This window comes from Lithobates pipiens, unplaced genomic scaffold (genome assembly GCF_037356315.1).
Source record: "Lithobates pipiens isolate NorthernLeopardFrog02 unplaced genomic scaffold, aLitPip1_a1.2 Scaffold_18, whole genome shotgun sequence".
Lineage (NCBI taxonomy): Eukaryota > Metazoa > Chordata > Amphibia > Anura > Ranidae > Lithobates > Lithobates pipiens.
In genome coordinates, this window is record NW_027507758.1 from 332,970,679 (window position 1) to 333,114,857 (window position 144,179).

Here is a 144,179-nt window from a genome sequence, read left to right on the forward strand (position 1 = left end):
AATGCAACGGTATTAAAAAGTACATAAACAACCGTGATGATCCTGCACTACAAAGAAGTGATCTTCTTATATCTGAAGAGTTTTCCTCCAGAACTTTCCTAGACCACCACCAAAGTGAGAAGTGTCCACTCACTGTAGCTTCAGTAACCTCTAAACTAATAAAGGTCAGTAAGCGCTTTGGGGGGATTGGTTTGATCACTCAGATTCAATCACAATGCAGTTCAATGAATTGTATGGTCAGGCTAATATGCCAACTTCGCTTTACTGCACAGAAACTCAACATGGGTTTAATTGTAAGAGTCTGTTGCCTTGAGGTAGGCAACAGCTACTATGCCCTCAGTGGATGCGTCTAAAAAAATGTGAATTCCCTTTCCCTAAATTGCAGCAAGGGAAATGGAAGTTTAGCAACGCGGTATGTGAATCCCTTGTAAGCCCTTGTACACACGGTCGGACATTCCGACGAAAAATGTCCGATCGGACCGCGTTGTCGGATAATCCAACCATGTGTGGGCTTTATCTGACTTTTTCCGTCGGAATGTCCGACCAACAAAGTTTGAGAGCTGGATATAAAACATTTCCGACAGCATATTCCGATTGGACTTTTTGTAGAGAATTCTGATCGGACAAAGTGCCATGCATGCTCAGATCAAATTCCTAGACCAAAGCTATTGGCTACTAGCCTGAACGTAGTCCCGTCGTAACTAAATAACGTCATCACGTTACGAACGATCGGATTTTCTGACAACTTTGTCCAACCATGTGTATGCAACACCAGTTTCGGATGGAGTTTGTTGTCGGAATGTCCGACCGTGTGTACAAGGGCTTAGGCATGTAGAGATTTTTTTCAGGACTTTCATTGTGGTTGTTTGTCAGTTTTTAACCACTTCCCGACCGGCGCAAGATGATGTACAACGGCAGAATGGCACGGGCAGGCAAATTGGTGTACAGATACGTCCATTTGTATTTGCCGCCCTGCCATCACGTGCGCGCCGCCGGCCCCCCTTGAGTCCAGTCGCGGACTCAATCGCTGTGGGGATACCCGCGATCGTCTCACGGGGAGGCTGAACGGGGAAATGCAGATCTAAACAGCATCTCCCCATTCTGCCTAGCAACAAGTGACACTGATCTCTGCTCCATGTGATTGGAGCAGAGATCAGTGTGCAATAACACACAGCCCAGCCCCCCATAGTTAGTAACACGTCCCTAGGACACACTTAACCCCTACACTGCCACCCCTGGTTAACCCCTTCACTGCCAGTGTCATTTACACAGGAATCGGTGCATTTGTATAGCACTGATTGCTGTATAAATGACAGTGGTCCCAAAAATGTGTCAAAAATGTCCAATGTGTCCACCACAATGTCGCAATCACAATAAAAATCGCTGATTGCCGCCTGTACTAGTAAACAAAAATTATTAATAAAAATGCCATAAAACTATCCCCTATTTTGTAAAAGCTATAAATTTTGCGCAAACCAATCAATAATCGCTTATTGCGATTTTTTTTTACCAAAAATATGTAGAAGAATACGTATCGGCCAAACTGAGGAAAAAACATGTTTTTTAATATATTTTTTGGGGGATATTTATTATAGCAAAAAGTAAAAAATAATGTTTTTTTTTCAAAATTGTCGCTCTATTGTTGTTTATAGCGCAAAAAATAAAAACAGTAGGGGTGATCAAATACCACCAAAAGAAAGCTCTATTTGTGGGAAAAAATACATAAATTTTGTTTGGGAGCCACGACGCACGACCGCGCAATTGTCAGTTAAATCGACGCAGTGCCGAATCGCAAAAAGTGGTCTGGTCTTAAGCCAGCAAAATAATCCAATCTGAAAATGGTTAACAGAGATTCACAGTGCTTATTAGTCTCTGATAACTGTTTTGGTAAGGATTTGGTCATAAGGGCTACGAACCCCACAGGATCATATAAGCTGTTCTCCACTGAGAGAACACCACATTTGGTAAATTATTTGTCTGTAGAGCTAATATGAAAGCCAAATTAGTTTTTTTTTCTCTGTACAGTCTCTGTAAGGGTCCTGTCCTGGAGATGGAGTAGAATAGTCGATACATCATTACCAAGAGACCACATATCTAATCCATTGGATTAAGCGCTTTTGAATTTACATTGAATTAGGGGGTCATCATATTGTGGTGAGTGCATTGGAGTGGCACAAGTGGTGGACAACACTGTCCGATGAGAAAAGGTGGAGGAATAAACATTTGCATTAGGAACATTTTTTTCACACATTGGTGGATGGGACTTTATTAATTTATCTAGATCTAATTCTCTGGTTTTATTGTTTGGTGGAAACATTAACATAGTAGGCGAGGTTGAAAAAAGACATCAAGTCCAACCTATGGTTGCTTTTTTGAGATATACAGTACAGTACACCTCTCCAACCCAAGGTTGCTTTTTGATATATACAGTACAGTACACCCCTCACATTTTTGTAAATTTTATTTATATATTTTTATGTGACAACACTGAAGAAATTACACTTTGCTACAATGTAAAGTAGTGAGTGTACAGCTTGTATAACAGTGTAAATTTGCTGTCCCCTCAAAATAACCCAACACAGCCACGTCTAAACCGCTAGCAACAAAAGTGAGTACACCCCTAAGTGAAAATGTTCAAATTGGGAAAACAGTGTCAATATTTTGTGTGACCACCATTATTTTCCAGCACTGCCTTAAAGTGGGAGTCCGCCCGGAGTTCCGCCGTTTTTTTTTTTTTTTAAAGCCAGCAGCTACAAATACAGCAGCTGCTGGCTTTTAAAATAAGGACACTTACCCGCCCAGCGCCCGCGATGTCGGCACCCGAAGCCGATCTCTCGATTGTCTCTTGGGTGCTGCCACCGCCATCTTGGGTATGGGAATCAGGAAGTGGAGCCTTTCGGCTTCATTTCCCGGTTCCCTACTGCGCATGCGCGAGTCGCCCTGCGCAATAAGGATGGACCCGCTGCCTCTGGGATCTGTGTGTTTCCCAGCAGGGGGACTTTTGGAAAGGGGCGTAGATCTACACCCCTTTCCGCAGAGAGCTATGCCGGAAGTGGGTGCAGATACCTGTACTGTACAGGTACCTGCACCCCCCTCCCCCCTGAAAGGTGCCAATTGTGGCGCCGGAGGGGGGGAGGATTCCAATGAGCGGAAGGTCCACTTTAGGGTGAACCTCCGCTTTAACCCTCTTGGGCATGAAGTTCACCAGAGCTTCCCAGGTTGCCACTGCAGTCCTCTTCCACTCCTCCATGATGACTTTACAGATCTGGTGGATGTTAGAGACCTTGCGCTCCTCCACCTTCCATTTGAGGATGCCCCACAGATGCTCAATTGGGTTTAGGTCTGGATACATGCTTGGCAAGTCCGTCACCTTTACCTTCAACTTCTTTAGCAAGGCAGTGGTTGTCTTGGAGGTCCGTTTGGGGTTGTTATCATGTTGGAATACTGCCCTGTGGCCCAGACTCTGAAGGGAGGGGATCATGCTCTGCTTCAGTATGTCACAGTACATGTTGGCATTCATGGTTCTCTCAATGACCTGTAGTTCCTCAGTTCCGGCAGCACCCATGCAGCCCCAGACCATGACACTCCCACCACCATGCTTGACTGTAGGCAAGACACACTTGTCTTTGTACTCCTTACCTGGTTGCCGCCACACACGTTTGACACCATCTGGTCTCATCAGACGACAGGACATGGCTCCAGTAATCCATGTCCTTAAGCCTCGTACACACGATCAGATTTTCTGCAAGCAAAGCGTTGGACTTTTGTCTGAAGGGCATTGGCCAGGAACTTGTCTTGCATACAAATGGCACACAACTGTTGGCCAACAAACACGAACATAGTGAAGCATTATGTGTTTATTTATCTCTTTAGCACCACCCTTTGGGCACCTTCTGCTAATGTGTTTGGTGAGCATTGATTCCAAGCATGCGTGTTTGAACTTTGGACATTTTGTGTGATGGACTTGTGTACACACGCTCTGAAAATCCGACAGCACACCATTGTCCGCAGAAAATTTATAAACCTGCCATCCAACATTTGTCCACGGAAAGTTGGCCAAAAATTGTCTGATGTAGCATACAAACGGTCGGATTTTCCACCAACAGCCTTTCATCACACAAGTCCTGTCAAGAAAATCTGATCTTGTGTATGAGGCTTAAGTCTGCTCGTCTTCAGCAAACTATTTGCAGGCTTTCTTGTGCATCATCTTTAGAAGAGGTTTGATGCAGTGTGCGATGTATGGTCTGAGCACTGACAGACTGACTTCATACCCCTTCAACCTCTGCAGCAATGCTGGCAGCATTCATTTGTCTATTTCCCAAAGACAACCTCTGGATATGACACTGAGCACGTGCACTCAACTTCTTTGGTTGACTATGGCGAGACCTGTTCTGAGTGGAACCTGACGTGTTAAACCACTGTATGGTCTTGGTCACTGTGCTGCTGCTCAGTTTCAGGGTCTTGGCAAACTTCTTATAGCCTAGCCATCTTTATGTAGAGCAACACTTCTTTTTTTTCAGATCCTTAGAGAGTTCTTCGCCATGAGGTGCCATGTTGAACTTCCAGTGACCAGTATGAAAGAGTGAGAGCAATAACACCAAATTTAATACACCCACTCCCCATTCACACCTGAGACCTTGTAACACTAATGAGTCACATGACACCAGGAGGGAAATGGCTAATTGGGCCCAATTACTTATGAACTTATGTTGCCAGCAATTTAGACATTAATAGCTGTGTGTTGAGTTATTTTGAGCGGACAGCGAATTTACACTGTTATACAAGCTCTACACTGACTATTTTACATTGTAGCAAAGTGTAATTTCTTCAGTGTTTTCACATAAAAAGATATAATAAAATATTTACAAAAATGTGAAGGGTGTACTCACTTTTGTGAGGTACTGTATATGTTTTAAATTATTATTGTAGCAAAGTCCTGGGGCCTAGTGGTGACTTCCAGAGTCAGGGACAGCTGACATCCTTCTGTGTAGAGTGGGTTGCAAGGCATGGTCGGTATAATGCAAGATGAAATGGCGGGAACCAGACACTTTTAGAATGCAATAAGAGATTTATTGTCTCTTGAACAGAACTAGGGAAGAGAGGGTTAGGGCCAGGACACCCTTAAGTCGATGCAATGATAATTAGCAGACTCTGAGACATCTATAGAAAGACAGCTATATAGGTGAAGGTCTCCAGCTGGACATCACTTGTCACCGCTGTCTCCTATGGCAACAGTCTTGCAGTAGTTACTAACGGTAGTATATTCAACTATGGACAACACAAACAGTTCTCTGTTTACTACACAATCATTAACTGTGGATCTATGCTCAATCAACTTCCAGTCTTTCAGTAGAATTCAGATCCAATAGCCACTGGATCCCCTGAGCTCTTTCACTGTTAGCATTCAGTATCTTCCTCAAGCGTCACCCCTGCTTCCCTGCTGAGTCCCTTGCGGCTTCACTGCCTGTTTCCTACTGCGCATGCGCGAGTCGCGCAGCGCTTTGTGAATGGGGTGCGCTGTGTTCTGGGACACACAGTTCCCAGAACACAGTGCGAACCATTACCCAGAAGACACCGCACGGAGGAGAGAAAACCAGAAGATCTCCGCGGAGGAGGAAGAGGCAGATTAGGCATTTCTGGTAAGTTAAAAAAAAAAATTTATTTTTTTTTCAGATTTTTTTCTAATTTTTAATGTATGTTTTTGTTAGGGTGGCCCTCCACTTTAAGGGGAAAAAAAGTAGCCTTATATCCTAACTAGCTATCCAATATATAGATTAGTAAGAGACATAAAAAGTTAGCATTGCTATCCACGTCGAATCACTGTCTTTCTTTGTCCAATGAAGACGTAATGGGTGCAGAACACCTGAAAGAGAAAAAATAGACAGCAAAGAAATGCATCCAATCCCTATGATAACACAGTGTAATATGTACATAAGTGAATTTTGAGTAAATATTGATTACCCCCAGCCGAAGGCAGCAAAGCAGTGTAAATACACTCTAAAATATGCCTAAACTACAATGATTTCTATATCCAAACACAAATAAAGGTGAAAATGGGCCCCATCCTCGTCCAAGAATGCCACCCCTTTTCATAGCTATCTTACAAAAACTTTCTTAGCATTTCCTATCAGATAAATGCACTTGAACAAGGGCTCACTCAGGCTGGCACGGCTCACGCCACCTGGTGGCCAGTATATGAAAAACAATGACAGTCCATCATTCAAAGTGTAAGGTGAGACTTTACCCCTTTGCCACAGCTTATTCTACCTAACTAACTAAACACCCCGCTGTCTATGAAGCCCCAAAGTCCATTAATTTTCACTTGGTGTAGAATAACATTTCGCAGCAGTTTGCCTTCTTCTCAGGGATAACTCCAGGGACAGAGGCATGGCTGCAATTAGGCAACAAGCAGCCATGCCATGATGCAAGGGACTGCACTTCTTGACATAGTGACATGGACATTCACTCATTAAGAGACCCTCCTCGTCTCTTTTCTTCTCTGTGGAGTGTCTATCTGTTTTGACATCATCAAATTTACTGATTTGTGCTCATTAGCTGTGGAGACTATGTATGAGCCATTTATTTTGGTCCTGTTTAGATCAGTGGATGCTCACTGGGGGGGGGGGGGGGGGGGGGTAATGGGTGGCCACCCGCCCATTGCTCCTCTCTCCCCACAAACTGCCATCTCTGCAGCACAGTGACAGAGGACATCAGACCTACCCACAGCAGTCGTGGCAATGGCCAAACGTGAGGTGACAGGTCTGCCGAGGTTTGCAGTAGCTGTACCATGCTGGAGTATCATGGTGTAGTCGCATGTCATTCCCAAGCTTGCATAGGTCACATTCATTGTCTACGTGGGAGGCTGGCAAGACAGGGAGGATGTAAACCATATACATTGCTGCTTTTACTTTGTTATTTTGCTTTCTTTGGTCAGTGTTTCTATCATAGCGTTCCCCAGGACTTCTGTCACAGCGTTTTTCTGTCATAGCATTTCTGCCCAGCATGTCTGTCATAGCGTTCTACACAGAATTTCTGTCAGCATTCTGCACAGCATTTCTGTCCTAGGGTTGCTGTCATAGCGTTTCTGCCAAAGGGTTGCAGTCATAGCGTTTCTGCCAAAGGGTTGCAGTCATAGCGTTTCTGCCAAAGGGTTGCAGTCATAGCGTTTCTGCCAAAGGGTTGCAGTCATAGCGTTTCTGCCAAAGGGTTGCAGTCATAGCGTTTCTGCCAAAGGGTTGCAGTCATAGCGTTTCTGCCAAAGGGTTGCAGTCATAGCGTTTCTGCCAAAGGGTTGCAGTCATAGCGTTTCTGCCAAAGGGTTGCAGTCATAGTGTTTATGCCCCAGGATTTCTGTCATAGCATTTCTGCCCCAGGGTTATGGTCATAGTGTTTCTGCCCCAGGGTTGCGGTCATAGTGTTCTGCCCCAAGGTTGCGGTCATAGTGTTTCTGCCCCAGGATTTCTGTCATAGCGGTCTGCCCCAGCATTTCTGTCATAGCGTTCTGCTCGGCATTTCTGTCATAGCATTCTGCCCCATGATTTCTGTAGTAGCGTTTTTCTGTCATAGCATTCTGCCCCGGCATTTCTGTCATAGAATTCTGCACTGGCAATTCTGTCATAGTGTTCTTCCCGGCATTTCTGTCATAGCGTTCTTCCCCTGCATTTCTGTCTTAGCGTTCTGCCCCTGCATTTCTGTCTTAGCGTTCTGCCTCAGGATTTCTGGCTTAGCGTTTCTGTCCCAGGATTTCCGTCTTAGCGTTTCTGTCCCAGGATTTCCATCTTAGCGTTTCTGGCCCAGAATTTCCGTCTTAGCGTTTCTGGCCCAGGATTTCCGTCTTAGCGTTTCTGGCCCAGGATTTCCGTCTTAGCGTTTCTGGCCCAGGATTTCTGTCTTAGCGTTTCTGTCCCAGGATTTCTGTCTTAGCGTTTCTGTCCCAGGATTTCTGTCATTGCGTCCCTGCCCCAGGATTTCTGTCATAGCACATCTGCCCAGGATTTCTGTCATTGCGTCATGCCCCAGCATTTCTGTCGTTGCGTCATGCCCCAGCATTTTGTCTCGGCGTACAGTCTCTGCGTTTCTGTCATAGCATTTCCTGCCCCAGCATTTCTGTCTTAGTGTTCTGCCCAGCATTTCTGGCTCAGCATTCAGTCTCAGCATTTCTGTCATAGCGTTTCTGCCCCAGGATTTCGGTCATGGCATTGCTGCCTCAGCGTTGCTGCCCCAGGATTTCTGTCATTGTATTTCTGCCTCAGCGTTCAGTCTCAGCGTGTTTCTGTCATTTGCATTTCTGCCCAGGATTTCTGTCATGGCATTTCTGCCTCAGTGTTCTGTCATAGCGTTCTGCCCCAGGATTTCTGTTGTTGCATTTCCGCCTCAGCGTTTCTGCCCAGGATTTCTGTCATTGCATTTCTGCCTCAGCGTTTCTGCCCAGGATTTCTGTCATTGCATTTCTGCCTCAGCGTTCTGTCATAGCGTTTTTGCCACAGCGATTCTGCCATAGGATTTCTGTCATTGCATTTGTTCCGTGTTCTGTTATTGCGTTTCTGACCCTGGATTTCTGTTGTTACTATTCTGCCTCAGCATTCAGTTTCTGCGTTTTCTGTCATAGCGTTTTTATGTCACAGCGTTTTTTTCTGTTATAGCGTTGTTTTCTGTCATGGCGTTTCTGCCCCAGGATTTATGTCATTTCGTTTCTGCCTCAGCATTCAGTTGTTGTTCACTCATGGCATACTCCGGTAGCTGTTTTCATCTTCGTTGGTTGTCATGTCTCATCATGTCTGTGTTCATGTTTGTACCTGGGTCAGTTAGCTAAGGCTCACATGTCAGGATCTGTCACGTCTACAGATCCATACGGGCTGAGGTTTCATTTGTTTATGATTGTTGACCACAATCTTCTCACCCGTATACCATACGTCATACGATGCATGTTCATTCACCACACCTGTACGACTACCGACCACAGTCTGTGGGTACACTAGCCCTGAGTTTTCTGGTAATTACCTGTCTCTGCGCTGCAGGTTACTCGGGGGTCACTCACTACTTACACGAGGGGGAGGGGTCCATCATCAGGTTCATTTACCCGCAGTGGTCTTGACATTTCTGCTCATGTTCTCATTCTTAGGTAGGCATAGAGGGGCGTTATTGTTCTCATGTCTGGTTGTCTGTCATTTCTCTAGTTGTGTTCTCAAGTTGGGCTGTCTTGGCATCCATACCGATATCAACCATGCCTGCACTCACTTCCATCAGCCCTGCTCATTGTTGGGGCTAATTGATTGGTGCAGATGTCGTTTCGCCACTGGGCTCAGATGTCGTTTCGCCACTTGGGTCAGAAGCAGTCGCCAATTTTCTTCAGTTGATGTCCAGTTGCATAGAGGCCCTGGTTACCGCCCTGGAATTTATAGTCTCTCAGGGTGTGTCCTAAGCCACGGTCCTTAGCTGGTAGGGTTGGGCAACGTCGTCATGATTCTGGATTCCACTCTCAGCTCCAATCTCTTGTCTAGGAGGTTTCTTGGAGTACTGCTCAGGGACGTCGGTCCAGTCATCTTTTCTGATCCCCAGCCTGTTCCAGGTGGGGGGGGCTTCAGTCACTTTGGGTATGTCTGTATCATGCCCATGCCATGGGACTTATTTCCCTGGGATGGAGTCTGACCCTCTTTCCTCAGTTCAGGATTCAGTCTTTGTTGTTAGGTCTCAGGCTGAAGCATGACCCGATCATCTCAGGTGGGACCAGTGTTCTGTGTCTGGCATGGTCTCTCCATGTTTGACGATGCTTATTGCCATGGTGCCTACTCCATCACATCCATCAGGCATCCAGTATTTTGCACTCCTGCCAGTGGTCTTTTTTGCACTCACCCTCTCACTTCCTCATACCGAGTATGGGTAGGTCAGGAGTTGGGGGGCATTTCACTGAGCTACTTCACTGGTGTCCGTTGAAGTATTTCAATCTTCTCGGCCCTCATTTTGCAGGGGTTCCTCAGCCCAGCCCTTGCTCCCTTTCCCCCACGTATCCTCTCATTCACAAGCAGTTCATTCTCATGTCTGGGTTGCCTTGGGCATCAGGCTCAATCCTATCCTTCACGGGACATTCAGTTGGGTTCTGCATAGCTTCGCAGGTTCTACAGGGGGTTCCTTCTCATCACTAAGTCAGGAGTCAGTGGGTTCTTCTGTGACAGAGAATACTTACCGGTTACTTACTGTTGCCACTCGGGCATACGTTATTCTACGTGTTGGATCATTACCTCCCCTTCTTCACCTAAACTTGTGTCTTTTTGCCCTCTTTTCAGGTACACTGACTAGCTAGGCCATGGCACACCTCAGGCCTTGGTTCTTAGGAATATCGCATTTCCCACTTGAAGACTCTGACTACAAGTGTAAAGGCTGGCCGGAGGCCAGCCTGTATTTGTGGGAGGAGTCAGAGAGGCTATTTAATCCTCCTCCTCTGTCAGGGCCAGTGTTGGCATTTTCTGGGTTCCCACCCACACGTTTCCCCCGGCCTTTCATACATACTCATAGTATTTTCTTATTCTTACATTCAGGGTATGCCCTCTTTTCAGGCATACTGAACAGCTAGGCCATGGCACACCTCAGGCCTTGGTTCTTAGGAATATCGCATTTACCACTTGAAGACTACAATTTAAATATTACATGCCCATTTAACACTAAATGTACACGGTTGGGCAATTCAGATTACACCGGAGCAAAAATGACAGTTTATGGAGGAAACTATGGTCAATATTATCATATCCCAGATCCAGAACTAAATAGAACTCTTCATAGTACAAATTGCTCATAGTTCCAATTATGTGAAAATATCGGTTACCTGAAATTCCATGTTATTGCTTCCAGTTTTTTAGAAGCAGGCATACCATCCATACGTAGAGAGTTATATTATATATGTGGAAATAAAGCTTACGCCTGGCTTCCTACTAATATTACAAGTACATGTTATATTGGGAAGTTAGCACCTGCTATGGCTGTTCACAAAAATACAGTGTGACCAAATCAAAGTCCAGAATACATGGCATGGTCATGGTTCCCTTCCTGGACAGGATGGGGAATTGAAGCAATGAAAAGAATAAATAATTACACTAGAATTGTAGATGAGATTATTAACCTCACTACCACTGATATGGGTTGATTAAGTGAAGAAATGGCTCCGCTTAAAAAAGTAGCATTAGAGCACAGATTAATGCTAAATTATCTCACTGCAGCTCAAGGTAAGATATGCAAGGTATTTCACACTGACTGTTGTATATACATTTCTGATAATGAGGACATTATTAAAGGCATCTTGCTAAAATACGAGAACTACAGAATAAGGCCAGAGATATTGCTAAAGATGGATGGAACTCCTTTAAGGGTTTAGGAGGTTTTGGTGATTTTTAATATGGTATAGCAACATGGTTACAGAAACTAGGCGCTTACATTGTGATGTTCCTATTTCTCATATTTGTTATTTACTTCCTCATCAGGCTATGCCTCTGTGTGATCACCCGTTGTACCAACAAATGGTCCACCAGCCCTGATGAACCCATTATTGTTCGAAAACTAGGAGAGAGCTGAACAGAACGCCGTCTCTCTGCGCCAATGTAACAGGAGTTACCAGCAATCGGCTGAATGTAACGTGGAAAAGAATAGTGTCAAATAAACAAAAGGAGGGAAATGGCATGGACATTCACTTACCTGTATTGTTCATTTAAACACAAGAGACTCCATTTTGTTCGCACTGTTGAAATGTGTTCTGTAACCTTCACCTAACACACAGACACATCGTCTGCTAGAAGCTCTCTCTCTCTTTCCCTACTCCCCCCTCCCCTCTCAAGGTTTTACTTTTGCAATTGTTCTATTCGCTAGCTTTTAATAACATATTTCTATTTGCTAGTTTTTAATAACATCTCACACCACTCCTTTCTTATCTATGTATAAAATAACATGTAATAATACATTTTGGCACTGAACGGACATTTTAAACACAGTGGTTGTGTCCTGTGAATCTGTTCCTGCAGCTGCAGTATTACCTTTTATTTTACAGTCCCAATCAGAAATAATTCCATAACAATAGTAATCTCAATGGTAATCTCAGTCTGTCCACACAACAGCAGGGGACTGAGAACGAATTTCCTCACTGGTTGAAGAAACAAACACGCTGAATGGCAGATCAACATTTTATTTTTCAAGGAAGGCATACTGGCAATTCCAGAGCACCAGCCAGCATGACTCAAGTGGGCACTCCCTGTATCTGCCAGGAGGCTCACAATTCAACACAGTCCCAGCAATACAGCCAACAGGAATGTACCCCACTAGCAACACTTTCTGTATAAGAGGTGGAGTGGACTTCAGCATAGTGTCTTAACTTCACAAGGCACACATTTGTAATCCATATGGGGTCAGTGAAAACACAATTTGATAGCATTTACCGTAGTACCTGGGGCCTGGTAACTTCAGGGTTTCTCCTTTGGCATTTGCCGTGGTAATGGAAAATTACCCCCATCAAATCATTCTCTGCAGCTATTACCTTTTGTACCACCACCCCCTCCCTTTAGAATGCAAACTCTACGAGCAGAGCCCTCCTGTAACTTTTGTATTGTACTGTAATTGTGTTGTTCCCCCTTATACATTGTAAAGCGATGCGTAAACTGTTGGCGCTATATAAATCGTGTATAATAATAATAATAATGTAATGGTGAATGTCTTTCTTGTTTGGTCTATGTTAATCTTGCGACCATAGCCCCAAGTTTGCAACACTGAAGTTTGCCTTTCAGCTATCTTGAGCGACAACTTTTGAAAATCCACCCGCAAAGGGATCCGAACAGCTTCATATACCCATTGGGTTTCCTTGTCCTGGATCTCTTCCTGTAGATGGGCCGGTATGTAGGGAACCCTACTCAGCCAATTTCTTAATAATTATACACTGTTTCTTGGACAGCCTAGGCTTTGTTTTAGGGTCTCCATACCCAGCTAGGACCCGTGCATCTGGTGCACGTTGAACTGGGTATCCAGCAACAATATCTGACTTGCAATCAGACTTAAGCAACTGGATCAAAAGGACTTAGTAATGCATAAGAAGGGAGCTGCACTGGCAGACAATTCAACTTTGACACTGGCTGCTGGCACAGAGGGAAATTCATCGTCCTCTAAATCACACAATTGCTCATCATCACTACCAGTCCACTTCCCAGTCCATGATATAATGTCTGAAATGGGTTCAGAGACCCGATCGGATGAGATGTTCGAATCGGATAAAGTGGAGCGACCTTCGGCTGGGAGATTTTAGATATTTGGCACAACCCCTTATCTCCCTTAATGGCTACAAGTATCACCTCCCCCACTGGGACACTACCTTTACCCTTTGCAGGCTTAACCGACTCCGGCGTCCTTTTCCCCAGTGGTTCTGCCATAAAGGAGAGCAGATGGGCCCGATCCCAGCCTCAAGGGATAACTGGAGCGCTATGTCCTGGAGCAGGCACAGAAACAACAGGAGCAGCTTTTCTCACAAGCCAGGTGAAAGCAGGGGGACTCTCAATGCTGCTCCCAGCTGGGACAGCGACATTCTTATTCCAGTTCGGCTGGTGAGACAACAAGCAGTTGTTACACGCAGCATCCACAGATGATCCAAGGTCTCAGATGCGTGGCCAAACCAAAACACTTCCCACAGATCAGTCCCAAGACCTCATAGCCTCCAGCGGTATAGCTTAAGTGTATACTCTGATGTCAGTCAGAGTGTCCTTGGGCTCGCTCAGACCAAGGCCAAAACCCAGAGCATACATCTTCCAATCCACCATAGTACTTCCAAATGTCGCTATCTTCTCCATCCCAAAATCAGACACATGTGGCAGCACTTTTTTAACCTCCTCTGCAGAGTGGGAGCTCCTCCCCCTTTCTAAGGATTGGTCCAGATACTTAATGGGAACTTCAGCACCCGCCTCTTTCTCTTCGCTGTGTGCCAAAACTGTAATAGTGTCTGTTTTAACCCTTGCAGCACTGGCCTAAAATGTCAAAGACCAGGCTGATACTCTTCCTTGAGCAATGAGACATGCTAGTTCTTCCCCACATTGTTGGAATGTACAATAACACAGTCTATATGAAGTAAAGATGTTACTTGCCACTTTCCCATGGAGCCAGACAAAATCCCGATGTAGCTGTAGCCGGTTGCTAGGGGTGACTGCTGTAGGAATAGCGCATTTCCCCTACATTGGGCGCCAAATGTAGCAAAGTCCCGGGGCCCCTGAGGCCTAGTGGGGACCTCCAGAGTCAGGGACAGCTGACATCCTTCTTTGTAGAGTGGGTTTCAAGGCATGGTCGGTGTAACACAAGATGAAATGGTGGGCGCCAGACACTTTGTCTCTTAAACAGAACTGGGGTGAGAGGGTTAGGGCCAGGACACCCTTAAGTAGATGCAATGATAATTAGCAGACTCCGAGACTTCTATAGAAAAACAGCTGTACAGGTGAAGGCCTCCAGCTGGACGCCACTTCTGTATATGTAGGACCTCTGTCTCCTATGGCAACAGTCTTGTAGTAGTTACTAATGGTAGTATATTCAACTATGGACAACACAAACAGTTCTCTGTTTACTCCACCTTCACTCACTGTGGATATTTACTCAATGAACTCCCAGTCTTTCATTAGACTTCAGATCTAATAGTCACTGGATCCCCTGAGCTCTTTCACTGTTGGCACTCAATATCTCCCTCAAGCGTCACCCCCGCTTCCCTGCTGGGTCCCTGGGTTGGCACTCGCAGTTACTCTTCAAGCGTCACCCCTGCTGACCCACTAGGTCCCTGGCTTGACATCCACTGATGCTCCACAAACGTCACCGCTGCTGTCCCGCCGGGTCCCTGGCTTGGCACTCACTGAAGCTTTCCCACTTCTTCACTGTCCCCGGCGGATAAGAAGATTGCTCAGGTATTGACCAGATTATTTACAGTGGTCTCCGGGAACAAGGTGGATGATCCCTTAGTGACGACAGCTGGTTCCCCATCCGGCTGAACCGTTACTTCTGGTTTGACTGCAGGCCCGCAGTCCCAACCCTATGCTGCACTCCTGCTTCTGGATAGGCTTCATGCAGCCTAGCAGCCAGATGCCCCAGGATAGGCCTTAGGATTCCGGCCTAGCACCCCAGGGCAGTACAACACGCATCCACCCAGATAGCCGTACAGGTGTCACAGAACCCCGATCACCTGACCACTAAAATAAATAGGCTCTCCCAGCAGGCCATGGGACTTAAAGAAACCCCTGCCAATTGGCTGAGACACCCCATTCATTCATAATCTGTCCTTGGTATGCCCTTGTCTTATCCAATGTCACCAGCTATCATGCCACCTAGTGACAGAAAAGAGAAGTGGAGCAATTCCAAAAGTAGAGGGAAATCAATTGATCTCCTAACAATTGGCCAAGGCAACTATCGCCTGGCAACTAAATTTGCTAGCAACCCTGCCTAAACTTCAGAGTGCTACATTATTAATATTTAAGGTTTATTTGAAAATTTTCTGTATGGTGAACCTTATTTTGTATTGTTGTTCTTAGCAGGAGTGGTTTACACTTAAAGGGGCAGCTACATATATTTTTTAAGGAAAGAGTTTAGTATCACACAGTTGGCATGATAGGCGCCCACTATTAAATATTTTTTTGATTCTCTATACGGTTGTTTTATCCACTCCCAGATTTAAGTTTTTAAATTCTGGTGCATGATCGCCAGGCTGAAATGTCTGCATGACACCAGCATTGTTTAAGGCAATCTTGTGTAGTTTGAGGTTGGCTTTGGAAAGCATGCATGCAAGTTGATGGTCTCCTCATTCATTGTTAGAGATTTGAGTCCATTGCTAACATAAGAGTCTCTCTCAATGAAATGTTGAGCATCTGCTCCTTACTTGCTTTCATGATCAAGAGCAGTCCTTTGACTTTTTTGGTTGTCATTGCCACAGTGTCACAGAAATTAGGAAGTTAATTTAGTCTTTTCATACAATAAAGCAATGAAACATCTGTTCAATGGCAGCTGTAATCACTACTGGCTCTCTTCTGAACCTCATACGTACTCATACAATGCTGTTGTTAAAATGGGACCGATAAGAACGACATTCAGTGATATACTTTGATGTTTGGCACTGGAGTCAAACACTCCCCTGATTTGTTTTGACATACATGGATAATACATTTCAAAGAAGGGGAGATACCAGCACTTGTGTTCTTGTAATGATAGAGCTGGCACAGCATGATCATTGTCAAATATCTTCTTCATAAAGGCAACAAAATGATCTTTCATTTCAGAATGTTTTTATTAGTATTCTGCAGTGAGACAACTCTGGGCAAGGCCTGCTCACAATTGTTTGGAAGCTTGGCTCTTATGGCACGAAGGGGTAAAGGTGCAAAGGAGCTGTTAGAGTCATCCATGAAGAATTCATTGTCCTTTACTCTGATAAATTCTCTACAATTGACAGATAAGTTATTGTGGGTGTAGTATAAAAAACTGTGCTTCCTAAGTTGTTATCACATAGCAAGATAGCAGTGACATCGAGCACTTGGATGATGTCTGCAGGCTTCTCCTTCACTTCATAATGATGAAGACATGATTTGTCATTTGCGTTGTACATCCAAATCTTAACCACTTGCCACTCTGTCACAGTAGATTTATTGTGAACAAGCAGCAGCTGCAAGTTCAGCAACATAAATAAGCATTGCCAGCTTGCTTCCAGGTTTAGGGCATGCCGCGTGCATGTGCGCGCCCCCTGCTGACCTGCGCTGTATGGGTAAACCGCAGGGTATTAGCCATAGGCCCCTTTCACAAGATTAGTCCAATCCTGTCCGCCAGTTTGTTTTTCAGACAGACCCAATTGGATCCCTCCGCTAAAAAATACAGAAGGGGATCCGTCCCCTTCCATCTGGGCAGATAGGACTGGAGGGCCCATAGAGTAGAGTGGCTATTCCATATGTGGAGTGGACACAGACCTGTCATCTGCCCACTCCACTCATTGTGGCCTGCGACCGATTACCAAGCCATTTAAGTGGCCCTCACGCTTCAAAAGGTTGGGCACCCCTGGTGTACAGTATTAGCACTGATCACTTTACTAGTGTCCCTATTGATGTCATTGTCAGTTAGTGTACCTCCAAGTCAGTGTCAGCTTGTGCCAGTTTGCTGGCCACACTATCACAGTCCCATTATAAGTCACTGACCATTATCAGTATAGCGTCACAGTTGCGTAACTTTCAGTATATATCCTATCAGTAGACACTATAACTTTCACGCAAACTAATTCTTTTTTTGCCAAAGACATGTAGCAAAATACATTCTGACCTAAATTTCTGGAGAAATTTTTTTTTTTTATATCCTAAAAATAAAAATAAAAAAAAACAGTGGTGATCAAATTCCACCAGAACAAATCTTTATTTGTGTGAAAAAAATGCTCTGGTCATGAAGGGGTTAAAACCTTCTGGAGGGCAAGTCCATGAGTTTTGAAAGACTTGACCCACTATTGCCCAACCCAGATCATCAACTCTTTGTGCATATGGGTCATTGTCAAGACCATTGCACTGCTGGCGCACCTTATGTTACCTACGAATGTCTCTTCCTAGCAAGACTAGATAAGCCAGATGCCTTAAAGCGGAGTTCCACCCAAAGCGAAACTTCTACTTATCTGATTCCTCCCCTCCTCTAGTGCCACATTTTGTACCTTTTGTTTTTTACGGGTACCCTGTCTCCACTTTCGGGAAGCTGGGCTGTGGCGAATTACATCAGCAGCCTTGTCCCCCTCCTTCTCCCTCCGCTGGGCGAGTGAGTGAGCGCAGAGTGCTTCATGCATGCACAGTAGAGATCCAGTCATGAAGCCAAAAGGCTACACTGCCAGGTACCCTTACTCACAATGGTGGCGGCAGCACCCAACCAGCTGATGAAAACATTAGCTGTGGTGCCGACATCACTGGACTCCAGGATAGGTAAGTGTCCTAATGTTAAAAGTCAGCAGCTACAGTATGTGTAGCTGCTGACTTTTCATTTTTAAAGGGGTGGGCGGAACTGCGCTTTAAGTGAGGATGGTAATATGCATAGGCATACTGTTGGGGTAACTGATCACATTCAATTAAAGTGGTAGTAAACTACTGCAAAATTAAAGACTTGCTGACCAGCCACAGTTCATATACTGCGTCAGGTCGGCTCTATTGTGAAAAACTATGATACTGTGGGCGTGGGTCCGGCGGACTCAATGTCTGCTGACCACCCATGATCGTTCCACAGAGAGGCACAATGAGGATCTGCCTATGTAAACAAGATGGATCCCCATTCTGGCAGGGGACAACATGGAGATCTGCTGTTCCTAGTTATCAGGAACAGCGATCCCTGTGTTGTTCCAGTGAGCCCATCCCCCACACAGTTAGAACACACAGGGAACACAGTTAACCCCTTGATCGCCCCCTAGTGTTAACCCCCTTCCCTGCCAGTGTCATTTATACATTGATTAGTGCATTTTTTTAGCACTGACCACTGTAATAATGTCACTGGTCCCCAAAAAGTGTCACTTGGGGTCAGATTTTTCCGCTGCAATGTCGCAGTCCTGTTAAAAATCGCAGATCGCTGCCATTACCAGTAAAAACATAAAAAAAGTCCATAAATCTATCCCCTATTTTGTAGACACCATAAGTTTTGCGCAAACCAATCAATATATGCTTATTGCAATTTTTTACCAAAAATATGTAGAAGAATACATATAAACTGATGAATAAATTAGTTTTTTTTTTTCATTTATTTTTTGGACATGTATTATAGCAGAAAGTAAAAAATATTGTTGTTTTTTTTTCAAAATTGTCAGTCTTTTTTTTTTTAGCGCAAAAAATAAAAAAAACAGAGGTGATCAAATACCGCCAAAAGAAAGCTCTATTTGTGGGTAAAAAGGGACATAAATATTGTTTGGGTACAAAGTCACATAACCAGGCAATTGTCAGTTAAAGCGACGCACTGCTGTATCGCAAAAAATGGATTGGTCATTAAGGGAGTAAATCCATCCGGGGCTGAAATGGTTAAAAATTACCTTAGAATGAAGCCCTTCCAGCGACAACGATGAGAGGACTGACATCTTCCCCTGGCCTTTCTTCTCAGTTTGTGGGCTCCGGCGGTCACTCCTATGCATGCATAGGAGCCTTCTGTTCCAGCAAGAAGCTCTAAAGGTCCGGCACGGTATGCTGGACCTTCAGAGCGCATGCGTGGCTGATGTCAGCAGCTGCATGCAGGGTTATATTCATTTTACTTACAGGTAAGCCTATGAAGCCTATAATGAGGATTACCTATAGGTAGGGTTGAGCGAACCCGAACTATAAAGTTCAGGTTCGTACCGGACTTTTTGGTTTTTGGGTCCCAGACCTGAACTCGAACAATTTACTGTATGTTCGGGTTCGGTGTTCGGTAATGTAATGGCGCTTTTTTAACAGCTGCAGGACAGCCAATTAACATTCATTTAACTCGTGTGCCCTTAGAAGCCATCACAGCCATGCCTACTAATGGCATGGCTGTGATTGGCCAGTGCAGCATGTGACCCAGCCTCTATATAAGCTAGAGGCACACAGCACGTCACTCTGCTTTAGATTTCGGGAAAGGTTGCTGCTGCTGCTGCTGCTTTGAAAGAGAGAATTAGATAGGAGTCCTGCTTCAGAAATCAAATTTCTCAGCGATCTACCTTGATTTTCTTGTGTCGGTGCAGTGCACAATCTTTTTACACTGCCCTAAACCCAGTGCCAGAGAAAAGATAGATAGTGTAGGGAAAGGTTGCTTCTGCTGTTTTGAGGGAAAGAATTAGATAGGAGTCCTGCTTCAGAAATCTAATTACTCAAAGATCTACCTTGATTTAGTTGTGTGGGTGCAGTGCACATTCTTTTTACACTGCCCTGAGCCCAGTGCCAGAGAAAATATAACTTTTATCCATCTTAGTTAGGTTGGTGTCAGCAGGCATTTTATGCAAGCTCAGTGCACCAGCACTGCATATGTTACTGTGAGATACACCTTTTAGATACTGTTGCTATATTCTGCTTTTCTAAAAAAAAAAAAAACATTTACAGTGTTTTCTACATATCTGTACATGTGAGATACACACTTTAGATACTGTTCTTCTATTGTGCTATTCCAAAAATAAAAAATTTAGGGCAAAATTATTATTTTTTTAATAGCATTTTCTGCATATCTGTACGTGTGAGATACACTGTTTAGATACGGTTGCTCTATTCTGCTATTCTAAAATCACCCATTTAGGGCAAAAAGATATATTTTGCAGTGTTACCTGCATATCTGTATGTGTGAGATACACACTTTAGATACTGTTGTTTTATTCTGCTATTCCAAAAAAATATTTTAGGGCAAAAATATTTTTTTTGAATAGCATTTACTTCATATCTGTACGTGTGAGATACACTGTTTAGATACTGTTGCTCTATTCTGCTATTCTAAAAACAACCATTTAGGGCAAATATATATATTTTGCGGTATTTCCTGCATATCTGTATGTGTGAGATACACACTGTTGTTTTATTGTTCTATTCCAAAAAAAAATTTAGGGCAAAATAATTTTTAACACCGTTTAGATACTGTTTCTCTATTCTGCTATTCTAAAACACCCATTTAGGGCAAAAACTGATATTTTGCAGTGTTTCCTGAATATCTGTATGTGTGAGATACACACTTTAGATACTGTTCTATTCCAAAAATAATAATTTAGGGCAAAATCATTTTTTTGGTGCATTTTCTGCATAGCTGTACGTGTGAGATACACCGGTTAGATACTGTTGCTTTATTCTGCTATTCTAAAAACACCCATTACATTACATGCTGCAGTGTCTCTGCAATGAGCGCCGGATTGCCCACATTCTAACTGGTGTTGATTGCTGGGTGGCCCCGCTACTCCCCTTAATTCCCTCACTGGAGCGTGATCGTAAGATGCGCGAGTACAAGTGCACACTGGTAGACGCGCTGCTGGTGGCATTCCCACCTGACAGCGGAGGCACAGTGGAAGCACAAGGCAAGGGCAGAGGAGGAGGAAGCAGCCAGGGCACCACCAGCACCTCAGAAAGCAGGGTTAGCATGGCTGAAATGTGGAAAAGCTTTGTCAGCACGACACAAGAACCAGCACAACCAGCTGATATGGAACGTGTTAGCAGGAGGCAGCATTTCACCAACATGGTGGAGCAGTATGTGTGCACACGCCTATACGTACTGAATGACAAGTCTGCCCCCTTCAACTTCTGGGTCTCAAAATTGGGCACATGGCCTGAGCTTGCCCTTTACACCTTGGAGGTGCTGGCCTGCCCTGCAGCCAGTGTATTATCTGAACGTGTATTTAGCATGGCAGGGGGCGTTATCACAGACAAGCGCAGCTGCCTGTCCAGAGCCAATGTGGACAAGTTCACATTCATTAAAATGAACCAGGCATGGATCCCACAGGACTTGTCCGTACCTTGTGCAGAACAGACATGTATACCGGCCTTACCCAGCCATTGTTGTATTTTTGATCTTTCTCACTCTTTTGGGGTGTACCCTAATTAAAAAAAAAAATTAAAAACCAGTGTTGGCTACTTCGTCCTCCACCACCGCTTCCACCTACACCACCACATCCACCGCCATCTCAACCTCCTACTCCATATGGACCTCGTCCTCCTAGGTCAAGATTATTATTTTTAATATTTGAAAGTATTTTATTTTGTATCACAACAAGAATAATACATTTGAAAGTGACATTCAGAATATCGATTCAGTCAAAACATAGAAAGATTACAGGCAGGATGAATCAAGTGTAACATGTCAGAGATATAAAATGTAAAATTATTTTAACAGACATGGTAGTGCTAGAGTGAAGGGTTGGTATTCCTGTTAATGGTCGGAGGTATACCTCCTCCCTGGACACCCCAATGGAAGCTAGCTTTGCTCGAGAGGAGGAACTTAACCACCGACCCCTAGGTGTGAATGTAAGGAGAGGGACTGAAATGACCATGTGTCTTTTTCCCTAAGATAGGAATCTGTGACTAGGCATCAGTGTTTGTTGTTTGCAAACAGGCCACATCTGTGAACCTGAGAGCCACATTGAACGCCTTGTATGTTGGGGTCCCGGCGAATGGAGATGGCGAGTGTCTCAATTGCTATCGCAAAGATTAGCGGAGATAAAGGACAGCCTTGTGTGGTGCCTTTGGCTATATGTATTGGTTTGAAGTAGTGGCCTTGAAACCTAATATAGGCTTTAGGATTTGAATAAAGAGCTCGGATCAGGCCCATAAACTTGTCGCCAAAGCCCCAACGTTCAAGGATTGTAAAGATGTATGGCCAGGAAACCGAATCGAAGGCCTTTTGAAGGTCCAGTAATAAAAGCATGCCTGATTGTTTTGGATCTCCTGGCCAGTTTGGAGGATGGAGACTATGTCTATGGCTCTTCTGATTGATCAGGGCCCTGTCTGCCTGGGATGAACCCCACTTGATCCTTATGAACATATCGGTTAATGAAGGAAGCTAGACGATTTGCAAGGAGTTTGGTCAGGATTTTTAAGTCGCTATTGATGAGGGAGATGGGTCTATAGTTACTGACTTCTTCCAGTTTTTTATCCGGTTTCAGTATTACCTCAATGTAGGCTGTGTATAGGTGAGGAACAAGTGGGGTTCCTTGGGTCTTTGCGTTAAAAAATTGTGTCAAATGTGGAGTCAGGGTGGTGGTAAATGTCTTGTAATAGGGGTTAGGGAGACCAGCGGGGCCTGGAGCAGAACCTAATTTGAGGTTCTTAATGACTTCCTGTACCTCTTCTTTTGAGAAGGGGGCTTCCAGCATATTATTTTTTTATTTTTATGTATTTTATGTTATATTAAGTTATTTCCCTATCCATATTTGTTTGCAGAGCACTTGTCATGCTCTTAACAATATTTTGCTGCCATTTGCAGCCCTCTAGCCCTTTCCATTACTTTTTTAGAGCCATTTTAGTCCTCAAAAGTTTGGGTCCCCATTGACTTCAATGGGGTTCGGGGTCAAGTTCGGGTCCCGAGCTCGAACTTTTTTTTGAAGTTCGGCCGAACCCGTCGAACCCGAACATCAAGGTGTCCGCTCAACCCTATGTAGGTAAAATGAATATCTCCTATACGTGCACCGTTTAGGAGTTATTCACCCTGCATGCAGCCGCTGACATCAGCCGTGCATGTGCTCTGAAGGTCCAGCATACCGTGCCAGACCTTTAGGGCTTCTTGCCAGAACAGAAGGCTCCCATTAGAGCTGCACGATTAATCGTAATAAGATCGCAATCTCGAGGAACCCCCCCTGTGCGATCTCCAGGCTGGATGATCCACGATTTTGATATTCCACCATTTTGATATTCTCGCCAGTTCCACGTAACCAGCGGCGCCGTGTAACACTGACGTCAGCAACTGGAACTGATGTCAGTCATCAGAGAGCGTGATGCGGCGCAGTGCACATCGCTGGAAGTGGGAGGTACACTGTGGCCGGGAAACGAACACAGCACAGCAGTGACTGCGGACTGTGTGTGCATGCCGCGGATCTGATTTCCAATTCCAACACGTGAGTGAGCTTCCTTCCTTCCACCACTACTTAGAAGAACGTCAACATATATATTACATACATATATTATGAACACTACACGGTGTGACCACAGTGAGTCAGCTTCCCCAGGCCCAGCTTACCGCAGATGACAGTCATGGCTATAAAAGTGGGGCATGTGAGCCTGTGAGTGATTGCGCCAAACGAGGAGTGGACCATTGCCCCTTATTACAGTCACAGTGACATTCTGAGTCAGCTACCCCATATTATGAATATTACCACAGCATAGTCACAGTGACATTCTGAGTCAGCTACCCCATATTATGAATATTACCACAGCACAGTCACAGTGACAGTCTGAGTCAGCTACCCTACCCCATATTATGAATATTATCACAGTCAGGCTCGGTTCACACAGGGGGCGACACGACTTGCCGTGCCGCGACCTGCCGCGACCTCAGCGGCGACTTGCAAATGACTTCTGTATAGAAGTCAATGCAAGTCGCCCGAGGTCGCCCAAAAGTAGTACAGGAACCTTTTTTCTAAGTCGGAGCGACTCGAGTCGCTCCTCTTAGAACGGTTCCGTAGTACAGAACGGGGGCGACTTGTCAGGTCGCGGCGCGGCAAGTCGTGTCGCCTCGTGTCGCCCCCTGTGTGAACCGAGCCTCACAGTGACAGTCTGAGTGAGCTACCCCATATTATGAATATTACCACAGTCACAGTGACAGTCTGAGTCAGCTACCCAACCCCATATTATGAATATTACCACAGCACAGTCACAGTGACATTCTGAGTCAGCTACCCCATATTATGAATATTACCACAGCACAGTGACATTCTGAGTCAGCTACCCCATATTATGAATATTACCACAGCACAGTCACAGTGACAGTCTAAGTCAGCTACCCTACCCCATATTATGAATATTACCACAGTCACAGTGACAGTCTGACTGAGTCAGCTACTCCATATTATGAATACTACCACAGTCAGCTAGTGCGACTCAGAGTTTGGGGTAGCTGACTGACTGTGCTAATATTTATAATATGGGTAGCTGACTCAGACTGTCACTGTGACTGTGGTAATATTCATAATATGGGTACTAGCTGACTCAGACTGTGGTAATATTCATAATATATTAAGGGACAGTGGTTGTTGCCAGTATTTTAAGTCCACTCCTTACATGCCCCTCTTTAACCACTTTCAGACCGGACCAATTTGCTGGTCAAATACCAGACCACTTTTTGCGATTCGGCACTGCGTCGCTTTATCTGACAATTGCGCGGTCGTGCGACGTGGCTCCCAAACAAAATTGACGTCCTTTTTTTCCCACAAATAGAGCTTTCTTTTGGTGGTATTTTATCACCCCTGCGGTTTTTATTTTTTGCGCTATAAACAAAAATAGAGCGAAAATTTAGAAAAAAAACGCATTATTTTTTACTTTTTGTTATAATAAATATCCCCCAAAAATATATAAAAAAAAAAATTTTTTCCCTCAGTTTAGGCCGATACGTATTCTTCTACATATTTTTGGTAAAAAAAAAAAAAAAAAAAAAAAAAAAAAATCGCAATAAGCGATTATTGATTGGTTTGCGCAAAAGTTATAGCGTTTACAAAATAGGGATAGTTTTATAGCATTTTTATTAATAATTTTTTATTATTTTTTTTTTACTAGTAATGGCGGCGATCTGCGATTTTTATTGTGACTGCGACATTGTGGGGGACCCATCGGACATTTTTGACACATTTTTGGGACCATTGTCATTTATACAGTAATCACTGCTATATAAATGCAGTGATTCCTGTGTAAATGACACTGGCAGTGAAAGGGTTAACCAGTGGGTGGCAGTGTAGGGGTTAAGTGTTCCTAGGGGTGTGTTACTAACTGTGGGGGGGTTGGGCTTTCATTTAGTGTACACTGATCTCTGCTCCAATCACATGGAGCAGAGATCAGCGTCACTAGTTGCTAGGCAGAATGGAAAAATGTTGTTTACACAGCATTTCCTCCATTCGGCCGCTCCGTGAGACGATCGCGGGGATGCCCGCGGCGATCGAGTCCGCGGGTCCCGCGACCGGACTCACGGGGGTCCCGACCAGCGCGCGCTCCCGATGGCAGGGCGGCATCGAATATTGGACGTACCTGTACGCCAATATGCCTGCCCGTGCCATTCTGTCGATGTACATCGTCGTGCGCTGGTCGGGAAGTGGTTAATAGTAAATAGCCTAGCCTGGCTGACTGCATCTGCAAGCGGTTTGGGGCCCAGCCAAAACAGCACCAGGTTGTGTGACTTAAAAAACAAAACAAAAAAAACACTGTTTTGTTGCCTTTTAAATGTCAGGGCAATAGTGCATGCATGTGTTTTCAAACTAAGGCAAATGACAGTGTGCGCTCTCAATTTGTTTTCTCTAGGTACATACAAGATTGTCAACAGATCTGTCTGCTTCAGTCTACCACACCACACCCAGTTGAATATAACGGAAAGAGAGAGAGCTGCAGCAGCACCTTAGCAATTGGACAATATACATATCATATAAATGTACTCACCGAGGCCAAGATGCCGAGAGCGGTCGCTGTTGCGACTCGGCGCAGACCACCCCTGAAGGTGGCACAGAGAGTGGTTGCACCAAGAGGCACAAGCTACCAGTAGGACAGTCACTTGCTAGCAGATCAGCAGGTAGCTTGAGCAGAGCTGAAAGGTGATGTCCCGTGGGAAGGTCCAAAAGCAAAGGTAGCAAGTCCGTAAGGCAAAGACAGAATCCAGGAGACAGGCCAGGGGTCAAACACAGTCCAGATCAGAAGACAAGTACCAGGAACGCTGAGACAGAAGGATAATCCAAGACAAGCCGGGGGTCGAACACAGGAGACAGCAGGTAAGTCCAGATGCAGGCTGAGGGTCAAACACGTTTAGAAAGCAGGAGTCCAAGATCAAGCCAGAGGTCGGGTCAGGAGAAGATCAGCGAGGTCGATAAGGCAATCCGGGTCACAACGGGTAATACAGATAACAGACGCGGATGTGGGAATCACAGGAAGCTGAAGACAAACCAGCAGTGTGTTTGGATGACCTCACTTCCTTTATAGGTCAGCGAGGGGTCACACCCTGTGTGTGTGTGCTTGTGTGCTTTCGTTTATTCCTCTTGCACACAGCTGTGCGCCGGAGTGCTTTACCCGTGCGCATCCTATGACAGTGCCCCCCCCCCCCAGGGGCGGCCTCCGGACGCCCAAGCTAGCCATCAATTCTGGATGTTGCTGATGGAATGTCTTTATTAACCACTACAATACAGGGCACTTTCACCCCCTTCCTTCCCAGCCCAATTTTCAGCTTTCAGCGCTCTAGCGCTTTCAGTGACAATTGCGCGGTCATGCTACACTGTACCCAAATGAAATTGTTATCATTTTGTTCGCACAAATAGAGCTTTATTTTGGTGTTATTTATTCACGACTCCGTTTTTTTTTTTTTGCGATATAAGCGCAAAAATAGCGGAAATTTGGAAAAAAAACAATATTTTCTTTTTTCTATTTGAAAAGAAATCCAATAAAATCAAATTTTGTCATAAATTTAAGCCAAAATGTATTCTGCTACATGTTTTTGGTAAAAAAAATTCCGTTAAGTGTATAATAATTGGTTTGTGTGATCACGGACATATGTACGCAAATGATCATGTACATATGTGTGCAGGTGATCACGTACATATGTGTGCAGATAATCATTGGGACATGTGATTTTAGTGGGACATATGTGGGGGACATGTTTTTATTATTAGGGACATGTGTTTTTATTATTTGGGGACATGTATGTTTTGGGGACATGTGTGTTTTGGGGACATATGTGGGGACTGTGTTTGTACTGTGTGGTGTGTTGTGTGTTTACACTACACTGATGATCAGTGAGTAAAAAGCTGTAAAAAGCAGCCCATACTCACTGATCATCAGCCGGCTGCAGCGTTCTGCTCTCCTCTCCTCAGCAGGGAATTCCGTGTGAGGAGAGGAGAGCCGATTGCCTAGCAACCGGCTGTTTGTTTACATCACATGACGGCCGTGATTGGACACGGCCGTCATGTGATCAGGAGGGCCAATCATAGAGCCCTCCTGCCGATCTGAGATGTGCCGTGTCCGGGTGACACGAGCACATCGGGATCGCGCCGCTGCGCGCGCGATCCCGCTACTCCTGAAGGACGTTCCTGAACGTCCTATCAGGAGTAGACGGCTCCCACCCGGCCGGATATATGCATTGGCCGGGTGGGAAGTGGTTAATTTGGGAGCGTGAAGGTTCTTGGATGGTTCCCAGGAGTTATTTTCTGAAGGATACCCCTTCCATTTTACCAGGTATTGTATTTGTCTACCGACTTTTCTGCATCCTAGTAAAGCTTCTACTTCAAATTCATCTTCTCCATCGATCTTGATGGGTGGAGGAGGAGGCACTTCCCTTCCAGGAAAAGGACTAGGAACCAATGGCTTCAAAAGGGAGGCATGGAAAACAGGGTGTATCCTGTATGATTCAGGGAGAGCTAGTTCAAAGGCTACAGGATTTATTACCCTTTTGATTTTGAATGGTCCTATGAATCTGGGACCCAGCTTGCGTGTGGGACAAGGAAGTTTGAGATTAGTGGCAGATAGCCAGACTTCCTCGCCAATTTTAAAGGTAGGGTTCTCCTTCCTTCCCCTATCATGGTATTTTTTGTAATCATCCTGGGCCTTCTGTATGGTCTCCTGGATCCTTTGGAAATTAGATTGGATGGCGGCTATCCGATCTTGGACCGCAGGAACAGTGGATTCTGGGATGGAGTTGGGGAGGAAAGAAGGGTGAAACCCACAGTTGATCCAAAAGGGAGTCTGGTTGGTAGTTGTATGAATTGAATTATTGTAGGCGAATTCTGCATATGGCAATAGGGCCGACCAATCATTTTGAGATCCTGAACAAAAGCAGCGAAGATATTGCTCAAGGGTTTGGTTTGTCCATTCCATTTGCCCGTTACTTTGGGGATGATATGCTGATAACAAACAGATCTTTATTTCCAGTATCTTGCAGAGTTCTCTCCAAAATCTAGAGGTGAACTGTGGACCTCTATCAGACGTGATACTGCTGGGAACCCCATGGAGCCTGACAACCTCCTTAATAAAGAGATTGGCAGTTTCCAGAGCAGAGGGAGTACCGACCATAGGTAGGAAATGGGCCATCTTTGAAAGACGGTCGACTACTACCAGAATTGTGGTGAAACCTTCCGAGGGCGGTAGCTCCACAATAAAATCCATTGACACGTCTGCCCAAGGTCGGTCAGGAATGGGCAAAGGCCTTAACAGGCCCCAGGGCTTGATCTTGGGACCCTTGCTACGCTGGCACGGTACACAAGAGGCAATGTAAGTCTGGCAGTCCTGTCTCCAACCTGGCCACCAGAAAGAACGAGAGATCAGTTCCGCTGTTTTCTGTGTCCCAAAGTGGCCGGCCAATTTGTGATCATGACAAGTCCTTAGAACTTGAGTCCTAATCTCAAGGGGAACGAAGACCTTGTTTCGGGCCCAAAACAGATTGTCACGTTTTTCCAAGGTAGATAGGACTGGGTCATTGCAATGGACTGAAGCTGTTTTGATGGCCGTAAGTAAGTCAGGCTGTGGGAGTAGAAGGAAGTTGTGAGGAGACAAGATCGTACTAGGCTCCGTTACCTAGGAAGACTCAGGGAACATGCGCGAGAGCGCATCCGCTTTGTTGTTCTTGGATCCGGGCCGGTACGAGATATGGAACTGGAATCTTGAAAAGGAAAGCGCCCAACGGGCTTGACGGGGTCTAAAGCGTTTGGCAGTCCGCAGATATTCAAGATTCTTGTGATCTGTGAATATTGTGATGGGATGAGTGGCTCCTTCCAAGAGGTATCTCCACTCCTCCAGAGCGAACTTGATGGCCAATAGTTCTCGGTCGCCTACGTCATAATTCCTCTCCGGTGGGGTTAGCTTCCGAGATGCGAAAGCCACCGGGTGTAACAAAGCTTTAGGCCCTTGTCGTTGTGAGAGGATGGCTCCTGTGGCTGTCTCGGAGGCATCTACTTCCAGTACGAAAGGTAATACTGGATCGGGATGCCGTAAAATAGGAGCTGAGGTGAACAAGGTCTTTAGTTTGGTAAAGGCTACTTGGGCTTCTTGAGACCACTGAAATCGGGTGTGTTGGCGGGTCAGCTGAGTAATGGGGGCGACTATTGAAGAGAACCCGGCGATGAATCTGCGATAAAAGTTAGCTAAGCCTATAAACCTTTGCACGGCTTTCTTATCCCTTGGAGCAGGCCATTCCAAGATTGCCTTGATCTTTTGGGGGTCCATGGAGATGCCCTCAGTAGAAATGATGAATCCTAAGAATTGAACTGTAATTATCTCAAATTCACATTTCTCCGCCTTAAGGTACAGCCGATGTTGTCGGAGGATGGTGAGGACTTTCTGCACGTGGACCCTGTGGAGTTCAAGAGAAGCAGAGAAAATAAGGATATCATCTAAATATACCACTATAAAATCATCAAGATAGTCTCTGAAGATGTCATTTACTAGATGCTGAAATGTGGCCGGGGCATTGCACAGGCCAAAGGGCATAACAAGATATTCATAGTGGCCAAATCTAGTTTGGAAAATACTTTGGCAGATCCTAAGCGCTGGAATAACTCAGGGATGAGTGGAAGTGGATAGCGATTTTTGATTGTGACTTTATTAAGTTCCCTGTAGTCAACACAAGGCCTAAGGGATCCGTCCTTTTTTCCCACGAAGAAAATACCTGCCCCTGCTGGCGAAGAAGATGGGCGAATGAACCCCTTTTCAAGATTTTCATCAATGTAGGCTTTGAGAGCCTTTAGTTCAGTCTCGGATAAGGGGAAAATTCGTCCAAAGGGGATCTCAGAGCCAGGTAACAGTTAAATGGGACAGTCATATGGTCTGTGTGGTGGTAGACGGTCAGCCTTCTTTTTATCGAAGACGTCCTTAAACTCGGAATAGACCTGAGGAATGTGCTGAAGGTGATTAGTGGTGGGAGCCACGGTCATACAAGGAGCTGGAACAGAATCAAAACAATGCTGCATACAGTAGGCGGATGTAAAGGACACTTCCTTCTTGTTCCAACTGATCTGGGGATCATGAGCCTGCAACCAAGGAAGTCCCAGGATGATAGGGAACATGGGAGATGATATTAGGTCGAAGCGTAGAAGTTCTCTATGGCCAGAGTCTGTAATAGTGAGCAAAGGTAGTGTCTCCTGTGTTACTGGACCTGAGAGTGGCAGAGATCCATCTGCTAAATGGACTAGAAGGTGTGTTGCTTTATTCTGGCTTGGAATGCGGCTGGGAGTGGGATCTTCTCTTCTGCCAGCTGTAGGGAAACAGAGAGAGTCACATAAGTTTGAGCAGGACCAACACTCTGGTAGTTCATTACACACCGTGGGGGCAACTTACGGGGTCTCACGGGACAGCTGTGAATGAAATGTCCAAGCCCCCCACAGTATAAGCACAGATTGGCTTGGCGTCTTCGTTGTCGCTCTTCTGGGGTGAGACGAGGACGGACCAAACCTAGCTGCATGGGCTCCCCTTCCGAAGCTGAGGGACCCGAAGGAACCGGGATGGGCGGATACGGGACAGTGGCCTTAGGAAGCATCCAACTAGGCCGAGGGGCCTGGAGGCGTTCGGAGCGCCGCTCGCGCATCCGTCTGTCCAGTTTTGTAGCCAACTGGATTAATTCCTCCAGGGAGGCAGGAGTCTCTACTCGGGCCAACTCGTCCTTTAGGTGCTCGGAGAGCCCTAACCGGTATTGATAACGCAGGGCCGCCTCGTTCTAGCCGGTGTCAGCTGACCACTTGCGAAACTCAACGGTGTAATCCTCCACCGGTCTTCTCCCCTGTGAGAGAGCATGCAGGGTAGCCTCAGCCGTGGCAGTACGCTGAGGGTCATCATATAATTGTCCCATAGCCTCAAAGAAGGTGTCCGTGGAGTTTAACAAGGGGCTTCTCTGTTCCATAAGGCTATGGGCCCAGGCCTGGGGTTCCTCAGCCAGAAGAGAGATAATAAACCCGACCTTGACAATCTCTGAAGAAAAGGTCCTGGGTTGCAAAGCCAAGTACAAGGAACATGCATTTTTAAAGGCTCTGAATTTATTTCGGTCACCTGAAAATCGCTCAGGTGTGGGTACTCGTGGTTCGGGTACTGCCATCATCATACCGGGTGGAGGCTGGACATGAGGTGTGGAGGCATCGCTGACTGAGGCCTGCGTAGGATTTGTGGGTGCCGGAGCTGTGGCTAGTCGCTGAAGCCTGCTGTCGATCTGCGCATAGCCATCCTGTAGTCTCTGTACTGCTTCTGTGAGTGCAGAGACTTGTTGGCACAGGACTTCTAATGGTGAACCCGCTCTGTTGGCCTCTGTCATGGCTGGTTTGTACTATCATATAAATGTACTCACCGAGGCCAAGATGCCGAAAGCGGTCGCTGTTGCGACTCGGCGCAGACCACCCCTGAAGGTGGCACAGAGAGTGGTTGCACCAAGAGGCACAAGCTACCAGTAGGACAGTCACTTGCTAGCAGATCAGCAGGTAGCTTGAGCAGAGCTGAAAGGTGATGTCCCGTGGGAAGGTCCAAAAGCAAAGGTAGCAAGTCCGTAAGGCAAAGACAGAATCCAGGAGACAGGCCAGGGGTCAAACACAGTCCAGATCAGAAGACAAGTACCAGGAACGCTGAGACAGAAGGATAATCCAAGACAAGCCGGGGGTCGAACACAGGAGACAGCAGGTAAGTCCAGATGCAGGCTGAGGGTCAAACACGTTTAGAAAGCAGGAGTCCAAGATCAAGCCAGAGGTCGGGTCAGGAGAAGATCAGCGAGGTCGATAAGGCAATCCGGGTCACAACGGGTAATACAGATAACAGAAGCGGACGTGGGAATCACAGGAAGCTGAAGACAAACCAGCAGTGTGTTTGGATGACCTCACTTCCTTTATAGGTCAGCGAGGGGTCACACCCTGTGTGTGTGTGCTTGTGTGCCTTCGTTTATTCCTCTTGCACACAGCTGTGCGCCGGAGTGCTTTACCCGTGCGCATCCTATGACAATACACAGGACTCTTTAGCCCAGATGGGGTCTTCTGTATCAGCACAATCACTGGTGCCTGCCTGCAGTGCCTGGTCGTAGAATAATGAGTGAGGCAGAGGCCGATGCAGACACTGCAGACAGTGCAGAGGCTGCCACAGGCACAGACTCAGAGGCAGAGCAATGAGCAAGTGAGTATGATAAAATTAAAAACCCAGCAGGATGGCCGACTGAGAGGACGCACATAGAGTGAGCTCTGGCTATCTGCCTTGATAGAGATTCAGCCTCAAGAGCTGCCGAACCTTATGGCAGTGGATCCGGGAGGGGATAACCATTGGCAAAGGTACCTCGACCACCCGCAGAACCCTCGCAGCAGCCAAAGCAAAGCCCGGCCTAGTTCGGGCCTACCTCCGACCCCCAAGCCTCCGGAGTGCATGGAGTCCCCGGTGGAGGAACAGAACAGTCTAATTTTACTGCACTGATGCAGGCAATAACAACCTGCCAGTCTACCCTCACGGGGAAAATTGAATCAGTACAGCTTGATATAAGCCTCATCCGGCGGGACATGGATTCATTCCGCACCAGGCTGGCCGAGGCAGAACGCCGCATGGGAGACTCAGAAGACACGCTGCGGGACTACTCCGGTTCCATAAGAACACTGCAAACCAGAGTTAAGATACTAGAGAGTAGAGAAGAAGATTCTGAGAACAGAAACCGAAGGAATAACCTCTGCATTGTGGGATTTCCTGAGGGAGCAGAGGGATCAGACCCCCAGACTTTCACAGAGCGTCTGCTACATAATCTCCTGCCACGGGCGCAGTTCTCACCATTCTTTACTGTGGAGAGGGCACACAGAATGCCTGCTACCCGGGGTATCCCGGGAGCTCCTCCACATACTTTTATCCTCCGACACTTGAACTTTAGAGATCGAGACCAGGTCCTGCATAAAGCAAGAAAGATGGAAGCTCTCAATTATGAAGGATCTTGCCTGATGATCTTTCTGGATTATTCGATTGACAGAAATTGCGTCGATCCTTTGATCAGGTCAAGCTAAATCTCCGTAACAGACACATAAAGTATAGTATGCTATTCTCAGCCAGGTTAAGAGTCCAAGATGGCGAGACGGTGAGGTTTTTCACTTCACCGGAAGATGTGTCGCAATGGCTGGACACCCTGCCCAGAGGATGAAGAGATCAGTAAGCTACACCTTGGCGGGTCTGTTACCTTCCTTTCCCTCTTGTTTTTTCCTTCACTGACCCAGTTTGGCTGCTGAGTTCCCTGAGGTTCAGGTGGGGTACCCCCCTTACAATCTCGATGCCACACAGCAGGTAATAGCAATCTTTCTCTCTGTTTGTGATTATTGCCCCGTTGAGAACAACTTTCTGTGACTTGTACACACCGAGGGAGCCTAATGACAGTCTTCACAAGACGCACTGTTCAAGTATCCATATTCCAGTTGGTAACGGTTCTAATTTAAGATTGTGCCCCCGACTGAATTCGGGAGAAAGATTTGAATCTGCAGAGCCCATTAATCCTGAAAATGGAAATTGGGGGAAAGCACTGCGCTAGAGCTAAAGGCTGAGGGTCAGCAGCTAACACCCAAACAAACAAAGTTCAGTGGGAATGGGAGAAAAGTGGTGTAGCGCTAGTGAGTGAATTGGGGAATGACTCAAAAAATTATATATTGAGAGGGGGTAGTAATAAAACTAATACTATAACACATACATGTGACAGAATGTGCAAAAATGCGTAAAAACAAAATACAAATATTAATTCACTAAATATGTGAATATACAATTTATATATAGGTGCTAGTGATCACGATAGTGATCACGATTTTGCTTTTATGTTATGGTTTTTATGACCTTTTTTAATAAACCTATTGGTTACCGTCTGACCTGCACCATTTGGAGCCTTCTTTCTTTTTTTCCTTTTTTTGCACCCCTCTTTTTTGATCCACCTTACTTGGGATGGCACCCCAATGTGAATAACTGGACCCTGCTGACCCGGGAGACGCATGTTTCAGCCACTGATATCGGGAGTCCGTGAAATCCGGAGACAGTGTGGTGATTTACGTGGACCAACCAACAACACACAACATCTGATTGACATCACCTGGGATTATAAGAGCAGTTGACCCACTGTCATATGACAGATGTGTCCATCTTCTCTAGTAAGAGTATTTATTTCTCTCTAAATCACTCCAGACAAGTCGCTGTTCCCGGTCCAATTGAATTGTGCGGTTTCCTGATCTTTCTGCTGGGAAGACCAACACTGACACTTTTTCATTACCTAATATATGTGGACTGTTTTGTTGGAACTTATACTTCAGCCACCGATATTCACCAAGATTTACGTGCACCTATATATATATTGTATATTCACATATTTAGTGAATTAATATTTGTATTTTGTTTTTACGCATTTTTGCACATTCTGTCACATGTATGTGTTATAGTATTAGTTTTATTACTACCCCCTCTTAATATATAATTTTTTGAGTCATTCCCCAATTCACTCACTAGCGCTACACCACTTTTCTCCCAATCCTGAAGATGGACCTGGCTGGGCTTGATGTGCTAGCACTATAATTCTCATGGTGCTCACCCTAACATGCACTCCCATGGTAGTTACCTGGGACATTTGTTTTGGGATAGGGAAACACCGAAGTTTGGGGGGTGATGTCGGGGAGGAGGGTATTAACAGTGTACATCTCTTCTCACAAAAACCTTTTTTTTTCTTCATAATTTGGTACATGATTTCTGTCTGTCCCTAAACTGTTGGTCGCAACGGTGTAGTGGTGCTGTCTCCCCACTAGGGGTAGAGAGAGCTCCACTGGCAGGTATATTGCGGAAGATCACTGCGCTAAAGCGACCGGAGGCACTTCCGGTCGATATCTCAATGATCCGTGCTTACTGCTTATATTTCTGTGTAACGTGATGATGGCTCCACTGACCATTTTGTCCTGGAATGTACAGGGTTTGAATTCCAAGCTTAAATGGTCACTGGTTTTTACATACATTAAAAAGTACTCCCCACAGATATGTATACTTCAGGAGACTCATTTGATGGGAGGCAGGACGCTGGCCCTCAGGAAACCCTGGGTGGGTTCTTATTACCACTCCACATACTCCGCCTACTCCAGGGGGGTCAGCGTTCTGGTTCATAAGTCACTCCAGTTTATCCTCCTGGATCTCCATTTGGATCCGGGAGGTAGATATGTGGTACTCAATATGACCCCAAACCCATCCCTGGACAAATTTAATGCAGGCGCTTCCCAAGACTCCCCCTTGCTGAAATGGATGGAAATGTATGGTTTAACTGACATATGGAGGTGGAAACACCCTTGTGGTAGACAATACATGCCATTCTGCCACATATGCCTAATTTTCCACAATAGATTTAATGTTGGCAGATTATTTGCTGCTCTTCCGCACTCTGGAGGTGGAGATTTTGCCCAGGGGCATCTCCGACCACGCGCCACTGTTACTAAAGCTCGAGGTAGGCCCAAATTCGGGGCCAGCCTTGTGGCGGCTTTCTGGCTATTGGGTGACAGATGAACGAGTGGCCCCCAGGGTGGAGGTGGAGCTGGGAGCCTTCTGGGCGCAAAATAGGGGCACCGTGGAACCACCAATGTTGTGGGACACCTACAAGGCATATGCCAGGGGACAATACCAGGCCCTTATCTCCAAAGCTAGAAAAGATTCCAGGCTGGCCCTGGAGGCTGCAGAAATAAGGGCACTGAAACTGGAGGGTGCCTATGTACAGGGAGGTAATGAGGCGACATATGCTGAACTGCAGATGGTCCACAGAGAAATCATTCTCCTTAGAACAGAAGCCAGCAGGAAGATACTACTGAGCCAATCACAGAGAATATTTGAGCAGGGAGAAAGGACAGGTAGATTACTGGCATGGCTGGCCAAAGAAAGGACTTCAGTATCCCACATAGCCATGATTAAAGGGGAGCGGGGAGAGGTGCTATCAGATCCCCATCAAATAAATGCCAAGTTCGCACAATATTATGAGACCCTATATACATCCAGAGATGTCTCCACCCCTGAAGCCTTTGACCAGTTTTTAGACCATGTAGACTTTCCGATGCTCTCTGATTCGGACAGTACCCGATTAGACAGCTCCATTACTCTTTGAGAGGATCAGATGGCCATAGCCTCTCTCAAGACTGCAAAAACTCCAGGCCCTGAAGGAATACCGGCGGAGTTTTACAAAACTCATGCAGAGCTGGTTGCTCCACAATTCCACACCTTACTGCTGTCCATGCTGGAGGGGCGGAATCTCCGACCCATGATGTCCGAGGCGGTGATCGTCATGATCCCCAAGCCCAATAAAGACCCTAGCTGCTGCTCCTCCTATAGGCCGATTTCGCTACTCAATATAGATGCTAAAATTGTCACTAAGATCCTCGCGACTAGACTCAACTCAGTGATTTTGAGTCTGGTTCAGGGAGATCAGACGGGCTTCATGCCACGGAAAAGTACAGATATAAATATACATTGCCTATACACCCATATCTCCCGGGCCGAAGCGGGGGCCAAGCATGGAGTAGTCGCTTTATTAGACACGGAAAAAGCGTTTTACTCCGTCGAATGGAAATTCCTAGAGTGCTTCAAGTTTGATCCCAAATTTATTTCTTGGATTAAATTAATTTATAAATGGCCTGTAGCCAGAATACGTACTAATAGCCTAATCTCTGATAACTTCTGCCTGGGCAGGGGCACGAGGCAGGGGTGGCCTCTTTCCCCAGGCCTTTTTGCCCTGGCCATAGAACCCTTGCCCATACTTCTGCAAGCCTCGGTGGAGGTTGTAGAGCTGCAGGTGGGTCCACTAACTGATAAAATATCCTTATATGCAGACGATGCTCTCCTGTATCTCCCTGACACGTCTTCATCCCTAGTTGCTGCCCTTAAAATCATTCACAAATTCGGATCCTTTTCGGGGGTAAAAATCAACTGGGATAAATCTTTGTTGTTCCCACTGTCTCGGGCATCTCTGGCTAAAGCCACACAAACACCCCTGAAATGTGTTCAGAAATTTCGATACCTAGGGGTAGTGGTTCAGGGTGACCCCAAAATTTTTCTGAAGGATAATGTCTACCAGGTCCTTCACAGCCTAATTGCCAAATGTCAATCTTGGAAATCCCTGCCTCTGACCCCAGTAGGTAGAGTCAATTTACTTAAGATGATGTTCCTTCCGAAGTTTTTGTATGTCTTTAGAAACTACCCGGTCCCGATTCCCAATTCCTTTAGGAAGGTGGACCAGACGGTAAACACCTTTATATGGGCTGGAGCAGCACCTACAATTGCACAGGCTACCCTTCAATTACATCAATAAACTCGTGTGACTCACTAGGTATATACCTAACTGGGTCCATAACATCTGGTAAGCCTCCTCTCAAGTGGTGGTGGATTTCTGCAAAGCATTCACTGAAGTCACTATAACTTCTCAAGATATTGCACTTTGTCACCATATTGTTTCACTTATGGACTCTTAACATGTTCCCTTTGGTGGATATATACGTATATCAATTTTTATTTTTTTTTTATTTGGATATAGTGTTGTCTAAAACATAGAATCATTGATAGTGTTAATTTATGCAGAGTTTTTTCCACTATTAAAGTTGATTATATTATTTATCATGGTAAAAGATTATATAGATATTGTTATATATATAATCTAAGCGCTGCACCTTTTTTATTATTTCACCGTTTTGTTTGTTGCAGTAAGTCTGCTGTGCTGGCAGCTATAATTTATTTGTTGTTTGTGGATAGCACGTTTTTTTCTCACTTTATTTTCGTCACTTCCTGTTTACTCTGCTGCCAATGGCACCAGTTTTAAGAAAAATATACAGTATTCAGAATTGCCGAAAACGGCGATCTGAATGCTTTGAAGTGCAAAGCAGGGATTGGAGGTCTCCTGTGAAAGACCTGCCGATCGTTCACAGGAGAGACAGAGCAGTGGTGAGCCAATGTAAACAAAGCACACAGCTGCTCTGTGAGGAAGGAAAATTGAGAGATCGTGTTTTAGCTAAGCTAAATCACAATCTCTTTTCCTACAGGGAATCCACTCCCCCCACAGTTAGAAACACCTCCCAGGGAACACATTTAACCCCTTGATCAGCCCTGATGAGATGGCACCAATGAGATGGCACTGATAGGTGGCATTGATATGCGGCACTGATGGGCATTGATAGGTGGCACTGATGGGGACTTATAGGTGACACTGATGGGCACTGAAAGGCTGTACTGTTGGGTACTTATGGGTGGCACTGATAGGCATTACTGCTGGGCACTGAAAGGTGGCACTGATAGATTGCACTGATAGGCATGACTGATGGCACTGGCAGGCATTGTTAATGGGCACTGATTGGCATATCCCTGGGCATTGATTTGCATAACTCTGGTGGTCTAGGGTGGCATACCTGGTGGGCATCCTTTATTGCCATCCCTGGTGGTCCTGGCACGGACCCTGGTGGTTCAGTATGGGCATCCATGGTGGGGGCTGCGCTCCCTGTCAGGAGAGCCGCCGATTGGCTCTCCTCTACTCGCATCTATCAGATGTGAGTGAGGAAAAGCCGATGAACAGCTCTTCCTGTTTAAATCATGATCACCCATGATTGGACATAGCTAATCAGGTGGTAAAGAGCCTCCGTCACTGACAAGGTGAGGTCATGCGGCGTACGTGAGAGGGGAGGGGCCTAACTGCGGCTTCCACGCGAGCGGATGGAGGAGGACCTGCCTTGCCGTCCGGAGCTGAGCGCAGTGAGAGAGCGCGGCGCTCCGTAACGATGCCCGTTCTTATCCCATCGCCCGCACTCGAACGTCCGCTCACTCGAGCCTGAGAGCTCCCTTAGTGGGACTTGGAGGAACATCGCCGGCAGACGACACAGAGGATCTCGCCGGAGCGGACAGAGCCCCTGGCTCTCCCCCCCCATATTCACCCACCAGACGCCTCAGCGCTGTGACATCCTTGTGAGCTGAAGAGCCTATTAGCACAGAAGTCTACAATCAGGTCAGACCCAACCATCTCATTTATTCGGATTGTTATACAATGATCGGTTAATGACCAGCTAAATACATTGTAGCAGCAATTCAGGAGTTAAACAGGAGTGCCTGCATTAATAGGAAGCCTGTAGACTTATGTTACAAGAAGTGGTAATGTGCATCTTTAAAACACGTGTCCTGGAGTAAACTTGCTGGAGGTGGCTGACGAACTTGAAAACTATGCAGAGCTCTGACAATTTTTATATGCTAACTAAGCCATGAAAAGTACAGCCTTGAACTCTGATACATTTTTGAGGTGTGCGTTTGTTTGTTTTTTCCCCCTCCCCCTCTTTTTTGGTTTGCGTCCTCTGTTTGGCCTGAATTAAATCAATGATAGCCCAGTTTAAGGGTTACCTCTGTATATAAGGCCGGAATAGCTCAGACTTTATGCCTCTGTATTGAATGAGAGGAGAAGCTGGGGACGACAAAGACTGAGTGCCGCATTAGGATTCCCTTATTACAGGAGGGATCGGAGGTTTCAAATATAGTGCCAACTAATCCCTCTGTACTAGAAGACTACTCCTTTAGTCCCTGGAACATATCTTTGCTGGGGGAACATACTAATGGAAAAGGGGGTTCTCCTTTTGTTTTTTTCTTTCATATCTTTGGCCCTTACTGGTTAAGCCTTGGACATATAAGGGAGATACTCGGGGTTACGGAGAAGACCAGGTGATCTCTCCCTTTGCAAACTGTGATCAGAGCGCGCCATTGGTGGATCAGTAGTGAAGAGATTGTTATCTCCTAAATAGGTCATCAGCGAGCTCAAAGGAAAGAAGTATCCTATTTTTGTTTTGCCCCCTGGTACTCTCCATGTAATCTCAAAGTTTACTTCCCAGTTTCAACTTAACGAAAGGGAATCCTGGGGAAAAGAAGGACAAAGAGGGACAACATGAGGGGAAGAAACCTAAAAGCTAATGACCCCAAAGCCCCTAAAGAGAGCCTAAATACAAGCTCGATCCAGAAGTACCTTAAAGAAACAAGCCAAAGAAGTCCCGGCATGGAAAAAAAACAGCTGGGCAAGCGAGAGAGGAGGAAGGAGGCAGGAAATTCAACCGGGATACAGGGTGACTCTTCCAGTGAGGAGATAGAGCCAGATTTGGAGGGTAAAAATAAGGCGCAGACGGCTACCTCTCAAATACCTACAAAAGGTGAAATACAAGAAATGTTTATGAAACTGGAAAATACCATTAAGGCCGAGATTTCAACCGTAAGGGCGGATATGGGTCACCTGTTAAGGTGGTTAGAAGTAACAGAGGAATTAATGGGTAAACAGGCCCAGGAAATACAGGAGTTAAAAGCGCAGACTAAAAAGATGCAAGAGGCTCACAGGGATATCTTATACAGATTGGAGGAACAGGAGAACCAGAGCAGACGTCAGAACCTGAGGATTAGAGCCCTACCTGAACAACAAGGAGAAGACCTTGGAGCAAAAATGGGGAAGATATTTAACCCTATACTAGGAAGAGAGGAAGGCAAAGAATTAAAGATAGACCGTGTCCACAGAGTGAGGAAACCTCCAGGACTAAGAGTAGAGGTACCTAGAGACGTGATTATAAAATTTCACCTTTATGAGGATAAAGCCAAGATTTGGAGCAAATTAAGAGGACTGCCCTCTTTACAATATGAAGGGACAACTCTACAAGTCTTTGCAGACCTTTCTGCTAGGACCCTGGCTCGGAGAAGACAACTTAAACCTCTACTGGAACAATTGAGAAGTGCAAATATAAGATACTCATGGGGGTTTCCGACAGCTCTGTTAGTTCAGAGAGAGGGAAGGACTATCAAGTTAAAGTTCCTTGACGAACTTGAGGTCTTTTGTAACAATCTGGGAATCTTACCTCCCAAGATCCCCCGAGACTCTGGTGTAATTTAATGACAATAGTCGTGGGTTACTAAGGAGGGGAGGAGGAGGATGTTAATTTTTTTTTGCTCTGGTTCTTTGGTCCTTTGGTTGTTTTTTTTTTCTTTTGTTTTTTTCTCTGGTTGGGGGTGGGGGGGGGGAGAGCTTGGGGGGGGGGGCGGGGGTGGGTTGGATAGGAAGAAGGACGGGATGGGCTGACCCGGGCTCCACCACTCCTTGTCTGGAGAGGGTGTCCCTTTTCCCCTAGGGGTTGGGGGATAAGGGGTGCAGAAGTGGAAGACCGCAGTTGGAGTCACACCCTAGAAGGTATTGCTTGTATTGGGGAGCTGTGCCCCCCAATGTCAAGTATAGGCCAGGATTGGGCCAGTGGTTGGGGAGGGGGGTGGGCGGAGGGATGGGGGGGAGGGGGGTGGGGTGGGAGGAGAAATGCCTTGCAGACGAGGGGACCGAAAGAAAAGTGGAAATCTCGGGTAGATTAAAAAGGTGTAGATTAAACAGGTCATCAGTCTGTCTTGGATGACCGAGGTAAAATTTATGTCGTACAATGTGAAAGGATTAAATTCTCTTAACAAAAGGTACAAACTTTTAAAGGAACTTCAGCATTAGGGAGCAGAAGTAGTATTTTTGCAGGAGACACACTTATCCCAGGATACGAATATTAAGTTATTTTCAGATAGCTTTCCGACTTGGTTTTATGGGGGTTCCCCAATAAGGAGGGCTAAGGGAGTGGCAATCGGATTTGAGAAACATACAAGATTCATTCTGCTCGATCGGCTGACTGACCCTGAGGGCCGATATTTGTTCCTCAAGGGAGAACTAGGAAAGAGGATATTTACTCTTGCAAATGTATACTGTCCAAATAAAAATCCCTTAGGATACATGAAACAGATCTTACGGAGATTAGCAGATTTTAAATCTGGTGATGTAATCCTAGCAGGGGATTTTAATTTCTGTATGGAACCAGTCATGGATAGTACGTCCCGTGCAAGAGGGAGGAATGAGAGGATTTTGAAAAAAATTAAACATCGCCTGAAACAACATCAAATGATGGATGTATGGCGGATTCAACATGAAAAAATGAAAGACTATACTTTCTATTCCCCTGTGCACGGGACACATTCCAGGCTGGATTACATACTGGTGGACCACAGGTTGTTGGAGGATGTCGTTGAGACAAGGATAGGAATAGTTTCTCTGTCGGACCATTCTCCAGTGTTAATGAAGATGAGGGTACCTGGATTATATAGACAACCTTTTACTTGGCGATTAAATGAAAATCTCCTACAGGACAAAGAAACCTTAGAGATAATTCGGAAAGAATTAGAATTCTACTTCTTGACGAATGATACAGGGGAAATTTCGGGTGCCTCCCTATGGGAAGGACATAAAGCATACATCAGGGGTATCCTCATTTCCATAGGCGCAAATAAAAAAAAAGTTAAAATACAGAAAAGGGAGAACTTGATAAAAGAAGTTCATAAATTAGAACAAGAGCATAAAAAACAAAAGGTCCAACAGCAGGAACTCTTTCACCTATTGCTCAACAAGAGAGAGGAACTTAAGGATCTCATGGAACTGGAAGCAAGGAGGGCACAGGAGGGGCGAGTCAGAGAGAGACACTATGGGAAAGATAAAACCGGTAAATATCTAGCGAGACAGTTAAAAGGGAGGAGGGGGATTAACTTTATTGATAAAATACAGGATAAGAACGGGAAGATGGTCCATTCTTCAAAGGAAATTGCAGAGGTATTCAGGCAATATTACAATGCCCTGTATAATGTAGGCCAAAAAGGGGGGCATGATAAAGGGGACAAGGAAATTATTAAAGAATTTTTGTATGATACCAAGTTACCCCATTTACAAGAGTGTGATAGATATAATATAGATAGACCTATTACAGAGGAGGAAATCTATCAAGCGTTAAAGGACACGGCATCGGGCAAAAGCCCGGGTCCCGACGGGTACACGATTATTTACTACAAAAAATTTAAGGAGTTCTTAGTCCCCAGAATATGCAAATATATGAACGGATTAGGCATAAAATATGAAATGAAGGCCGAGGCCTTGCGGGCCTCGATCACGGTAATACCGAAGGAGGGAAAGGATCACTTACTTTGTTCTAGTTATAGGCCAATAGCATTATTGAATGCGGATACAAAATTATTCGCCAAAATACTGGCGTCCAGGCTGAAGAATAAGATGTGCGAATTAGTGCACCCTGATCAGGTCGGATTTATACCCGAGAGAGAAGGCAGGGATAATGGTGTGAGGGCATTACTCCTCCTCCAGGCCCTAAAAAACAGTGGGTCCCCAGGTCTATTCCTGTCTATAGATGCTGAGAAAGCATTTGACAGGGTAGACTGGGGACTCATGATAGAAACGCTGGAAGTCATGGGTATAGGCCCGAGAATGATCCAATGGATCCAGGTACTCTATAACCATCCGCAGGCCTCGGTAAAAATTAATGGAGAATCCTCCTCTCAATTTCAAATGGGAAACGGTACTAGACAGGGGTGCCCACTGTCCCCACTTCTCTTTGCCTTATCTTTGGAGCCGTTACTGAATTTTATCCGAAAAAAACAGGATATAAGGGGGATCGGGTTGGGAAGGGACGAACACAAATTAGCCGCTTACGCGGACGATGTGCTTTTTTTCATTACCAATCCTAGGATTACGATCCCGAACTTGCTGAGGGCGTTGGAAAAATTCGGCAAAATATCGAATTTGAAAATAAACCTCGGCAAGTCCGAAGTTATGAATGTCAATATTAGTAACCAGGAAGAAGAGAAACTCCGGGCAGAATTCCGTTTCCCCTGGCGCAAGGAGATTAGATATTTGGGAGTTTTTCTTTCGGATACCATAAGGAAAATATTTACGAATAATTACATCCCCTTACTCGATGAAATAAAAAGAGAAATAAAAAAAATCTCAACATGTCCCCTCTCCTGGTTAGGACGTATCAATGCAGTTAAAATGATACTGGTCCCGAAGATCATATATAAGTTTCAAATGTTGCCCATTCCGCTCTCTCAGGCCTATTTTAGATTAATGAAAAATATAATTTCGAAGTACATATGGCAACATAAAAGCCGAGAATTGCCTCGGCTGTGTTAAGCAGGGGGAAAAGACAAGGGGGATTGGCAGTCCCGGACTTAAAAAGATATTACAATGCAGTGGTTTTGTCACGCGTAGTGGAATGGGCGAAAGAGGTAAACGAAAAGAGATGGGTGAGTGTAGAGAATGCAATGAGTCAAGCACTTTTAGGACGCACAATATGGAATCCTCCTCAGTTCAGGTCCATCGGACCAAAAGCACATGAGATAACACGTTTAGCACTAAAGATTTGGGATCGTACACATTCACAAAATAAATGGGGATATAATTCACCCTTGATTTTTCTTAAAGAAAATGATTATTTCACACCTGGCAAACAGGAGGTGGGGGGTAACTGGATAATGAAAGAAAACGCACAATTAAAAGATATACTAGTTAATGGTAAAATAGCCCCATTTCAAGTACTGTGTGCGGACACAGAACTTATGAAGATGGATGTATGGCGGTTCCTCCAGCTAAGTCATTTCATCTCAAACTTACCTCAGCCAATCCGTAGTGAAGAGGAATTGAGACCTCTGGAGCGGCTATGCCTGAGAGAAAAATTAAAAAAAAACATAACCCTTTTATATAAGATTCTCTCAGAGGGAGATGAGCTGGACATCCAAAAGTGGGAAAAAGAGTTGGGGTCACTATGTAGCACACAAATCCACAATAAGATATTTAAATTAATTCACTCGGGGGTAGTAGACAATAAGCTGATAGAAACAAACTACAAGTGCTTAGCAAGGTGGTACGCGACACCCGATAAAATGGCCAAATATGTAGTAGAGCAATCTGCGGATTGTTGGCGTGGGTGTAAAAAAATTGGGACCATGGCCCACATTTGGTGGGACTGTCCCATTATTAAAAATTATTGGAGAAAAATCCTAGAGATAATAAAAGTAGTAACTAAAAAGGAAATTAGAGAAGATCCGTGGACGGTCCTATTTCATGGGACAGACGAACCCATAAAGCAATATAAAACCTCTTTAATTCCCATACTGCTAGACACCGCCAAAAACCTAATCCCAAAAAAATGGAGAGAAAGTGTGAGCCCCAAAATATCGGAATGGATTTTCCGTATAAATGAAATACAAAAAATTGAAAATTATAATGAAGGGGACGAAGCCCTAACAGTAGATGAGGGAGGCTTAGATAAATGGGCCTCGTGGGAAGAATTTAAATTGTCTTGGAGATATGTTGAGGAAATTACACAATAAACACAAGAAGAAATCAATACCCGGTTAGAAACAACGGTCATAAATAAGAAACCCATTTGAAACCTGCAAGGAAAGGGGGGGGAGGGTAGGGGGGGGGGTAGGGGAAAGCAGAGGGGTATTTAATATTAGGATGGTGTAGGTTTTAACCACAAAGAAATTAAGGAATGTTTGTATATATGTGTAAACAAGGTTTTTTCCTTTTTGTATTTTTTTCCTTTTTCTGGTTTGAAATTGTTCTAAATACACTCTGCTGGAAGAAAAAAAAAAATTTTTTGAGATAAATAAAGAATAATAAAAAAAAGAGCCTCCGTCAAAGGTTCTTTACTGACATCGGTGATGCAGTGTACCAGACTGACATACCACACCACTGATGGGCGCGCGCCGGCAGTTATCCTGCTGGACGTCATATGACACCCAGTCAGGATAACAGAAGCACCATCATTCTACTATAGGCTGGGCGGGAAGTGGTTAACCATAGCTGTAAGTCGGTACTTTGATGCTAAACACCGTTGTTATGGCAGCAGTTGGCTGTCATAACCCCAGTATTTTCAGCATCTTCGTTGGGATAAAAGTGGTCTCTACGGCGGATTCACCGGGAGATCGCTTTTATCGGAGGTGGGAGAGGCCCCCCCTCCCCCCGTGCTCCGGTCGTCTCCGCTACTTACCGGCGCTAACAGTAGTGGTGGAGGCGATTTGATCTGTTCCCCTGAGAGGCCTGGAGCTGAGTGAGGGAAAGATGGCCCCACTAGGCTCCATAACATTGGATGACGAAAGCGACGTCAAACGTCACATCCGCCCAGTGGTCTTAAAGGGGAATTTTTTTTATTGCATTTAAGTGTAAATGTGAGATCTGAGGTCTTTTTGACCCCAGATCTCACATCAAAGAGGTCCTGTCATGCTTTTTTTCTATTACAAGGGATGTTTACATTCCTTTTAATAGGAATAAAAGTGACCCAATTTATTTATTTATTTTAAAACCATAGTATAAAAATAAAAAGTAAAATAAATACGATTTTTTTTTAAAGTGCCCCATCCCACAGAGCTTGCACATAGAAGCGAATGTAAGTTGCACCGCATATGAAAACAGTGTTCAAACCACACATGTGAGGTATTGTTAGAGCGAGAGCTATCATTAGAGCGAGAGCAATAATTCTAGCCCTAGACCTCCTCTGTAATATAAAACTGGTAACCTGTAGAAATTTTTAAATGTCGCCTATGGAGATTTTTAAGTGCCAATGTTTGTCGCCATTCCACGGATGGGAGCAATTTTTAAGCGTGACATGTTGGGTATCAATTTACTCGGCGTAACATCAATTTTCACAATATAGAGAAAAATTGGGCTAACTTTACTGTTGTCTTATTTCTTAATTCAAAAATGTTTTTTTTTTCCCCAAAACATTGTGCTTGTAAGAACGGCTGTGCAAATACGGTGTGACAGAAAATATTGCAACGACCGTCATTTTATTCTCTAGGGTGTCTGAAATATATATATATATATATATATATATGTTTGCCGGTTCTAAGCAATTTTCTAGCAAAAAAAACAAACTTATTTTAACTTGTAAACAACAAATGTTAAAAAGAGGCCTGGTGGTTCATGCATAAAGGGTTACAACCCTAAGTAACCTCCACCATATAAAGTACTGCGTGTGAGTAAATATTTTCTTTCCCTATCACATATATATATATATATATATATATATATATATATATATAAATATATATATGTGATAGGGAAAGAAAATATTTACTATATATATATATATATATATATATATATATATATATTTTTTTTTTATATATTATTATATATTATTATATATAAATATATATCTATATATATATATAGATATATATCAGCTTATTCTCGCACAACGTATAGAAACAGCGGAGTATTACAGGATAAATACAATGAGAGCGTGTTGTCGTTCATGTCGCGCACAGCTGGAGAGCTGGATCATTGACGGTATCCTAGCAACCCGTACACCGTGCAGGAACATATGGCGGGAACTAATCACTTGGGGTTTTACTTTCATCCAATGAGGCTAGCCCTTGCTTAGATAGTTGCCTGGTGTAGGTCACGTGGTGTTGCGATGTGGTTGCGATGGCTATAGGCTCCTCCTCTTCCCTGTTACCGTGGAGCTGCGTCTAAATATACGGCTGAGAGCTGCTTGAGACATTTTACGGAGACACCGGAACATCGGGGGGTCTGGTGGCTGCTGGAGACCGTTATCTACGAGCTGAAGGGACCAACTAACGGAGTGCAACAGGGTAGGACTGCTGTGCGGCCCACATGACAGATGTCAGTCATTGATGACAGGGGGCGGGGGTGCCCGTCATTCATCTGCTCTTACAACTGTAAACAAATGGAAGCACCTTTCTATGTTTGCTACATTAGAATTGATCTTATATACTTTTACCTTTTGTACGTGTTGTAACATTATATACTTTCTGTCTATAGATTCCTAGGACAGATTTTGTTTTTTAAGATTTGTTTCTGTTTATGGTTTCCTAGGATTTATCCATCCTCCTTCCTTGTTTTGTTTATAGTTTCCTATGATCAATTTTTTTTTTAGGCTTTCTATCTGTCCATAGTTAGTTTTGTATTTATTTATTCATTTTTTTTTCTTGAGATCGATCCAGAGATTTAGAATCTGTTATTCTGAATCCAAACCCTTTTGTAACACTAGTGTCATCGTTTATGTATGATATGGAATTTTGAGGCTTCACCAATAAGTAAGGACTCTGATTTAATGGAATGAAAGGGTTATTGTTTTAAAATCATGCAGAAGTACGGCTATAGCAACCAGTTGTGGGGAGTTAATGTTTACTTGATTACAGCATGTTGCTGATGTCACATCTGAGCCGTCTAGGTGGAGAGAGTTTGGAACAGCGTAAAGTCTATATGGGGACAACTTTTTTTAAAGCTTTGGATATAGTGGTTTAAGGTTGAAATCACTGCCAGTTTATTTAATTGTAAAAAGAAAGAGGCGGGGATAATAAAAAAAATGTAATGTTTTTTATATATATAAATTACACACAAGCATGCACGTTAGTTTTTTTTCAAAAAATGTCCGATAACTCAAATTTGATGGCCGCATGAAAATCGGCTGTTGCTGCAGCCCACTAATGGTGCGTAAGAAAATTCGACCCATGTATGGCCTGCCTGATGCAGGCCATACACTAAACGATAAATTGGCCAAACCCATTTTCGTTCAGTGGACATAAATGAATGCATTATATATATATATATATATATATATATAATTTATTTTTATTTTTTTTTCATGTACCTAGTGCAGACAGTTTGGATGGGAAACACATTAATCTTCAAGTTTATTGTTCGTTCGGCAGAAAATTTCCAAACTTGTCCTTCGTTTTTTTTCGGCTCAAAAAGTCCCAACGATTATCGATTTTGTAAATAGAAAAAAATCTGCACTTAGTAAAAATCAATCAAGAAAATCAGCAGTTGAACACCATAACCAAGATACTAGGTACAAAAAAATGAAAGAAAAAAGTGCAGCGCTTAATCTATAAACATTACTATGACCATTGAGCAAAAAAAAAAAAAAAAAAAGTGCAAAAAAATGGGCCAAAAAACCTGTGAAAGTAACTGCACAAATACTATTAAAGATAAACCAAACATATCAAACATTATTTATTTTGTGCCCATTAACAGGCTGAAGAATTCTTCTACATATTTTTGGTAAAAAAAAATCGCAGTTAGCGATTGATTGGTTTGTGCAAAAGTTATAGTGTTTACAAAATAGGGGATAGTTTTATAGCATTTTTATTAATATTTTGTTTTTTTACTAGTAATGGCGGCGATTAGCGATTTTTTTTTTTTTTTTTTTTTTTTTTTTTTTTTTTTTTTTTTTTTTTCTGTGGGTCGGGTGCCTTGCTCCCGACCCACAGCAAGGCACTTAAAGAGCCAGGTACGTGATTGTGCCCAGCTGTGCCATTCTGACGACGTATATGTGCAGGAGGCGGTCCTTAAGCAGTTAAGAAATGAATATGTACCAACATCTTGTGGGCCAGACTCCTTAGAACACGTTCTAGAAATGTACATCACAAGCTGCAGCTTTTAGCCAGTTGTAGCATATTGCTGTAACCAATACTGCAACCTGAAGCACACCTTTAATCTTTACCATATATCAAGTGTGCATGATCAGCCATACATTCACTTTGATTTTGTGTGTTTGTGCAAACTTTAACTGTGGCCTCATGCTGCAAAGCCGCGCAGGGCAGCCCATACCTGGCCCAGCCCTCTCAGAAATTCTCTGATCATTTTTTATGTTCAATGTCACGATAATGTAAAGCTTCATTTCACAACTGTATAGCAAGGTAATAGCAGTACCACCCCAAGTAGCAGCAACATCATTTTCCTTTATCACAGTAATAGGCGTTATTCCAGTGCTCTTGGAAGGCAGGAACATTGGCATGTTTGGACCTTATACATACATGATGTTTTTTTCTTTTTTTTCCTCCCTTGAATGTCTTTTCTCCAGAGGAGGGAAAAGCAGATTGAAAATGCACCTAAAGTCACGTTTTGCGTTAGGCGCTTCAAGGGTTTGGGATTTCATTCATTCCATTTGCCACTGGAATGAATAAACACTCAAGCAGTAAACACACACCTGGCGTTATTTAGGCAAGTTTACACTTGTTTAGGCACGTCCAGTTTTTTCCCTGCCAAACGTCCTCTTCGGAAAGCGCAAGTAATGTTGTGGTGTTTTTTTTTTTTTTTTTTTGTCTCTAAACACTTGTAACTGCGTATAGTGTACATGAGGCGTTTAGAGGCAGAAAAAAAGTCAAACATCTGAGGAAGCGACATTTATGACACCCACTGTGCATGAGCTCTTAATGAAGGATTGCTATAGGCACCACCTATAGTAGTAAATGAAATTTGAAGTAAAAAAATTTAAATAAAATACAGCTTCAAGCCAGGGTCTAGATCACAGATCATAAGGTGGACAAGATTTATTTACAGCAATATATAATAATTTATTTATTTTTATTTGCAGAAATGAGTAGGCCATTGACATGAACAACAGGAGTCCCTACTCTCAGTATGATGAAACTGACAGACAGACAAGAAATAGTCCTTCTTCTCCACTGGAATCTACCAGTTCAAAGACTGACACTAAGAAGAAAAACAAACAAAGCAAGATGAAGGGCGATCAGGATATAGCTAAGGAAGAATGGGGAGCTACACGGGGCACCCGGGATAGAAGTCCTGACAACGACAAGAATAGCGACTCTTATTATTCTGATGACTATGACAACACAACTTATGGGTCTGAGGGGTCCCCAACACCTAGCTCAAAGTCTATATCTCCTCGTCCCAAAGGAGCAGGTTATAAAGTAAGATCTGTTACACCGGTACATAACCGTGGTAAGTGTATTAGTACTTTTTTAAAGGATCTCTGTTTTATATATACTGGTGTTTAAAGCGGTAGTAAACCCGCACATTTTTTTTTTTTTTTTTTAAACCTGCAAAGCAAAAGGCATCATGAGCTAGTATGCACCGCATACTAGCTCATTATGAAATACTGCAAACGTTCACTGCGAACGAATATCGAAGTCACTTTCTTCACTTACCTTTTTCACCACCAAATATTCGTTTCATGTTTAAATATTAATTTTAAACTTTATTCAATTGGACTTTCACATTAGACTTGTCACCGCAAGATTTTTTCTTTACTTTTACTTTCTGGACTAAATTTTTTAATCTTTTATTTTTTATTTTTTATTTCTTATCTGCATATAATTTTCTATTTTTTATAGTGTGGTATTTTTTGGCATGTTTTGAGATTTGACACAGTGTGTTTACACCCACCACCCCACCAGTATTCACGTTTATATAGCTTTGATTGTTCCCCTTGTGTCCATTTATTTGGTTGTGCTACAATCACAGTCACAAGCAACTTTAGTAGTTTTCACTATTGAGTATTGATTGATTCATGATAGTTTTACTATTTATTTATTTATTTATTCACCTTTACCCAATTTGAGTGGACCGTACAGTTTTATTGCATTTACTGACCAGCACGCTGGAAAATTTATATTCACTTTGCATTCACTATTGAATAAGGATTAACCCCCAGCAATTTATTGATTTTACTATTGATTTTACTATACAGTCCATTAAGGTTTCTCGCTGGTTTTAAAAAATACTAGCCAGCAAGCTGGAAAATTTGTACAATTTTATTTTATATTATATTATATTTTATATTTTTTAGTGAGTTTAATAAGGTATAGCGCCACATCTATTCTCCTTCTTTCACCTACTTTACTGTTCCATCCATCTGGATGGAAACATAATAGAGGCTGCTCTTACCTATATTACACTATATACTCTCTGTATAACAGATTCCATAGCGCACCCTATCCCTCTGTTTTAATTACCATTATGAAATACTTACCTTAGAACGAGGCCCCGACATCTGGCCCGATCCACGCCGAGGGAGCTGACATGCTCCCTCGGCGTTTCTTCCGGGTATCGCGGCTGCGGCGCTGTGAGTGGCCGGAGCCGCGATATCGTCACTCCCGCGCATGCGCACGGGAGATTTCAGTCCGGCCGCTCGGCTGCTGCCGGATTTTGACGGCGAGAAACCCCTTGTGCGCATGCGCCGCTGCAGTCAGCGGCGCATACCGAGGGGAATATCTCCTAAACCGTACAGGTTTAGGAGATATTTTTTTTACCTACAGGTAAGCCTTATTATAGGCTTTCCTGTAGTTAAAAATGTGGGTATACAACAACTTTTTTTTGCTAGAAAATTACTTAGAACCCCCAAACATTATACTTTTTTTTTCTAACATCCTAGAGAATAAAATGGCTGTCGTTGCAATACTTTCTGTCACACCGTATTTGCGCAGCCATCTTACAAGCATACTTTGTTTTTAAAAAAGACAATTTTTTGAATTAAAAAATAAGACAACAGTAAGTTAGCCCAATTTTTTTTCTATATTGTGAAAGATAATATTACGCCGTGTAAATTGATACCCAACATGTCACGCTTCAAAATTGCGCCCGCTCATGGAATAGCGACAAACTTTTACCCTTAAAAATCTCCATAGGCAACATTTAAAAAATTCTACAGGTTGCATGTTTTGCGCTATAGAGGGGGTCTAGGGTAAAATTATTGCTTTCGCTCTACCGATCGTGGTGATACCTCGCGTGTGGTTTGAGCACAGTCTTCATATGCGGGCGCTACTCATGTATGCGTTCGCTTCTGTGCGTGAACTTGGCGGGACAGGGCACATTTAAAAAAAATAATTCTTATTTTACCTTTTTTACTTTTACACTGTTTAAAAAAATAAAAATAAATAATCTGTCACTTTTATTTCTGTTACAAGGAACGTAAACATCCCTTGTAATAGAAAAAAAGCATGACAGGACCTCTTAAATATGAGGTCTGGGGTCAAAAAAGACCTCAGATGTTATATTTACACTAAAATGCAATACAAAAAAAATCTGAAATAAAATAAAATGCCCCTTTAAGAGTTATGGGCGGAAGTGACGTTATCATGTCGCTTCCGCCATGCAGTGTCATTGTCATGGAGACGGGTGGGGGCGATCTTCCCCCCCCTCACCCATCTCCATGTCATCCCAGGGGACAGACGTGAGGGTCCTCTCCCGCCATAGATAAAAGTGATATTGCAGTGAATCCGCTGCAGAGACCACTTTTATCTTGTACCAAACCGCTGGCCGAACACAGAGATACTGGGGTTATGGCATCTAGCTGCTGCCATAACAAAGATATTCGTCCTTAAAGCGGTTTGGTACCTAAAAATTAAACTTCATATTATTAAAATCACAAGATAGAATACTTACCTAAATGAACCCTGAAAAAAAAAAAAATATTCTTTACTTACCTTTTATTTCAGATGTTTCTGCTGACTTCCGGGTTGTCCTCCCGTGGGAGTAGGCGTGGTTATCGTCCTCGCAATGGTCCCTGGGAAATTTCTAAGCTATTTCCCAAGAATCCATGGGGGGACAATAAAATTGCGAAATCTCGTGAGATTTCGTTAGGACACCGGTCACGTGACGAGGGCGTGTCCGAATTTGCCATTTTTAAAGTGGGCAGGCAGCTGTATCTGCCATTACCACCATTGCACACTGAGCATGTGCGAGATGGAGCGGAGCATGCTGGGAGCCGAGCGTCATCGATATACAGGAAGTAAATGCCTGTGGGCTTCAGACGCCCACACTTAAAATGGAAAATGCCAGAGCACTTTTTTAAAAGTCATCCCGAGGAAAAGAATCGTCGCGTCGGGGGTCAAAAAAACGCCGGACGTGGATGCTAAGCGAAGGTAGCAGTCGCCCACCTGTGACACAGGTAAGAAAAAAAAAAAAAAAAAAAGCGGAATCCCGCTTTAAAGTAGGGACGTACATTGGCGTGCGGCGGTCCGGAAGTGGTTAAACTCAAATCATTAAAAACTATCAATACATGATATAATACTTTTATATCTCATTTTGCCACTGCATTCGTTTTCTGTAGTCTGCAAAAAAAAATACTGTTCGCTGTCCCTCCCTCCTTGTTTTAGTCTCGGCTGCAGCCTAAAATTCTTCAAACTGGCCTTTGCCACATCTTCTGAGCATGTTCCAGTTTCAGTTCTACTCTACTCTGTTCCTTTCTTCCTTTTTTCTTATCTGTGCAGCCCACGTGACTATAGAATCACACATGTGGGTGTATACACCCACATGTGTGACAACCCTTCCCTACTCTATGTTCTCGTATTGCTAAACACTATTGGGGTGGTATATAGGGTGTTGATTGATGGAGGCTTCAACTCCCTGTTAGTCGTAGAACATACATACCATAAACACAAGCTGGAGGGGCTTGACATAGCCTGTGACTGGCAGAACCTTCTCCAGATATCTTTACAGTGTGGAAAAAGTGAAAGCTATTGTCAGTCAACTAAAAACAATAATAAATCCAAAAGCAAACATTAATATATTTCAGCTTACCAATTCTTAGAAGTGGTGGCTGTAGTCATTTTTTCTTTAGACTTTCTTTCTTCGGTTTTCATGTGGTGATCCAGCCAGTAAGTCTAAAGAACAAGCTCCCTTCCAGATGTGTCAGTTTACAGGGATGAGACAAACCATTTAACACTGGCAGGGGTGTTTATCAGATTTTATGTATTTTTGTAAAACCTTTATCCCAAAAGGGGGGGGGGGGGAAAAACTTTGCTATAACTGCATACAAAGCGTGAGTTGGAGTTTAGCTTCAATGTGTTAGTATATTTAAATCTGCTAGTACATCTAACATTACCTGCTTTGCCCCCTGTGCACATTCATTCAGAGTGGGGGCACAGGAGGTGTGTTACTGGCTAGATCACCAAATGAAAGCCAAGGAAAAAGTCTAAAATGAATGCAGCCACCATATCTAATGGTTGGTAAGCTCCAATATAGTCTATTTTTGGTTTTGGGTTTAATAACGCTTTAAACTCTGGCTACACCATATTATCGCCAACAAAAAAAGAAAGGAAACATTTCCTTTTGAAATATAGATCTGTAATAAGTAGTGGTGCATCAAAATTAAAATTTAGATATCGAAACTGAAAATTCAGGATGCACTTGATAGATATATAATTTGTATCATATTCACCTCCCCATTATACTTAATGTGATTGTAGCCGTATTAGTGCAATTGTGACAGAGAAAATTGAGTACTTGAAGAAGGGGGACATACCCCGAAAGCTTGTGCTGATAAATTGTATGTTAGTGCAAATAAAAAAAAGTATCACGGACAGTACTCAATTTTCTCTGTCACCTCCCCATTGAAATGTATTGAAAATGCAGCAAGAACGCATCAAAAATGCACCGGTTACGTTTTTGATGCATTTTTTGAGTCACATGACCTATGAAAAACGCCATAATCGTGGCAATATCGGGCATTTTCAGCAGCCATTATCGGCATGTTTTCTTTCATTCTGCACAACACTGAAAACCCTATGTTTGGCTGATATTGCGGTGCTTTACCACTTCAGCTCTAGAAGATTTACCCTTCTTCCTGACCAGGCCTTTTTTTGTGATACAGCACTGCGTTCCTTTAATTTATAAATTTAGTAATAAACGATTGCGCAGTCATGCGACACTGTACCCAAATAAAATGTATGTCCTTTTTTTCCCACAAATAGAGCTTTTTTTTTTTTTTTTTTGGTGGTATTTGATCACCTTAGATATGAAACATGAACAAAGCACATCTATCTGTATTGTGTACTTGTCTCTATTCAGAGGACTAAATGTAATTTCTCTCTGCTGCTTCCTTCCTCTGTTATCAGCATGAATAACTTCTGACAAGTTTTTCTGACACCAAGAGAAAATGGTGATGGGGGGAGCTCAAGCTAATTGACAGTCTCAACTCTGCTCCTGTAAGCTTCATGAAGGGAGCGTGTCCCTTTCCTCCAATCAACTCTCAGTTCTCCTCACTGTGCTCTGCAGAGTATAAATATAGCTCCCCTTCCCATTTTTTTTTTTCTGACTGCTCAGACAAGCTTTCTAAATTCTGGACATTAAATCGGGGTTCCACTGCCTACAACTTTTTATTTTATTTTTTTTGGGACAATGACAAAGATTATATAATTAAAAATGCTAACTCACTTGTTCCCGTTTTTTCAGGCTTTAAGATGTTTTCTCTGTAAAAATAAACTTTAAAATGACGGTTGTCATCTTGCCTGTGGGCATGTGAAGCCCACAGGCATCCTCTTCCTGGATACTGTGCCGCTGATCGACCAGCATGCACCGCCCATTGTATCCCCAAACTCGCGCATGCACAGTAACTTTAATTAGGAGCGCCGTCAACAGCTCAGGTTGCCATCACAACGGGCGACGTCGTCGGAAGTCCCGCCCAGTTTTGATGGCAACAGAGCTAAGCAAGTCACGCGATAACTCGCGCCAGGCTGCCACACTGACTCCTGGGAACAATGACAAAAGCTCCCAGGAGCCAGTGCAGATAAAGGATATCACAAAATAGCCACGCTATCCCCGCCCATATCCGCAATCACCACATCCAGGAAATACACAAGATGATAAGAAACACAGAGGTACAGTAGAAAAAAAAAAGTTACATTTTTAAATTGGGACATCGATTTAATCAGCTTGAGCTATCGTCTTAAAATTGGGTGGAGCTCCGCTTTAAACAGATGTAAGGAATAGAAGACTACAGAAAAACATGTACAGCTTATGTAGGGACATTTTTTCATCTCACTAGGGTTTTCAACCACTTTAAAGCCCATTTAAACCTACATGTTCATCTAAGACTACCTTGTCCACAGGGTGACAAAGTTGATTTTCGATTTCACTGAGGAACTAAGAACGTTGACCCCCTGTTAAAGAAAATGGACAATTAATAGATTTACAGGCAGGATCAACAGGTATTGAAACTTTGTTACTGGGTAGCCCAGACAAGCAAAGACTGTTGGTTTAAAGTGGATGTAAACCCCATTCATGAAATCTGACCTGGGCACATCTATCTGCAGTGTTTACTTTTCTCTCTCCAAACCCCTAAGGCTGACCATACATTATACAATTTTCTTGCACAACTTTAGATTTACCAAAACCATATAATATGAAGTCAACCCTAAACACTTTCAATTTGTATGCAATCAGGTAGGCCCTTGCACTACATGGTTAAAGGTAAATCTAACAGAAATTGAAAAAGAAAATTTTATAATGTTTACAATCCAGTCCTCTGTTATCAGCATGATAACTTCTGACAAGCTCCCTGACACAGGAGATAAAAGCCGCTGGAAATTTGTGTCGGGGAGGTAACTTGGAGACAGATAAGCCGAGAGCTTGTCTATTCACAGCACAGCTCTTCAAATTTCTTCATTCCTCTGCCTATGTGGAGGGGGGGGGGTGCCATTCCTACAATCAGCTGTCGCACCGTGCATGCTCAGACTCCCCTCCCACTGCTGAAAAAGGAAGAAATATTTCTAACATGATGTGCACTTTCTAAAGAATGCAGAAAGCTGAAGACAGCAGATATACATGTAACATCATGTGTCTAGTTGCTAGTGGCAGACTGTATCATATATGCAATTTCTGATTTAACCCATAGATGCACTTTAAAGGAAGATGCTAACCCTTGTAAAAAGAGAACAGGTAGAAATTAAATGTAAAAATAATATACTGTTTTTACACTACTGGATATTGTTAAAAAATAAATAAATAAATAAAGCAGAGAAAGGCTTATCTCTGGGAAAAGTAAAAATCCTCCCTCGCAGTGGGACTGCCTCCTCGTTGCAATGGTTAAATGTTTGTTTACATCTAGGGGATGGAAAAAGCCACTCTCTGCTTTCCCCTATGCTACAGACACTGAATATTCTTTTAGCATCCTTATGCCCAACACAGTACAGGGCTGTATATCAGTTTTGATGGCATCGGAAAGCATGTGAAAATAAGATATACCTGTGCTCAAATCCCAATAACTTGTACATGCCTATCATTTATCAAGTGTCAAACTCTTAATATTAACACTAGAAATTCTGGATAAACTCTGCACACATCTAAAAACCCTTTCCAGCAAACTTTGCAATACAAAACGGGGATTTTTATTTATTTATTTAGTTTTTGTGTGTTTTAGAATCATACTTGCCTAGGTGGATGCTGCATCTATATCTAGCTGGCTTTAAGACTGAGAACCAAGCGATCAAACATCGCTGATCACTTGGCTCTCAGAGCTCCATGAGCAGAGAACTGTGATTCTCACTCACCACTGTCTGCTCTGTCCCCTTCCAAGCCCCCCCCCCCCACCCCAACTGACTGGAACGCTGGGCTGTGGAGGGGATCGGAGCTGCTGGTTCAGGTTCTCAGTGGCTCTTTCACCGAGCTGCCATTCCAGGGTTGTGGGCGGATCCTGACCATCTTATCGCAATCTTGCCCCAGCCTGGACAGCTCTGTGACATCAGCCAACAGCAGGCTTGTCTGTTGAAAACTGGTCACAGGAGTGCAGAACGACCTGCACTTCTGTGATTCATAGGAGAAGTACAGTAAAATTAGCTTTGTCTGTACTTCTCCTTTTAAGCTGGCCAACTGCACCAAAGTAATCCCTCTATGGCCAAGTCCTACTCTGCTCTGCAAATTCAAATGCTACAGTGGACACAATGCCAACACGGGGCAAACAGACACAAAGTAGGGGAGAGCTACTAGATTCTCAAAACACGTATTGCAATATGTGTGCTCTAAAAAGCCCTGTTTTGTATTGCAAAGTTTTCTAGTAAGGGTATGTAGCCGTGTGTAGAGGATTTATCCAAAATTTCTATCGTACAGAATCTGACAGCTGGGTCATAGGGAAGAAGAGCCTCTCTGGCATTGTTCTTGCAGTGAGGAGGAGCCTGTAGAAGCAGTAGACCAACTAAGTAAAACTTATTTTCGGTCCCCTAGATGTAGAAAGGCATTTAATTTAAACCTTGCAGTGTGGTGGCAGCAAATGTATTAGAATACAGAAAGTCACCAGCACAACAAAGCCTTCCCTTTTCACTTATTGTGAAATCATTGTCCCTGCATAATAAAAGCCATTGTTTTTGGGGGTTCTCCTTTGGAACTATAGAACACTTCTCCCTCCTTATTTCAATTACATAAGGCAGGGGAGTTCTCAATTCAACTGAAGTGAACTGGAAAGATAATGTTTGGTTTGGATTTTAGTTCAGCCCAGGCAGAGCATAAGAAATTAGGAGTACACTGGATTTCTAACTGGGTCACATTTTTCTGTATGTGCATGTTATGGAAAGATGTACTAAATATGTCCTCCTTTTTTTTTTTTTTTTCCTTTTTTTTTTGGGGGGGGTCTGCTTTTAAAGAGTTATCTGTGGCAGGATATGTTCCCTTTCTTTGATCTTTTAATGCACAATTGTTACAACTAAGGACACTAGCAGAGGTAGTTATTGTTATTATTAATTTTTTTTTATTACAAATTCACCTTTTTCTTTCTGATGTCTAGGAATTAGGAAAATAAACTCCAAGTTTCCATCAAGTAAACGGGGACCTAGATGGGGATTTCGCTCTCAGAGTTTAAGCAAGGAGCCTCCTCCAAAGGACATTGATATGGTTACCAAAAGAGTTCTCTCGGCTCGACTTTTGAAAATAAATGAACTAAGAAATGAGGTTGTAGAACTTCAAATGAAACTAGAAGAATATCAAAAAGAAAATAAGACTTTAAAAAGGCTGCAGTTCAGGCAAGAAAAAGCCTTGAATAAGTTTGAAGATACAGAAAACGAGATTTCACAGCTTTTATCACGACATAATAACGAGGTTCGAATTTTGAGGGAGCGCCTGCGCAAATCTCAGGAAAGGGAAAGGAATATGGAGAAGAAACTAAAGGAAACGGAGGATGAGCTATACAGGACAAATGGTGCCCTAAAAAAGTTAAAGCAGCTTTCAGAAAATAGGCATCTTGCAGAACGGGATGAGCTGACTAGAAAAGTAGAAATGATAGAAAGCAGACTGGATGAACGAGAAAGGCGAGTAAAGGTATTAACGGTTTTCCTTGTTAAGCATAGTTCAATTTCTGTGTTTGAGTGCTACTGGTACTCTATATTGTAATGAATGTTGGAGTATATCAGAAAATTTATAAGATATCTTTTCAGTACATTAGCAGATAAAAATATATGGACATCATAATTTCATACTGCACAAACAGGTACCAGGGTTGCTAAAGGGCATTTTACAGTGCCTTTAACAAAAGTATACATATTCCTTGAAATTTTCCACATTTTGTCATGTTACAACCAAAAACGTAAATGTATTTTATTGGGATTTTATGTGATAGACCAGAAAACATGTGAAAGAAGGCGCTCTGGTCAGGGGAGACCAACAATGAACTATTTGGCCTAAAAGCAAAGCGCTATGTGTGGTGGAAAACGAACACTACACAATACCTTAAACACACCATCCCCACCATGAAACGTGGTGGCAGCAATATGCTGTGGGTGGGTGTTTTTCTTCAGCAGGGACAGGAAAGCTGGTCAGAGTTGATGGGAAGATGGATGGAGCCAAATACAGGGCAAGCTTAGAAGAAAACCTGTTAGAGTCTCCAAAAGACTTGAGACTGGGGTGGAGGTTCACCTTCCAGCAGGACAACGACCCTAAACATACAGCCAGAGCTACAATGGAATGATTTAGATCAAAGCAAATTCATGTGTTAGAATGGCCCAGTCAAAGTCCAGACCTAAATCCAATCGAGAATCTGTGGTAAGACTTAAAAATTGCTGTTCAGACACTCTCCATCCAATCTGATAGAGCTTGAGCTATTTTGCAAAGAAGAATAGTAAAAAATGTGCCTGTCTAGATGTGCAAAGCTGGTAGAGATATCCCCAAAAAAGACTTGCAACTGTAATTGCAGCGAAAATGAGTTCTACAAAGTATTGATTCGGGGGCTGAATACAAATGTACTCCACACTTTTCAGATATTTATTTGTAAAAAATGTTGAAAACCATTTATCATTTTCCTTTCACTTCACAATTATGTGCCACTTTGTTGGTCTGTCACATAAAATCCCAATAAAATACATGTACGCTTTTGGCTGTAACATAACAAAATGTGGAAAATTTCAAGGGGTATGAATACTTTTTCAAGGCAATGTATCTGTTTGGTCTGATTTGAAAGTGTTAATATCTCAGTTTAAATAGTACCTAGATGATCCTGTGCTGTACTGAATCAGCATCATGATTATAATGAAGATAATCACATTAAGTTATTTTGACAGGCGTGGCACAGGATTCTGAAATTCTGGGTCCCTCTACCATAACTACATTAACCACTTGGGTACCGCGCTATTGCCGAATGACGGCATTAGCGCGGACCTAGATTGCCGGGACTACGTCTATTGACGTCGTCCCGGTTACGAGCGGCCTGCGCGCCCCCTGAGGGGCGCGCGCGGCGCGCTCTGTGATCGGCGAGTCCGTGAGACTCGCCTGATCACCGATCCGTGTAAGGGGTCGATCCCGACCCCTTATCACGTGATCAGCTGTCAGCCAATGACAGCTGATCATGTGATAAAACGGAGCCGGTAATCGGCTAGTATTCCTCCTCGCGCTGACAGCGTGAGGAGAAAAAAAAAAAAGCCGATCGCCGGCGGCCGTGTTCGGGACATCAGTCCCGATCACGGCCAACAATTCAAGCGGACACCTGCCCCCTGCCAGTGCCCACCTGCCACCCGCAGTGCCATCCTGAAATAAAGTAAGTGCCCCCCTGTCAGTGCCACCCAGCAGTGCCCATAGTGCCCACAGTGCCACCCAGCAGTGCCCACAGTGCCACCCAGCAGTGCCCACAGTGCCACCCACAGTGCCACCCACAGTGCCACCCAAAATCTGCCTCAAAGGTGCTGCACCCCAGTGCCGCCCATCAGTGCCCAGCAGTGCCGCCCAGCAGTGCCACCTATCAGAGCCACCTATCAGTGCCACCTATCAGTGCCCATCAGTCCCATCTATCTGTGGTACCTATCAGTGCCCATCCGTGCCACTTATCCGTGCCACCCATCCGTGCCATCTTATCTGTGCCCATCTTTGCCCATCAGTGCCGCCTTATCTGTGCCCATCGGTGCCGCCTTATCTGTGCCTATTAGTGCGGCCTTAACTATGCCTATCAGTGCCCACCAGTGCAGCCCATCAGTGCCCACCAATGCAGCCCATCAGTGCCCACCAATGCAGCCCATCAGTGCCCACCAATGCAGCCATCAGTGCCGCCTAATCAGCGCATTTCAATGAAGGAGAAAAATGACCCGTTTGCAAAATTTTATAACAAACTATTAAAACATGATTTATTTATATTTTTTTTTTTTTGCATCTTTTTTTGTTTGTTTAGCAAAAAATAAAACTCCGAGCTGTAACTAAGTACCACCAAAAGAAAGCTCTATTTGTGGGAAAAAAATGATAAAAATTTCATTTGGGTACAGTGTTGTATGCCCGCGCAATTGTCATTCAAAGTGCATCAGCGCTGAAAGCTGAAAATTGGTCTGGGACTGAGGGGGGTTTAAGTGCCCAGTAAGCAAGTGGTTAATCAATGCTGCTATGCTCGCTTGGATTTGTACTCTTCTTTCCTCAAAGTCAGATGGGTGATCTTAAGCCCTCATAGGGCAGGATATAGAACAGAAAGGGTGGGCCACAATCCTCTCGTGTAACAAAACAGAATGTGACCTGGTGCACCCAGTGATGTGCCTCCAACCCTTTATTAAAGCAGACTTTTTTTTTTCTCTTGTACCTGCAAGGTAATGTCATAATGCGCTAGTATGCATCGCATTGTTAAACTTGCCTTAAAATGAAGCCTCCCAGCACTGAAATGTCATCTTCACCCGTCTTGCTTCCAGGTTCGTGGACTCCAGCTCTGACTGGCCGGAGCCGCAATATCGGTACTCCTGGGCAATGCGCACTGGAGCCGTCGGTTAAGACGCATGGCTCTGAAGGAAGTGCATGGGTTGCCGTAGTTTCAGAGCGCATATGCCAGTGATGTCACTGACTGCATGTACAGTAAATATCTGTACATATTTAAAAGATATTTACACTACCTATAGGTAAGCCTATAATAAGGCTTACCTATAGGTAAAAGCAAGAGATGGAAGTTTACTTCCACTTTAATATCTCCATACAGCCAATTTATTTGTATTGGGACTTTAAATGAGGCACATCACATACGACCAATGAATAACTAGTTGCCAACATTGTTTAATAAATGAATAAATATTGCATACAAAGAGGATACAATGGTAAGAAGTATATTTGTAATGATCCACATTAATGCATTTAATACATAATTAAATATAGTGTTGACCATATACAATCCAACTGGTAATGAATAATGGGTAATATGTTAGGAACTAAAGGATGCCACATCATTTGATGGAAATTAAAATTCTCAACTTATGGAGGGCTGAATTCTGAAAAACCCCAAAAATCAAAGTGAAAAAAATGATGCAGCAGGCTAGTCCATTTTGCTGAAATTTCTTTGCAGCAACTCAAAATGATACTCCGTAGTTTGTATAGCCCCCACGTGCCTGTATGCATGTCTGACCATATTGCTCCTAATGAGACAATAGATGGTGTCCTGGGGTATTTCCTCCCAGATCTGGACCAGGGTAACACCAAGCTCCTAACAAGACTGAGGTGCAACCTGGCAGCATTGTATAGACAGAAACCTAATGTCCCAGAGGTGGTTTATTTGATTTAGATCAGGTGAGCGTGGGGACCATTCAGTGGTATCAATTACTTCATCCTCCAGGAACTGGCTGCATACTCTCATTACATGAGACTGGAGAATTGTCATGCACCAGGAGGAACCCAACACCCACTGCACCAGCGTAGGGTCTGACAGTGGGTCCATGGATTTCATCCTGATACCTAATGGTAGTCAGGGTGCCATTGTCTAGCCTGGAGAGGTCTGTGCGTCCCTCCATGGGTATGCCTCCCCAGACAATCACTGACCCGCCACCATACTGGTCATGCTGAATGATTTTTCCAGGCAGCATAATGTTTTCCACGGCTTCTCACATCTGTCGCATGTGCTCAAGGTGAACCTTCTCTCATCTGTGAAAAGCACAGGGCTCCAGTGACGGACCTGCCAATTCTGGTGTTCAATTGCAAATGGGTCACCCTCATGAAGTCCGTTTCTGATTGGTCAGTTTACCACATCTCCAGCCTTGAGAAATAGCCCCAATGCAATTTATGAGAACCAGCTGCGCAGGCACAGCCAGCAGCAGGGAAGATTTTGGCTGTAAATGTCCTGGAGGCTGTGGCTAAAAGTCTTTTTAAGCTGGGCAAAGATGGATCAGAATTTGGTTGGTTCAGCATGTTCGGCCGAATTTCAATCTGTGTTGCCCTCCCTTTTCAACAGATGTTGATCACTATATTGACTTCTATTGACTATCATGTATCTGCAGGGTGATTACTCTATCTGCCTCATTTGTGTGGAGGGAGGAATCGTTATTTATTTATTTTTTTATTCCAACTTGGTAGTTGAAAGAAAGACTAACTGCTTTATTTTGTTGAGAAGACTCCCTAGCATTTCTGGCTATGGTCATCTTGAGTAAGGGTAGATGATTCATGTAGCATTAAATTCATGGAGTCCATCTCTCTTTAGCTTGGACATGCAAGCAGGAGGGTGTGCTTGGCTGACAAACCCCTCTTCCCTTCCTGGAGACTCCTGGGATGTGTGACATTATTTTCTAAGCCTGGAAACCAGGAAGTAACTGAAGGAATGCAAAAAACTAAGTTGAAAAAACAATTTAAATGTGATATGCTTTACTATCCATATACTAATGCTATCAGCATAAAGATTAAACCTAGTCAATGTTGATTGAGAGACTGAGGTTCTGCTTTAATATTATATATTCTCATCTTGATTGATTTTGATCTTTGTTATCTTCTAGGATCTAGAGAAGAATATTGAACTGACTCAAAGCAGCTTCCAGAGACAGTTGCTAGCTGAGAAAAAGAGAGCCCATGATGCACAAGAAGAAAACAAGTTATTACAGGAAGAGCTCCAACGCTTGATTCAAAAGTTAAAGGTTCTTTTTTTTTTTTTTTTTTTTTTTTTTAACTCTTGCTTTTCTTTGAATGATAGGGAGCGTTGGCTTTCCTCCTCCACACATACCATTTAGCACCTTGACCAAAACGTTCAGCTTTGGTCTCCTACGGCTAAAAATAACCTTTTTCCACATATTTCATGTCTGGTACAAGCCTTTTGGCAAACATGGGTGTAATGCTGCGTACACATGACCGGACGTTCCGGCAGAATAGGTTCGACAGAATCAGTCCATCGGACGTTCCCATCGTGTGTGGGATAATACGATAGTTTTTCTTTAATAAATTCCGACGGACCTAGAAATAGAACATGTTTTCAAATCTGTCTGACAGACTCAATTCCTATCTGGAAAACCTTTCATCTGTATGCTGGTCCAACGGACCAAATATGACGCAAGGGAATCTATTGGCTACTGGCTATTGAACTTCCTTTTCTAGTCCCTTCGTACATCATCAGGTTAAAAACGAACAGGCTTTTTTGTGTGTGGGCAAGTCCGTAAATTCGGAAGTCCGTTGGAACTCCGTTGAAATTCCATCAGGATGACCGTCGGACCATTTCTCCCTGAAAGTCCGGTCGTGTGTACGCAGCATAAGAATTACTAAAGCGCTGCTATCTTATATTTATTTATATATATATATATCTCATATAAATGCACAAACGGTCGGTGGAACAGGTGTGCCAGCAATCAAATCCGTCCCAAAGACTCACTATATAAAAAACAAAAAGGGATTGCTGCACAAACAATAAATTTACTCTTGTTTGTGCAGCAATCCCTTTTTGATATAGTGTATATGTTTTATGATACATTTTTACAATAAATTTTTTTGTATGTTAATGGTAGTGACCATAATAAATAAATATATTATGGTCACTACCATTAACATACAAAAAAATGTATCGTAAAACAATATATATCGCACAATAGTGATAAGTGGTGAATAATACACGTGAAATCGTCCCACACAATAATGAGTCTAGGATCCTTCCTTAGACACTTTGCTTCAATATGTGCCACCTAGTGATCTAATTCAGTGATATACAACCTCCACCGCCAGGTGAATTGCCCGCTCACCTTAGGAAACAACTCCTCAGGGTCTAATCGTGCCCTTGGTTTTAATGGTCTTTGATAATTCTGAAAGAAAACACGGCTGTGTCTTGGTCCCTTTGTATCTCCTCAAGTGCGCTGGAAAGACTGCTTCTGTGGAGTGGAAGTCTCCTCATTGCCATGATCTCTGTACGCCTGTCTGCTTTTCAGCTATGTTTTCTTTCAGGATTATCAAAGACCATTAAAACCAAAGGCGTGATTAGACCCTGATGGGTCGCTTCCTAAAATGAGCGGGCAATTCACCTGGCGATGGAGGTGGTGGTTGTATATTACTGAATTATATCACTAGGCGGCACACATTGAAGCAAAGTGTCTAAGGAAGGATCCTAGACCCATTATCATTTTGAGGGACGATTTCACTTGTATTGTGCGATATATAAATTGTTTTACAGTTGTATGTTAGTGGTAGTTTGCAGATATCTAATACAATTCAACTATTTTGCATTTATACACAATTGGAATTGGCGCACTATTTCCTTAGTTGTTATAAACCCCACATGGGATTTCCTTCTTTTTCTTTATTAGCTTGGTTGCTTCAACTTTTCCAAAAAGTTCAGTTTTATGATAAGTCTAGGCTATAGTTCTCTCCCAACTCAGCTGTCATACTCACACCTTTGGAACACCTACCCTCAAGGTTACCATTGGCCTCTCGGTTTCTTCTCAGATGAATGAATGCCTTTCTTTACCAGTGTATTCATGCGTGTATCAGAACTTACTCCAAAATTAGTTTTGATAGCTACAAGGTAATTTTAACTGCTTTGTGCCCGCCCTATAGACGAAAGACAGCTACAGAGCAGACGCTAACCTCTCGGGAGGCCGTCCCTGGACGTCCTCCTGTTTACTTCCACAATGCACGCTCCCGGGAGCGCGCATCAAGGAAGTACTGTGTTGGCCGTGTCCCTCGGACACAGCCAGTCACAGATCGCTGTAAACTGCCAATCACAGCGGCCGTTTACAGCGCGATCGGCCTATCCAATGAGAGATGATCTCATATGTAAACATATGAGATCATCTCTCAGCGCCGCTCTCCCTTCTCACACAGACAGCCTGTGAGAAGGGAGAGATGAACGGCTGCAGCGGCCGTAAGTGGAAAAAAAAGAGAGAAAAAAAAGTGCCATCCTCCCCCAGTGCCATCCTCCCTGTTAGTGTCACCTGTTGTCAGTGCCACCTGTCAGTGTCATGTGCCATCTGTTGTCAGTGTCACGTGTCATCAATGCCACTTATCAGTGCCATCTGTCATCAGTGTCACACGTCATCGGTGCCACGTATTAGTGCCATCTGTCATCGGTGCCACGTATTAGTGCCATCTGACATCAGTGCCACGTATAAGTGTCATCATTGCCACGTATAACTGCCATCTATCATCAGTGCCACGTATAAGTGTCATCATTGCCACGTATAACTGCCATCTGTCATCAGTGTCACGTGTCATTTTCCTGGTGCTCCAGGGCCTTCAAAAGTGTAATGGGTAGTCAACAAGTTAGATGTGTAATTTATGCTCCTAGAACACGTGACGGTGCTCCCTGCATGTTGGGCCTCTCTATGTGGCCAGGCTGTGAAAAAGTCCCACACATGTGGTATTGTAATACTCAGGAGGAGTAGCAGAATTTTTTTGGGGGGTGTCATTTGTGGTATAAACAGGCCATGTGAGAAAAATAACCTATGACAATTTTGTGGAAAAAAAAATAAAAAAAATAAAACATCTTAATTTAGCAAAGAATTGTGGGAAAAAAATTACAACATCAAAAAGCTCACTATGCCTCTTACTAAATACCTTGGAATGTCTACTTTCCAAAAAGGGGTCATTTGGGGGGTATTTGTACTTTCCTGACTTGTTCGGGTCGCAAGAAATGAGATCGGCCACCAGTACATCAGATGTAATCAATTTTGTGTAATTCGCACCACAGCTTGTAGACTCTCTAACTTTCACAAAGACCAAATAATATCCACTAGTTTGGGTTATTTTTACCAAAGATATGTAGCAGTATAAATTGTGGCCAAAATTTATGAAGAAAAATTAATAATTTGCATAATTTTGTCACAGAAACAAAAATGCGGTTTTTTTTTCTTCAAAATTTTAGTTATTTTCTTCATTTATAGCGCAAAAAATAAAAACCCCAGAGGTGATCAAATACCACCAAAAGAAAGCTCTATTTGTGGGAAGAAAAGGACAAAAAATTAATTTGGGTACAGTGTTGCATGACTGAGTAATTGTCATTCAAAGTGTGAGAGCTCCGAAAGCTGAAAATTGGTCTGGGCAGGAAGGGTGTTTAAGTGCCCAGTAAGGAAGTGGATAATGATGATTTTAGATATATTGTGCAACAGGTACAGGGCGAACAGTGTACATGCTTTGCGCTTCAGTTTTTCAACCAGACATTGTTGTAGTGCAATAGCCTACACCGATCCTTTTTGTCTATAACCCAGTGACCGTGACATTGTCATGCTGAACAAACACTACAGGTTTTTTGCTGTCTCTTACATGCTGAAAACCTAATGTAAAAAAATACCAGTACTTAAGTTTATCACAGCTAGCAACAACAATTAAAAACTGGAAGTTAGATTTGAATTGAAAATGCAGGGAGAGTAATTTACACAGCACATCCTCCCCCCTGCTGATAATTTAAGGAACAGTGCGTTTCTTTGGATGCAATGGATTACCCAGAGCTCAGCTAACGGTAGATTGAGGAAACTATCTGGCTTTAACTTGGCCATACACCTTAAGAATTTTATTTGAATGCTCATCTCAAAAAAATGAAAACTTGTTTGTCAGACTATTCAATGATACCATTGTAGATTGAACAAATTTTGAAAAACAGTTTTTTTGAATACCATGCTATGTGTCGAATTTAACCACTTTCAGACCGGACCATTTTGCTGGTCAATGACCAGAGGTCTTTTTACAATTTGGCACTGCGCTGCTTTAACTGGTAATTGCGCGGTCATGCAATGTTGTACCCAAACAAAATTTGCGTCCTTTTCTTCCCACAAATAGAGCTTTCTTTTGATGGTATTTGATTGCCTCTGCGATTTTTATTTTATTTTTTGCGATATAAATGGAAAAAGACCGCAAATTTTGAAAAAAAAAATGATATTTTCTACTTTTTGTTATTAGAAAAATCCAATAAACTCAATTTTAGTCATACATTTAGGCCAAAATGTATTCAGCCACATGTCTTTGGTAAAAAAAAAGTCAATAACTGTATATTTATTGGTTTGCGCAAAAGTTGTCACATCTACAAACTAAGGTACGTTTTCTGGAATTTACGCAGCTTTTAGTTTACGACTGCCTATCTCATTTCTTGAGGTGCTAAAATGGCAGGGCAGTACAAAACCCCCCCAAATGACCCCATTTTGGAAAGTAGACCCCCTAAGGAAATTGATAAGTGGCATGTTGAGCCCATTGAATATTTTATTTTTTTGCCTCAAGCGATTGAATAATGACAAAACATTTTTTTTTTTTTACACAAAGTTGTCACTAAATGATATATTGCTCACACATGCTATAGGCATATGTGAAATGACACCCCAAAATAAATTCTGCTGCTTCTCCTGAGTACGGGGATACCACATGTGTGGGATTTTTTGGGAGCCTAGCCGCGTACGGGGCCCCGAAAGCCAAGAACCGCCTTCAGGTTTTCTAAGGGCGTAAATATTTGACTTCACTCCTCACTACCTATTACAGTTTTGAAGGCCATGAAATGCCAAGATGGCACAAAACCCCCACAAATGACCCCATTTTAGAAAGTAGACACCCCAAGCTATTTGCTGAGAGGCATGTTGAGTCCATGGAATATTTTATATTTTGCCACAAGTTGCGGGAAAATTACAAACTTTTTTTTTTATTTATTTTTTTTACAAAGTTGTCACTAAATGATATATTGCTCACGCATGCCATGGGCATATGTGAAATGACACCCCAAAATAAATTCTGCTGCTTCTCCTGAGTACGGGGATACCACATATGTGGGACTTTTTGGGAGCCTAGCCGCGTACGGGGCCCCGAAAACCAAGCACCGCCTTCAGGCTTTCTAAGGGCGTTACAGTTTTGAAGGCCATAAAATGCCAAGATGGCACAAACGCCCCCGAAATGACCCCATTTTGGAAAGTAGACACCCCTAAATTTAGAGGTACACTAGTGAGACTAGGTAATAAATGGCGGGTGCCCTGAAATGATAAAAAAATAACTAACCAACCAGCGTCACCTGTAACCGTTATATGGTGATCACTGGTGAAAGGGTTAACTAGGGGGCAATCACTCATGCACACATCTGGTGGTCATGCCCCCTTATTCAGCAGTTTTGGTCTGACGTCATCCAGATTACACAACGTATCACTGGCATCCTCCTCCCTAATGATCCCTGGACCATTCTCTTCCATGCTACTACAGATCCGGTGGGCCGGTACAAACACTCCATCATCCCCCACTTGCTGAACGCAGCTAAGGCACTTATTCCTGCCTTCTGGGGTCAACCCAAGATCCCGTCACTGAAAACCTGGATGCATAAAATAGCGGCAGTTTACCTCATGGAGGACTTTACTCATACTAATAAGAATACCTCTCAAAAAACCCTCTTGACTTGGTCTTGTTGGAGGGAATTTACCTCAACTACATTCTACAAGGATATCTTAACGCAACCCCACTGAGCCGTGTATGCTGAATGTTACCACGCAGGCCACCGCTCCCCCATCCTTCCCTTCCCCTCCCTGACTCGTTTCTGTTCTTCCTGCCCCCCCTTTTTCTTTACACTCTCTTGCCTTTATCTGTTCTTTAATTACACTTCTCAGTTTCTATGATAGACAACATGATGCCCGGTCCTTTTATAGGTGCTGCGCACCTTGTTCATAACCTCCAGAATGTTTGTTCCTTTGGCACTTCCGTTATTATTGTTTTACTGTACTGATTCCAAGCTGCTCTAGTGCTAATTGATCATCCTGCCCCCTGGTTTGTGGGATTGGGCATTGATTGTATGTTTGATTGTATGTTTGTTTGTGAATTCTACAGTACATGTTTGTTGTTTATCTCCAATAAACATTTATTAAACAAAAAAAAAACTAGGGGGCAATCAGGGGGCTTTATGCGGTAGTATATGGGGGTCCCTGGCGCTATAAAAAGCTGCGGCGAACCTAAATACCTACCTGCCTAACTAGCGTCACCTGTGACACTAATACAGCGATCAGAAAAACGATCGCTTATTAGGCTGGGTTCACACTGGAGCGATGCAGGCACGCCACAAATCCGCGGCGGGTTCCCGCATCGCATGCCTCCCGGCGGCAGTTCACACTGCCCTATGCGAACTGCTGGGAGTGTCAGTGAAATGTTAATGACACCCCCAGATCAGTTCGCATATCGCAGTGCGATCTGCAAACTCGGATCGCATGGTGTGAACACCCATGCGATCCGATTCTGCTGCGGACCAAAAAAAGGGTCCCGTGCGAGTTTGCGGCGGGTGCGACACGAATTCAGCCATACTATCTGTATGGCTGAACTCGAATCGCACAGAGATCGGATGTGATTTGCACTGCAGTGCGGTGCGAATCACATCCGTTCTCAAACCGCTGCAATGTGAACCCAGCCTTTGTGACACTGGCGACGGGGGGTGATCACGGGGTTAAACCTTTATTGGGGGGGTTAGGGGGGTACCTTAGAACTAAAGGGGGCTAACCCTAACTGCCCTAACAGTTATTACAGTCACAAATGACACCCGCCGGGTGATCAGGGGGTTAAACCTTTATTAGGTAATAAATGGCGGGTGCCCTGAAACTATAAAAAAATAACTAACCAACCAGCGTCACCTGTAACAGTTATATGGTGATCACTGGTGAAAGGGTTAACTAGGGGGCAATCAGGGGGCTTTATGCGGTAGTATATGGGGGTCCCTGGCGCTATGAAAAGTTGCGGCGAACCTAAATACCTACCTGCCTAACTAGCGTCAGCTGTGACACTAATACAGCGATCAGAAAAATGATCGCTTATTAGGCTGGGTTCACACTGGAGCGATGCGGGAACGCCACGAATCCGCGGCGGGTTCCCGCATCGCATGCCTCCCGGCGGCAGTTCACACTGCCCTATGCGAACTGCTGGGAGTGTCAGTGAAATGTTAATGACACCCCCAGATCAGTTCGCATATCGCAGTGCGATCTGCAAACTCGGATCGCATGGTGTGAACACCCATGCGATCCGATTCTGCTGCGGACCAAAAAAAGGGTCCCGTGCGAATTTGCGGCGGGTGCGGCGCGAATTCAGCCATACTATCTGTATGGCTGAACTCGAATCGCACAGAGATCGGATGTGATTTGCACTGCAGTGCGGTGCGAATCACATTCGTTCTCATAAACCGCTGCAATGTGAACCCAGCCTTAGTGACACTGGCGACGGGGGGTGATCACGGGGTTAAACCTTTATTGGGGGGGTTAGGGGGGCACATTAGAACTAAAGGGGGCTAACCCTAACTGCCCTAACAGTTATTACAGTCACAAATGACACCAATGCAAAAAAAAAAAAAAATGCAATTGGTGTCACTGTGACTGGGGGGGCAGGGGTAATTGGGGTGGTGATCGGGGGGTAAAGGGGGGTTGTGAGTGTGCCTGGCATGTTCTACTGTACGTGTGGTGTGTTGGTGCAACTCACCGATCCTCTCTCCTCGGTGCCGGAACGAAAAATACCGACACGGAGGAGAGATTACATCACTTCCTCTCCTGTGTTTACATTACAGGAGAGGAAGTGATGTCACGGAGCATTTCTATTCGTCGGGAGCGATCGCGAGGGGGTGGCCATGAATGAATGGCCGCCCCCTCATCCCGGATCGCTCCCCAACGAATACCGACCGCCGCAGGCACCGGGGGGGGGCCCGATCGGGCCCCCCACCCGCGGGAAGGCAGGGACTTATATATATACGCCCATATGCCTGCCCGTGCCATTCTGCCGACGTATATCGTTGTGCGGCGGTCGGCAAGTGGTTAAACTTTTGATTTTGACAGTAATGTATGGAAGTGATGTATGTTAATTTACATGCATGCCCTCCCCTTTATAGATAGTTCCTCCTACAGTATAGATGGCATAAGTAGCTCAGCTGCTTTTTGTTTTCTTTAGTGAAAATTACAGGCATGTATTAAAAATACTTTTCTGTTGTCTAGATAGCCTAAGATTTGTATGGTATAGGAAAATTGGGTAGGAAACTATTAATACATGAGTGATATATCAGCAAATTACCATTATTATGAAGGAATTTATGTGGGATGTTGAAAACAGATGTGTCTGTCTGTCCCAGTGCAAACCATCAAAATACAGCTTACTATAGGTGAACACACTCCAAGGATACCCTTTCATGCACCCAGACAATCGACCAAGGGCAAGAAAAATTTAAATGGTGCAGACTTCATTGCACATTGGTAGAAAGCACATCTCAAAGACTGGGAACAACTAATGGACTCCTATTACGACACTTTAGACCAAAGCACGCGAGTTTGGCAATATTTGAAATTCACAATCTAATGGGAAAAGAAGTGCTAAGTCAGAGAAAAATTCAAAACGACTCTGTGGACACTATTGAAGCCTATAAATTACTAAATAAAAAATTCGAAGTTGGAAGCTATAAAAGTAAATGGAGGAACATAATGGAAACCTGGCCTACCTATTAAAAAAAAAAAAAAAAAATCTAACCATGAAGAAGACTGTATAGATTTTGTTTAGTGCATTGCTCTCACAGATGCATCAATGCATCAATGGCTGCCACCATTGAAAATGAATGGCTCTTGAACATGTGTTTTGCCATTGCAGTGATTTGAGATCGCAACAGAATTGCTGCAAATCTGGCCACAATCTCAAATCCCACTGCAATTGCAAAATGCATGTTGAGGTGCCATTCATTTCCAAAATTTCAAATGTGAATGGAGCCTAAAATACAATTTTTTTTTTTTTTTTTTTTTTTTTTTTTTTTTGATTGCTCCAGATAATATGCTTGCATATCCAGTACTATCTTTGATATAATGTGCTCTAATACTCTGCAATTTTGAATTATTTACTTGCTATACTTTTTAATAAATCGACTTAAGTTGCATTGATGGTTGACAGACCTATACATACTGCACAAACACAGACCATAAAGATGAGAATTTGTTGATTTTATCTTACTAATTTTACAGTTTTGCTATTTCAGTTTAAAGCTTTACTGTAAAATGTAAGTTAAATACATTTTTATATGTTGTTTACAAGGACTCTGCTGCAGTCACTGAAAATAGTCCACATCAGGTAATGATCGCAAGTGCTTATATCAATTATTTCTATTATATTTTTTTTTTTCACAGGAGAAAGAAAGGGAACTTGATGTAAAAAATATATATGCTTATCGTCTTTCCAAGCCTTCACCAAAAAAAGAGACGGAAATAACTCCTAGGAAGAAAGGTAAGCATAATGATTTATATATCTAAAGGACAAAACTCGTGAATGGTAGTCATCATCAGCCCCAGGTTTCACTTTTCAAGGGAGTGGCTTTCATCAGAATTGCATCCTAAAGTATTTTGCTTTCTGACTATTGCCTGTTCCCTATAACATTTTAAAGAACAACTCCTAAACTATCAAATGTCAAAGCTGTTTAGCTTACTAAATATAACCTATTACTTTTTTTTTTTTAAATGTGTATGTTGGAACCCATGGGAGCAGTTTGATATGCAAACTAATGTCAAACTGGTTAGCTTACTAAATATAAACTATTACTTTTTTTTTTCTTCTAATTTGCATATAGGAACCTGGGAGGGGTTCCAATAGGCAATTTAGCAGACCACTAATTGCATATACCCATAATAAATTGCATGGTGGCTGGGCCGGCTGCTGTTGAAGGGGCATGGCCAAAAAAAAGTCTACCAATTGGCATCCGATCCGTGCTCTCAGCCAGTGGCTGAGAGAGCTGGCTGGGGTGCTGTTCCCTGTCAGAACACAATAGCTCAGCGGGGAGATTGTTAGTACAGGATCTCCTCCTGAGCTGTTCCGTGTCCCCCTGTCATTAGTACAGTGATCCCTCATTTTGTTCTTTTTTGCTCAGCCCACTAGGTAGAACAAAAAAAAAAAAAACTTGTAGTGTGTACCCTGCTTAATGTGGTTCTATACACTTTTGTTTTTTACTTACCTGTAGGTAAAATGAATATCTTCTAAACCTGTATGGTTTAGGAGATATTTGCAGTCGCTGACGTCAGCAGAGCATGTGCTGTGAAGGCCCGGCTGTAGGTCTTTACCTTGCCGGGAACAAGACTCCCGTGCGTAAATGCGTGAGTGATGTAATCGAGGCTCTGGCCACTCACATCTTCAGAGCCGCGAAGCCAGAAGAAGCGCGAGGGAACATGTCCGTTCCCTCGGCGTGGACTAGGTTCAGATGCTGAGGCCTCGTTCTAAGGTATTTCATAACAAGCCAGTATGCAATGCATACTAGCTCATTATGCCTTTTGCCTTACAGATTTTTTTTTTAAATAATTTCTGTACGGGTATACAACCGCTTTACGTTTTTACAGGGTGGATGTATCTACTCCTGCATATGCTAGTTTGGGCCGAAAAGTTCCTTTTGTTTTGATTTTCCCGCCCCTCTGGACTGCTTTTGGACATCCCAACATTGCCTAACTATCATGAAGCTGTGTCCCTCAATGGACAATAGCGAAAACTGATATTTTGCACTTCTTCTGGACCATCTGTCTGTTTAGGGTTGCAGGCCATAATAAAATAATCATCTTTGTGTTGCACATCTATATATTTTTTTTTCTAATAAGGTCAGTCAGGCCTTTTGTGTAGCCCAACACTGCTCTAAGCTGCTGCTTTTGTTACAGGGACAAACCTTTGCATCAATGCGGGTGTTCAAACAACTGAATCTTTGTCTAGCCCAGACTCAACTTTTCCAGAACCTCCACCGCCTATTTTTATGGATGAAACAATGGAGAACCAGCAAGAGATTTTGGAAATGGTAATACATATATGAATATTGTCACCTCTGCTGCATTTACTTTTGGCCCAAGATCTTTCTTTGGCTGTTGGGTGGTAACTTTGTCACATGCACACTGGAAATACCCAATACAGGATATTATTTTTTTTGACAGAAGAGACAGGCAAAGACCACTTTTAAAGCTAACACCAGCAATTATTTGTATTGCATGCTTACACTGGTCTAGCTTGGCACAATGAAAGTATGAATTACTCCAACATGAGGGAATGCTGAGGAAGATAGAAATGACTGTATTAACCAGCATTACTAAAGAGATATCTGTAATATTCTGGGTCCTGTTCAGTTTCTATGCAAGTGGCTGCCCCACTGCTCATTGACCACAGGGAGTGCCAGCTTAGCACCAGTGCATTCATAGAAAACCTATTTTTTTTCAATGAATACAAGGCATTCTCTGATTTGATGAGATGGAGAGGAGGGTCACTGAAGTCAGATTCTATTCCATTTGTCCAATCAAAGAAACATTTGCATTCATTGAAACGAATATAAGGCATTTTATGAATTGCGACCAAGCAAGCGACCCTTTGTTGTCAGTGTGCAGTGGGGCAGCTTCTTGTATAGATCCGGAGCAAGACCCCAGATGATTTCAGGTATCATTGTAGTAGGGACAACTACTGCAGCCATTTTCAGCTTCCCTAGCAGTCCATCAGTTATAAGTAAGGCACACTCCCAGCGATCATGTATGGGAGAGAGGACGGCCCGCATATTCAGAGTGCAGCGCGGGGAACACAGTGATATTGGCTTTCATTTCACATTGCCATGTTCCCCGCCGCTCGCTGTCCGATACAGCCCCTCCTCCTGATCCCAGGACGGGGGATATGTCAAAGTTCCCCGAACACAGAAATTGAAAGCTGTTATCGCTGTGTTCCCTGCGCTGCATTCTGAACATCCGGGCTGCTCCACTGTTCCTCTCCTCCTCTGCACAGGTAGGCTGCATGGTGGGCACTAGCTGCATGGTGGGCACAGGCTGCATGATGGACACGTGGTGCATGGTGGGCACAGGTCGGATGGTGGGCACAGGCTGCATGGTGGGCACAGATAATGTTGTTGTTTAAAATGTTTTATGCAGAATTAAGTTATAAAAATAAATATTAAGTGTCATTTAATGAGATAATTGATGAGGGCGGGTTTAGGGGCGGGGCGGGGTTGGGTGGGGCAACTGATGGCGAGTAGGCCTGGCTAATAGCTCAGGACTTGAAATTTTGAGCCCTGGTTTATATAATGTTAATACTACAATACAATAATGCAACCCTTTAAAATATAAGGTAAGACACAGTACAGTTAAATTAAATTCAGAACAGGAGGGTTAAGAGGGCCCCACTCTTAAAAGCTTCCAAATTAATAGGCAGTGCCAAGCCAATGCAAGTGTGCTATATATATCATTTCTGGGGATCAGCTTTAAGGCAGATTCCTCTTATTCTATTTTTTTATATATAAAAAATATTCCTGGTAATCTTTATGTGGTCCATCCAAATATATCAGAATATACACAAACACATTATGGTGATGGTTGCTACAATGTTGTCCCTATCCATGATTCATTTTCCATGCTGTCATAATGCGGTCTGAGCCCTCCCCAAACTGAATTAGGAATACTGGGGTATTCTGATTTAAATTTGCAAGTGGAATTTAAAATTTTTGTCTGTAGGATCAGCTTACACCTGAACCACAAACATCTTAAATTCTATTCCATTAAACAACTTTTCAATTAAACATTTCACTTCAAAACCGCATTAGTTAAGCTCAGGAATTGCCATTGCAATAAAATGAATTATTAAAAGAAACAGGTGCGCTAATCTATAAGAATATTCACAGTGCAAAAAATACACATAACAAAAATGTAAGAGCATAATGTCCATGCCTACAAAAACAAGTGTATAAAAATAAATAAAAAAAATTAGATGAAATTACTCATAAAGTGGAAAATATACGATTCAGTTCATAAAAGGTGTAAAAAAAATAAAATAAAAAAAAAAGTGCATATAAAATGTCCAACTGACAAACCCTACAAAAGGGAACTAAGTAAATCAAATATGTGAAAATTTCTGTGCTCTTCAAGGGAATTGGGTGAACCAAATATAAGGCAACTTTGGTGCTCTTCAAAACACAAAGACTTTAATATCACATCACCAGATAGAGCCACTTCTTACCAGATAGCAGTAGTTTCAAGCATTGGATAATAATCCCACCATGCTCCAACAGACTGGGATGTAAAAACTAACCAAATTCCATCAGGCTCCAACACCTTAACCACTTAGGCCCCGGACCAATTTGCAGCCAAAGGACCAGGCCCCTTTTTGCGATTCGGCACTGCGTCTTTTTAACTGACAATTGTGCGACGTGGCTCCCAAACAAAATTGGCATCCTTTTTTTTCCCACAAATAGAGCTTTTTTCTTTTGGTGGTATTTGATCACCTCTGCGGCTTTTATTTTTTGCGCTATAAACAAAAATACAGCGACGATTTAGAAAAAAAATTCTATATTTTTTACTTTTTGCTATAATAAATATCCCCCAAAAATATATAAAAAAAACATTTTTTTTCTTCAGTTTAGGCCGAATTCTTCTACATATTTTTGGTAAAAAAAATCGCTATTATTGATTGGTTTGCACAAAAGTTATAGCGTTTACAAAATAGGGGATAGTTTTATAGCATTTTTATTATATATATAATTTTTTTTTCTTTTTACTAGTAATGGCGGCGGTCAGCGATTTTTTTTTTTTTTTTTATTTTTTTTTTATTTTTTATTTTTTTGTGACTGCTACATTAAGGCTGACACATCGGACATTTTTGACACATTTTTGGGACCGTTGTCATTTATACAGCAATCAGTACTATTTAAATTCCTGTTTAAATTACACTGGCAGTGAAGGAGTTAACCACTAGGGGGCGGGGAGGGGTTAAGTGTGTGTGTGAGTGTGTGTGTGTGTGTTGTTTTTTTTTTTTTTTTTTTTTTTTTTAACTGTAGGGGGGCGTGGCTTGGCATCTGACGTCACTGATCGTCTTTCCCTATAACGGGGAACAGACGATCAGTGACAGGCTCAGTAGGAAGCACAAGGAGAGGTTTGTTTACACAGACCTCTCCTCGTTCTTCATCTCTGTGACCCGATCGCCGGACACCAGCGGCGATCGGGTCTGCTGGTCCCGCAGCCACGGTCACGGAGCTCAGGACCGGGTCAGGAGTGCACAGCCGGCGGCGCGCTCGTGACCCACAGCTGAGCACTTAAAGAGCAACGTACAGGTACATGCTTGTGCCCAACTGTGCCTTTCTGCTGACGTATATGTGCAGGACGCGGTCCTTAAGCGGTTAAACTGTAAAAGTGGACGCAGGAATCGCAGTATCTTTAGAAAAGCTGATATCCAATCTGGCAGCTCAAGGATCCCAAAGTATAAGGGGAGAAGAGGATAGCCACATAGTGGAATATGTTTCAACAAAAGGGTTCATTAAAACATCACACTAAAAGTTTACATCAAGGTAACCAAACCTCAGCAAAAATGAATGCACACAAAAAACAGAGCAGTGGTTTGCACCAACCAGCTCAAACGGTTAGACGTCTCACCAGTGGTGAAGTTTTAGGATGGGGGGGGTTCCAGACTAGGGTTGCCACTTTTTCTTCAAATTAAACCCGAACCCTTTAGTGGCACACAGCATTTTTTATTTTTTTTTGTACATCTATTTTACTAATAAATAACATTTCTAATTATGTGAAATTAATAACAAGAGTCCCTCTTTACATCAGAGTCCACAGACTTCACCTTTTACATCTGAACTCACAGAGTTCCCTTTCACTGTAAGGGGGGACTCTGCAGAACTCGGATGTAAGGGGTGCTCTGAGAACCCTGATTTACCTTAATGTACTCAGAAGCAGGAGAGAAAAGGGGGGAGACTTCAGTCACAGACAGGGATGGATGGTGAGCTCCCTCACCCCTTGGCTGTCAGCACCTCTCATCCACATGTATCTGAGGCTGCTGGACGTCAGATTTCTGGCCGCCACTTTCCTTTTCTGAGGCACAGCGCCGGGGAGTGGAGTATGGGCAGACACAGAGGGGTAGGGCGGGAGGAAGAGGTGAGGATAGAGCCCTCTCTCCTCTCCTGTCTGTGTGTGTGTTTGGGGGGGGGGGGTGTTAATGCTGGCTTTGGGCAGTGTGAAAGAGAGTGTAACAGACACTCTCAGCATAGACAACTGCAGCCAGCAACTCTGCTGCGAAGCCATAGTCCAGTCTGAATAATGTGTCCGGGTTTCAAGCAGTCTGAAACCCGGACGCATGACTCCAAACCGGAACTGTCCGGGTGAATCCCGGACAGGTGGCAACCCTATTCCAGCCACCGCCCTTCCTTTTTGACCCCTCCCTCTTGAAGAAAATGGCTGTGGTTTCAGCGGAATAGTGGGCGTAGCTTAAAGGGATGTGGCTCTAAGGGGGTGTGGTTAGCGTAATAAGACCTATCATGTATTTCATCACAGTATGTTTATATGGGCCTAGGGTAAAATAAGATCCCATTTTTAATGGAACTGGAAAGGATGTGTGGAAGCCAGGCTTAAAGTATAACTAAAGGCAAAACTTATGTTTTTTATTTTTGGTAGAGTGGAGATGAATTAGAATGTTTGTCAGTTTTTATTGCCATCTGTGCCCTCATTGGACCCCTTTCACACTGCTATCGTTTTTCAGGCACTACAGCGCTAAAAATAGCGCCTGAAAAAAGCGTCTCCATTCACTCCAGTGTCTTTGGAGCAGTGCGTTACCGTTCCAGCGGCGTTTTGAGGGTGGATTCAAACCCTTTTTGGCCGCTAGCGGTGCGGTTTTAATAGTGCCGCTAAAACTACGGTAAAGCTTTACCACCGATGCCCGGGGTGGCTCGATGTGTATTTGTCTTGTTTTACTGTTCTCGTGAAAGTAAAAGAAAATCCCAAATTTGGGTAGAAAAGTAAGAGGGGAAATCTTCCAATAGGGACACTAGTTCAGGTGAGCTGGAGGTCCCCATTTAATTTTCAGCAATTTCCTCTCACTTCCTGTTTGGCTATGGGACAGGAAATTAAGGGAAATCTCTGCAGAGTGACATAGATGGTGAAAAAAAAAATCTGGCAGAGATTGTAACCCTCCTTTGCTCTATCCAAAATGGGGGGGTTTGCCTATAGTTCTACTTTAAAGCGGAGGTCCACCCTAAAGTGGAGCTTCAGCTCATTGGAACCCTCCCCCCCCCCTCCGGCGCCACAATTGGCACCTTTCAGGGGGGTGCAGATACCTGTACAGTACAGGTATCTGCACCCACTTCCGGCATAGATATCTGCAGAAGGTACGCCCCTTTCCGAAGGTCCCCCGCTGTCTGCTGGGAAACGCACGGATCCCAGAGACAGTGGGGACCATCCTTATTGCGCAGTGCGACTCGCGCATGCGCAGTAGGGAACCGGGAAATGAAGCCGCAAGGCTCCACTTGCTGATTCCCATACCCAAGATGGAGGTGGCAGCACCCGAGAGACGATCGAGAGATCGGCTTCAGGTGCCGACATTGCGGGCGCGCTGGGCGGGTAAGTGTCATTATTTTAAAAGTCAGCAGCTGCAGTATTTGTAGCTGCTGGCTTTTAAAAAAAAAAAAAAAAACGGCGGACTCCCGCTTTAAATAATTACATTAGTCTGCTAGTCCAAACTAAAGTCAGCCATACATGGATCGAAATTTGTCCGGTTCAGCAGTGACCAGCTGAATTTTGATTATGTATGGGTAGGCTGGTTACACAGAAGTCAATCTACCAGTTGAATTCTGCACAGCCAGCCTGTCAAATCCTTCCCGCTTGGTCAATGCCCCCGGCTCCAGCCGGTAGCGCTAATCACTGTATTTTGATGGCGGAGAAGTCTCCCTGCTGTCAATACAAAGGTTCACCAGGGGGGATTCCCCCATTCACCTTGAATGTATGGATGGGGGAATCAAGTCCTTTCTTTTTATTTTTGTTCCACCCGCTGGTCGAACAGGGAAAAAAAAAAAAAGACTTTTATGTATGGGCTGCTTAACCACTTCAGCCCCGGACCATTTGGCTGGCCAAAGACCAGAGAGTCTTTTGCAATTCGGGACTGCGTCACTGACAATTGCGGGGTCATGCGACATGGCTCCCAAACAAAGTTGGCGTCCTTTTTTTCCCACAAATAATTATTTATTTTGGTGGTATTTGATCACCTATGCGGTTTTTATTTTTTGCGCTATAAACAAAAGCGTAAATTTTTTTTACTTTTTGCTATAATAAATAGCCCCCCAAAAATATATAAAAAAATAACTTTTTTTCCTCAGTTTAGGTCGATATGTATTCTTCTACATATTTTTGGTAAAAAAAAAAAAAAAATTGCAATAAGCGTTTGGTTTGCGCAAAAGTTATAACATCTACAAAATAGGGGATCGTTTTATGGCATTTTTATTAATAATTTTTTTCTTTACTAATAACTAATAATATTAATGGCGGCGATCTGCGATTTTTATCATGACGGCGATGTTATGGCGGATAGATCTGACACTTTTGGCCCTATTTTGGGACCATTCACATTTATACAGCGATCAGTGTGATTAAAAATGCACTGATTACTGTGTAAATTTGACTGGCAGTGAAGGGGTTAATCGTGTCCTAGGGATGTGTTCTAACTGTGGGGGGGGGGGGCTACGTGTGTCACGACACTGATCACCGCTCCCGATCATAGGCAGCGGTGATCAGCGTCCTGTCACTAGGAAGAATGGGGAAATGATTGTTTACATGAAAGAAAAATAAGTTTCCCCTGTGTGGACTTTATACGCAACTAAAGAGACTAAGTGAAAATATGTCACAATAATGTAATAACAATAAATTTTATTAAATATCAAACATAGTTAAAAACTGATTTGAAACACTGATTAACTGAACGCACTCAGTTGGTACCGCCATAACAGAGAGTTTTCCTAGTAAAACCTCCTTACACCCAACACATTTCGGGAGAAAGGTACAGTCCTCCTTCAGGGGTACAAGGAAAGGAGGGACTCGTCTAAAGAATAGATATATAATGTATAGTCAGTAATTTTGAATTGATAAAACATTCATCCATGTAACCTACATAAATCAAGGTTAGACTTTCAAACATAAATCACTTATATGAACAGACTGGTTTTCGGTGTTTCATTGGTTAACATTAAAATAATTTTTGTAGACAAGAAACGGCACATGAAGGGTGTATCGGTGGGGCCACTGTCTCAGTGCATGAGAAATGTTAGAGGAGTCTAAAAAAAAAAAGACTCAAAGGTGGTGTCTCTAGAGGGGCAATCACCTCCCCACACTCCAGGGCCAAAGGCGTTTGGGGGGGGCACGCGCGCCCATAATGCCGCATCTTAAAGGCCAACGTACAGGTACGTTAATTTGCCTGTATGTGCCCTTCTGCTTATGTGTATCAATGTGAGCCAGTCGGTAAGGGGTTAAGAACCTATTAGGCTAGGATTTTTTTGGCCGATCATAACATAATTTATCCTGCAGAATACACATCTCTTGTTGCACCATTGAGCATCGTTTTACCTTTTTAAATCATTAAACTTCTCTCTAATGCACTAAGCCAGAATGTAAAGAAACCTTGTCTCTTTGAAGAACACTACTATATTTTAAATCTCTAAAACATCCCTGACTGTCAAAGTCATAATTGTTATTGCAGATATTGTAAACTACTTGCAGTTCCAATAAAACTCATGGTGGCAGCTGTTTGGTGTGTAAGGCCCCTTTCACACGTGCGGACCGTTCAAATCCGCCTGTCAGTTTTTCAGGTGGATCTGAACGGGAGCTCCATGTACCTCTATGGAGTGTCGGATGTTAGCGGAGACATGTCTGCTGACATCCGATCAGCCCCGATCCAATCCTCTCCGTTAAAACCAGATAGATGCAAACCCTATTTTTCATCCGTCTGGTGGATCAGATCGGATGAAAACGGGCAGGCGGTCCCCAATCATTCGATCCCCCATAGGGGAGAGCGGGGTTCGGACAGGTCCGTCCCTGCACAACAGAGTGCAGAGGCGGACTTGTCATCCGCCGGCTCAGAGGGGATCAACTGGCTATCCCCGTTGAGCTATTTACGGGCTCAATGTGGACAGCCCTGTGTGAAAGGGGCCTAACAGATTAACTGTGTAGTTAACAAAATTTCGTTTTGACCATGTAGGTATATGTTTATTTGTTTGTCATGTATTGGTGGTAGAACAATGAGATCTGACCTACAGTTGTCACACATATGGCTTAGAATTTTTTATTCAAATGAACATTTTACTGAAGACATTTTGTTCATATTTTCTCAAGGAACAAGATAGTCTTGCAAAGCAGATCAAAGAGGAAGCAGAAAAGCTGAAAAAAGGAAAAGAGCAAGCAGAAAGAAAACGTGATCTAGAAGAAAAGCGCAACAGAGATAAAGAGCAAAAGATTTTGGAGGACAAAGCAAGAAAGCTGCGTGAAGGTAAGGAAAAAGCTTACAAGAAGCAAATAATTTTTTTGTTCAAGTACTACATCATTCTGCTATAGGCAAAAGACCATAATCTGTCCATAGTTACATAATGGCATCAGTTTACATGGTGCTGCAGAATTTAAAGGGGTACAAAGACTTTAGGTTTACCTACCCTGTGCAAAGACTGATATTTATGAGAATAATGCAAAAACCTAAAAAGTAAACAAAAAGGTTTTCTTTCTCTTAAAGCAGGGGTCAGCAACCTTTTTCCACTTAAGGGCCGGATTCAATGTGTGAATGCATGGAGGGCCGCGTTCACCTGCTAATAAATGAAGATGATAATCTGGACCCCATTTATATTACACAGCCCCCCCTGCATATTACACAGCCCCCACCCCCCCATGTTACGCTTTAAAATTGCGCAAACCCGTGGAATGGCAACAAACTACGGTACTTAAAAATCTTGATAGGCGACGTTTAAAAAAATTCTACAAGTTAACAGTTTAGAGTTACAGAGGAGGTATTGTGCTAGAATTATTGTTTGTGATATAACGATCGAAGCGATACCTCACACGTGCGGTTTGAGCGCTGTTTACATTTGCAGTCATGCCTTGTGTATGCACTTCACTTCTGCGCGCGAGCACAGAGGGATGGTTCGCTTTCAATTTATTTTGTAATTTTTATAATTTTTTATTGTAATTTATTTATTTTAACACTGTCCCTTTGAAAAAAAATTCTGATCACTTCTATTGCTGTCAGAAGGAATGTAAACATCCCTTGTGAGAAAAATAGGCAGTGACAGGTACTCTTTATGGAGGGATCTGGGGTCTATAAGACCGCAAATCCCTCCTTTGCACTTAAAAGAATTCAAAACGCCAAGTGTGGCTGTTTTGAATACTGTCATTGTGGCGCCTTTTAAGTCTTCTGTAAACTGGAAGTGATTACGGCTTGCTGGCGGTGGGATGGAAGAGCCCAGGCGAGCCACAGCAGGAGAGGTGGGGCGTCCCCCCACTGCTTGGGATAACAGCCAAGCGGTTAATCAATTATCCCAAGAAAGCCGACCGGGGGTTAAAATATCAGTGGGCCGGGTGCAAGTTAATTTATCACATGCACTGGCAGGCTGGACATTTTGCAGTGGAGGCTGGCCAGGCGTGGGCCGTAGGTTACTGACCCCTGTCTTTTAAAGGGCTCACCTTTACAAAAAAACTGCCTATGTCAATAAGGCCATTTATGTACCTCCCATGAAGCTTGACCTGAAAACTCCCAGGATATTGCTAGGCAAGGCCTAGCTATTATTGTTCATGTTCACCATCACAAGAACAAGCTCTTTCTCCGATTCAAACCCTTTCACGTGTGCTTTCTTTCCCCTGATGCAGTAGATCTGAGTTGAGGAGTTTGAGAGCTCTCTCCTTTGATGGTGAAGGTGAACCGTAATACTCTCCATCCTGAAAAATCCCCCATAGCATCCAGCGAGAGGGGAGAGGAGGGAAAGCTGGTGGAGAAACTTGGACAGGAGGGGTAGCGTATACTGGAACCAATACCCTTTCCTCCTGCAGCAGCTGAAGAGGAAAAAAGAAGTCTGCTTTTAGCTGTTGCAGGAGCAAAGGGGATTGGTTCCAGTTAATGTGCTCCAGTTCCTGTTTTTAAAATGCGTGATTTTAGCTGGTAATGAGTTTCTGTATAACAGGGGTAATATGGAGCAGAAGAAAATTTTATTGGTAAAATATTGGCTGGAAAGGAGCCATTTCGTTGCAATTCAAACAAATCTAGTGAAATTGTATGGTATTATTTTGATCTTTTGCATGGCCCATATATAGTTCAGTTCAGAATGTGTACTTTTGTTTTACAATGTTTGTAGACTGGGAAAAAGAAGAGTTGGAAATAAAAAGGAGAGAAGAGCAAGATAAGCTTCTACAGAAAGAAACTATAAACAAACCTGAAGAAGACAAACTTAGAAAGGAACTTTTGCTTGCAAAAATGTTTGAAATTGACAGAGAGAACCAGGACCCATTTTACTCTGATTCCACTAAACCTGTTACTACCATACCTCTTGGGGATGCAGCAGGTAAAACTGACATGACAGATACCAAACAAAAAACATACAAGTTTTCTGAGCCAACTGAGAATCTTTTTAATGGACTTCCAGTCATTGGAGGGCGAGAGAAAGATATCCCAAGTCGTAGAAGTGAAATCCCAGTTGAAAGCACTGGCGATATTACATTTGGGAGCTATACCCCATCTTTTGGGAAAGGAAGATCGCCTGGTAACAGCCAAAAGAAAAATGTGTCTTCAGAGCCTACCATAAGCACCACCAAGCTGGATTTAAAGAAGGAAAATAAATCAAATTTAATGGAACAGCTCTTTGGTGGTACCTCTCATACTGTACTTCCTTCCGTTTCAAAAGGCATTGATCAAACAGTTTTTTCTTCCAGCAGTAATAGAGTTACTGACAATGACACTAGCAAGGCACTGACCTGGGAGCAAAACCACAAACTGAAAGGAAAAGGTGACACGCCCTTCACTAGTGATGGCAAAGCCATAAGACATCGCACACAGCACCCACCTGGAAGGCCAATAGTAAAAGCTATTGATTCCTTTGAGGATGAAATTGAAGAAGTAGCTTTATAGAAATGTGATTTATAGACATTTATGTGCCTGATCACTTTAACATGCAATGTCAGGGCATTGTATTCTATTTTAACTGGCCATATTTTATGTTGGTGTCAATTGATAAATTATTCCAAATATCTATGATGATTAGTTTAAATACTATTTAAGTGAACACATGGGGCTCTGACATTTTAGCTGCAGCCGGATGGCACAGGTGCATGCCATCCTACCCCACTGCAGAAAACCTGTAAAACTTTTAGAGGCTGACATCTGCTGCAGCTGGACAGTGCTTTTGGCAATACTAATGTTTAGGGCAAATGTTCAAAACGCAGACTTCTTCTGTTACCAGCATTCGTCCCTGGGTGCATACTGCCCTAAATGTTCATATCCCTAGGTGCACCACCCAGCAGCAACAGCTGTCGGACTGAATGGTGTACTTGTGCCCTCTGCCCAAAGCTAAATGCCAGAGCCCCAAGCACTGGGGGTAAACACCCAGGATGTATGGGGCCTAACTCAAGACTGTGGCATTGTGGATGTACAGGAAGCAGAACAATTTTTGATTTAAAGTATATGTAAACCTTCACCTTGTAAAACAACCCATTCAGTTTAAAATAGAAATGAAAGGCACATTTTTAGTGCATAGATAATAAAAAAAAATGCATAAGGAACTTGGAGAGCTGAGGGAGATGAAACAGCAGCACGCTGGTCTTTTGCAGTGAATGGCTGTGCGGGGGGAAGGGGATATCAGGACAAGTCTGATCCATTGTAGGAGAGCAGGCCGAGTTCCAGCACAGATGAAGAACTGACCACCATGTGCTCTCCTAACTAGTGTAGCTAGTTTTTTGATAGGAAAGCAGAGTGACTGGCATTAACACCAGGGATTTCACACAAAGGAAGCAATACAAGTACATTGTACAGCAGGCACATATCAGGAATATGAAATGTTGGGTTTACATACTCTTTAACCCCTTGGCGCCGGCACCTCTCGTGCCTCTAAGGGGTTTAGGATGCTTGGAGGAGGGGCTGGGTTTATGATCATGTGAACACCGTGATTGGCTGTCATGGTGGTCATATTATCGGAAAGCTTTCCCTTAGTCACCGGTAACTGTGTTGGGAGCGCACAGGGCACACGTTCTCGGCGCAGCTGTATTGACACTAATAAACGCAAATATGCAGCCGGGCTGCGCCAAGGCCCACCCTCTGAGAGGCTGCATATTTGCAGGTGGCGCTAAGGGGTTAAGGTTGTACAGGTTGATTTTTGCAATAAATCCATGTTGCAAAAAGTTACATTTTATTGTGTTTAAAATAAGAGGGTTTTTTTCTCATGAAAGAACTCTGGTCCAAATGAAAACTTATTTTACAACTTCTAGTGACAGAGCTGTTGATATTCTGTGAAATTTATTCTGATATCAATTGTGCATTGGCTACTGAAGCTAGAAGGGCTGATATTATGCTAATGAGTCAATCTCTGAACCAGATAGCCAATATGATTGTCCTGCTGTAAGATAACTGTATACACCGAGAGGCATGTTTTGTATGTGTTATGCCCACTAATGTCAAGAATGACATGCTGAGGAGTGGCAACATGCATCCTGTTTTCATTCCTTTTTTTTTTTAAATCATGAGAATACAATAAACATTTTTAAGACGTATGTTTTCTGATGTTATAGTGAGGCTATTTAATGTCTTTTAGGCTAGGCACACCATTCAGCCTCCCCCCCCATCCATGCTAAATGGCACCAGTGGAGAAATATCCTCTGCCAGCTGTTGAATTCAAACAGCCAGCCACAGCACCTGCAGCTGTCTGAATACCTAATCAGAAGTCTCTGCCTTTGGTCCAATGCAGTCACTGTTTGAATAACTTTACGCCCCTAAGCCTTTGATATTATTATTTTTTATGTTTTTTAACTTAAAGCTTTTTAAGACAGTTGGTGCTGGCTCAACAAACTTTGATAACTGACATAGTGATCACTTGATCCTGATTGTCAGCTGGGCATTTCCAAGCTGTTGGCTACAGCAGAGGGGAATATTTTTTAAAAGAGTATCCTCAGTATATGGCATCATACCAGAGAATGTTAATGTTCAAATTGTGGTCAGGAAAGGGTTAAATGGCCAGTGTACATATAGAACTGTTATGCTGTAGGAATGTTTTAATTCATGTTCTACAGTAGATGTGTCCAGGAACATCTGAAGGGACGCCGGGGGTGCTGTGTAAGTACAGCAGCCATAGCGGCAGACACAGACAGGCCTGAGAAATTCACATCTGTAGATGCCGTGCAAACACAGTAGCTGCATTGCCAAACACAGACAAGCCCAGCAAATTCACATCTATATGGACACTGTGCAAGCAGAGCAGCTGCAGTAGCCTGCATTGACAAGCCAGGCAAAAAGCACATCTCAATGAAAGCCGGGGCTGCAATCTTTGCAATACCACCGTCAGCAGAGAATGCAGGGGCACGAAGTGAGAAAATGCTGTATGGCCAGATCTATGGTGGTACTGGAGTAGGATGTGCCCTCCTCACCCAGCACATACATAGACTACATTCCCACCAGTGATTAGGGCCGGTGTGAATTGTAACGGGAGTTCCTCCTGAAGCTCTCAGCAGGTAAGTGTGGCTGCCAGCCCTAGCCACCACAATGACAGGTCACTGGCAGTCACACCTGTTTGCGGCTGTCTGCACAGCCAGCAATTACCTGTGCTGAACACTTATGGACACACTTTGCATCCAGCAGCGATCACCACAGGTAATTGCTAGCTATGCAGAGAGCCACGAATAGGTGTGACCGCCAACGACTTGTCATTATAGTGAATGGGGATAGCGGTCTTACCTACTCGCTGAGAGCTGCAGGAGGAGCTGATCATCAGCTATCCTTATTGTTGTTTATCAAAAACAGTGTCAAATATCTCATTAGTGTTAATTTGCCCTCTTTTACTTTTATAATAAAAAAGTATTACAAAAAAAATTAAGTTTTATTATTCGGATAGGTACATTATCTATATCGGTGATTGTTAACTTGTGATGTGCCTGACTTTTTCTGCTCATCAGCTATCCTTATTGTTGGTGTATTTTATGTGTGGACAAAGAATTCCTCTTTTTCCAATGTGACCCAGGAAGGCCAAAAGGTTGGACACCCCTGTTCTATAGTGATCCTCAAGGAAGCTGGCACTTACACAAATAAAAGGTGCAAAAAGGATATTTTTCTACGTTAATAGGTAACTACATTTTTGTGACGAAAACAATATAGCAAAAAGAAAAATGAATATAGCATATATAGTTGCTACATAAGCAATGTTGTAATTTTAATGTTATTATTATCATATCCAATCTGCAGCTCTGTAATTTTCCATAAAATTCAATGCAATATGGCAAACCTGGAGGCGTAAAAGGCATTTCCTGTGTGTGCGATTGGCCCACAGATCTTCCCAAAGTCTGCACTAACATGCAAGTCAAATTTTGCGCACCCCCCCCTGCAATGAATGAATGAAATACTTGTATACCGCACAATGCGAACTGAATCGCCTCAAGGCGCTGTCATTTATGGTGAGATACTTCCCAAGGATTAATCACTTCTAAAAGGATGCCAACACTGCAGCTTTCTTTCTTAGAACCTATGAGTTTGTTAAAATCCCCAAACTATACATTCATCCCACGGATGGGGTTTCCTTTTTGTATTCTTTCTTTCTTTCTTTCTTTTTTTTTTTTTTTTTTTTAAATTTTAAAGAAATTACAGCTAATCTTAGAAGGCCGAAAGTTTGAAAATTTGGTAACAAAGATATACAGTAGAAACCAGTGGTGGCTAGTGCTTCATTCTTTTGTTTTTTGTTTTGGGTTGGCGGGCGGCTAAACAAACCTAAAACCAGGTCTGCACTTGGCCCATCCCGGTTGTGGGTTCCATGGCTTCTACTCCTGGCTAATCTGGTCTTAAGATCCACCTCCTGTCCTGATTGGCCAGGAAGAGAAGCCAAAAGACAATAGAGAATATTGATTTGCTAATGCCACAAGTGGGTGGGTTCCGGGCGCAGTTCTCTGCTCCCTGAGCCCAACCTTTTTATAAGCCAATTGGAGCCTCTGGTTCTAATCATGTGCTTCAAAAAAAAAAAAAACTCATAGAAACCTATGAGTCCGGCGACCCACATGGAGATTAGGGGGGGGATCGGCCACTGCTGGTAGAAACGGTGAATCTATGCACTCAGTCTTGTTTATAAACCACTTAAGGACCATCCCACATACGTTTACTGTGGCAGGGCGTCCTTTAAGTGCAAAATCACGTACCTGTACGTGATTCCTGTTGTCTGCTCTGGGGCGCATGCACGCCGCCAAAGCCGCACTCTCGTTGTGATTGGACCTGGGACCCGCTGATCGGTCGTAGGAGAGGCAAGAACGTATGTAATGACTGCTGTTCTGTCACAGAGGGAGAGAGATGACGCTAGTTATCCAGTTACTGTCACTGTCTTTTTTTATAGCATCAGCGCTATATATTGCTGAATAAAGGTTTAACCCCCTGATCGCCCCCCGCACAGGTTTTAGTGTCAGGGTCATTCTTCTGTTGTTGAGGTACAAGAACCGCAGGGAGCCAGTACTAGTGCCACTCATACTTCTAGTGAACTGGCAAGCACCAGCGGCCAAGTACACCCTGGTCGTAGTCAAACCAGCACTGCAGTATCACGTGGTGACATGGCGAGTCCCATAAGTGCAGTGCAAGCTTGTGCGGTGGCTAGCACAAGTAATGCCCCAAAGCCACCAAGAAGATGAACACAGGCCTGTCGAGCCCATAGTGCCCTTCCTGCTGCATTTGCTAATCCTTCTATTTAATACTCTTTATTCCGTTTTCCTTCACAATTACAAAGCATCATAATACACGTCAACATTTTTATTTTTTATTTTATTTTTTAACAGTAAAATATCACTATTACAAAAATAATATCTCATTACATTAATTCTTATCTTCTACATTCCGTGTTTCCTTAATTTATCACTATGCCCTCCCTCCTCCCTCTCCCTTCTCAAACCCCCCCCCCCCCCCCCTCCCTCATTAACATTGCTATTCTACTGCAGTTTTTCTTTTCCTTCTTTCTCTTTCCTCTTCCCTTCCCTCCCCTCTACTTACCCATACCTCCTTTCCTCTCACCTTTATTACCTATTTTTCTAATATATTTTTGGGGGATTTACTGATAGCGTAGGTTAAAGTCTACCTTACCTTTCTTAGTCTTAATCTTTTCTCTCTTCTGCTCCTTTCTAATCTATAGGGTACCCCATTTCCTTTGCCCATGGCGTCCATATTTTTTCTAATTCTCTAACATTCCCCCTTTTTACATATACTGTCTTCTATTTCCATATTAGTTCACTAATGACTTGGATCCATTCACTCACCAATGGAGCCCTCTCCGCCTGCCATCTTTGTGCAATTATTCTACGCGATTGGAATAGGTAGCGTATAACTGCCACGTAGTACATTTTTGTTCTCCCGGCACCTTCCTATAACCCAACACGCAGAATAGCGGGTCCATTTCCAATTCTACCTCAAAGATTTTATTTATAGTTTCCACCACACCCTTCCAATAACGAAACAGCTTCGGACATCGCCACACCATGTGCATAAGGTCTCCCTGTCTCCGGCATCTAGGGCATCTGTCATTGTTTTTCCTGCCAAACATATATAATCTCTTAGGTGTATAATAAGCCCTGTGTACTAGCATCAGGTGGGAAATTTTTTGTGAGGGAGAAACGGATGTCATTGGCCCTAGTTCCATTATTCTCCTCCACTGCTCATCTGATATTTCCCCAATATCCTCTTCCCACCTCCTCTTTTTGTTCAGGTGATCGGTTTCCTGGTTAATATTCATGCATAACTGATTATATATTACTGATATACACCCGCTGGCCCTATCCATTGTAAGTAACTTCCGAAGTAGAGGTGTTTTATCCCACACTGGCATATGTGCCCCAAACTGGGCTGCTAAAGCATGTCTCAGCTGTAAATATCTAAAAAATGATTGTTATGGTATACCATATTCCTTTTTTAGGTCCAGGAATGTCTTTAAGACATTGCCGTCATATAGTTGGATCAGTCTAGTTATACCCTGCCGTTCCCATATTTTAACCTTCGCTATTGAAAGTAATTCCGGTAGGTTCTTATTATCCCATAGTGGCATAAATTCTGACAACCCTGTATATCCCATTAATGTTTTTACCGTTTTCCATACTTTACCCACCATACTAGTTACAGAGTTTTTATACTGGAAGGAGTCTGCCTCCAAAACCTCAGCTATGGTTTCATGTGGGGCACCTATCACCATAATCCCTCCTTTTAGGTTTCTTCCAGTTCCCGAGTCACAACCCGCCAGATGCTGCAGCTGCGCCGCCAGATAATAGTTCCTGGGATGTGGCACCGCCAAGCCCCCTCTATCTATTGGCAGCTGCAACATCTGGAGCTGGATCCTAGCCGTACCCTTCTTCCAGATAAGCTCCCGAAAGAGGGTTTCAAGTTTTTTTAAACCATTTTTTACATATCCATACCGGTGCATTATGTAGGACGTACAACAATTGAGGCATCCATATCATCTTAATCAGACTACAGCGACCCATCACCGATAAAGGAAGCCGACTCCAGACGTCACATTTTCGCTTAAATGTATTTAGTAGTGGCAATACGTTTTTATTAATGTACTGATCAGTGTTTGCTGTCAAATATATACCCAGATATTTCATAACATCCACCACCTTCACCTGGTGTGCCCCCAGCGCAACCGCAGCATCCAGGGGGTCGACTCGGAGCAACTCTGACTTCCCCCAGTTTATAGCTAACCCCGTAAACCTTCCAAAGCCTTCTACTAATCTGACTGCCTGCCCCAGAGACTGGCCAGTATCCCCCAAAAAGAGGAGGACGTCATCCGCATATAAAGCAATCTTTTCCTGTCTCTCCCCCTTCCTTTGGAACCCTTTTATCCCCGGATTTGACCTGACAGCTATTGCCAATGGCTCCATAGCAAGTGCAAAGAGCAGAGGAGACAATGGGCAGCCTTGCCTTGTCCCTCTGCTCATTTCAATCTTTTCAGAATACTTGTTATTAACCCTTACCCTTGCGCTAGGGGCATTATACATCATTTTGATCCATCCAGTAAAGGAGGGGCCAAATCCAATTTTCTCCAACACGCGCCAGAGATACTTCCACTCTAGGCTGTCAAAAGCCTTAGTTACGTCCAAGGACATTATGGCTCTTGCCCCCATGTTCTCTGATGGTGTCTGCATATTTAAAAATGCCCTTCTGATGTTCATGCTGGTAGATCTTCCCAGGATAAATCCCGTTTGATCTGGATGTACTAACTTTGTGATAAATTGATTCAGCCTATTTGATAATACCTTGGCTAAAAAAATTTCATCCGAGTTTAATAAAGAGATCGGCCTATATGAGGCCACCTCTAATGGGTCCTTATCTACTTTGGGGATCACAATAATAGTTGCCTCTGTCAACGAGACAGGCAATTTTCCCTTCTCCACTGCACCCCTTAATGTCTTATACAACTCTGGAAGCAGAGTCCCTCCATAGTATTTATATATATCTCTACCGGGAGCCCGTCAGGTCCTGGGGCCTTTTGATTAGCCATCCCGATCACTGCTTGTTGTAGTTCACCACGGGTTATCGGGGCATCTAATTCTTCCCTCTCCTCCTGAGTGAGAGTCGCCATTTCCACTTCCTCCAAAAAACTATCCATTTCCCCTTCCTCCCCCACCCCTTGTGATCGGTACAGTTCTCTATAATAAGCACCAAAGGTTTCTACTATCTCCTCACCTCTTAAGGATAGTGCCCCATTCAAGGTTCTAATTCTAGGGATGACAGACGGAGGGGAATTTGTTTTTACCAGCTGGGCCAGCATTCTGCCCACCCCCTCCCCTTCCCCAAAGTAGCGCTGTTTCTGAAATATTCGTTTACTCTCTTCTTTTTTTTAATTGCTAACTTATACCCTTGTTTATTTAACCACATTTTTTGTTTTTCTGGAGTTGGATCTTTAACATAATTATTTTCGGCCTCTGTCAGTTCCTTCCTAATACTCTCCTCCCACATCCTAGATTTTCGCTTAATTCTTGCTCCCTGCTGAATCAGGATGCCCCTGAGGAAAGCCTTTAAGGCATCCCATATTACACTGGTTGGGGCGGTACCCGTATTGAACCTTATAAACTCTTGTAATTTTGACGTAACCTCCTCTACATCCTTTATTAGTTCAAGCCAAAACTGGCTAATTTTCCATCCCTCTTGTGTTCTCTTCTCCCCCGTATTTAATGCCACCATTAGCAATGAATGGTCTGAGACCCCTCTGGGCATATATACTATATCGCTTATATTTTGTGCCATTTCCACATTTCCCAGGGCCAGGTCTATTCTAGAGAGGGTAGAATAGGATCCTGAGAAACAGGAATATTGTTTAACTTTCAGATTTCTCTCTCTCCACAGATCCATTAACCCTATTTCATTAAAAAAACAACCCAACCTGGTTACACCCATATTCCGGGATCGCACCCTAGGGGGGAGCCTGTCGATCTCTTCATCGAGGACTTCATTGAAGTCGCCCAACGCTATAACCGGGACGTCTTCTTTGTCCCCAATGAATCACGTTAATTTATACACAACCTCCATTTTAAACGGTGGGGGTATATATATTTGCCAAGATACATCTACCTTCCAATACCCCATATAAAAAAACATATCGGCCCAGTTCGTCAATACTGACCTGTCTGCAGGAGAAACTCACCCCATCTTTTATTATCACACTCACTCCTCTTGAGTAAGAGGTATGTACTGAATGGTACTGCTGTTGGTATTTCCTGTTTTTTAATTGTGATATAGACATCTTTGTTAAATGTGTCTCCTGCAGGCAGGTCAGTCCAACATCAAGTCTCTCCAACATAGAAAAAAACTGTCGCTTTTTTAATCATACTACCCAGACCCCTCACATTCCAGGACCCAATATTGAGTGCTTTAACCTGTACCATCTGTCATAGTGAAAAAAAAGGAAAACAGCAAGGCAAAGGAGAAAAAACAGCACAAGTACATGGAGCAAATATATATAATACTTATAATATACAGACCCTACAGATACCACCATATTCAAAGTGCTCCCATACATATTTCACCTCCTTTTGATTATTCAGTGCATTATTTCCTTGTGAATTAACTTTAACCGTTATGTATATTTCCTTATCAGAATGCTTACTAATATTTATCTTATTCTCCTGTTTATTTATCATGCAGTATTCAATTTTGACCTTCTTGTAAAGTTTTTCATACAATTTTCCCTTTCACCCCCCTCCAAACACCCCCCTGTCCCTCCCTTCCCTCCCTCCACCTATCAAGGTGCTCCCTAGGGGAATTTAACGTGACCATATCATCCATACACCTTCTTTTTCCCAAACTCCCTTGTGCCACCCCCACTATCTCCCTTCCATCATACCTCAGCTTACCTTCCATTTCCCATTATTTTTATCTATCGACTTATAACCTCTACCTAACCCTCTCGCTTTTTTCTCTTTCCTTTCTTTTTTCTTTCCCCTCTTTCTTTCCCCTTCCTTCTTTCTCCTTCCTTCTTCTCTTCCCTTCCTTACCTTTCCCCTTCTTCCCTTCTTCTCTCTCTCCTCTCTCCCTTCCCGCCCCTCCTCCCCCTCCAACTTCATCCCTCCCCCTCACTTTCTAGGTCCCCTTCCTTTCCCCCTGGCTTCTCTGCAGGGTCTCCTTATTAGCTTCCAACCATTGTAGTGCCCCAGCTGGGGAATCAAAAATCTGAGTCCCACCTGGTGCCATTACCCGCAGTCTTGCTGGATATAAAAGTGCATATGCTATTTTATATAGCTGCAGTGTAGATTTAATTGCACGGAATTCCGCCCTACGTCTCTGCAGTTCAAGAGAATAGTCTGGATAAAGTGAGATCTTCGTGCCTTTATAGGAGATGTTCCCCATCTCCCTCGCCTTACGCATCAGTGTCACTTTGTCTTTGTAATTAAAGAACTTCAACAGTATGGGTCTCGGACGGCCTCCAGGGGGCGGGGCTCTAAAAGGAACCCTATGGGCCCGTTCTATCGAAAAAAAAGGTGAAAAACTTTATTTTCCAAAAAGTTCTATAAACCAGGCTTCCAGGAATTTTATGGGATCAGGACCTTCACTTTTCTCAGGTAACCCCGTCATCCTAATATTATCCCTTCGGGATCTGTTTTCTATTTCATCCATTTTAAAAGCATAGCTATCCAGTTGCTTTCTCATACTCTTAACCTCAGATTGTATTGGGTGTACATCATCTTCCAACTGACTTATCCTTGTTTCCAACACCGTTGTTCTTTCAACTACTTTTTGAATATCTTGTCGAACTAGTAGCAATTCCTCCTTCATCCCTGTTAATTGGGTGGCCAATTCTCCCAATGAAAATTTACATGCATTTACCGCTTGTAAAACGTCCTTCAGTGTTGGGGCCTCCTCCACAGGTGGACTAATACTCAAAGCAGATTCCAGCTCACATTGGATATCCCCCTGACTTTTATTGCTTTTACTCTTGTGTCCAGTAACTACCAAGGCCATTGTAGATGATTGACCTTGACTTTTTCTATCTGCAGGGGCCCCTTGATGTATTTTTGTTTGCACCGTCTGTCCCCCCTTTGTTGGAGTCTGTCCAGGGGTATGGACATAACTTTCTAGTTTTGCCGCAGCTGCCGCTGCTGTCTGGTTACTTTTTTCTTTGGAAGAGCGAAGTTGTTGTGACCCCATACTTTCCTGTTGCACCTGTTCCTCTCCTCGTCGCCTCGACATATTAACTCAATATTGGATTATGTTGAGAGAGGAGAGAAAAAAAAAAAAAAGAAGGGGAGTCTAAAAAACAAACAAAAAAAAAAACCCGTCCAAATTCCAGGAGGGAGAGAGTATATGGGAGGGAAGAGAAGAAAAAGAAACACGGAATATCACATGCAATAATTTCCCCTCCAAAAAAAACCCCTAATACTAAGGTTATCGGGGTTAATAGTAGTATAATGCTGATTTTTATTTATTTTTTTCCTCTACAGGCTGCTGTATGCCGGCATTTAATAGCAATATACGGCTGTATATTATAATTATGAAGTTTTCAGCTGGGCTATTTATCCAGAAGGATCTTTATGAGTCACTTAAACAAAAAAAAAGAGAGCAAACCAATGAGGAACTGCTGCTTGCTACAATATAAAGACAGTTTTAAGTTCCAGGTATCTGCAGCACTTGACTTAATAGGATATATACATTTCAGTTCAGTATATGCTGAGATCTTAATATCCTCGGCATCAGACTGATTATAACAGAAAAATAAGGCAAGGAAGAGCTGACCTGTATGTTGCTGTTTTATCCCGACCGTCTCCTATACACTCAGTCCAAGTTAATCAAATCAAATTAATTTCTGCCAGAGATAGGAGGAGAACAGCAGGATGCAGGGAGCCAAAGACACCAGGTGCACACAGTGACTGTCAGTACCTTTTCAGGCTCCCTCCAGGAGATGACTTGTCCGGGCCCTCAGCTTTCCACACAGGCTGCCTTCCAGGAGCACATCGCTACCGCCACTCTCCACCCTGAGACCGGCGTCTCCACTCCTACACCAGCCAGCTCAGACAGCCTCGGCCGTTTCTGGGACCCTTCTCGGCACCTCGTCGGCTCCCCGGTGCCCTCCCGAGGCTCCACGGGCAGTCTCTTCACCCGCCGTGTTCTCTCCACCGCTCGCTCAGCACCGATCAGCAGCCGTCTGCACAGTCAGCATAGGGGAGACAGCGTGGGGCGGCTTAATCACATCTGCTCACTCACATGCTGCACACCACTCACATCCGGCCACTCCCCTCACGATCTCTACAGGTCTCTGCTGCATTTGCTAATCCTAATTGGGAGCCCACCACTTCTGCAGCGCTTGTACTTGAACCCCCCCCCCCCCCCACTCATTTGCCAACCCGGAATTCAGGGGTGGAAACCGTTTATTTTACGTCACTTTATTTTTATTTGCTGTTTTTCACGGAAGATCTCTATAGATCTATTGTGTACTAAAGTTATTTGTATGCTTGTCAATTCGTTGCCGCTAATCCCCAGTTGAGCCTTGCCAGAGATTGGAAACCTATTACGGTTTCCAAATTTAAGACCTTTCTGGGCATATCTCTCCTCATGGGCATGGTTGCGGTCATATTGGTCCACTGACCCAATTCATTATATGCCCGTGTTCTCTGCATCCATGGTCAGGGCCAGATATGAGCAAAACTTGGGGTTCATGCATTTTAATGACAATGAACTCTGTCGTCCTTGGGATGACTCTGAATTTGATCGGCTCCACAAAATTCATCCCCTCCTAAATCACTTCAACCAACAGTTTGCAGCCTTGTTTACTCCCGATCAAGTTGTCTGCGTTGATAAGTTGCTGATTACATTTTCTGGCCGCTTGTCTTTCAAACAGTATCTTTCCAGCAAGTGTGCCAGATATGGGGTCAAGTTGTATAAGCTCTGTGATGGGGCCACAGGCTATACATATAGTTTTATGGTTCACAAGGGAAAAGATAGTCACTCGGAGCCTGAGAACTGCCCAAATTACATAGGGAGTGCTCATAAGATTGTGTAGGACTTGGTGAAACCCTTATTCAGAAAGGGGTACCACTTGTACGTGGACAATTATTACATGAGAGTGCCACTTTTTAGTCACTTGATCATGGAATTGGTGAATGTGACACTGTGCGATCTGATCGCCTGGGCTTACCCCAGCGGCTTTTAGAATCCCGACTTAGACTGGGGGAGAGAGCTTGCTTGAGAAGTAATAATTTGCTCGCAGTGAAGTAAAGGAATTATCGGAATGTTTTCGTTCTGTCCTCTCTTCACACAGATACGACTGTCCAAATTCAAATGGCGCCTGGTGTTGAGCAGCCCCTCTGTGTCCACGAATATAACCTTTAATATGGGAGGGGTGGACTTCAATGACCAGTTGTTGGTGCCGTACCTAATTGCCCATAAGCCCAGATGCTGGTACAAAAAAAAAAAGTCTCTGTATACCTATTTCAATTGGCTTTGTTGACTGCTTTTGTGCTATACAAAGCATCAGGATGAATGGATCCTTCCTTAAATTCCAAAAGAGATCATCACAGCCCTTCTATTTCCAGATGCTGCTGTGGCCCAACCTCCCAAAGCAAATGCAGTGAGCCGGCTGCATGAGAGGCACTTCCCAGTAGTCCTTTGTGGTACTCCAGGCCAAAGAACACCCCAAAAAAGTTGTGTCTGAAGGGGACATGGATACAGGCGTGACACCCGCTTTTATTGTCCCTCCTGTCCTAGCCAGTGGTCGGTGGGCGGTTGCAAAGTGCGTCAGAGAATATAGATTGTGGAGCATTGCTGGCTGAGGCATCTAACGCTGCTATTCACACTTCGGTCAGGCTGGGAGTGTGGTGCTCTTCATGTGCCAAGCTTTAATCGACAGTAAGCTCAGGAGTGAGCAGGCTCCATTGAATATAATCTTCCTGTCGAGCTTATAAGCCCTTTGGGGGAAGCTTCAAATTGGTCTGGAGTGATTTGAGCCATATATGGATTGAAATTAGGCCGGGTCAGCAGGCACCGGCTGAATTTTGATCCATATATGGACAGGCTGGTTGTACACAAGTCAATATATCGACCACCAGCCTGTGGGGAATTTTACTCTCAATCAGCCCCGCCACCACTATCAGAATGCAAAGGCCCAGTAAGGAGGATTCCCCCATCTACCTCAAATGTGTGGATGGGGAAATAGAGTATATAGGGGTGTAACATTCTAAAAGGTAAATTTAGCCTTTAATGTAATCAATACTAGGTGCTTGTAATCTGCTAGAAACCGACTGAAACTAAAACGTAAAGTCTCTGTTGTGATCTTTGAGGATGAATCACTTCACAGTACATTCCCATACCCTGAGCACAGGTACAATTTAAAGTCTATAGCAAAGAGTACCAATTTATCTAAAAACAGGAGTGTCACACACAGGAAGCTTCAGCCTGAATGTAATGTTTCATGATCTCTTTTTGAAAATCAGCTACTCAGAGCCACAACTAGAGGGAGCTAAAAATACGTAAATTAGACCCTTGTAGCTATTCTTGCATACCGTTTTTGACTGAAGTATGTTTGATCTCCATTTCTACCCAACTGAAACTGTTCCAAAACAAACTTAATATAATTAATGTAAACATTTGAACAATGACATATATAATTAATTGTTTTACAAATATTTGCAATAATGCATTTTAGCCCTCTTTTACAATCAGTTACATACAAATAAATCACTTTAACAGTGTTCCAGCCACAATTTTTTTTTTAATTCAGCAGCTACAAACACTCTAATAAGAATACCTACCTGTCCTGGGAGCCCGCAATGTCCATCGGCTTGGGTGCAGGTGCCGCCATTGTAACTAAGGGAAACCGGCCGTGGAGCCTTCAGCGCATGCATGAGTCGCGTGGCGCTTTCTGAATGAGCCCTGTTGTCTACTGGGACACATAGGTTCCTGAAGGCAGCGGGGGAGCTGGAGGAAATGATGCCCTGGGCAAAAAGTGAATTCCCTATATAACCCCTCCCACTACTGAGAATACCTCTGTTTTTTTGCCAGTGTCTAAAGTGTTGCTCACAAGTGAAGATGTGCTGTGCTGAGCTCCACTGGAGCAATCCTTGCTGGGGCTAGCTATGCAGCCAGATCCATTCAAAGTGTCTTTTAGGCCGAATTGAATGGTACCCAGGCCTCGTGTCAAAAGAAATGAGTTTTTGTCTGTAAATGCTTCTCTTTTTAGAGAGCTGGACTCCAGTACTTTTGGTATTAAGGCCATAAAGTTTTACTGGCAGTGGTGCTATTACAGGTCCAGGATTGTGTGTTTCCCTGAGGATCCCCGGCTCCTAAAGGTTTGTTAGCAGAACCCAACATGAAGGGCGAAGATTGGGTCTGTTGGTTTTTACCACAAAAAACCCTGCGGCCGAAAATGTAAGTGGAGTTTTCTAAGAATATTTTTTGAATTTTCTTATGAAATGTCTGCTTTAAAGAGGAAGTAAACCCTGATGAGTTTACTTCCTCTTTTTTTCCCTGCAAAGGTAAAGCATAATGGACTACTATGCATCGCATAGTAGCCCATTATGTGTCACTTACCTGACACAGGAGCCAGCGAAGTCGCCGCTGTCCCCTGTAGTCCGCCGCATCCATCTTGCTTGTGGCGTCTCGCAGCTCCGCCGAATGACAACGGCGAAGCCGCGATGACGTCACTCCCACGCATGCGCACGGGAGTGGCGTCTCGCAGCTCCGCCGCTGTCATTCGGCAAAGCCGCAAAGACGTCACTCCCGCACATGCGCACGGGAGTCGACAAATGCGGCAGCTCCATTCTTGGAACTGCCGCGTTTAGTGCGCCTGCGCGCCCCTGTCCACGGCGCATGCGCCGTAGACAGCGGTGCCCGTTTTCGGGCAAATATCTCCTAAACCATATAGGTTTAGGAGATATTTCTTGGACCTACAGGTAAGCCTTAATCTAGGCTTACCTGTAGGTCAAAGTGGTTTGTAAGGGTTTACTTCCTCTTTAATTAGTGTACAAGTAAATGCGTAGTGAGCCAGATCACTAGAAATTTTTTACACACACAGTGCAGGTAGCCTGAGACTATATAAACATACTGTTAGTCCAAACAAAGTCCATATAATATAATGTGTCCATAAAGGATTTTTGCCAGAGATGGGAATCCGATGACAGGGAGTTCATACACACAGGGCAGCCTCAAGGGAAACAAAAACCATGTTCCGAACTATAAAAGAATACAAAGGGAGAGGCGCCTCTGGGTGTAGATTTAAAAACAATTTTTAATCACACAAAGTTAAACAACTCACATTTAGAAGGTTAAAAAGCACAATGGGTAAAACAATCCAGGGAATGGGAATCATCAGCTCAGTCCAAACATCCTGCTGGCTGGGGCACCGGAGACTGTCATATCCAGAAAGCTACTGTGGAAACAGCGCTGGTGATGGAGACAGAGCAAGTGGTGGAACACAGGCGAAGGATGATGACGTCACTGGAATGCTGGTTTTGTGAGCATTCGGGCTGAGATGGCAATTCAGCCGTGCTCTTTCGTCAAGCTCAAGAGCTCTGTCTCCATGACCAGAGCTCTTTCTACAGCAGCTTTCTGGATATGACAGTCTCCAGCGCCCCAGCCGGAAGGATGTTTGGACTGATCTGATGATTTCCATTCCCTGGATTGTTTTACCCATCGCGCTTTTTAACCTTCTAAGTGTGAGTTGTTTAACTTTTTGTGATTAAAAATTGTTTTTAAATCTACACCCAGAGACGCCTCTCCCTTTGTATTTTCCTTTAATTAGTAAATGTTGTCATGCCTATGTCTCACCACTGGGGGCTGTATGGAGCACATACCTTCTTAGGCTTCCTCAAGAGATTACGCTGGGTCTGGAGCAGCAGGCTTCTTTTTCTCTCCAGCCAGCAGCAGATCTCGGTAAGTCTGGGGGGGGGGGGGTTCTCTTCTCCAGACACCCCCCCCCCCCAACCTGTGCTGATTCTCCCCCTCTTCAAGAGGCAGAACGCCGGGAGAAAAAACTAAAAAAAAAAAAAAAAGAAGAAGATCAACGCACCGCTACTCGCCGGCTTTCAGGCTCTCTCTTCGCCATGTTTTTTTCCCTCGCATGTTGGTCCTCTAGGATCAGTGGCACACGCTTGCGCAGGAAAACTTTTTTTTTTTTTTTTAAAAGAGAGATGGTGACGGAGGGGGGGCAGACCTTAGCACGACATTGGCGTCCTCCAATGTCCAGCGTGGGTAGGTGTTTTTTAAAGCACCTTTATTACTGCTGTAAGCTGGTGGAGGGACACAAGAGTGTGGAGGGTCTTGAAAGAGGTTGGTGTCACAAGCATTCTTTTTGACACATTTACTATTGCATCAGGCTGAGCATTAAAAGCAGCCGCTGACTATTGCTCAAGCAAATGGATGTGATTACTTCTGGTAGTATCTCTGCTTGTGCATTGGGCTATGTTCAGAAGGGGAGGTTGAAACACTACCAAAAAAGGAGCTAAAAGGGTCTCCCTCAAGCTCTGGAAATTCTACTCTATATATATATATATATATATATATATATATATATATATATATATATATATATATATATCCTTCCCTGAGAGGGTATGGCTGGTCAGAGTGAGCATCGGGCCATAAAATGTTTGCAACTGTTTTCAACACTGCAGCCCCTGTTCATTTTACTCTTTTTCCTCACCCATGGTAGGTTTAAAAAAAAAAAAAAGTTTAGCGACTTTAATCACATCCCAGTGTGGTCAAGATGCGACAGGTTCTCTTCCATTTTCCTAAGACCCTCAGACTAAGGCACTAGGGGCAGGAGAAGACTACTCCCTCAGGGGACCATGGTGAGGCTGATGACTCCTCTTCTGAGGTGTCAAATGCGGGAGAGTCCACTTTCACAATCTGTAAGATTGATGGTACAATTTCTTGCTGAATGATCCACTCCACATTTATGTACCCTTAACTGAATGTTTGGGTTCGCTAAAGCCTCCTCAAGCTATGCATGCTTTTTCCTGTCCATTCTTTGTTGAAAATGTTTTTGTATCTGGAGGATCACCCAGATAAGCATTTTTTTCCTTTTTAAAAAGTTGTCACACTTTGTCCTATGGTAGTGAAAATTCACTAAGTGGGGTATACCAGAAATTAGCACTACTATATCCTTTGTGGGTATGTTTGGCTTATCCAGCAGACAATACTCAAACACTTTTTTCCTCTGGCAGGTTGAGTGTCTCAGCCTGCGCTGACGGTAATTGGATAATCATTGAGAAACCAGTTTCAACAGGTGTTTAAGGTTATCCTGCTCAGCAGGTCCAGGAGGCAGCTTTATGTTTGCAATATTTGCTATGACAGCTCTATCCTTTAGGCCTTGCGCCCTTCGCTAAGCGTCATGCAAGAAGCTCCTGGCTGGTTTCCCTTTTTTGCGGTGAAACAGCTATCTGGGGATATTTTGGATAAATATATCCAAAGAATTTCTAGTAAAAGGAAGATACCCCTTTTGCCATTTAAGTGAAGGAGTAAATGTATTTTTTCAAAGCTCCTTCTTCTGTGCCAGGGGCATCAGCCTCCAGGCTGTCACGATGGCTTCCGCCGTCAGGTTCAAAGGGTAATCCTCAGGGTTAACCCCAGGGACAAAGGAGGTCTTGGGGGAGGAAGCCTACAAGGAGGCTACTGTAGCCTCCTTATGAGGAGGTGCCCCCACTTGCTCAATAGGGAGAATTCTTCTTCAGCTCTCAGGGATCTGGCAGGAGGAGTGTCAAGACAAATGGGGGACTTCCTCAATAGCTCCAATGTACAAATTGGAGTTCTAAGACTTCCCGTCTCCTTGTTTTCTCAGATCAAACGTTTCTAAGGTTCCAGCGAAAGCATTGGACCATCTTTTGGCAAAAAGCGTTCATGGTGGCCCCCATGTAAGAGCAGAGGTTGGGGTTTGGTTAAATCCAAAATGGACATTCTGGATCTCAAAGGTCAAAAAGTTCAATTCCTGAACTTCTGGCGTCAATCGATGTAAAAGATGCATATCTCCATATGCCCATTTCCTCTCTCGCTAGTAATATTTTATTTCAAAGTGGAAAATCTTCATTTTCAGTGTGTAGCTCTACTTTCTGATCCAACTACAACACCTCAAGTACAAGGTTCTGGCTCCTTTTCTAGCCAGATTGAGGGTCTAAGGTTTAGCAATTATGGTTTACCTAGTCGATCTGTTCTGGTTAGACCAGTCGGTAGCCCGCTTAGACCAAAGTATGGTCAACACATTGACTACCTGGAATATCTAGATCGGATTCTCAACCTAGGAGGAATCTTCTTTAAAACATGAAGAAAATACTTGGGTCTGATCAAAGTACACCCAGAAAAGGGTACAACAAAAACAAATACTTTTGCGCAGGAGAGTGTTAGCTAGGCAGTCTAAAGTTCAGAGTGGACAATGACTTTCTGCCTTGCTGCCCTCCAGGATAGAGGTATCCTAGTAGTCAAACAAAGAAACAGAAAAGAGAGGATGCACCAGCCTTGTGCATTATCCTTTGCTAGAATTTATTCAAAAAAAACATAATTAAAAACTACTCACAAAGGTAGAAAGAAAATCCCGCTTATAGCAGTCTTTGACTTGTGGCAGTCTGTCCACTGATAGCAGTCTCCAGGTCCTGAAGAGAGGACATGCAAACTGCTGCTGGCTGACGCATTGCGGAGGTATACCTTCTTCCTCAGAGCCTAACAGTGTTACGTTCTTGCAGCTACTTATACATATGTTTATCTAGGAAACACATCCCAGATTCACTCTAAAGCCCCTCCCCAAAAAGTGGGTGGTCTTGTAGGTGGCTGCAATATAACAGAGTGAAAAATTTAAGGGGTTCGGAATACTTTCCGTCCCTACTGTATCTGTATATACAGCCAATATAGTAAGCGTCTCTTTGGGTGCATACGTTGTGCACATACATGTATGTATGGACATTTCAGTGTGTATATGTATATATGGTCGGCTGTAAACATTTAGCTAGGGACCGCCTCCTACAAGACAACCCACTTTTTTGGGGAGGGGCTTTCGAGTAAATCTGGGATGTGTTTCCTAGATAAATACATGTATAAGTAGCTGCAAGAAAGTAACACTGTTAGGCTCTGAGGAAGAAGGTATACCTTTGAAACGCGTCAACCAGCAGCGGTTCGCATGTCCTCTATTTAGGACCTGGAGACTGCTATCAGTGGACAGACTGCCAGAAGTCAAAGACTGCTATAAGCATGATTTTCTTTCTACCTTTGTGAGTAGTTTTTAACCATTTGCTTACTGGGCACTTAAACCCCCTCCTGCCCAGAACAATTTTCAGCTTTCAGCGCTGATGCACTTTGAATGACAATTGCGCAGCCATACAACACTGTACCCAAACTAAATTTTTATCTTTTTTCCCCACAAATAGGGCTTTCTTTTGGTGGTATTTAATTACAGCTGGGAATTTTATTTTTTGCTAAACAAACAAAAAAAAGATGCAAAATAAAAAAATAAAAAATCATGTTTAATAGTTTGTTATAAAATTTTGCAAACAGGTAATTTTTCTCCTTCATTGAAATGCGCTGATGAGGCGGCACTGGTGGGCACTGATAGGCACAGTTAAGGCGGCACTAATAGGCACAGATAAGGCAGTACTGATGGGCAAAGATGGGCACAGATAAGATGGCACTGATGGGTGGCACGGATGGGCACTGATAGGTACCACTGATAGATGGGACTGATGGGCACTGATAGGTGGCACTGATGGGCACTGGTAGATGACACTGATGGGCATGGATATGTGGCACTGAGGTGCAGCACTGTTGTTGAGGCAGATTGTTGGCACTGATAGGTGGCACTGTGAGCACTGATGGGTGGCACTATGGGCGGCACTTTTGCCTATACTTAGGTGGCACTGGCAGGGGGCAGGTGGGCACTGATGAGCTGAACTGAAATCCCTCTCACGGCCGCCAGTGATCGGCTTTTTTTTTTCTCCTTGTACTGTCAGCGCGAGGAGGAAAAATAGCCGATTACCGGCTCTGTTGTCATCACATGATCAGCTGTCATTAGCTGACAGCTGATCATGTGGTAAGGGGTCGGGATCGACCCCTTGCTCCGATCTGTGATCAGGCGAGTCTCATAGACTCGCTGATCACTGAGCGTGCCGCGCGCACCCCTAGGGGCGCGCAGGCCGCTCATGCGCGGGACAACGTCAATAGACGTAGTCCCGGCAAAGCAGGTAGCCGTCATTCGGCTATAGCGCAGATCTCTAGTGGTTAATTATGTTTTTGTTTAATAATTGTATCAAAGGATAATGCACAAGGCTGGTGCACCCTCTGTTTTCTGTTTTTTCATTTGACTACCCAGAAAAGGGTATTCGTACCCCAGGCTAAGATCAGCACCATAAAGGAACTGATTTAAGTAGTCAAAGCAAAATGATTTTCTCCTATTCAACTTTGCGTGAGATTGTCAGGAAAGATGGTGGCTTCATTCGAGGCCGTTCCTTATGCTCTGTCTCATTCTAGACTGCTGCAAAACAGTATCCTATCTGCTTGAAACAAAAGGTTCAAGCTCTACATTTCCAATGTGTCCGACTCAAAAGCCTACGGCCACATCACCCTGTTGGTGCTCGATCTCGTCTGATCTTGAGGACTAAGCAGGGTCGGGTCTGGTTAGTACTCGGATGAAAGACCACCTGGAAATACCAGGTGCAGTAGGCTGAATGCGCCGGAGCCTCAGTTTATGGTTAACATCCAAAAATCTGCAAAGGGGAAAATCCTTCCTTCAGTTACCTGGGAAATAGTAACAACATATGCCAACCTTTTTTTGTTTAGGTTGGGGGACAGACCTGGAAGAGGCAGCTGTCCAGAGGAAGTGGCCTAGATCAGAAATGGCTTTGCCCATTAACATTTTAGAAATTCAGGCAGAACACTTGGTCCTGAGGGCCTAAGATTCAAACTGTTTATGCCACAGCAATAGCTATATTAATCAAGGGGGCACAGGAAGCTGTGCGGTCCAGAGAAAGATTAATTTTATCCTATCTTGGGCAGAAATCAATGTACTTTGCCTATCGGCAGTTTTAATTCTAGGAATAGAATATTGACAGGCGGACTACTTGAGTCGCCAGCAGTTGTTCCTTTATCCTGATATCTTCTTGTCAATATGTCAAGGATTGGGGGTCCCAGACGTAGATCTGTTTGCTTCCAGGATCAACAAAAAAGATCTACAACTTTGTGTCAAGAACAAAGTATCCGCTAGTATGCGGAACGGATGCCTTGCTATTTCTGTGGATTCGGTTCTCACTGATTTGTGCATTCCCTCCTATTCTGCCTACATCCACGACTTCTTCACAGAATCAAGCAGGAAGGGAAGTCGTTGATTCTTGTGACCCCCAGCAGGGTCCAGGAAATCTTGGTATGCAGAGATCGAAGAGATGGCAGTAGGGAACACATGGACCCTACCTTCACAGCCAGACCGTCTCGCAAGGTCCAGAGTTCCAGCCTACTTTACAAATGCTAAATTTAACGGTTTGGCTATTGAGGCCCACACTCTGAGGAAGCATGGGCTGCCAGATTCTGTAGTTTTCTACCTTGGTTAATGGAGAGCCGGCATCCATGGTTATATATTATGGAATCTGGGAAACATATGTCTCCTGGTGTGAAAACAGGAGCTGCACCCTAGGAAATAAGTCTAGGTAGACTCCTTGACTTTTCTGCAGATGGGGTGAGAAATTAAGCTGGCCTTGAGTGCTTTCTAAGGACAGGTCTCGGCCTTATCGGTATTATGTCAACGACCATTTGCTTTGCATTCTTTGGTCCATAAATTTATTCAGGGGGTAACTAGGCTTAATCTCTGGTTAAGTAACCCCTGAACCCATGGGACTTGAATTTAGCTTAGTTGGCATTACAAAACAACCTTTTTTGGGCTGATAGGACATATTCCCTTGGTCCATTTTTGACAAGGAAACTACTTTTTCTGGTCTCCATATCTGCTGCAAGAAGGGCATCAGTATTGGCTGCTCTTTCTTGTAAATAGACATATTTTTATTGTTCACAAGGATAAGATCGTATTGAGTCATCCTAACTTTTTATCTAAACCAGGATATTGTTCTACTGTCTTTTTTCCAGAACCCTGTTCTTTGAAAGAAAAATCAATAAATTTTTTTTGATGTGGTGAGAGCAGTCAATATCTACTTAACCACTTGCCTACTGGGCACTTAAACACCCCTCCTGCCCAGACCAATTTTCAGCTTTCGGTGCTCTCACACTTTGAATGACAATTACTCAGTTGTGCAACACTGTACCCAAATTAATTTTTTGTCCTTTTTTTTTCCCCACAAATAGAGCTTTCTTTTGGTGGTATTTGATCACCTCTGGGTTTTTTATTTTTTGCGCTATAAATGAAAAAATAACGAAAAATTTATCACATCTGATGTACTGGTGGCCGATTTCATTTCTTGCGACCCAAACAAGCCAGGAAAGTACAAATATTTACATATGAGATCAAAATATTTACATATGAGATCATCTCTCATTGGGCACGCCGATCACGCTGTAAACAGCCGCTGTGATTGGCCATTTACAGCGATCTGTGACTGGCTGTGTCCAGGGACGTCCTCCCGGCAGATAGCGAACACGCAACAGCCAACTTTTGGCTATAGCGCAGGCGCAAAGTGGTTAAAGGCGATTGCTCAGATTCGGAAAACAGAAGTTTTTGTTCGTGTTGCCTGAAGGTCCTAAAAGAGGACAGGCAGCATCGAAATCTAATATTCTAAATTGATTTGATAAGTAATCATTCAAGCTTATGGTTTAAAAAGGTGGATTTCACCCTCAAATCAAAATGCACTGCTCTAGGGCATAGTGCTTCCTGGACAACATATAACTTCAGCGCTAAAATGTACAGTTATATCTGAAAAATGATCCTGTCAGAATCAAATCAAAGGTGCGGCTTCATCAAGAGTCGAGTGCCACTGAAAACTTCTGGAGAGAGGTTGACAAGGACTTGTCAAAGACAGTCTCCTGTCATTTTTAACACTTTTTTGGTGAAATGGTAGGGGTACTTTTGTACCCCCTTACCATTTCACACGGGGGGGGGGTGGCCGGGATCTGGGGGTCCCCTTGTTAAAGGGGGCTTCCAGATTCTGAATAAGCCAATCACCCGCAGACCCCCACAACCACCGGCCAGGGTTGTGGGGATGAGGCCCTTGTCCTCAACATGGGGACAGGGTGCTTTTGGGGGGAACCCAAAGCATCCTCCCAATGTTGAGGGCATGTGGCCTGGTACGGTTCAGTAGGGGGGGGCATTGTCTCGTCCCCCCTCTTTTCCTGTGGCCTGCCAGGTCGCATGCTCGGATAAGGGTCTGGTATGGATTTTGAGGGGGGACCCCCACGCCGTTCCCCTTTAAATCCATGCCAGACCTGAAGGGCCCGGTATGGATTTTGAGGGGGACCCCATGCCATTTTTTTGGGGGGGCGGGATTCCCCTTAATATCCATACCAGACCCGAAGGGCCTGGTATGGAATTTCGGGGGACCCCCACGCATTTTTTTTTCTTTTTTTTTAATGCTAACATGACCTGTGTGCAAGTAGCCTTAAAAAAACCCATAGAAGTGAACCAGCGCAATAAAAAAAGAAGTCAAGTTGAGAGATGCGCCTGTTCAACTTATGCAAATGAATCTACGTGGCTTGACATTTACTAAGATTTTGCCGGCGCAGTTAACCAGAGCACTTGAATGGGCGCAATTGCATGCGCAGTGCATAAATTGGCCTAGCGCAGTTCCAAGTGTATTTGCAGGAGCAGCAAGCTTGCTCAGAGAAAGCTACTTTTCTGTTCTATTTTGGGCATATTTCTTACTGGGACAGTCATATCTATACTTCCTTACATCACCCCACATCACCCCAATAATATAGGCACTTCCAGCTTCTTTTAATTCTGAGTTGAAGAGGCCGTGCGCCAGGTCTATAGCGGCACACAGATCGCGGCTCATAGTAAATGGGGAATTGCGCTGTGTTACAGGCGCAAATGGCCATTGCGCGCCGGCGTGCGCCACGACTCATGGCGCAAACCTTTTGTAAATCAGCCCCACTGAATCATTTCAGAAGACAGTCAATCTTAGCTGGTCTGTTTGAATTGTCGCTTGTCAGAGAACCTGAATTATTAAGCAATAGTACTAGAGATCAACAGGGTCAAGGGGCTGCATCCTTCCTGTACGAACAACTTTCAGCAGAAAGATTAGATTATTCCAGCACTATACCATTCGTGCTTTGCAGTATTGAAGGAAAAAATGACCAAAGCCAAGGGTCAGACAATTCATTTAACCACCGATTTGTGGACACCTCCCAGCGGTCAACATGCTTTCTTGTCTTTGACTGCAACCTGGTGGCAGGCCACTGTGCCTGTTGGTGGTGGCACTAATCTAAGAGTTCAAACTTCATCAGGAAGCAGGTCTGCAGCTCAAGACCAGCAGGGTTATAAAGCTTTCCTGCTCCACACAGAATTCCGTGATGATAAACAGTAGTGCCTCTGAAAGGGTCAGGGCCTACCTATATGAAGCACCTTTGCTTCCTACAGTGGACCCTTTGACCTACTGGGATGGTAAGAAAAGCGTGTGGCCTGGTCTTTGCCTGGTTGCCCAGAAACTACTAGTAGTACTATCCTGTCCTCCAACCAGTATGCAAAGTGAGAGTTTTCTCTATTACTGGGAACGTCCTTAATCCACACTGTGCACCACTAACACCTCATTTGATGGAACAAATAACTTTCCTCAAATGTAACCTCCCCAAGCTGGATTATCCTACCCTTAACTTGTGAGACCTGAATCATTGTCACCATATAAAGATAGATGGGATACAGAGGAACCATCCAAATGTTGAGGAAAATCTTTTTTTTCTCTTACCACTTGACAATAGCAGTTGTCTAATCTTTGGTGTGACCCCAAGATTTAAATAAAAATTATATTGTTTTAAGCAATCCAAATTTTTCCCTTTATTCCTTCCATCACCCTTTTTTGTAAGCCCTTGTACACACAGTCGGAAATTCAGACGGGAAAGGTCCATTTGTACCATGTTGTCGGATAATCCGACCGTGTGTGGGCTACATCGGACTTTTTCCATCGGAATGTCCGACCAACAAAGTTTGAGAGCTGGATATAAAATTTTCCGACAACGTGATCCGATCGGACTTTGTCCAATCGTTTGTAGAGAATTACAATCGGACAAAGTGCCACGCATGCTCAGATCAAATTATGAGACCAAAGCTATTGGCTACTAGCCGCAACATAGTCCCATCGCAACAAACCAACGTCATCACGTTCCGAACGATCGGATTTTCCGACAACTTTGTCTGACCGTGTGTATGCAACACCAGTTTCGGACAAAATCCGTCTGACAAAATCAGACGGATTTTGTTGTCAAAATGTATGACCGTGTATACAAGGGCTAATGAGTGTTGTGTATGTGTAGAGTGACTAGAGTGTGTGTGATTGCATAAATGAATGTTGTGTGAATGGACAGTAGCAAGGGTTGAAGCCTTGACGTGGCGCTACTGCTCACGTATTGCTGTCTTTTGTAAATACAAATAGCAACGTGTGCTAATTTAACCATTTTTATATGATGGTCTGGAAATAAGAGACAATGATTAAAGATGACCTCAACAGCATGACAGTTTCTCTTGCTGGAGAGACTGCCAACTCAAGGATCAAAATATGTTACCAACACAACATAGCACACAGAAGCATACAGCTGGAAACGTGATTCTATGCAAAATAGATTAGTTGGAATGGTCAGTGGTCACTGCTGAGCAGCACTCAGATGCCCATGACCCCTCCCATTTGCTATCTCTGACCCTGGGGACACCAGGGCCCTCTCTGATCCTCTGCCTGTTTCATGACCATCTGCAATTGTCTGAAGTCACCAGTGTGAGCCATGTTACTCAAGCCCTGGAAAAGATGACTGCCCTTTGAACTGTTGCCCCTTGTGATTTCGCTAGCCTGTGAACCTCTGTCCGGTTAACTGTTGCCCTCATGATTGTAAGCCTGCAACCTATGCCCTGTGAACTGTTGAGGGCTCTATGGTTAACCCCTGCTGAAACTATCTGCTGTGTATTTTGGTGGGGGGAAAGCACAGTGAAATAGTGTAGAGAGAAATCTCTTAAATTTTCTAAGTTCAGCCTGATGGTTAAACGTAGAAAAAATAGGATTTTCTGTACTCACCGTAGAATCCTTTTCTCTGTAATTCACCGACCAACACAGCTCCTCTCTTAGCCATTGAGTTGTATACCTTACCCTTAGGAGAATACTAGGCAAAGTTGTAATACAACACTCAGAACTTTCAGTTCCGCCCATGGGGGGGCAGGCAGGAGGTATCAACCCTCCTGCCTGCTAGCAGAAGTCAGTACGTCAACAAGCAGTATAACGTAAGGAAAAAAATGAGGGGCGGGTGCTGTGTCAGACGGTGAATTACAGAGAGAAGGATTTTACGGTGAGTACAAAAAAATCCTATTTTCTCTTATATTCACCGACCGACACAGCTCCTCTCTTAGCCATTGGTACGTCCCCAAGCAGTGCCAAATGAGGGGTGTGAAAATAGCATAAACACTTCATCCAGCATGGCAAGTGGGAACAAGTGAAACTTTACTCAAAAAAAGAACAGTACGTGGAGAAACCGGCCTCAACAGTACTGACTACCCACAACCGCACAAAAAACTGTGGAATGTAATGCAACAGTGCAATAACTTAAAGGGTACTGTGTTTTTATCGAAAAACCAGGAAAAAAGGTAAAATATTGCATATTCAATTACAACTATACAGCCACCTGCAAAACTTTGCGGCCAAAAACAGGCATCAGCTGATGCACTGACGTCTACCTTGTAGAACTTGGTAAATGTGTGGACAGATGACAAGGTCACCACCCTACACACCTGAGCGACAGACGCTTGGTGTCGGAAAGCCCAAGACACTCCGATTGCCCTTGTGGAGTGGGCCGTAACCGGAAAGAGGGGCACCTGCCCCTTTAAGGCGTAGGCTTGTACTACAATCTGTCTGATCCACCTGGAAATGGTGGCTGATGAGACCACCATGCCTTTCTTGGGACCAGCTACCGAGACAAACAGTGACTCTGACTTCCGAAAGGGAGCAATGGTAGACAAATACACTTGCAGAGTCCAAACCACGCCCAGAGCATGAAGGGCCATCTCCTTAAGGTGTTTTGGCCTAGGACAGAGAGATGGTAACACCATGTCCTCATTAATGTGCAAAGCCGTGACCACCTTCAGTAGAAAGGATGGTTGCGAACACAACACCACCTTATCCTATGGTTAACCAAATAAGGCGACTTGCAAAACAGGCCACCAGTTCCGAGGCCCTCCTGGCCGATGTGATGGCCACTAGAAAGACCACTTTCTGAAAAAGCGTCAACAGGGGAAACACCCTGATGTTTTTAAGCGGCGGTCTTTGAAGCGCCGATAACACCAGGTTCAAATGCCATGGGGGTAACGGTGGACGCACCAGAGGGACTACATGACTACATACTTAACAAAGGTACTCACTATGAGTGAGACACTATGGGGTCAATGAAATAAGACAGTCAAAGCTGAAACTTGCCCTCTAATAGTGCTTAACGCCAATTTTTGGTCTACTCCTTGCTGAAGAAACAGCAGGATCCTGGATATAGAAAAAGAGCATGGATGCCAACCTTTCTCCTCACATATGGAGATGTAGGCCATCCAGGTATGATGATATATCTTCCTAGAAGATTTTCGTGCTCTCAACATAGTTGGGATCACCGAGTCTGACAGACCCCGGTTACTGAACACTTAAAGCCCGCAATGGTAAAGCAGGATGGAGAATTGGACCCTGAGACAGAAGGCCCTCTTGCAATAGCAGTCGCCAGGGAGCGTCTGCCACGAGACGCACCAGGTCTGCATACCATGGATGCTAAGGCCAATCTGGGGCCACCAGTATTGCTGGGATCCCCTCGGCTTCCACTCTGCGAATCAGACATGGTAACAGCTTCAGTGGAAGAAGGCATAAATCAACTGGTACTGATCCCACGGAGCCACCAGCGCGTCTGACGCGTCCGCCCACGCATCTCTTGTCCTGAACACGAATCTTGGCACCCTCTGATTGAGACGGGAGGCCAGAAGATCCACGTCTGGTGTGCCCCACCTCAGGCACAGTAACCTGAACACCTCTGGATGCAATGCCCATTCTCCTGGGTCCAGCATCTGGCGACTCGGATAGTCCACCTGCCAGTTCTCCACTCCGGGAATGTAAATGGCCGACAAAACCAGTACATGTCGCTCTGCCCACCGAAGTATGTGAGCGAGCTCCTGTGACACGGCTGAGCTTCTTGTCCCCCTTGGTGATTGATGTATGCCACTGCAGTGGCGTTGTCTGGACCCTGATCGGGCATCCTTGCAGTTTCATTGACCAGGTGGAGAGGCACAGCCTGATCGCTCTCAGTTCGAGCACATTGATCGGCAACTCGGATTCTTTCGTCAACCAGAGGCCCTGAGCCGACTGAACCCCCATTATTCCACCCCAGCCGAAAAGGCTGGTGACCGTTGTGATCACTGTCCACTTTAGAGGTAGGAACGACTTTCTGGCCTGAATCACCGGGGACCTCAGCCACCAGATCAGTGATTCTCTGATTGGCTCACCTGAATCTGACGATCCACGGACAACTAAGATTTGTCCCATTTAGACAAGATCTCCTTCTGCAGGACTCGCATGCAAAAGTGAAGTGACGACCACCTGCGGTTCATCAGCAGTCTTACCGCGGATCTGAGAGTCTGCAGCTTGTCTGAAGGGAGAAACTCTCGCTTCCATGGAGTCTAGCAGCAAGCCTAGGTACTCAAAACACTGAGTCGGTACAATCACAGAGTTCTTTAGGTTCAACAGCCACTCAAATTCTTGCAGAGTCTACATGGTGATCACTACATCCTCCTCTAACTCTGAGGCGGAAGATGCTTTCAGGAGGAGATCGTCTAGATATTCCAAAATCGGATCCCACGTTGCCGTAGCAATGTCAAAACCAGAGTCAAAACCTTGGTAAAGACTCAGGGGCTGATGTCAGACTAAAAGGGAGATCCACAAACTGGGAGTGGGCTTCCCCGACTGCAAATCACAGAAACTTCTGCTGCCACAGGCATATGGGTATGTGCAGGTACGCATCCTGGATGTCCAAGGGCGCCAGGGAGTACCCTTTATGGAGTGCAGCAACTACTGGGCGACTGATTCCATTCTGAACCTCTACATCTTAGCAAAGTGATAGAGAGCTTTTGGGTCCAGGATTGGACGTACCCCTTCCTTCTTGGAAACTACAAACCTATTTAAGTAGAATCCTTGGAAGCGTTACAATTCCGGAACCGGTACAACCACCCTGCGACTCAGCAGATCCCTTACTGCCCCCAAGAGGGCCTCCCAGCGAGCCAGGGATATGGGTATGCTGGAATAAGAATCTGCTTGGCAACCAAGAGAGAAACTGTCTTGTAGCCTGAGGAAATCAGATCGCAGGTCCATTGGTCGAAAACCGAGGGGACCACCGGCCTGTAAACTCCCAAAGGCGACCCCCCCCAACCGAGACATGGGTGGGGACAAACCTTCATGCAGTAGCACTTATACTTGCAGGCTTGTTAGGCTTGTGGTTCCAGGGACGTTTTTGTGCATCCGTAGTTGTTCTGTCGGGCTGGGGACGTTATACCGAAGCTCCAGGCGGACGGAAAAGCCGTTAGTGAACGGAAAAAAGAGGGCCCTTGCCTACAGCGTGGCTCCTTAGCCTCCCTGGCTTGTGGGAGTAATACACTGTTACCACCAGTGGCATGCTTACTAATGCCATTCAAAGAGGCTCCAAAGAGCCGTTTGCCAAGGAAGGGAAGATCCGTCAGGGTTTTTTTAGATGCCTGGTCAACAGACCAGCATTTCAGCCAGTCAGGCGTCTCAGCACCACAGCTGACACTGAAACCCTAGAAACAGAGGGAGGTATCCAGGGCCACGTCACAAACATACTTAAGGCCTTGCACTAGTTGGTCTGCCAGTTTCACGCAGACAGGAAAAGCCTGACGTTCTCCCAATTCGTGGTGCAAAAGTTTGAATCTGTCCTTGAATCCTTGAATCTATCAAGGAAAGCAAAACTCAAGAAAACAATTAGTTCTCAACAAAAAAAAATATTTTTAACACTAAAACATCAACCAACTGAAATGAAAAATAAAATAAAATAAACATTTTACATATTATTTATAGAATGTTCTCCCCCAACCTGGTGAGCAGATGCTGTAGGGTCATATTGATCCCAGCCATCTGCTCACCAAGGTACCGAGTAGCCTCCAGTTGCCTCTGAAGGCTACTTTGGTACCTCTCCAGAGCCACATAGTGACGGAGCTGCCGGCGATTGTGGAGGTCCAAGGAGTGACATAGCCTCCTGGTTAAGGCATGGTGTCTCTCTTGGACCTCCACAATGCGCTGCAGATACAAATTCACATGTGGCTCTGGAGGGGGGATGGAGGGTGGAGAATCCTCACCAGGATGCACTGGAGAGGAGGCACTGATGGCTGTGTCCAGGTGGGGGAATAGTGGAGGGTGAAAGGGAACATGCCCTGGAGAATCTGTTGGGGAGGAAGAAGAACAGTCAGCCCAACCAGACACGGGCAGGTCTAAACCTTCGTCCACTGGGTGGAGGTGAAGGACGAAGACTTCACCTGTGAAGAAAAGAAAATACATTAGATAGATAATACAATACACATGACTGCTTTCCCCTAACCTTATATAAAGGCAATTATCTCCCAGCCCTTGTAGACAATCATGTAGCATCTTGAGATGTTTTCACTTCTACATACCAGTTTTCCATTTTTGATATTCACTTCAGTGAGATGCACCTAATCAATTTGTGTGTAGAAGAGTGGTGTCTGTGTCAAACCGCTGCATCATCCCAAATTTGCAGAGCTGTGCAGGAAGGTGTAGTACTGTACTATACTCTGACCGGGGCAGAGCTGTGTGTGCTCCCCAGCCAGAGTACAAAGGGATTGCCCTCTACACACGAGCAGTGTAACTGTAAAGGGGAATCTCCCAAAGATTTTATCCGCTTGGTCGCACGGCTGGCTGGAGAAAATCTTAAAGTGTAATGGAGGCCTAAGTGCTGACCAGTGACCACCACGTAACTAATCTACCTCATCCAGAATGATTGACTGTCGCAAATATGGAAGATCAGTTGCACTTGCAGAAAAACATATCAGCTATACCAGCTATTAATATTAAGTTACATTACACCCACCAAAGAGAAGCCTTTGAATTAGGGATGACCTAATAAAAAGTTGTTTAATAAGGCTACTTTTTAAATGTTATAATTTTGTGTGACCACTGCTTGAATAAGCCCAACTTCTGTTCTAGGCTAGGTAGATCATTACTCACTCCTGGTCTAGGCTAGGATGTATAACAGAGAATTTACAATTACTGAACCTTCAATATCGCAGCAGCTGGTGCTTCATCTGCTTCCCTCTGCTACTGCAGTGGACTGGTCTCTCCCTGAGCTTTCAAGACCTATGCAAGTCTTAACAACTGAGGGTGCATGGAAATGTGTCCGACCACTGGGGATCCAAGGATCAGTATGTCTAAAAAACTTCTAAAACAAAAACCACAAAAAAAAAAAAATGAGCAGTTAAAGAAAAACTCCAGGGTACATGTAAAATATATCAGTAAACAAAACAAACAGCCTTGCTAATGTGCCACACAATACACTCTGGAGTCTGAAATATAGCCTAAAGACTCTATTTTTAAAGACATTTGCCTACACAACGATCTACGTGGTCACAAGGTCATTTACAATTTTTTACTTTAGATGATGCCAAAGAGGAGGCACCAGACATCATGAGGAAAGTGTTAATGCATGCATTAGGGGTATGCCAGAGATTGAACATGTCCAGGGACTGAAAGCCAAAAGTTGGAGATTCTTGTCTGACACACCCCCTCCAGCCTGCTGTGTTATTCACGATGATTGATTATGATTAACAGTGATTGGCTCAAACTGGGAATCTGAACTGCAGCAAGAAGGTGGCGTGATCAGGGAAGTGACATTGAGGAAGTAACAAGCACAGGTGACGCTAACAGGAAGACTGGAATCGGCTGCAGGGGGGACTAATATAATAATTCCAGCTAAACCGAAGCCTTGCAGAATAAAGCACAACCATTTCTAGACAAGGTATGCCATCAGCATTTCATATTTAAAATACTATATATTGCCTGGAAAATACTAAAAAAGTTGTTCTTACTCCCTGGATCTGCAGCGTCTGGCTGGTCACATTCTTCTGGCGCATCCCCAACACCCTCTACAGGGCAGGCCTCCTCCACCTCCTGTTCAACCTCAGTAGTTGTTGATCAATTTAATATAGAAAAGAACATTACAATCTGCAGTGTACAAAAATCTCACACACACTAGTACAAAAACATTGAAACATGTATGATCACTCAGCAGCAGATACCAGCAAGATTATACTAACTTACATGTGGGCGTTGTCGCCTCAGCCTTCTCCACCTCAGTCTCCCCCTCTGACTGGATGATGATACCTATTTAATAAAGGAGAAATGATGAACGTTACAATGTTCATGCTTCAAAGAAATTACTATAAATAAATACTGTATATAGATATATAGATAAAATAAATCCATTAGCATGGCATTAGCATGGTAATTCAAAAATAAAATAAAAAATTAGTAAAAAAAAACGAGGCACTTACCTGTCCTGGTTCCAGCGGCGAGTGCTAGGTGCACCACCACTGATCAGGCGCCTCAGTTCAGAGCGGCAACGTTCTGTCAGATTATGCAAGTTACGCAAGCGCTTGCGACGCAGAGGCTCTACCTGTCACTGCTTCAGCGAGAAGCAATGACACTGGAATCGGCAATGGAAGGCTGGACAAATGGAAAAGGATCCACTGTATTAGTGTCACTGCTACAGTACTTACTGCACGTTGATGACGTGGAGGACTCCTGCTCCTCCGCCCTCTGCTTCTGGCGCTGGTCCTGGATACGATCTTTAAATAAAAACAAAACATGGTAAATGTCGGATGCTTGATAAAAAAAAAATGTCCTGCACAATGCAATGCTGACACCAACCTTGATGAGACAGGAGCTGGGTGATCTCCGCCTCATGGGGGAAGAGAGGCACCTGCTTCCCTCTGCGCCCGCCTGCCTGCGTTTGCACGCTATGGAACTGCAGAACAAAAAGAGAAGAGAAACAGGTTCCATAATTAAACTACCGTATTTTCCGGACTATAAGGCGCACCGGATTATAAGGCGCACTAGCAAATGGCTGCCTGCTAATGGGATATTTCCATATATAAGGCGCACCGGACTATAAGGCGCACTGGATTATAAGGCGCATTTAATGAAACAAAACTCTGAACTCAAAACTTTGGTAATCCCACGAAGCTGCACTGCTTGGATTGGGCATTACGGCCATCTTAGTCAGGAGGTGTGCGCATTCATTCGTTCATTTTCTACGGTCTACCCGCTGCCCCAAAAATGGCTCCTGTTAAGAGACATGCTTACGAAGCGGATTTCAAACTCATCGCTATCAGTCACGCAGTAGAACAACCTGAGAGAGGTTTATGGTACGTCGGTTTACGGTAAGAGACCGGGTGGCTTTTTCCACAAATCTCCATCCCTATTGATCTGTGACTCCATGCGCGCCCATCTGACAGATACTGTCAAAGCCCAAGTAAAGAAAACTTATTCGGTGCTTGCCATCATTCCGGGTGCATTAACCAAAGAACTCCAGCGATGTCAACAGGTCATATATAAGGCGCACTGCATTATAAGGCGCACGATCGATTTTGTGAGAAAATTTAGGGCTTTTAAGTGCGCCTTATAGTCCGAAAAATACGGTACAATTGTAATCTGAAAATTACATCAACACATGAAACAATTGTAGAATGAACCCGTAGTATGAAACAATGCAAATGGAATTTTTGGATTAGGCAAATTTTTTGCATGTAGCACAATATTTGCATATTTTTTTTATTTACCAAATTTATTTTAAGAAAAAAAGCACCTAATTAGGTGCTTGTGTGAACTGTGTATGGTGTAAATTTATTTTCTTGTTTCTTTTGCAAAGCATTAACCACTTGTGGATTTGGGCCGTCCGCATATGGTGGCAGGTCCGCAAGCTGCTTAAGTCCAGCCACCATAACAACATTTTTTTTTTAAATATTTCAATAACAAAAAAATTTAAAACCCAGCAGTGACCTAATGCCACCAATAAAAGCTCTATAAGTGGGGGGGAAAGGGCATACATTAAAGCGGAGGTCCACCCTAAAGTGGAGCTTCCGCTCATTGGAACCCTCCCCCCCTCCGGCGCCACAATTGGCACCTTTCAGGGGGGAGGGGGGTACAGGTATCTGCACCCACTTCCAGCATAGATATCTGCAGAAGGTACGCCCCTTTCCGCAGAATCTACGCCCCTTTCCGAAGGTCCCCCGCTGTCTGCTGGGAAACACACGGATCCCAGAGACAGCGGGGACCATCCTTATTGCGAACCGGGAAATGAAGCTGCAAGGCTCCACTTCCTGATTCCCATACCCAAGATGGCGGCGGCAGCACCCGAGAGACGATCGAGAGATCGGCTTCGGGTGCCGACATCGCGGGCGCGCTGGGCGGGTAAGTGTCATTATTTTAAAAGTCAGCAGCTGCAGTATTTGTAGCTGCTGGCTTTTAAAAAAAAAACGGCAGACTCCCGCTTTAAATTTGGGTAGTACATCGCAGCAGTGTGCAATTGTCAGTTAAAGCTGCAGCATGCTATGGCCTGGTCAGAAAGGGGGCGTAACCTACAGGTGGTCAAGTGGAACTTAAAAGCACTTACTACTCAGTTTAGTAGTGATAAGTTGATAACTAAGAACAAATAATGGCCATGGAAATATTCCTCTTACAATGATCATGGCGATAATATTTATGTGCAAACTATGCTTTCATGTGTAGGCTAGTAGGCACACCTATGCGCAAATTAGGTTTTACACAGGAGGGAGGATAAACTGAAAATAATTTATTCCTTTTAAAAAAAAGTTTCACTTAACTTTACTGACATCACATGTGATAGCAATAATATATGTTTATGTGTGGGTGTGTGTGGTGTTGGACTTGTTTTTGGACATAATATGTGATTTCATTTTTAACCATTTGCTGACCGGCTCACGCCGACATATGTCGCCAGAATTGCACGGCTGTACAAAGTAACATGACATCGGGACCCGCAGACTCGATATCCACCAGGTGCCGGCGATCATGTCATGGAGCTGAAGAACAGGGAGATGCCAGTTTAAACAATGGGGAGCCACGTCGCACGACCACGCAATTGTCAGTTAAAGCGACGCAGTGCCAAATAGCAAAAAGTGGCACGGTCATTTGGCAGCCAAATCCTCCGGGGCTGAAGTGGTTAAAATGTAAAAAAAAATTAAAAATCAGACACGTTGGTTGCAGCTTGTGTCTCCCTCCTGTGCTGCTGCTTTTTGGTTGATGCTGGTGGTGGTGGGGATGTTGCTGCTGCTGCCTCCATGATACTAGTAGTACTAGCAGATGTAGATGGCCCAGGAACGTCCTCCAATGCCTCCATGTTGCTCTCGCAATGGGTTGCCGCCATATTCGTTATCACTATCTGACACCTGACACTGCTGAGACTTAGACCATTCATTCAAGTTGAATGACGGAGATTCGACAAAGCAACGAAAAACACACACGTTTATAATAATATTCGACGGAGCATCGAAACTGTACGACGCTGCAATCGTACATTTCCGGAGTCAAATGATCCGCCTATAGGCTATAGAAAAATTTGAATGTTGGTTGACTAGTAAATAATTAATAAATATTATATTACTAGTCATTACGGACATTAGAATCCTACTATAGCTTGTATCGAAATATTTGACCGGGAATGTACGATTGCAGCTTCATACAGTGAGTTTCACTGCTCCGTCGAATCTTCTTTAAACATTTGACAGACACCATAAGCCTTCATTGACAGAATCAACCTTAATTCATTTGGATTTTCAGACGAATGCAATTTTTGAACAAAAAACTAAATAAATAAAAACCAATTTCGGGAGTAACTAAATAAATTTATTTTTCAGACGAAAACAAAATTTCCCAAATGAAATATTTCAGTCTGCACATGTCTATTGGTGAGTATGTTTTGCTGGAAGCTGCATTTCTGTGTACATGATCAACCCCTTCCCGACCAGCGGCCGTAGTTGTACATTCCATACATGAAGGTAAAAAATATTGTCTGCGGCAGCAGCCCCCCCCCCAACTTCCCAAATAATTACCTGAGCCCCATCTCGCTCCAGTGATGTGCAAAGTTTCTCACTGGTCGCTTCCTTCTTATTGGCTGAGACAGCAGCGGAAGCCAATGGCTGTCAAAACAGCCAGTGAGCCAATGAGGAACGCGGTAAATGGACACACAGAGCAGCGGCTTGGAAGCAAGCCTGCTTGGGTGCACCCATAGCAAGCACCTGGCTCCGCCCTCGGCAGGAGGGCGGAGCCAGGTGCACAGGCAGGGGACACAAGAAGAGGTTTGGGGATGCTCTGTATGACAAGTTTGTTATTTTAAAATTAATATTTTAATATCACTTTATGTCCCCCCATCCCTGTACGCTGTTACGGCGTTTCATGACGCAGGCATGAACACGCCCCGGATCTGGGGTATATCAGTGGCGGGCTCTTTGGCCGGCTCAATCCCTGCACTATCGCCTCTGGGAATGTCCAATCGGCACAACTCTCTGCAACCTTAGGTAAATACATCTGTTACACTTCATTTATCTATATGTGGCACATAATGGTTAATCACATTCTCTAGCGATCATATTTACACTCAAGGCACTCACACACATAATTTAATTATATTTCTTTTATATATCCACAATGGCACTATTAGTTTACACATATACCTTATCAAATTGTTCTTTACTAATTACTCCACATTTCCTATTTTCGTCACTAGTATTGCAAATTCACGGTGGTACACTTGCACATTCCCGAGCGATGTTGCAGTGTGATGTTCCGGTGATTGTGTCGGCTGGTTCTCCCTGGTCCGGGGTCCACCCATTTTGGGGATGTTCTTTGCCTCAACCCCGTTTGAGACCGTATGTAGCCCAGACTACCACTAAATTTCACTCTAGGAGTTCTTTGATCCTATTTATTGGCGTCTAGTGAGTATTTTGGAAATTATATATCCCTTTTGACCTACCCCCTACCCAAATAGACTATTCCCTTTGTTATTAAATTAAAATGTATTTATTTCATCTCTCCCCAGCCCATATCTATATGCATCTGACTCCTGAAGATTGGTACAAAACCATGAAACGCGTAGAGTTAATATCTTATGGATGCGTCAAAATTATTTCCCTTCTCCCCTTTTTTTTTTTTTTTTTTGCACAATCTTCAATGTATTGCTTTGTTGATTCTTATTTTATATATACATGGCTGTACTAACCACATCAATTGCCTTCTGTATCCTCATCATTGGTATCACCTTGTCCAACGATCAATTGTATTAAATATTTTATACGAATTTTACTTTGGAAATCTTGTGATTACGGTATTATTATAAGTATTATTAAATTTTTGACATAGCAGTGATTCTGTGGAATATGTTACCATATGACCTTACCATTCAGGCATCAGAAACAGTTAACTAATGATTGGCTTGCCTCATTTAAAGTCCCAGTTCCATTCTCTTCACATGTTTTACCCAATTTAGGGATGGGGGCAAGCCAATATTCAACTTAGAATTGGGTCAGGTCACAATTTCTTTCTAAATTTTGACCAAATATGGGTGGAAGACACCTACCTTGGACCTGACCCAATCCCACTTTGAAACAATTTCTATTAATGAATAGAGAAAGCAAAAAAAGTCAATTTACTATTGGCCAACATAATTAATATAATATAATTTTAAATATACTCATTTGTTGTTATTTTCATTTTTATTGTACCTATTTAATCAATATCGACCCAATTAATTTCATCAAAAAGAACATTCTTTTCATTTTTCTTTAAAACGTCTCCCCTTTCAATATTTTTTAACAAAATTATTTAAATTTTTTTTTTTTTTTTTTTTTTCATATTATATTTTTTTATACCCCTTTGAGTGACGGTGGGACTGGTGCACTTTGGTTTCTATTTCGGGGTTGCGATGTGCCTAGTTCGCTTCCCCCGCCCATCTTTTTACTGATGGGGGTGGGACGTGACCTCGGCGCATCGGTGTCATGGCAACACGCTCTGCATGCAGCGTCATTTGACGCTGCATTGTAGGAGTTAGTGTTTTTTGTCAACATACGTCTTTGCGTCGGATGGGCGGGCATCCACCGCGATCATCAGCTCGCGGAGGAAGAGTCCCCCCATCCCTGTACGCTGTTACGGCGTTTCATGACGCAGGCATGAACACGCCCCGGATCTGGGGTATATCAGTGGCGGGCTCTTTGGCCGGCTCAATCCCTGCACTATCGCCTCTGGGAATGTCCAATCGGCACAACTCTCTGCAACCTTAGGTAAATACATCTGTTACACTTCATTTATCTATATGTGGCACATAATGGTTAATCACATTCTCTAGCGATCATATTTACACTCAAGGCACTCACACACATAATTTAATTATATTTCTTTTATATATCCACAATGGCACTATTAGTTTACACATATACCTTATCAAATTGTTCTTTACTAATTACTCCACATTTCCTATTTTCGTCACTAGTATTGCAAATTCACGGTGGTACACTTGCACATTCCCGAGCGATGTTGCAGTGTGATGTTCCGGTGACTGTGTCGGCTGGTTCTCCCTGGTCCGGGGTCCACCCATTTTGGGGATGTTCTTTGCCTCAACCCCGTTTGAGACCGTATGTAGCCCAGACTACCACTAAATTTCACTCTAGGAGTTCTTTGATCCTATTTATTGGCGTCTAGTGAGTATTTTGGAAATTATATATCCCTTTTGACCTACCCCCTACCCAAATAGACTATTCCCTTTGTTATTAAATTAAAATGTATTTATTTCATCTCTCCCCAGCCCATATCTATATGCATCTGACTCCTGAAGATTGGTACAAAACCATGAAACGCGTAGAGTTAATATCTTATGGATGCGTCAAAATTATTTCCCTTCTCCCCTTTTTTTTTTTTTTTTTTGCACAATCTTCAATGTATTGCTTTGTTGATTCTTATTTTATATATACATGGCTGTACTAACCACATCAATTGCCTTCTGTATCCTCATCATTGGTATCACCTTGTCCAACGATCAATTGTATTAAATATTTTATACGAATTTTACTTTGGAAATCTTGTGATTACGGTATTATTATAAGTATTATTAAATTATTGACATAGCAGTGATTCTGTGGAATATGTTACCATATGACCTTAACATTCAGGCATCAGAAACAGTTAACTAATGATTGGCTTGCCTCATTTAAAGTCCCAGTTCCATTCTCTTCACATGTTTTATCACTTTATGTCTCTCCAGGTATCCACTAAATTGTGTTCTGTAAGTATAGCATTGAGACCATAGGCGTAACTAGAACTTTCAGGGCCCAAGGGCAAGAACCCTTCCCATTGATACAGGTAATATGTACTCCCATTGCAGGGCCCTTTATTACAGTACCACATTGGATCCCTTTCACATGTTCTGCGGTGGATCTAGTAGATCCACCATTTGTGTTAGAAGGACTATAAATTGTGTTGATCAGTAGAACAGTGAACGGTGTCAACATGGCAGCAGGATTTGTCAGTAACGCAGTGCACATGGTCAGTAGGGCAGTGGATGGGGTAAATAGGGCAGAGGGCTAGGTCAGTAGTTTTCAATTTTTGTTACTTTATTTTTACAATTTTTTTTTAGGAGCTCCATTGTGGGTCTTTGGTGAGATATCAGGGGTCTAAACAGGCCTCAGATGTGTCACCTTTGAGATAGAGGATTGAGGACAGAACCCTCAATCTCCTTCTCGGACTGGTCCGAGGCTGACAGCAGATCCAATCTGTAGTGCCTTATAAATGTGGAGAAGCTGGACCACATGGCTGCCTTACAGATCTGTTCCTGTGATGCACCAGCCCTCTCTTCCCAGGAAGCTGGCACTGCCTATTTGGAGTGGGGCATTATTCCCTCAGGAGGTTCTCTACCTAATGCCAGGTAGGCTTCTTTGATAGCCTGCTTTAGCTATCTTCCCAAGGTACTCATGGATGCTTTCTCTCCTTTGTGTGCTCCTGCTGAAAGGGCGAACAGGGAAGATGATTTCCTGAGGTCTTTCGTTACTTCCGGGTACCTTAACCACTTCCATACCGCTGAACGTCATATGACATCCTCAGCTTTCAGTGGAGATATCTGAATGATGCCTGCAGCTACAGGCATCATCCAGATATTGTTTTTAGAGCCGGCAATTCTGAGCACAATAAGAATGATTATAGCGGCTGCGCGAACTTTAGAACCTTATTAAAGTCTATGGGACTCGACCGTTTGAAATCAAAAGTGCTAATTTTAAAAGCTAATATGCAAGTTATTGTCCTAAAAATGGTTTGGGGACCCGGCTTCTTCCCCAGGGGACATATATCAATGAAAAAAAAAGTTTTAAAAACCTGACGTTTTTATGGGGAGCACCAATTTTAACCACTTAACAACCGCTCATAGCCAATTAACGGCTTCAGGGCAGTTGTTTAACTCTGAGAGGCCGTTAATTAACGGCCTCCCAGAATTCTGCTCTCGCGCGCACACGAGGGCATCCGTGACCGCCCGGTCCAGTGGACCCGGCACATCACGGATCACGGTAAACGGCCGCTCATCGCGGCCGTTTACCACGTGATCGTTCCATCAAATGACGGAGTGATCACTTGTAAACAAACCGGCGTCATAACATCCCCCTCCCCCTCTCTGTACCGATCGGTACAGCGCCGGGGAAAGAGATCAGTGTCAGCAGCGCTGTGGGCTGCATCTGCAGTGCCCACATCGCTGCTCACCGAATTTAACCCCTCCATACCCAGCCAATACTCTGCAATGCCCCGCCAATACTCTGCAATGCCCCGCCAATACTCTGCAATGCCCCGCCAATACTCTGCAATACCAGCCAATACCCAATACTCTGCAATACCCGCCAATACCCCGCCAATACTCTGCAATACCCCGCCAATACTCTGCAATACCCCGCCAATACTCTGCAATACCCTGCCAATACTCTGCAATACCCCGCCAATACCCCGCCAATACCCCGCCATAAATTGTCATACCCAGCCATACTTGGAGATACCCTGCAATACCAAGCCATACACGGAGTCACCCAGCCATACTCGGTGATACCCTGCAATACCCAGCCATAGACGCCCCCCCCCTCGCCGCCCTCCGGTGCTTCTACCAACTCACCAATACGATCAAAGCCAGAATCTTTTTATTTTTATTTCAGGCTTCCCAGCCTAGAGGTGAGATGTGGGGTCTTATTGACCCCCAGATCTCACTGTAAAGAGCACCTGTCATCCCATATTCCTATTACAAGGGATGTTTACATTCCTTGTAATAGGGATAAAAGTGATCAAAAATTTATTTTTGGGGAAAAAAATGTCAAACTAAAATAAAGTAAAATTAACAATAAAAAAATAAAAAATATTTAAAGCACCCCTGTCCCCCATGTGCTCGCATGCAGAAGCGAACGCATACGTAAGCCCCGCCCACATATGAAAACAGTGTTCAAACCACACATGTGAGGAGTGAGAGCAATAATTCTAGCCCTAGACCTCCTCTGTAACTCAAAACATGTAACCAGTAAAAAAAAATTTAAAGCGTCGCCTATGGGGATTTTTAAGTAGCGACGTTTGGCGCCATTCCACGGCGTGTGCAATTTTGAAGAGTGACATGTTAGGTATCTATTTACTCAGCATAACTTCATCTTTCACTTTATGCAAAAATTTGGCTAACTTTACCGTTTTTTTTTTTTTTAAGCACAAAACTGTTTTTTTCCCCAAAAAAACGCGTTTGAAAAATTGCTGCGCAAATACCGTGCGAGATAAAAATTTGCAACGACCACCATTGTATTCTCTAGGGTCTAAAAAAAAAATATATAATGTTTTGGGGTTCTATGTAATTTTCTATCAAATAAATGATGATTTTTACATGTAGGAGAAAAATGTCAGAATTGTCCTGGGTGCTCCAGAACGCCTGATGGTGCTTCCTGCATTTTGGGTCTCTGTATGTGGCCACGCTGTGTGAAAAACTCACACCTGTGGTATCGCCGTATTCGGGAGTAATAGCAGAATGTGTTTTGGGGTGTAATTTGTGGTATGCATATGCTGTGTGTGAGAAATAAACTGATAATATGACAATTTTGTGAAAAGAAAAAAAAAGGAAAAAAAGAAATCTTGATTTTGCTAAGAATTCTAGGAAAAAATGACAACTTCAAAAACCTCACCATGCCTCTTACTAAATACCTTGCAATGTCTTCTTTCCAAAAAGGGGTCATTTGGGGGGTATTTGTAATTTTATGGCATGTTAGGGTCTCAAGAATTGAAATAGGGCGTCAGTACTTCAGGTGTGATCAATTTTTAGATATTGGCACCATAGCTTGTGGACTCCACTCCATAATATCCACCAATTTGTACTTATTTTTACCAAAGATATGTAGTGGTATAAATTTTGGCCAAAATTTATGAAGAAAAATTACTAATCTGCTAAATTTTATAACAGAAACGAAGAAAAATTCATTTTTTTACAGAATTTTCGGTCATTTTTTCTTTTATAGCACAAAAATAAAAAACCGAGAGGAGATTAAATACCACCAAAAGAAAGCTCTATTTGTGTGAAAAAAAGGACAAAAATGTCATATGGGTACAGTGTTGCATGACTGAGTAATTGTCATTCAAAATGTGAGAGCACCAAAAGCTGAAAATTGGTCTGGTTATTAAGGGTGTTTAAAGAGGAAGTAAACCCTGATGGGTTTACTTCCTCTTTTTTTCCCTGCAAAGGTAAAGCATAATGGACTACTATGCATCGCATAGTAGCTCATTATGTGTCACTTACCTGACACAGGAGCCAGCGAAGTCGCCGCTGTCCCCTGTAGTCCGCCGCATCCATCTTGCTGGTGGCGTCTCGCAGCTCCGACGAATGGCAGCGGCGAAGCCGCGATGACGTCACTCCCGCGCATGCGCACGGGAGTCGCGTCTCGCAGCTCCGCCGCTGCCATTCGGCGAAGCCGCGATGACGTCACTCCCGCGCATGCGCACGGGAGTCGACAAATTAGGCAAATCCATTCTTGGACTTGCCGCATTTAGTGCGCCTGCGCGCCGCTGTCTACGGCGCATGCGCCGTAGACAGCGCTGCCCATTTTCGGGCAAATATCTCCTAAACCATATAGGTTTAGGAGATATTGCTTGGACCTACAGGTAAGCCTTAATCTAGGCTTACCTGTAGGTCAAAGTGGTTTGAAAGGGTTTACTTCCTCTTTAAGTGCCCAGTGGTCAATGATTGATCATAAACATATGAGATCATCTCCCAGCGGCGCTCTCCTCCTCACACAGACAGCGTGTGTGGAGGGAGAGATGAACGGCTGCAGCGGCCGTAAGTAAAAAAAAAAAAACTAAAATAAAGTGCCATTCGCCCCAGTGCCATCCGCCCCCAGTGCCACCTGTCCCCAGTGCCACGTATAAGTGCCATCTGTCATCAGTGCCACTTGTCATCAGTGCCACCTGTCAGTGTCACGTGCCATCTGTTATCAGTGTCACGTGTCATCAATGCCACTTATTTGAGAGAAATAACCTATTACACTGACAATTTTGTGGAAAAAAAGTTAAAAAAAATAAAAAATCTTCGTTTTGCAAAGAATTCTGGGAAAAAATGACATCAAAAAGCTCGCCATGCCTCTTACTAAATACCTTGGAATGTCTACTTTCAGAAAAGGGGTCATTTGGGGGGTATTTCTACTTTCCTTGCTTGTTGGGTCACAAGAAATTAGATGGGCCACCAGTACATCAGATGTGATGAATTTTGTATGATTCACACCATAGCTTGTAGACTCTCTAACTTTCACAAAGACCAAATAATATCCACTAATTTGGGTTATTTTTACCAAAGATATGTAGCAGTATAAATTGTGGCCAAAATTTATGAAGAAAAATTTATAATTTGCATAATTTTATCACAGAAACAAAGAAAAATGTTTTTTTTTTTTTTTTAAATGCGGTCTTTTTTCATTTATAGAGCAAAAAATAAAAAACCCAGAGGTGATCAAATACCACCAAAAGAAAGATCTATTTGTGGGGAAAAAAAAGACAAAAAAATTCATTTGCTTACAGTGTTGCATGACTAAGTAATTGTCATTCAAATTGTGAGAGCAACGAAAGCTGAAAATTGGTCTGGGCAGGAGGGGTGTTTAAGTGCCCAGTAGGCAAGTGGTTAAGTACCGAAGTTTGGCGCCATACCACAAGTGTTCGCAATTATAAAGCGTGTGAAGTATTGTCAGGGCTAGTCAGCCCTTCCTTCTCTGAGCTGGCCAGCTCTCATCTCTCTCCACAGTTTACCAGCTGTTGTGGATCTGTTCAGCAGTTACGCCTATTTAAGATCTGCAGCTCACTTCATTCCTGCCTTCAGTTTGCCATAGCGTTACAGGCGCTCCTGAGTCACACGGCTCACCTGGAATCCCCCACTGTGGCTGCTCCGGTAAAACCTGAGTTGCAGGCCGTCCTCTATAAGAGGTATGTCTGGTTCCGTCGTGCTTCCCCAGCGATTTGGGGGCTATCCAGTTCGATGCAGAGGGTTTCTCAACGAGGTTGAGATTTACTTTGAGATGCTGCCCCAGGCGTTTCCCACGGACAGAAGCAAAGTAGGTTTTGTGATATCTTTGCTTTCCGAGAGAGTCTTGGCCTGCACAAACCCTCTATGGGAAACACAAAAATCTGTTGTCTTCGGTTACCCTCACTTAGTGGCCTCCTTTAAAAGGGTATTTGACATTCCCGCACGCTCCGCTTCTGCTGCTAAGTGCCTCATGTCCATCAGCGTACAAGAACTGTTGCCGACTACGCCATTGAGTTCCCGTACTCTGGCAGCAGAGGTTGCTTCGAACAATGAGGCCCTCGTGGCTGCTTTTTCTCATGGTCTCTTGGATTCCATCAAGGATGAGAGAGCAGCCCGAGATATACCCACTGAGCTGGAGAGCTTGATCTCGTTTGCCATCCTCATTGACTCCAGACTCAGAGAAAGACTTTCTTTTAAGGAGCGCTTGCAGAAGCCTCCTGTACATTTGCCTCCAAGCTTTGCAGTCCTACCCTGCCTCCCAGGCCTCCTGGTACCGAGTCGCTCAGTGAAAATGAACCCATGCACTTGGGCCTCACACGTTTCTTTGTGGATGAGAGAGGGTTTAGGAGGAGGGAGAGATTGTGGCCAGGCAGGTCACTTTTTGAAGTCTTGTCCTACCCATCCAGGGAATGCCCAAACCTTGGGGTCCTGTCATGGACCGACCTTAAGTGGCGTTGTTTCGTCCCGTTATCCAGAAGGATAAGCCCTTGGTTTCGGTCAACCCTTTCTTGGGCCGAGTCGTCCATCGAGATACAGGCTCTAATCGACTCTGGGGCTGCAGGCCTGTTCATTGATGCTGCATTTGTTTCGCAGCACTCAATTCCGCTGCAGCTGCGTGACACTCCATTTGCCATTGAGGCTCTTAACGGGAGACCTTTACAGCCTGCCCATGTGACTCATGAGAAGGTTCCATTGTCCATGGCCATAGGGGCTCTTCACCATGAGATAATCCAATTCCAAGTTATTTCCTCACCTAGGTTTCCGCTGATTATTGGTTGTCCTTGGTTACAGGGGCACAACCCCTCTTTTGATTGGCTCCGTGCTGAGGTTCTCTTCTGGTCACCACAATGCAGTGAGACATGCTTCCAGAAGGTAGCCAAGGTCCTGTGCACCTCTTCACTTTCCTCCTTGCCGGAGGGGTACCGCGATTTTAGCGATGTCTTTGACAATGGTCAAGCCGGTAGTTTGCATCCACACCGGCCTTATGATTGTGCAATTGACCTTCAACCTGGTGCCATACCTCCTCGTGGCCGGGTTTACCCTTCAGTCTTGGAGGATAAGGCCATGGAGGATTATGTTGCAGACGCACTTTCTTGAGGTTTCATCCGCAAATCCTCATCTCCTGCTGGTGCTGGTTTCTTATTTGTGAAGAAGAGTGGTGAACTGGGACCTTGTATTGATTATAGGGGTCTCAATTGTTTCACGATTAAGAATGCCTACCCGATCCTGTTCATTACAGAGTTATTTGACTGCCTCAAGGGAGCAACGGTTTTCAGGAATCTTGACTTGAGAGGGGCATACAATTTTGTGCGGATTAAGGAGGGCGACTGTGTTTAATACCACAACAGGCCATTATGAGTATCTCGTAATGCCTTTTGGCCTTTGTAAGGCCCCGGCAGTTTTCCAGGAATTTATTAACGATGTCCTCCGAGATTTGTTGCAGTTGTGTGTGGTGGTTTATCTCGATGATATCCTCATATTTTCAAAGTCCCTGGAGAGCCACCACACAGACGTCTGTTGTGTGCTTCAGAAACTAAGAGAAAACAATCTCTATTGTAAACCGGAGAAGTGCAAGTTCCATCGTGAACAGGTTAAATTCTTGGGCTTCCATGTCATTTCCACTGCTGGATTTTCAATGGACCCAGAGAAACTTTCTGCAGTCCTACAGTGGCCCCGACCCGTGGCTTTACGTCATCTGCAGTGTTTCCTGGGCTCTGCCAACAATTATCGGAAGTTTATTCGTAACTTCTCATCTCTGGTCAAGCCCCTGACTGATATGACCAGAAAGGACGGTAACCCACAGAGTTGGTCTTCAGAGTCCATTAAGGCCTTTGAGACTCTCAAGGCTGCCTTTGTTTCTGATCCAGTGTTGGCACATCCTGATCCTATGTTTCCTTTTATCCTAGAAGTTGATGCTTCTGAGACTGGCCCCCTTTTGTCTCAATGTCCTACCTCTGAGAGCGCTATGCATCCATGTGGCTACTTTTCCAAGAACCCATTTTTTGCTCAGGAGATCTTTCTAACATGGGCTACTCAAGGTGATTCTCAGACAGGGGTAGTCAGTTTGTCTCCCGATTCTGGCGAGCCTTTTGTGCACAGTTGGGAATTCAGCTTGATTTCTCCTCTGCATATCACCCGCAGTCTAATGGGGCCGCCGAATCAGTCCTTTGAGAAATTCCTACATTGCTATATTTCTGACCATCTCAACAACTTGTCAGACCTATTACCATAGGCTGTTTGCTCACAACAGTGCCTTGAAATCTGCTTCCCAATTGTCTCCATTTATGGCGAATTAGGGTTTCCAACCTTTCATGTTGCCTGACTCGTCTGTTCCGCAGAGTATTCCTGCGTTAGAGGAGCATCTCCATGCTGTTCATTCCACTTGGGCACAAGTCCAAGAGGCTTTGCGTCATGCTGATAGGTACAGACTCCATGCTGACCGCAGATGCCTGCCTGCTCCTTCCTAACATCTTGCAACCTCCAACTTCGTGTTCCCTCACTGAATTTCGCACCTCAGTTTACTGGGCCTTTCCATATCCTTTGTGGGATTAACCCAGTGGCTTACACACTGGACCTTCCTCCTAGTATGCGCATCTAAAATGTGTTTCAGGTCTCCTTATTGAAACGGTTGGTCTGCAACTTCTTTACCACCTCGTGCCACGTCCTCACCCTATACAGGTTGAGAACTATGAGGAGTATGAGGTACAATCCATTGTTGACTCCCCTAGGTTCCATGGACGCATACACTACGTGGTGCATTGGAAGGGGTACAGTCTGGAGGAACACTCCTGGGTCTCCATCCTTGCTCCTGCCCTCCTCCATGATTTCCATAGATGTTTTCCCCTGATGCCCGGTGGTCCTCCGAGGGGAGAAGGGGTACTGTCAGAGCTTCTCAGCTGTCAGCTAATTGCCAACTCTCATCTCTCTTCACAGTTTACCAGCTGTTGTGGGTCTACTTGTCAGTCCCGCCTACTTAAGATTTGCAACTCACTTCATTCCTGCCTTCACCTTGGTCACATCACAAGAAAACATTTCCTGCGTTCCTGTTTAAAGACTGGCTTTGCTGACATCCCTTCTGGCTGATTACCTCATCTGATTACTGGACTCTGGCTTGGCTAATTACCCGATCTGGTTACTGGACTCTGGTAATCCTTTGACTACACTTACTCTAGTTACCTTTTTATTAATAAACACATGTGATTTTACTGTACTTCTGTCTCGGTCTGATTCATGGTTTCTGACAGGTATCAATTTACTTGGCGTAACATCTGTCACATTATAACAAAAAAAAAAAGTCTACACACCCCTGTTAAAATGTCAGGTTTCTGCAATGTAAAAAAAAAAAATGAGACAAGGATAAAACATTTCAGAACTTTCTCCACTTTTAATGTGACCTATAAACTGTACAACTCAATTGGAAAACAAATTGAAATCTTTTGGGGGGGGGGGGGGGGAGTAAAAATAAAATAATGTGGTTGCATACCTTCTTATAACTGAGGATGTTCAGAATTAACCACTTCAGCCTTGGAAGGATTTGCCCCCTTAATGACCAGGCAATTATTTGTGATCAGGCGCTGTGTCGCTTTAAAGTGGTTGTAAACCCTTACAACACACTTTGACCTACAGGTAAGCCTAGATTAAAGCTTACCTGTAGGTCCAAGAAATATCTCCTAAACCTATACGGTTTAGGAGATATTTTCCCGAAGACAGGCACCGCTGTCTACGGCGCGGTGAAGATGCCGCGCGTGTCGGCTCCCGTGCGCATGCGTGGGAGTGACGTCATCACGGCTTCGCTGAATGACAGCGGCGGAGCTGCGAGACCCCACCGAGAAGATGGATGCGCCGGACTACAGGGGACAGCGGTGACATCGCTGGCTCCTGTGTCAGGTAAGTGACACATAATGGACTACTATGCGATGCATAGTAGTCCATTATGCTTTGCCTTTGCAGGGAATGAAAGAGGAAGTAAACCCAATGCGCGGTCATTCGACACTGCTGTACCCAAACAAAATTTTTGTCTTTTTTTTCCCACAAATAAAGCTTTCTTTTGGTGGTATTTGATCACCTCTGCAGTTTTTATTTTATTTTGCGCTTTAACCCTTTCATGACTAAGCCTATTTCTGAAATGTGTTGCTTGCAAGTTAAAATCCATATTTTTTGCTAGAAAATTACTTAGAAACCCAAACATTATATATATTTTTGTAGCAGAGAATCTAGAGAATAAAATGGCGATCGTTGCAATATTTTATGTCACACTGTATTTGCGCAGCGGTCTTTCAAATGCAATTTTTAAGGAAAAAAAGACACTTTCATGAATTAAAATAAAACTAAACAGTAAAGTTAACCCAATTCTTTTGTATAGTGTGAAAGAATGTTTTGCTGAGTAAACAGATACCCAACATGTCATGCTTTGAAATTGCGCACACTCGTGGAATGGGACAAACTAGGGTACCTAAAAATCACGATTACTGGGTTAGCGTTACAGAGGTGGTCTAATGCTAGAATTATTGCCCTCGCTCTGAAGATCGCAGCAATACCTCACATGTGCAATTTGAACACCGTTTACATATGCAGACGCGACTTAGGTGTGCGCTTTATTTGCTGCGCGGGCTTGAGGGGACGGGGAGCTTAATAAAAATATATATATTATTTATTTTATTTTGTTACATTGTTACTTTAAAAAAAAAAATGTGATCGCTTTTATTGCTGTTTTTTTATACTCTTTATAGAGGGATGGGGGGTCCAAAAGACCCCAATTCCCTCTTTTGCACTTCAAAGTATTCAGATCGCCAAAAACAGCGTTTATGAATACTGTAATTTTTTTTTTAAAACTGCGCCATTGGCAGTCGAGTAAACCGGAAGCGACGTCACATTGCTTCCGTGTTTATAGAAAGAGGACTGTAACAAAGCCATTGCCATCGTTACAATCTTACTCTAGCCAGCGGAAGTGCCAGATCATGTCTCGGGTCTCCTGAACGGGAGGCCCGGGAAGAGTGCCAGAAGGCGGCGGGACATCCCCTCTCGCTCCACCGGTGTAACAGCCGAGTGCCTTTTAGCCCGCTCTAAAAAACGGTACCAGGATGATGCTTGCAGCTGCAGGCATCATCCTGGTATAACACCTTAAAGCCAAGGCCGCATATGTGCATACAGTCGGTGGGAAGGTGTTGAGAGACAATTTAAAAAAAAAAAAAAAAAACACAATTTGTTTTAGCTTTTTGCTATATTACATATCCAAAAAAAACAAAATGAAAAAAAAAAATAAACAAATGTATTCATCAGTTTGGACCGATATATATTCTTCTAAATATTTTTGGTTAAAAAAAAAAAAAAAATTAAAAATCGGAATAGGTGTATATTGATTGGTTTACACAAAACTTATGGCGTCTACAAACTATGGGATAGATTTAGGGACTTTTTTAAAAATTCATATGTTTTTTTTACTGGTAATGGCAGTGATCTGCAATTTTTAGCAGGACTGTGACATTGCAGCGGACAAATATGGCCCCAAATTACACTTTTTGGGTGCCAGTCATATTATCACATTGATTAGTGCTATAAAAATGCACTGATCAATGTAAAAATTACACTGGCAGGGAAGGGGGTTAACAGTTGGGGGCGATCAAGGGGTTAAATGTGTTCCCTCAGCATGTTCTAACTGTAGGGGGGGTTGGGCTGGCAGGGACATGACAGATCACTGTGAACAGCAGATCTCTGTCATGTCTCCTGTCAGAATGGGGATCTGCCTTGTTTACAAAAGCAGATCCTTATTCTGCCTCTGTATACTGCAATTGCGGGTTGCCAGCGGACATGGAGTCCACCTGACCTGCAGGCAAGCACCCGCAGCGTGCAGCTGGTGCGAGAGCCTGCTATAGCGCCTGTAGCGTAAAGCAATGGCAATTACTGCAGGTGAGCCGACCTGCCATCCTATAATGACGGCAGCTGGTCGGCAAGCGGTTAAGCAATCACATGCAAACTCATGTTAAGTAGGAGTCAGTACACACCTGCCTGAGTTTAGCTGAACTCACACGACTTCAAACCCACGTCAGTCCAACTTTGGGAGCGATTTCAGAGATATCTGTGCCGTTGTCTATTGAAATCACCCCTGAAGTCCACAAAAGTAGTGCAGGAACTACCTTTGGGAATCGGTTCAACGTCACACGGATTCGGATAAAGTGCCTCTGATTAACCCCAAATAAAGTTCAGCTGTTTTAGTATGTCTTTCATGACATTTTCTTATGCCGCGTACACACGAGCGGACTTTTCAACGTCCAAAGTCCGACGGACTGAGTCCGTCAGACTATTCGATCGTGTGTGGGCTGCAACGGACTTTTGACTCGCCAAAGTCCGAAGGACTTTAGAATATGGAACATGCTTCAAATTTTCCCGACGGAACTCCGCCGGACCCGGGTCCCTTCGAAAACTCCGCTCGTGTGTATGCTATTCCGACGGACTAAAACCGACGCTAGGGCAGCTATTGGCTACTGGCTATGAACTTCCGTATTCGAATCCAGTCGTACGTCATCACGTTCGAATCAGTCGGAGTTTAGTGTGATTGTGTGTGGCCAAGTCCGCTCCGCCGAAAAGTCCGTCAGAACTCCGTCGGAACTCCGGCAGAACTCCGACGGAACTCCTTCGGAAGTCTGTCGGACATAAGTCCTCTCGTGTGTACGGGGCTTTAGTCACATCCTACAGCAAAAGCCATGATCCGCAGACAGCGTCCAAAGCATCAGAGGGATCTCATTGTTAAAAGATATCAGTCAGGAGAAAAGCATTAGCTATACCATAGAACACAGTGAAGACAGTCATCAAGTGGAGAACATATGGCACAACAGGGACATTACCAAGAACTGGACATCCCTCCAAAATTAATGAAAAGACGAGAAGAAAACTGGTCAGGGAGGCTGCCAAAAGGCATACAGCAACATTATTAAAGAAGGTGCAGGAATATCTGGCAAGTACTGGCTGTGTGGTACATGTGACAAACTCCCCTATTCTTCAAATGTCTGGGCCATGGGGTAGAGTGGCAAGATGGAAGACTTTTCTTACAAAGAAAAACATCCAAGCCCGGATAAATTTTGCAAAAACACATCTGAAGTCTCCCAAAAAGCATGTGTGAAAATGTGTTATGGTCCGATGACACTAAGGTTGAACTTTTTGGTCATAATTCCAAAATATATGTTTGCCGCAAAAACAACACCGCACTTCATCAAAAGAACACCATACCCACAGTCGAAGCATTGTGGTAGCAGAATCATGCTTTGGGGCAGTTTTTCTTGAGCTGGAACAGGGGTCTTAGTACAGGTAGAGGGAATTATGAACAGTTCCAAATATCAGTCAACATTGGCACAAAACCTTCAGGCTGGGTTCACATCTAATACCTATGCAGCTGACAGCAGGAGTCTGGTGCGTCCCTGTTCTCTGTTTCAGGGACGAATCAGCATACCTCCCAGCCATCCCGGATTCCGTGGGACTGTCCCGATATTTCAAGTCAATCCCAGGATCTTGACTTGACCCTTGGAATCCAGGGCTGGGACAAGTTCTGACAGAGGGATTAATTCAGTGCTTGCATGCTCTCACATACTGCATCCATTAAGCATTCCCGCGTGCTTGCCCTTTCCACCCCCTCCACTTCAATCTTCCGGTCATTGGTTTCTAGGATCGCCAGTGTCCCAGCAACCAATGACGTGCTTTGCAGGCACACACACTAGAAACCTCCATGAAAGCCGTTTCAGGACCTCCCAGCTCCGCCATCAATTCAGGCGCTGCCTCCTGCTCGGTAAGGCAACTTTGAAAAGTACAGTATTTATTCTGTGCTTCCAGCTTGTGTTACCAGTGCTGTGTTAGTCCCTCCAAACCCTCTGCATGCAACATTTGGCCAGCCACACACTTTCAGAAGTTGAGTAAACCCCTGATCCACCACCTGTATTCGGACAGCAGCCACCTCCCTGCAGCTCTCCCAAGCTGCACAGTACACAAGCACACAGCCGCGGCTTGCTGTTTCTCTCCAGCTGTACATCTGACATCACCTCCTGTTTCCCAGCCACACACACATCCTTGTGACTTCTGAACTCCTCTCTCCTGAGCTGCAGTGGAAGGCAAGCTTATGATCCCTCTCTGTCCACCCCAGGCTGCCACTGCTTCTGTCCACACATGCATACAACTGTATTTTCTCTTGCACTCCTCCTGTGATGAGGCTGCATTGATGGGCACTGGTTAGGCTACATTGATGGGCACCGATTAGGCTGCATTGATAGGCACTGAGCTGATGGGCACCGGTGAGGCTGCATTGATCAGGCTGCACTAATGGACACTGGTGAGGCTGCATTGATGGGCACTGGTGAGTATAATACACGCTTCAAATTTGCTTTAAAATGCCTGGTTTCCCATTAAGGTCGGCTCAAACGAAGTATCAGCTCTTTGTTGTCAGTGTGAGCAAAACTATATATAATTGAAACTGGTTTACATTTTTTGTAATGATTGTGCTGAGGTTAATATGTGTCTGTGAGACTCTTGGCACAGCAATCAAAGCATATTTTTTAGTACAAGGAGGACCATGGTTTGTTCAACCGTTTACAAAGACGATAATGCGCTTTAATTCACACCGCAATGCACAGAAAACGCACACTTTTTTGTCCTGCGAATTGAATGTGGTGTAAAAACGCATCTAGTTCGCATAGAACGGGGGCTAAAGGTGTAAAAAGTTCTGAAATTATTTCTCTCTCATTTTATTACATCACAGAAACTTGACATTTAACAGGGTTGTGTAGACTTTTTATATCCACTGTATGCATGAGCACCTTATTTCCTCAAATACGGAGAAGCTGAGCCAGCGAAGAGGACAACAAAGAACAGCACACCTAGGATATTTATAAAGCTCATTTGACTACTGCCACTGGGAGTCCATAGCAGCTGGTGAGTGAACTGGCACACTGAAGGGGGAGCATGAGATGCACTTTATTTTAATCTACAGCAGCTTGGCACTTTCTGCATGATGAATATCTTTATTTCACAATCATGATGATTTACTATTTAACTTTTTTATGAAGATTATGTTGATGTATTTATGCATTATTAATTTTATTGGTAAAAAAATAGGAATTGTTTAGTTTGCACACTAACCAGAAGTTTCGTAGGGGGAATGTTCTCCATTTTGGGTAGCGCTCTACACCAATTCTTTCAGAATATAAAGGCACAGCACTTTATTAGAGCAGCAACCCATTACTAACACATGCTATTTATATGTTACACAGCATAAGCACTGGAATACATACATTTTGGTTTAGTTCCATCTGTGCGTTTTCCACCAATGCATTTTTTTTTGGAAAAGGTTAGGAATTTTTTTTTTCCTCCCTGCAAGTTGCATTTTTGGTTCCATAGACAATGGAAACATCAAAAATGCTGTGCTTGCGGTTTTTATGCATATCTACTGGTTTCTCCTGCATAACAGACACCTCCGAAAAGTGCAAGTGAACAAAACACATCTACCACAACCTGCATAGGTATTAACCAGGCCTAAAGCTGCTTTCACACTGTGGCTGTGGTAAAGCACTGCTCATTTTAGCTGCGCTTTTCCGTAATTTTCAAGGATTATCTACCCTGTATCAATCATGATGTATATATGATGTGACTATCAATCCATACGTGGATATTTATCATGTTACTATGTTATTATTTATAAAAAAAATGATTTTAAATATTGGTGACTGATCCTTTGGCCTCACTTGCCCACCTCATTTAAAGTGACACTAAAGGTTAATTTAAAAAAATGGGGGGGTGGCCTTGCAAGCACGCTCCCAGAGTTAAGCATTTGGCGTAGACCATGTAATGGCAGCCACATCACTGGTGGATATGATTGACAGCAGCAGGAGCAAATGGCTGCGCTTCTACCAATCTATCCAACAAACAGCCGAGGACCCCTTAGCAGAGAGACGGCACGTCCCGTGGGACAAGTTTGAGAGTTCAGGCAAGTAAAATTCGTGGGGGGGGGGAGACTGGTCACTGGCAGGCGTTTTTTTTAAGGTGAAAAAACACAAGCACGAGTCCCAAAAACCCCTCTTTTTCATAACGTCGTTTTAGAGGCGCTTTTTGGCCACTAGCGGGCTCTTTTAACCCCCGCTAGTGGCCGAAAAAAGCTCAAAATGGCCCTGTGTTGCGATGCTTTTGAAAGATGCTGCTTGCAGGCCTTTTTTTCCCCAAGTCCCGCAAGTACACTGCCCCAGTATGAAAGCACTCAGAATTTTACACTAGGGAGGCAGTTTTTCAGGGGTTCTTTACAGGCGATTTAGCATTAAAACTACCTGAGTGTGAAAGGGGTCCAAAAGACGTTTAGCATTTCTGTATGCCAGCACTAGGGTTGTCTGTTTGATTCTCAAACACAATGCTGCCTGCACAAAGTTTGCATTTTCTCCCTGGGTTTCCTCCTATACTCTGAAGACATGCTGGTAGGGTAATTGTCTCCCGTCTAAATTGGTCCCAGTAGGTGTATGTATGAAGGTGAAATAGGGATCTTAGTGTGTATGCTCCTTTTAGTCATGGACTAACGTGAATGTATAAGTGATAGATATATATATATATATATATATATATATATATATACACACACACACACACACACACATACACACGACCTGTAAATTGTCATAGATACCTGTATTCTATAATAAGCCTTGTGCATGAGACCATAGGCTGATGACACAGGCGATTCTAACAACAAATCGCCAAAGGCTGCCTGTGTCTCCCTATGGAATCGCTCCCTTTGTAGACACACAAGATTTTGCTAGCCAGAATAATGCTAATCTTGCTGCCTCAGCCACAGAGAGAAGAAATCTATAGGAATAAAACAGGCAGGCCTATTTGTGATCAGGTTAATTATGGCAAATTGTCACTATTAGAGTTCCCCACATGTCACCTGCCATAGAAAGCATAGGGGGGCACTAATATTCCACCCACAAGCATTTACCCCCCCCCCCCAGCAAAGCTGTTTAAACTGGCTGCCATTCAGCGCCAATTGAGTTGCCAGTGCCCCCCTCCCTATACAGTTCCTCTCAGAAGCTCCTACTCATTATACAGCCACACTTTCCAGTCAGGAGCCGTGTAAAGCAGCCATATGGTATACAGGTCATACGGACTACACTAAAATGATTCCTTATTAAGCCTATCCCTAACGTGGTCCTGACAATACGGCACCATTCCGCTGACCTTGAGGCAGCACAACCTCTATTGTGAAAGAGCCGCACACAAGCCTA

At 43.8% G+C, this 144,179-nt stretch overlaps 1 protein-coding gene, 2 long non-coding RNA genes and 1 pseudogene across 3 annotated transcripts; all 4 read left to right on the top strand.

Moving 5' to 3' along the window:
* Positions 1-47,837: 47,837 nt before the first annotated feature.
* Positions 47,838-87,538, top strand: LCA5 (lebercilin LCA5). Its single transcript, XM_077487342.1, has 8 exons — positions 47,838-48,032; positions 50,783-51,153; positions 59,708-60,237; positions 65,127-65,264; positions 74,691-74,787; positions 76,197-76,330; positions 84,648-84,801; positions 86,648-87,538. Exons 2-8 carry the CDS (start codon positions 50,802-50,804, stop codon positions 87,415-87,417), a joined length of 2,175 nt encoding a protein of 724 aa, XP_077343468.1. The 5' UTR covers positions 47,838-48,032; positions 50,783-50,801; the 3' UTR covers positions 87,418-87,538.
* Positions 87,539-108,514: 20,976 nt separating this feature from the next.
* LOC143990925 (5S ribosomal RNA) lies at positions 108,515-108,633 on the top strand (annotated as a pseudogene).
* A 15,908-nt stretch (positions 108,634-124,541) lies between these two features.
* LOC143990157 (uncharacterized) lies at positions 124,542-125,465 on the top strand. Its single transcript, XR_013277182.1, has 3 exons — positions 124,542-124,681; positions 124,891-125,098; positions 125,203-125,465. It is a non-coding gene; the product is annotated as an uncharacterized LOC143990157 (long non-coding RNA).
* An 818-nt stretch (positions 125,466-126,283) lies between these two features.
* LOC143990158 (uncharacterized) lies at positions 126,284-127,223 on the top strand. Its single transcript, XR_013277183.1, has 3 exons — positions 126,284-126,439; positions 126,649-126,856; positions 126,961-127,223. It is a non-coding gene; the product is annotated as an uncharacterized LOC143990158 (long non-coding RNA).
* Positions 127,224-144,179: the final 16,956 nt, after the last annotated feature.

Coding starts and splice junctions, on each gene's coding strand:
- LCA5 (XM_077487342.1), top strand. CDS start 50,802: ATGAACAACAGGAGTCCCTACTCTCAGTATGATGAAACTGACAGACAG. Junction 51,154..59,707: donor TACACCGGTACATAACCGTG/GTAAGTGTATTA, acceptor TCTGATGTCTAG/GAATTAGGAAAATAAACTCC. Junction 76,331..84,647: donor AGCAAGAGATTTTGGAAATG/GTAATACATATA, acceptor TATTTTCTCAAG/GAACAAGATAGTCTTGCAAA.